At 41.7% G+C, this 144179-nt stretch overlaps 1 protein-coding gene across 3 annotated transcripts; it reads left to right on the top strand.

The window, feature by feature from the left end:
* The first annotated feature begins 462 nt into the window (after positions 1-462).
* Positions 463-43353, top strand: SOCS6 (suppressor of cytokine signaling 6). 3 transcript variants are annotated; one of them, XM_019490509.2, is made up of 2 exons: positions 463-722; positions 37551-43353. In XM_019490509.2, exon 2 carries the CDS (start codon positions 37677-37679, stop codon positions 39276-39278), a length of 1602 nt encoding a protein of 533 aa, XP_019346054.1. In that variant the 5' UTR covers positions 463-722; positions 37551-37676; the 3' UTR covers positions 39279-43353. The 3 variants fall into 3 exon arrangements, with proteins under 3 accessions (XP_019346054.1, XP_006272372.1, XP_059580255.1); XM_006272310.4 differs by having other exon boundaries at positions 463-657; XM_059724272.1 differs by lacking the exon at positions 463-722 and adding an exon at positions 789-933.
* Positions 43354-144179: the final 100826 nt, after the last annotated feature.

Here is a 144179-nt window from a genome sequence, read left to right on the forward strand (position 1 = left end):
TATATATATATATTAAAAGGATCTACATTTTTCACATTCCGGAAGCAGAGACTTTAAGAACAACACCAAGAATCACGAGAGTCGGCAGTACTGAGGGCACTGGCGGTATCAGAAGGTGGGTCCAGCCCAGGGACAGAAACCTTACTGATTAAACCTTTTCAAGAAAGGAAAGGATTCAAAAGAAGAAAAAATAATAATAAAAGAGCAGAGCATTTGGGTAACCCCTGGGTTTGATTTTAACCCTTCAGTGAGCACTAGGCAAACAAACTCGTGGGCCCCTACTGAATACTGTATATTGATATTCCTTTTTTCACTCAATAATCATAATATGTAAACCGAGCACAAATGGGCCCCCGCTTCCCTTCGGGCCCTAGGCATGTGCATAGCTTGCCTCTGCGTTAGCCCAGCCCGGAGCATTTGGGGAGGCCACGGGATGCGGCAGAGACCAAGCCTTCTTCCCCCCGAGACGCAAACACGAGAGCGGGGGGGGAGGGGGCGGACAGTGTCGGGAGTGGGGGAGGCCTCAGCGGCGCGTGGGGCTGGGTCTCATCCCAGCCATGTGCACCCAGCGCGGCGCCGAGGGCCGGCTCCCCTCCCCGGGAGGACGGAGGAGGAGGAGGAGGATGAAGGGAAGCAGAGGGCAGAGCAGCCGCGGAGGTGCCTGAAAGGAGGGGCCCTGCGCGGCAGCGGCGGCGCGGGCGCGGGCACGGAGCGGGCGGCGGGTGAGGGGCCCGGGGCCGCGGGCGCGCAGGGGCGGGAGCGGTGCGGAGGCCGGGCCGCGGGTGCCTCCCTGAGCCGGGCCCCGTCGCGAGGCCAGGGAGGGGACGGGCGGGCGAGGAGGCGGCGGCAGCGGTGGCGCCAGGAGCAGGGAGGCGGCGGCAGCGGCAACCAGGGAGCCGGGCCGGGCCCCGCAGCGGCGGCGGCGCCTCCTCGGTGAGTCCCGCCCGGGGCCCAGGCCTAGGCCCGGCCGCCGCGGCCTTTGTTGACGCCGCGGCCTGCAGCGGGCGGGCTCGGGCCGGGCCGGGCCGGGCCTGGGCAGAGCCGGGGGGCGCAAGGCTGGACGGGCCTGCAGAGGGTCGGGCCGCCCCCAGCCCCGCTCCGCGTGAGACCGCCCTGCAGCCGGGCACGGCGGGGGTGCTGGGGAGTCCCGTCCCGTCCCGTCCCGCCCCGGGGGCACCTCCCTGCCGTCCCAGGGACAGTACCGACGCGGGGGGCAGGGGTGGCGGGCTGGACGTGCAGGTGGAGGGAAACCTGCCAGAGAAAATGACCACGAGGGCAGCCTCCTTCCCCCCCCCATGGGCAGGGGGGGGGGGCTGGACGTGTGTGGCCCTGCTCCCCACCCACCGACAGGGCAAGGCCTCCAGCGTTTCTCAACCCGTGGGTCGCCACCCCCAAGTGGGTGGCAAGGGTATAGGAAAGGGGTGCAAACTTTAAAAATGGATCAACAAACTTTAAAGATAGGCTGTGCTTTAAAGGAGGGAAACTGCGGCTTTTCCCTTGCAGATTGGCAGAGCTCCATTCTGCCAGGCACTGCTTGGGGGACCCCCGTGCCCCACACACACCCATCACGCCATATACATGGGGGCAGGGGTGAGGGGCAATGGGTTGGGACTGGCCATTGTTGTTTACAAATGGGTCCTGGTACAAAAAAGGTTGAGAACCACTGCTTTAAACCCTTTCTGGCAGCAGCAGGCCTTGACCCCTCTCTCTGCTCCAGCGCTCGGATCCAGCCACACCAACTCCATCCCTAATCACTCCCTCCTTGGTTATGAAAAACAAAATGGAAATACCCACTGCCAAGTCTACCTCCTCAGAGAGTTATTCCCTATAGCAGGACTGATATAGGGCATCTTCTGGAGGACAGACTGGTAGTACTACTCTTTAGTTCAGTGGGTGTCAACTTTTTTTGTACCAGGACCCATTTGTAAACATTGATGGCTGCTGCCTCCTGACCTAATGAACAGTTTAAGTAGAAAACAGCCCCCTGACCCTGCTGCCCCTGACTCCCAACCTGTTGCCCCGTGCCCCCACCATGGGCAGGGCGTGGGTGTGGGGGGCCCCAAGCAGCGCCTTGCAAGGGAAAAGCCACAGTTTCTCACATTTTTCACCTTTAAAGGAGAGTCCATTTTTAAAGTTTGTTCATGATCCTTTCATATATTGTGATCCACTTTTGGGTCACAACCCATGGGTTGAGAAACGCTGCTTTAGTTCACACTGATAAACACATCCTGAAGTTGCATAAAGTTACATAGATGGTATGGTAGTGACACCAGAGCAGTGAAATACAGCGTTTGACTTGGCTGGGAGCCTTTGGTTTTCTGAAATATGGTTGGCAAGTCTGTGACAGGAGTCATTTTTGGTAATCTTGTATCCTAGAGCAGTTGGTCTCAAGTTGATCACAAGTTGCAGCAAGGGGAATTGAGGTTTGATAGGAGGGTAGTATGGGAACAGACTATCCAGAGAGGTGGTGGAATCTCCTTCCCTGGAGGTTTTTAAGACTCTGAGAGACAAAGCCTTGGCTGGGGTGAGCTAGATGAGGCTGGTCCTGCTTTGACCAGGGGATTGGACTGGATGACCTCCGTAGGTCCCTGCCAACCCTAATTTTCTATGATTCTATGAATTGCTCTAAAAAAAAAAAAAAAAAAAAATTCATTTTTTTTGATACAACACATCAAAGACAGGTTGTACATTAAACCCATTGCCTTTTGTTTTGTAAATCTTTCAACATATGTGCTTTTGTAAAATGATTATACTTGTTTTTCTTTCTTTTTTTTTAACTTACTGATGGGGTTTCTCATGTCCTATTACATATTTCATAAGCTAATTCTGAAAGGGAGGGTAGGTAGCTGAGCTGAAGTGAGCATTCACTTAAAACACAGTTCAACCTCAGTGATTTTCCTGAGGCTCAGACTAACAGATTGATAGGTAAAGCTAAATTTTAAATGATATACTGATACCTGGTGCTGGATACATTGATGCAATGGATACACTGATGCAACACAGTACAGAACCATGTAGACACAGCTGAGCTAGCTTGTTTTCTGAGAACGGATATATTAGCAGAGGTGGGGTGTTGCATAAATGTGGTTGTAGACAGGTCAGGTATCTATAGAGCTCTGCATCTGCTGTGAAGACATATTCTTTAGTGCTTGCTTTTTATTTTTTATTTTAAATGATCTCAGTGGAACTATAGGGAAAGTTTGAAGAGTCTATAACTCACTGACATTTTAAACACAGGCTATATATGAGTTAACTTGTAAGCAAATTAGGCTTTTTCTAATCAGTAATAACAGATTACAGATGAGCCAGTGGAATAGTTTGGGTCACTTAACCAGGTGCCATGACTCAATACTACAATACTCAAAACTCAAGCATTCACCTATTGTGTAATTGATGTGCCATGATACCGCTTGCTGCCATAAGACAGTGGTATGAGAGACTTATGCATTAGGAAGAGTTCTCATTGCCAGATGATTTTGTTTTTGTTGTTATTGCTTCTTAATAGTTCTGTGGTCTCACTCTGGTGTAGGACTTGAAAGAAGTCTCATAGCTACCATGACTGTGTTACATATTTTGACAGCACCACTGGGGAAGCCATTCCTACCCATGCCCTTCTGTCTCCTTAGCTTCCACAGTGTTGGGTTGCAGAAAGATGTATGCTGAAGAGGGAGGTTAAGCCCTAATTCACTGTTATCTGTATCATTTCTGCCATTGACACTTTCTTGGTATGCAGTGGGCCTGAGGCAGTGCTCTAGGAATTAAAGCATGTGTAATGCCATAAGGAGGGGACATTTGTGGCAGAGGTAAACTAAAAATTAGTTTTAAATGGGATTTAGGGCTGTAAACACCACAATGTATTGATCAGAATTTTATGGCAGTAGCAGGGCAGATTTCAAATTCTTTGGGTACTTTCCCTAGCAGAATGTGCCTGGGTTTCTTTTAGGTTTAATCTGAACTCTGAATATTCTGGATTTGCATTGCTTGGAGTAATTGCAGCATCCCTGTATTGTTTCTTTCCATTAAATTACTGACATTTAATCTCAGGCTTCACTCCATTTAAGTACCTGTATTTATGTCTGGGAATATATAACTTTAAGGGGTGGCATATTTGTCTTGCTCATCAAGGGCACTGTTTCTACTAAGAAAACTCAATAAATTTACTGACAAATTTACCACAGCATCAAGTAACAAAGGTTCCCAAAATGAAGTTTGGTTTGTCGTGTAAATAACTTCCAAGTGACAGGTTACATATGGTCACTTTTTAGAGAGCATCATAAAACTGCAAGTGGGATGACAAGTCTGGTTTAGTGCTTATAATGGAATATTAAATTTACCCATATTTAAATAAGGCAGCTTTAAGTTGCTCAAAAACATATGCCTCTGATCTACAGCAGATAAAGAGTGATACAGAGCATGTTCTGCTAATCACTGGTTTCATATTCTCTAGAAATACTTTGAATGTCTGAACCAAAGCACTTAACTAAGTAAATTGGAGAAGTTTGACTTTCCTCTTGTTTAAAATACCATTACTAGGTTAATTTTGATAAACCCCAGAAACTCATAGTAACTTACATTATTACGGAAACTTAAAAGGATACTGATAAATTAATCCTCTAAATTGAATATAAAGTAGTACTGTAAAGACTTCACAGTCTCTTGTAATTTTGTAATTTTTTTTAGATTATTAATGAAAAAATGTAGTAGTAGTAGTAGTCTGTCTTTTTGTTGTGGGTGAAGATCCAGGTGGAAAACTGACTACATTCAAAATTTTGCCTAATCTATGAAGCGGGGGAAGGAAGGTGGGAGGGGAGTGCTAAGTCTGGCTTGTAAGATAATAGACAAAAATATGCAGACAGATGTTTTTTACTTCTTAAATTAGTACCTATAAGTTTTAAATATCTTAAGTCTTTGGATCTATGAAAATCTATACTCTTTTAGAGAATTTGCCTAGAGTTAGTAAGTACTTTCTCCCAGTGATTGCAAGAATACACCCTTGCAAACTCTGGTGTGAGATCAAGGCCGTGCTCTTGAAACAACAGATTGGATACTGCGTGCATAGTGTTTTTAAGCTTTACGTTTCTGCGTAGATGACAGGTGAGAGAGAACAAACTCATTGTTCTCAACTGTGCTTCATAGAACTCTTGCTGATTGTTAATGAAATGAACCATGTTGAGAATGAAGCATTGGAATATTAGGAAGGACATTGATTTGATTTTGCCTTTCTGAAGTGTTTTACAAAATGAACAAGTTAAGATATAGTTTTGATGTTGAAATAACTATAAAGCTGACGTTAAAGAAATGCAGTCCTAGTATATCTTCTTAATATCCCAGAAGGTTTTTTTCTTCCTATGTGTTCTCTAACAATTTGGTCATTTTTAAGTTATTGGAATAATTTCATTATTTTCTTGGATCAATTGTTTCAAACTTATAATTAACTTTATTGCTAAGAGCTTTTTCCTGATATTCATGCTAAATACTACTTTGCCTCATTTTAGTGCATTACTCCCTAGTTTTCTTTCTTGCAAAATACAAGCATTTCCTAAGAAATTATTTCCATCTACTTAGAATTTGTGTTAGCTATCTGCTCCTGTGCTTGCAATCTTTACTCAAATATCAGGCCTTCATTTGACCTCTCTTTCAGTTGCTTGTCTTGGTTCATCCTCCCATCATTCAACATTTTTCTGGTTTTGAGGTAGCTAGAGATGGTGTCTCAAGTGCAGTCTCACCGATGCTGAGTAAAAAGGGCCATTATTCCTCTGGAATAGATGATGTCCCTCAACCTGGTGCCAGGTGCCCTTGAGAATTCTTTCAGTAAAGGCACAGTATGTGTTAACACTTTGGCAAGGCCTTTGTTGGAGAGCTCACTGAATAAGAATAACAATTATTTTTTTTCTCCCCCTCTGCCCTTCCCTCCCACTAATTTGGATTAGGGGTTGCCTCATCCTCTTCCTAGGGCTGGACCTACTGTGCTGTATCTCTAGGAGGTATAAGGTCAACAAAAACACTAATTTCATTTTAGTCATGGAATCCTCTCTTTTCTGTGGCAAACATACTGAAGATATTTGACAGAACTTTTGCTTACATTTCCATATACCCCAAATTCACTGATTGCTGCAGAATTCTAGGTGCTGTTTAACAGATGAAAGAAAATTGAACTCTGCAACATTCAGAAAAATTACAGCTGTGTACAGTTTAGACTCAGGATTTTGGCTTTTCTGTGTACCAGTTTAGAAATCTGTCCTGGTTACTGCTGTTTTTATTCGACTGTATCACATTTATTTATTAAATGTATTGTCATTCATATTCCAATTAAAACAAAAGGAATATTATAGCAGAACAAAGGGCTGGAAGGTTTGCTTTGCATTACTTTGAGCTAGTCAACTTGATTTAGAATAGCTATGCACAGGTATTTGCTGCTGATCTACTTTGTCATAGGTACTGAAGTGGATGTTATACAGTAATGTTCAGGAAGGAAAATGGCCAACAGATCTGGTTACTCCAGTCACTCATTTCTTTATGAACAATGTCCTACATTTTTGTCCTTATTTTTAATACCTTTTGCTAATTGAGTCTAGCCATTTAAGTGTATACAAGTTGTATTGGGGTATAGGTTGTAGCCACGTTAGTCTGAGGGCACTGGCAGACAAGGTTGTTTTGGTAAATCTGATAACTTATTAGATCAACTCAAATAGTTGGAAAAAATAATTTAATAATAATAATTTAATATAATAATAATAAATATAATGTCTGGCTATTTGAGTTCATCTAATAAAATATATCAGATTTACCAAAAGAACCTCATCTGCCTATATGATGCATTGCCTTCCTGATTTTGGCTCATCTCTTCTTTCAACCTTTTACTCTCATAGTTGTGAAGACCACTTTTCTATAACTGACATGTAGCAAGTGCAAAAAAATTCACAACCATAATATGGTATCTATAATATAGTATTCATATAAAGTTAACTTCTTGTACTTTTTGATTTTTTGTGATCTTTTTAAAGGCTAAAGCAGCAGCATTAACTAAACTGCACAGTATATAGAGAACAACTGTTGTATTTTCATGTTTTATTTTGTGCATTCAGTGCAATTACATACCTTGGTTTGCTAAAAAGGTGAAATAAATGATTCTTCAAGACTGATGCTGAGCAGTCTACTTGCTGTGCTGGCTTCTGTCTTTGAGAAGAAGGGAAATCCTCTGGTAGCTCTGGGTGAAGGCAACACATGTCTAGTTATATTGCTTGACTGCTCATTTTGCCCATCACACTGGCTGCTTGCATACGTGTAAAAAAAATCCCACAAACAAAAAATACATGCTTTACCAGAAGCAGCAGTGCGTTACTTCAACCCAGCTCTGTAGCATCTGTAAAGATCAGGAGCTTCAGTGGGGCTTTGGTACTTTTAGTTAAAGCTGATTCAATTGGCTGTTAGATCAAAGTGCCAAAAAAGCCCCACTAAAGTGCCCAATCTTTACAGATGTTGGGCAAGCCAGCTTGAAGTAATGTGCTGCTGCTTCTGGTCATGTGCAGGGTTTAGTGTGGGAACATGCCAAGTTTAAAGTGCTGTTCTTTGGGGGGATGGGGAAGGGGGGTTGCATTTGCAAGCACCCAGTGTCTTTAGTTATTAGTTAATAGAGTTACATTAGTATGAAACTCATTCTTAGGCACTTAGGGTAAAAGAATATGCCACTTCTATTTATCAGTTGCCGCCTTTCTCCCTTCCTTCCCCTATCAGGTGCTGAGCATTTGCAGCTCCTGAGAAGGCCAATAAAAATTGTGAGTGCTTAGTTACCTCTGTAGATCTGGCCATATTTATTCAGGAGCCAAATTATGGCTTTAGGAGTCTCTCTTTGGGTATATGCATTTGAAACATGTTTGTCTTATTTGTCTTTAGTGTAAGCTTATGCTGAAAAATATTAATATATAATATTGTAGTGCTTGTGGCTTTCTTCCCATCTGTTCTTAATCATTCACCAGCATGTTCTAGACTAGGGGCATTAGACTCACCTGGGTATATGGGCCATGGGCCAGATCCAGACATCCAGGAGCTCCTGGACCCAGCCTGGGATGTGAAGGCTGCTGAAGTGGCCACAGCAGTGAGGGGAGGGGGGTTTAGCATTGGGAAGGGGTCTGGTAGCGGCAGTGGGAAGGGGAGCAAGTCTGCGGGAGCAGCAGCGAGTGAAACTTGACACTGATATCCATACCTAGTGGGGCCAAATGGCCACAAATTCTGCAGCAAGCCACACCGCCCAATTTATGATGCCTGCCGGTAGCCCAGCAGGCCAGGTAGAGGGTTCGTGGCTGGATCTGGTCTCTGTTTGATACTTCTGCTCTAGATGCTTGATTAAAGCTAAATGATTTGTTGGGGCAAGGTGGCAAGTCACAGCTTACCTTAGAAATTCTCCGTAGTAGGGTTTCACTTTGCTTTAAAACAAAGTCAGTCAAGCAGGTAACATCATGTTCTTAATGATTTGTTTTATAAAGGTTCTGAGCTATTTTAATAGAATGATATGGTATCTAGCTCAGTCTGAAGCAATATAAAGCAGTCTTGAAATGTTCAAGTAACATCCACTTTGGAATACACAGGGAAGTAATTTATTGGCTGCAACATTCCCCTTCTAATATTTCGTATCTAATAACATAAACACAATAGATAAGGTCTGCCATCTTTGCTTTAACATTTTTGGTTTCTGTAACATGTCAAATGTAGTAATTGTGCAGTTTTAGAAAATTTCAGGTTAAAAAAAACTGTTTATGTTCTTATATTTAAATTATTTACTGTTACTTGCAGTAAAGCAGTTTAGGAAGAGATCCATTTTGCCCGTGACAATGAACATGTGAATAATAGATGTTGCAGTACGTTTTTTTAGAGAACCTTAAGTGTTCTCTAGTTCCAAAATAAAAACTTTGGAAAATGGCAGTACTAAAACTGCAATGTAAACCATAAAGATACATAATATTTCCCTGCCCCTGAAAATAGAGCACAGTAAAGAGCCCTCCCCCCCCCTGCTTAATAATAACCCACATGCTTTAAGACAGTAATCAATAAGAGAACCTGTATAGGGTTAGATCCCCTCACATGGGTAACTAGATAAACTGACTGATTTATAGTTTAGATGCCACCAAAATTATAATATGACTATACAATTCACTGTATCAAGATAATATAATACATATATTGCTGCCCACAGAACCACAGTAATAGATGATACAAACAGAATTTTTACAATTTGTACTTTGCATTTTTTTCTTTACTGATTTTAGTCTTAATCCCTTTTAACCATGTACTTTTCCTGTAAATAATGAGTCTGTAGGAGTCTTGGGATAAGCAACTTTCTTTCCTGTTCGAAATGTAAAGCACAGTGTACCCATTCCTTGAAAGTACCTGTGCCCTAAACAGGGTCAGAACCCATCATCTTTCTGGGATTTAGCAAACAAGTAGATAAGCTACTGTAAGCCTTCACCTTAGCACGGTTGTTTGGAATTTAGATCCAAGATCCCTCAGGCAGGGCAGTCCTGCTTGCTTTCTTTTCTTTTCCTTCTATCAGGGCTTTGTTCCAGGCAGGTGCTCCAGGGCAGGGTTCAGTACAGGTTAGATCTCCAAGCCCTCATGTACGCTACATAGTTTTGCCATCAGAATTTTAGTTCTGACAGCAAAATTGTACATGCATCCACACAGCTCAGCACTCCTGTGGTGGAAGACCCCCTTCTCTGTGGCAGCCGAGCAACACTATTTCCGACTGAAGGAAACCTGCTGCTGCTCCCTCACACAACTGCTGGCACAAGTGATAAAGTGGAGTCATACAGAGTTGCCTGAAACTTTGTAGATGTGCACATACTCTGGCAGTTTCTCTGTGGTAGTTGTCTGTCCAGAGATTTTGGTGGCAAAGCAGCTTAGTATAGGCAGAGGCTAAGACATACATTTACCTTATTTTTCCTTAGACTGGGATGTTTTTTTCATCATCTTAGAACTTTTTACATGCTTTTCCAAAATTACAAGTCCACTTATATGGTTTAGAGTAGAGAAAAAAAAAAAAAAAAAAAAGAAAACCTGTCAAAGCAGGACTTAAATGTAAGTCAAGGAAAAGACAGCAATATGGAAAATATGACATTAGGTCAAGTGCGTTTGAGATACAGAAGAACATTGACAAGCAGCATATTGGGGAACAAGAGGATTTTGTTTAAGTTGTACTCCAAAAATGGGACAGAGTTTGCCTATATGAGAATGTCTCCCTCCCCAGTAGAGCTGATTGGAATTTAGTTCCCTTGGAAAATGCAGCTTAATTGATACCAAAGCTTTTTGTACAATTGTACTTCTTTGGTGAAATGCCTGTTAGAAACCTTGGGTTCATGGTGGAATACTGGATAAAGCAAGTGAGGCAAAGTAGGTAGTAGTGTAGGAGTTAAGGCCTTTGCCTGAGGTATGTGATAACCAGGTTGAAGCCCCAGTTCTGCGTGATGAAGAACTGGAGTTTGGAGTTGGAGGGTGAGGCAAAAGTCTTTTATAGATGTGCGTTGTATTGGTAGGTAGGTATCTGATGAAGGTTGTAAATTGCTTGTCCCCCCTTTTGTCTGGAATTGTCTTAATTTTAAATAGTGTATTTCAGAAATTAGCAGGGCTGTTTTAGAGGTTTTAAAAAAAATGTTTATAGATAAACCAGAAATTTAATTAGGTAAAGCTGTAACTTCACTTTCAGGTTCTGTTTAGGATAAAGCACTTGAAATGCGTCTCAAAGTTGATGTAGAACTCTTCAGCTATTTTCCAACTAAAGGCCTTCATTTTGCTAAGAATTATACAGATACGTACTTCTAAGCTTGCTTAAAATTAAGAAAATAAAAGCTTTGAGTGCTAGGACTTTTATGCAAAATAGAATAGTGATTTTTAACTATGTCATTTTGACACTGCAGTAAGTCCTAAGTCCTGAAACCCACATCCATATGTTTTCTACATATAGGTAAGGGTTTGTGTTGAAATAGGGGAGCAAAAAGTCCTGATATTTTTAGTTTGATCATTTGAACAGATGCCTCTCTGGATAGCAGGATTCACTTGCATAGAGTCCCATTGTGCCAAAAGGATTCTTTGGAGGATTATGTAGCAACACAGTTGTTCTTCTATATGGATGAAATGGAAAGGTTGGTGGCAAAAGTTCTGGTTCCCATAGCAAAACAATAATGAAGCTGGGTAGCACATCGTGCACATTTTTATGATATACATTTTATGAGACAGTAGTATTGCATTTGATGTTAACAAGAAAAACAAGAATAGAAATGATGCATATGGGCTCTGGAACATTTTCTTAGCATTTCCTTATTGCTTTGTGATTTTTAATGGTACGATGTTAAACAGTTTTCTCATTTTATTTTGTACGATGGTGAGTATTATTCTTTTTCAGATAGAGGAGGAAAAAGCAGAACATATTGCGAAGTTGTGTTACTTCACGTTTTCAAGCTCTGTTGGCTTGTGCAGAGTTTGTTGACTATGCAGAATCACTTTTGCAGGCACTATATAAAATCCCTTTCAGAAATTCATTGAGTTTCCTCTTAAAAGCAGGCTTTTTACTCTCCTCTCCTGATTGGAAGACTGTCCTGGAACCTGATTATCAGGGATCCTGGTTTGCTCTGATAAACAATTTAAAATTCTTTGATTAAAACCCCCCAAATCCATGTTTTTCCATGATTAAAATGAAATGCCACTATATGCATATGTATCAGTTGAACACACTGTTTTATTGATATATTTACAAATTTAAAGCAACTTGGAAGTTTACCGATGCTTCAATTGTTATAATAAAATAAATTATAACTACCTATATATTTTGGCGTTTGATTTGCAGTATTTTTATAATGGAAAATCAGAGCTCTCCCTGCCCCCTTTGCTTACCAGCTGCAGGTGGACCTGCATTCTGTCTCCCCCACAGCTTTGTGGTGCTGAGCAGCCCTGACATGCCAGTGTCCTGCTCCTGCTGTTTCCCCTTACTTCCAAGCCAAGACCCTCCAGCCCTGGCAGCATCACCTGCATCCCTCTGCCCTCCCCCTGCCTGCCCTGCTGGCTCTCCCTGCAGGTAGGGATGTAAATATCCATTTAACCTCTTCCAGTTACAGGTTTCCCTCACTTTATGCGGTACATGTGATCCTGGAAAATGGTGCATAACTCGAATTTGCATAAAGGGAACCTACTTTACAATGCAACAAATAGGGCTACTTTCCAAGACCTCAGCTGTACTGATCCCCAGACCCATTTCAACCGCTTTTACAAGACAATTTTCGTACTCACCAACAGCAGACAGTACGCACAAGCAGAGGGCAGTGGTAAACGTGGGGATGGCAACTATAGAAACACATGTTGCAGACAACGAGCAAGGAGCACAGATCTACACAGGAGACTATATTTTGGTGCGTGTCACTCCCACAATGCATCGCACAAAGCAGCTGACTGTGGGCTTCCACCACACCAATTGCATAAAAGTGAATTTACCTTGTATATAATCAATTTTTGGTATTAAGAGAGTCATTATACAAGAGCAAATTGACACATACAGAACCCGCATGAAGCTAGTGAAACCGTTTAACTGATATACAGGTTAACTGAGAGGCCATGCGTAGTTCAGTGACCTCTGGCAGGAACGGCCCCAGCCCTTTACCTCTTCATTGTGCGCCTGGTGCTGTGCAGGTCCCAGGCTGCTGGTGGGGAGGGAGCCATAGCCAGGGGGCAACAAGTGCAGGTGAATCATTAGGTGGTGCTGCCCAGCTGTTGAGCCATGGCTTCCCCTCACCCCCACAGGCAGGAGCAGAGGCTGGGGCTGTGGACCTCTCCTGTGCCCAGATGCCAATCCCACCACCATAAGGAGGTGCCAGGCCCCCAGAGGGGTTAGGGTGGACTTCCCACCACAGCACCAATACTCGCAGCTGTGCATTAGATCTGCCCAGTTCCCCTGTAGCAGTGGGGCCTGGGTAGGTTGACAGGTTCCTTTCACATCCTGCTGTGCTTGTGCCACTTTAGCCTAGACCTGGCAGGCACCTCTGTGGTGCTGGGCCAGGTCCTGTCCAGCTCACCCCAGGGAGCTCACAGGCTGGATCTAGACCCACATCCAGTGGTGGGGTGAGTGGCATCAGGGAACAGCAGGGGTTAATTCAGTCATCACTTGTCCCTGTGCTGCTCACATGCATTCCCAGTGGTGCTACATAGGCTGGAATTTGGCAGTGTCCTGACCCTGCATTTTTAGACCTTTCAGGAGTCCTGCAGGCTGGATGAGACAGCTCTGCAGAACAGATCTGGCACACAAGCTGTATCTTTGATACCCCTGCCTTTATAGGAACCTGCTTCTAGTTTCTATTCTGAATTTATTTATGGTCAGTTCATACCTTTGCTCATGTGCTAGGATTGTTTTTTAGTTTAAATAGTTCTCCCCTTTCTGCACCTAATGTATTTACATATATCAGCCATATTTATATTTGGACCAGTTGTTTACATTAGGCCTTGTGAGCCTTCCCATTGCCTTTAATGGAACAACATGGAGCAGGGAAAGTTAAGCACTTGCAAAAGTCTTTGGAGGATTGGGGACTAAGGGCATTTAAGATGCACTCCAAAGGTGTGGGGTGGGGCGCTTTAATTAGCGCAGCTCTGATAGCTGCTCTAATTAAAAGCAGCTAGTGTCACATGTATCAGCATCCCCTGCCACACTGAAAAATGGCAGCAGGGTACTTTAAACTAAAACTCATTATACAAGCTTTAGTTTAAAAGTGCCCCACCACCATTTTTTAATGCGGGGATGCTGATACACATGACTTTGGAGTCTGTTGGAGCGTGGTAATTGCCATGCTCCAGCAGACTTGATTAATTTAGTCTGCTCTGACGCACTGTAATTATAGCAAGTCAGAGCAGCCCCGCTAAACGTGTATAGGAGCCCTGTGTGTTAATAGGATTAGAACCCTGGTTAGATCTAGGTGGAAAATAGTTTTCTCCTCACATGATATTTTGAGATTTAAAAATTTTTGCTATTCTCATTTAAGAAGAGACCAAGACGTTTAGCAGCTTTTCATAGGGAAAATGTACGTAAGAGCGACCCATGCATCCTAAACTAGTTGTGAGACCAAAAATCCAGTCCTTCTTAGTTCAAAGGAGATAGGATTAAAGGGCCCTTAACTAGCTCTTTATGTAGAACATCTCTTTTAAGTGTACATTCAAGACTTAAAAGGGTAGGGGACTTAGCACAACTTGCCTGGAATTTCACCAATTATTACATGTAACGTGGAAAATTAGGATCATTTAAAGAGATCAAAGGAGGTGAATATTATTTCTTCAGATTTGCTTTTTATATTTTGCAGTATCTTTTGTGTAGTTATTTTCATTGTTTCATAGTGTAGGCAAGTTCAGATACAACTCTCAAACTCATTAGTTAGTTTCCTCTTTTGTTTGTGGGTTTTTCACAAAGCTACATGGGAGAGTAAGATGTTGGATGATACAAGAAAACGAATGTAAAAGTAGAAAAACTTAGTAGGGAAGTTTGTCCGATAGGACTCACTCCTTTAGCTTTCTAGCTTACATTGTTCCTTTAACCTAATACTTCATTGTGTGTTCTAAATAAAGACTCTGGTTCATAATATGTAAATAACCAACATTTTCAAATTTCATACTTCAAATCTTTTCAGTACTATCTTGGTTTAAGTATAGTTTTTTCCACCCCAGTTATTTGGTGCAAGGGGGAATTAAAAAGTTGAAAGAATTTTGTCCAGACTTTGTCTAGGTTTCCCTCAGGCCGAAGCCAGCATGGAAAACATAAGTGTTGGAAATGTTCTTTGGAAAGTTATAAACGTGTTGAAATGGTGTTAGGATAAAAAAATTGGTTTTCTAGCCTTAACTTTAAGTGGTATGTAGAAGCATATAAAATGTATTTCCCTTGTGCTGTATGTAGTGCTGTGTAAGGGCCTGATTTGACCACAAAGTGGTCTTCCTACATTAAAATATATTTCTGTTTTATGAACTGAGATATGTTGGTATCATTTTACTTATTTCTCAGTGCAGCAAGGTACTTTAGCGGGTTCCTAACTCTAAGGATGTAGATCAATTGATCGCACAAGAATTATTATTCAGTTCCTTGAATTTTGGAAGAGTGAAAGAATGAACACCGTAACTTCATTTATAAAAAAAAAATGTTAATGAGTAAAATTTTAGACTTGGGACTATTTAAAGTTAGGCATATGCTTACATACCTTGTTGAATTGGGATTTTTGAGCTTGGGTTCTTTTTAGTGTCTGTGGTGTTGGTAAGCTGACAGTTCGGAAAGAAAGACTGACAGACAAATGAACAGACATTTGAGTTATGCAAACACATACTTGGAAGAAATAAATTCTACCTAGTGAAAAACCACCATTTGGTTTGCTTTCAGATAAACTTTTTCTGAAGGAAATTTTGCCAAGTGTTCTACCGCTGGCCCATCCTTTTCCCCTTCCCCAAAACTGCCCTTTGATTTGATAAAACATGAAATTTCAGCTCAACAGAGAACTTTAGGTATATTTAGCAGACTTAAAATTAAATTTCTTATCAAATCACATCTTTAGGGGTGCTTTTTGACAATAATAAACTTGTGAATACCATCAGTTAAGTTTGCTTCTAGCTTAAATACTTCATTGAGGCTGCATGCTCAGTAGACTGTACAAGAATCTTGCTCATTAAAATTAGACAAATGCTGTGCCTGTTTCTTATTTTTAAACTTACCAGCCTATACTTCTAAAAAGGGATTTATTGAAGTGGGAACAATATTGCCCAACTTGCTAGAAAGAGCAGACCTGGTGCCTAAAATTTTTTGTCACTTCATAATTAGATTATTTAGTTTAAGAGTAATGGAATTTGTGTACATTCTTGATAGTTGGTAAGACATTTCCAATACTTTATTTAAAAAAAAAAAAAGTGGCACCAATGACCATATTTTCTTGCATATAACATGCCCCTGAATATAATGCCTTATTTTTGGAATAGCCCCTGGGTCAGGGGAAAAATTACCTTGGAGTACAGGAAAGTACTAGAGATCTGGGACTTCAGAGGATTGGAGCAGACTGCTGAGATCATATGGCTGGGTCTGATCTGGCCTGCTGGCTCTGGGACCATTTACTGGATTGAAAGTGGTATGTAGGGTGGGTAACCCTGTGCCCTGTCCCAATCCAGTGGGGGTGGTGGGGTGGAAAAAGGAGGAAGCATTGGCAGCATTAATTGCCTTGGTTCCAAATGTCACAGCAGTTAATGTTGCTACTCCCACCTCTTCCCCGCAACACACGCACTCCCCCTGCTAAATTTCTGGATCTATGGGGGCCCTTTTCCTTCTATAATGCACACCCCAATTTTGCCCTGCTGATTTTTTGGGGGAAAGGTATGGGATATATGCAAGAAATATGACAGTTGTAGGTTAGAACTACCCAAAGTGGCAAGTAGAGGGTATAAAATAGTTCTCAAACCTGCATATATAATTTGACTGAAAAGCTGTTTGTAAAATATTCAGTATTTTAACAAATCCAGACGTTTTCCTAAAATAACTCTTCGTTAAATAAATAATAATGTACCATAGCAATGTACTGTGCTCAGCTCTTTCAAACACCTGAAAGAAGGTTTATATCCCCTTTTTTGATTCTATAGAGCTGAGCTATCAAACTCATTTGGATCCAGAATGTAGGCCTTCTTGTGGGCTGGATGATCCACTTCCAGATCTGATCTGGGGGCTTCTCACCACAGCTGCTGGCAATTAAGGAATCATTGGTATGTCTGTCAGAGTTGTGCCAGCACCAGCAGCAACTCAACAGCCCTGGCCTTGAACAGTGGCTGCATTAACTCTTTTGCTGCTGGCGTTGAGATAGTGGCTCTGACAAGCTCACAGAACAGCCTTGTGGGCCAGATATGAAGGTAGGTCTATGGAAGGGGTGGACATAATGGCATACCCAGCTGGTGGCCAGACTCCATTTCCCAGCTGCCCCAGGCTGCGTCACTGCGGCAGGTTTCCATTGAGACCCTAGCATCTGTGGTGCGGTGACAGCACAGGGTCAGGGTTTCCATGGAGACCAGCCCCAGCGCACCATGATAGAAGGGTGTGCAGTTGGGTGAGGAGTGACTCTGGGGCTGGGGTCTTGCAGTGTTAACAGGGTGCTCTGGAGCTGGGGCAGAGCTGCAATCTGCTGCCTATATGCCCCTGCCCTCTGATCACAGCTCTGCTGGAGCCTGCTGTCACTGCTGCAAGATCCCAGCCCCAGAGCAGCTTCTTGCCTAGCCGCACACCCTGCCAGCACTGCTGCAGCTGGTCTCCATGGAAACCCTGGCCTCGCACTGTCACAGCACCACTGGGGCAGGGGCTAATGGGAAATGGAGCCTGCTGCAGGCCCAATCCGGCCTGTGGACTTTGCTTACCACCCCTGGTCTGTGGTTTAGTGTTAACTCCTCTGGTACCAGCCACAGGGAGGAGCCCTGTGGGCCAGATGACCCACAACCACAGGCTACATCTGCCCCCTAAGCTGTAGGTGACCCTTGCTATAGACAAATAATTTGTTTCTGTGAATTGCTACCAGTAATCATATTGTAAACCTGGCACTGATACAGAACATGCATATAGTCCATATATAAGTCTCAGATCAGTAACATTTTCAGATACAAATACCACTTGGCCGGGGGGGCGGGATTTTTTTTTTAAGGATGGCATGATTATGATGCAACTCTTGGAATAGTTCAGGGTTTATGGATGTTAGATGATGACCTTCAGGGTATGACTTAATAGGCAAAATGCCTGGGGAAGCAGAGAAAGTATAAGTGTAGTACATTGGTTGGTTTTTCGTCCTTTGAGAGATGTTTGGGTATGTTGTAAATGTACTGAGAACAATAGGGTGTAACACGCAGTAGCTATTGTTAATTAAGCATGCATGTTCTCATGACTTTGTGGGATTTCTGTTACTTAGCTAAAGAAGCAGATCCAAGACTTTACATTGTATAGATTAGCACAAATACCATGAAGTAATTAAAAATACAATTTAGTTTTCTCTATTTTATTATAAGTCTAACATGAATTTTCCATATTTATCAAATGCATAAACACCAAGTATCATAAATTTGGCATAAAATGGTCAAACAATCATGCAATAGTATTCTGCAATGATAGTTTTGTTGTTTTGCATCATTAGACATGGAAAGAAAAAAGAATCATTCCAAGCCTAAAAGTTACCTGATCTGGTTAATCATTCACATTATGCTAAGAGCTGCTTCTTAGATTGTATTATGATAGTTTAATTCTTAATCATTAAAACAGTAGCCCAAAGCATGAACTCTAATGATAATGCAGGACTAGTTTCAAATACTAGATGAGGCTTACTAGTGAGAAAGGCTGTTAAATACATTCTAGGAGTATTAACACCTATAATTTCTGAAACCTGTATGAGAGAATGACTAACTATCGCAAAACAAATAAGTTATTGCTTACTCATCCAGTATAATGACTAGTATTCATGATAATAGCATGTTACTAATTCAGAGCTACTTTTTAGTATGGAACTTGTAATTAAAAACACAAATATAAGCTGTGTGTGTGCCTACAGGAAATCAGTGTTGCACCCACTTAAATACACTCTGTATTGATTTGGTCAAAATTAGTTTAGATGACTACATATGGTTGTTGAATAAGTAGAAGCATGCTAAGAACTAGATCCAAAAAAAGGACTTGGGCATTGCTGTACTTAGCATGGTGGCACCAAACTTGTAGCTTCCTGGCTCCTAGGAGTCTTTCTAGGTCTGTGTATTAGAAACCTAAGCCTTATATACAATGCTTGGGAAGATTTATCTGCCTCAGAATGGAGTCCCAAACAGCCAGGAATGTTGAGTAAAAGGGGAATCACTGAAGTCTATGTCCCTAGGAGGGAAATACTGGGTGTAAAACTTTCTCTTTCAAAAAGCTGAATAGATGAAACTTGTACAGGGTTCATCTATTTGGAGTTTGGTTTTGATCAGTAGAATTAACTAGTTGCGAAGATGAAGGTGGTCAGAAACTTAGGAGGAAGTAATCATGGTAGAAGAGAATTCATGAGTGCAAGGAATGGAAATTATAAGAACAGTAAAGAAGAACACTAGATTTTCATCCATCTTAGAGTAATAGTAGATAAAGTCCCAAATTAGAAAGAAAAAAAATTCTAAGAGGGGTCATAGTTCTTAAAGGATTTCAGATTGGATGCTCAACATCAGTAGTTTAACTAAAGGGGGAGGGGTGGCTGGGGCTGCTGCCCTGGCCACCTGACTTAGGGGGTGAGGGCAGAAAGACAAATATAACAGTTGTCACAGCTGCTAGTTACCCTTTTAAAGAACTAGGAAATGACACACAACGCCTGCATTGAAAGAACGTAAGGTAACAAGTAAACCATTCAGAATTAGGAAAAGCCAGATTTAACATTACTTGTACAACCTAATTTTCCCTAGTTATATACATACACACATAAACCTAAATGTGATGGGTTTTCAAAGTGCTTATGTCATTTAGGAATATGGGAATTGACTATCTAAGGCCATGAACAGGCGTTCATTTCCAGGAGAGGTAGCTGTACAGGCATTCAGCCTGCAGCCTCCTCTTTTCCCTTGCCTCCCCTTTTCCCTTGCTGTCTACGCTTTCACCAGACTAGGACCCCACTTCTCAGACTGGGGAGTGAGTAGCGGACTTTACCCAGCTTGTCCAGTCCCCTCCCAGTAGACAAGTGGTAGGGCAGTGCCCACTGTCTTTTCCCCAACTTGGCAGTCCCCAATTGGGGATGTGGGGTTCTTGCCCTGTTTCTTTAAGACCGGGCCAGGAGGGGAGCATAAGAGTAACACTCTTATGAGAGAAAGTGTCTCACCTGGAAGATCTTTCTCCCAGAGGGGAAATTTTTCCCCTGGGAGAAATGCAGTGAAAACTTGTATGCCTGCTGTTTCTTCCAGGAGAATCACTGATCTGGCAGAAATGGCAGACCTAAACATTCTCTGCCATACATCCCTACAGAACTGTCTTCTCCTGTATGCCTGATAGGGATCCCTACAGTCAGCCAAGAGCAACCTACTGTTAGTGCGAAACGTTCTCTTGGTGAAAACACAAGTCAGGTTGTTTGCAGAAGTTGTTCCTCAGCTTTGCTCTTTAGGCCCATCGAAGCCCAAGTCTGGACATCTTCCTGAAGTACTTTCATACCTTCTAATTTGGGCAGGATTTTAGCAAGACACCTGGCTGGATATTGTTTAGTGGGGGTTCTGTTTTATTTTGATACTTTACTTGCATTTACAAGTTGTTTTGTTACCTTGCTTTGTTCTTCTTGTTTTTCAAATTACTTCTTTCCTATTTGTAAGCTGTCCAAAGTCTTTGTTGGGAAGGTCAGCATATGTGTATAATAAATAAATAAATGAATATCAATTTATGTGCGACACCTCTACAAAAAACAGTTTAGATACAGGTTGTAAGCTATTTTACTCAGTGCATTAATGTTTTGAATGATAAATGTAAAGGATACAAGAGATTAGTAATAAGTTCTAGTTATTGCCTTTCTTGTTTTTAAGATTTCATTCTCCTTCTTCAAGTAAGGTGTTGCTGCTAGGATTTCAAAATGCATTCTAATCTCAAGAGAAATTTAATACAAATAATTAGGCATACAGTTCTCTTTAAAGTCAGCAAACCAAGGTTGTGTATGTAGTCTTTTATGTTTCTAATAGTCAAGATAACTTGCATTAAGTTTTAGATAATGCACAATAAAGGACCTTTGCAATTTAGGCAATTAAAATGACTTTTCTTCTAATGGAATTTAGACACTTACTTATTATTTTTATTGATTTTTTTTTTTTTAAATGCAACAAATCAAAAACATCTCAGTTATACATGTCAACCTGAACTATGTACAGGTCTATCACTAACAAATACACTAGTATTATTTTAAAAACTATAAAAATAAGTATACCCATTTGGTATTATCAAATAGTATGGGGAAAAAATGTTGCAGATGATAATAAAAAATAATGGAGTCTTTTTTAATGAATGTCCAGGTTTACTTTCTTATGATTTGATAAGTGGTTCTTGAACAGTAACCTGTATATTTTGTTTCTCTACTAAACATTAATTAAAATTATTGTCATATACAGCTTGCATGTGATTACTGTTGCAAGAAATGAGGGATTAATTCAGGGTAATTTTACTTTATATTACTGATGTTTATTTATTCTGGACCAACTGGTTATTTTTTACGAGAACAACAGAAATACAGTCAATTCTGTATGAAGCCATGCAAGTAAAACATAGATGTGAAACACTTTGAATGTGGGTTGATTGTAACCTTGCCTTCATAAAAATAGAACAGAATATTAATGTTCAGGGTTACAGTTAGTGATATTTTTTAGTTTTAAATTGGTTTCATAAGAAGACAGCTGACCAAGACTACACAGTCTTTAAATAGGTGTGACTTTCCATCCTGAGTTAAGAATTCATCTGAATCTTTGCCTTGTTTTAAGTAGACTGGTTGTTTTAAGACAAGTATCAGGTATGACATCCTAGTGAAAAGAAGTCCTCAGAAAGTTATGATAAGTAACTGGTTTTCTTTTGATCCATATGGTCGTATTTTGAAATTCTTTTCACAAAATCAGAGCTCTGTCCCTTCCTCTACAAATCTGAGGAAAGTTCCCTTTTAGCTGTTGCCTTCTCTTCTGTACTGAGAATTTCTTTGTGTTGAAATGTAGTACAGATGGTATATGAAAGATCTCATACTTCTTTTCTTTTTAATCAAGGCAGCATGCTCACACTATCCCATAGGGCAGAAGCAAATCCACTTAATTTTCATGTACTTATTTAAGGGTTAACTGAATAATGAAGGGTTGCACCTTCAGTTAAGTTGCAAGCAAAGCCTAGTGTCTTTTAATGAAAAAAAAACCTTTAGTTTACTTATTTTCCTTTTGTTCTTGCAGGAGGAAGAATAAAGAAGAGGGAGAGTAGTAGTTCTTTCATTTCAACTTGAGCCTCTAAGTGCTTTCCTGGCAGTTGCCTTAGACTGCAGCTAGTTTATATGTGGTTAATTTGAGGATTTACAGATGCAGTCATAATTTGTCAGCAAGAATAGAGGCAGTATGATAGATATGTAAAAAAAAGTTCTACATGACTAATAGATTAGGAATTAATTCAGGTGGACACTTCCAGAGAGGTGTAATAGGAAAAGTAGGCTCTAACTAGAAAAATTAGACCTCTTCAACCTCAGAATTTGTAATTTAGTGATACAGCAGCTGACTATGCTTTACACTTTGGGAAAAGTTGTATCTTTTAGAAACATATATATTTTTTTCTTCTTTGTAGACTTTGTTATCAGTTGCCCTTGGTATCATTTCGCGAGAGGGCTAAGCTGTAGGCATACCACAAATTTGCCCAGACCCCTCCTTAAGTGCTACACCAATCCCCTTTTCCTGCCTGATCTGCTGCTTTGCTTTCTTCTCCCTGTGCCCTGTGCTCCCTGCCTAATCTCTTGCTCTCCTTTCTGCTCCCTGCCATGTCTGTCTTTTTGCTGCCTGTCCCCTTCCCAATCTGCAGGCCACACACAAAGGCTGCTTATGCCTTTTATGCTGTACCTGGCACAGGTTGGCCACTCGTGTCTTGGTGAGCATACACATCTGCAACTTCAATACATGTAACACACTAATACTCACTACCCAAGGCTGCTGACAGAAGTAAAAAAACAAACAAATCCCAGAACAGTGCTCTACCAGGAGAGGAAGCTCATTAGTTTGACCTGGCTGACCCAGCAACGGTATAGATCACGTGCTACAGTGGGGCTTTTTGGCCTTTTTTTATCCAAATTTGATTCAATCACCTATTAAATAAAAGCACCAAGTAGCCCTGCTGAAGTGTGCAGTCTATACAGATGTTGGGTCAGACTAACATAATACTTCTTTTGGGCATGCACTGCACTGGATGCCAGGTTGTGCCGAGCTTAAAGTAAAGAAGTGGTTTTGGGCTTCTTTTTTACTTTTTTCACATCTGTAAACAGCCTAAATGGAATAAATAATTCCTTTTGGCTTCCTACCTTGTTTGACTCTTACTTTGTTAATTGAGTAGATTATATCTATCCTAGCTTTTGATTATTGATGGAAGACAAAGGCTAATTTCTCCTTTCTGTTGTCCTTGTTTATAGTTGTGCCTAGATTGGCCCCAAAAGTGGTTATAACTCCCTCTGCTCTGTCAGGTAACTTCTTTATTGTCCTTTCTTCCACACATTGATGGAAACTATTTTACGTTGGAAGACTGTTCCAAAAGTCCCCGAGTGTGTGCCCTGATACACATGTGACCTAGCCATATGGATCATATCCATGCCCCCAGGCACCAACTTGCCTTAGGGACATTAGTCATGGTCTCCAGCTGCCCTCATGTGTGATGGGGCAAGCCAGGGGCCGGGTCCCATGCTGGCCCACCCACTTGTCTGTGTGGGGCAGTCTGCCCTCTCTCTCCTGCCACATCTTTGTTGTTGCCATAAACAGATGGTAAATACAGGAGACTGCCCATTACATGCCCCGATGCCAGGGGGCGCTATCTGCGGCTCCAACCTCCCCTACACCGCAGCCCATGCCTCGCAGATGGTATCCATGTGAAGTTCTTAACCCACACTGTGATTGGTGTTCCAGGATCTCACAGGGACTCTCACTCCCCTCCCCTCCCCCCCCCCCCGACTACCATAGTGCCTGCAGGTATAGCTCCTGTAGCTTCTCTCTGCAGAGTGCAAAACCAGGCTGCCTGCTCCTATTCAGGAGCTGAGCATATGTCCCTCTGGGCACCGCTTAAGGTCACATGGCTCCTTTCCCATGCACAGGTAGGTAATCCCTTAGCCTAAAGAAGCCTCTTGCTCCTGCTCTTACCTTGACTGCTCAGTCTTTCTCTCTTAAAATGACAAGGGCAGAGGCTGTGTTACAATGGGTTCTCAAGATATTGCTCCAAAGCCTTTTCTTTGACATTTTGAAACTATTGATTTTTCTGTAAAGAATCTATGAACCAGGTCCCTATTCCTGTAGATCCTGATTCTCAAGTGGTGCATTTGAAGGAAAAGAGAGCCCTGTTTATATATATATTTCAGGTTGTGGTGAGGGTTGGCTGTTTTTCCTGCCAGGTGCTTAAAAACTGTATCCTAGAAAATTATATTGAATAGGCTTCTGCGAATAGGGAAGTATTCGATTCAGATTCAGCCAATTCAGAGGACAGTGACTCGATTTGGAGTTTTGGAATTGCTTCAAAAGATTTGATGCTGTTTCGGTGATTCGGCCATAGACTATAATGGCGAATCACTGAAATACCTATAACTTTGTCATTTTTTGACAGATTTGGATGAAAACAGCAAGGATGGTAGCCCCTTCTGAGGCCATGAATCCTGACAAGTTTCAAGGAGACAGGTGCAGGGGTTTCTGGGAAACTGCACCTCAAACTGCTGAAAGCAAAATTCATGTTGTGTGTGTTAAGGCAGATCTAGATGAAAACAGCAGGGATGGTAGCCTGTAACAGGGGGCCTTCCTGGTGCTCAGGCAAAAACAGCTCACAAAAGGGACAGAAAGCCTGCAGATAGAGGTTTATGTTCTGTTTCTATGTCCCTCCCCCAGAGCACTGTGATGGGAAGGGAAAGATCACAGTCACTGGCCAGATACGGATGTCAGTCTTTCTCCCCGATCCCCCTCCCTCTTCTCAGTTTCTGTTCCCCTGAAAGACTGCCTTTTGAACCTCTGAATTGATTCAGAGGGTTTTTTTGGTCTCCCAGTTGGATTTGGATTTGGTGATTCGGCCTACGAATCGGGCTGAATCTTCTCCGAATTGGACTGGCAACCAAAGCTTCACACACCCCTAATATTAAACACTTTAAACTGCTAACTGGTCAAACTGCTGACCTGTACTTAAAAATCTTCTGTTAGTTTGTGGAGTAGTATCCAAGGAGAAGCTGAAGATGAAAGCTTTCCTCCCCCCCTGCTTCTGATTCAGACCAGCACACATGTGTACATTAACAGAATGAGAGTGTTTTCTTTACTGCCCTGACTTCTAGTCCATAGCCAAATAATTGGGAGAGAAGCAGGAGGGGAGGAGGAAGCAGTTCAGTTTAATAAACTAACTGCAGTTAAGTTTCTGTGCAACTGTCAGATTGCAGATTATTCCTTGAATACTGTTTATAATACAAAAATAGCTTACACTTTTGAGGTCCTTGGTACTTGTTTTCTTCTGGCTTTGTTCACATTTTGATTCAACAATCACATATAGTGTTACCACATTTATTCATTTCAGAAAAAGTATCCAGAGCAACACAATATAAAACATATATAATATATAAAATATAAATTAGGAATACACTTTCAACACAAAACTGGAGTTGGCTGGAGTTGTGTTAGTTACTATCATGTACTGGCATTCAATTACTGCTGTTCTTCTGTTGTCGTCTACCCCCTCCCCCCTTGGGAATCTTGAAAACTGCTGCAGGAGGGCCTATTATTGGAATTATAATAGTAAAGGAATGATTAGACAAGTTCTGATCAGAAAATTGCTTTAAGAAAGTGCTTTATTATATTGTTTCTATGCTTTCAGAGTTGAAATTTAAATAGTTGAACTGTGTTTCTAAAATTCCTTCTTGAAATGGATCTGGGTTTCAAAGGCAAGCTCTGTTTAAAATTCTTTGGCAATGGTTTCATGTCTGTGACTGGTGGGTTATGCCCTTTTTAGCAAGTGTTCCAAGCCTCTAGGACTTCAAGCATTTGTTGATACTTCTCTGCAAAAAGAAAACATAGAGAAACACAGGTCCTTTTATGGTTTGACTAATATCTTTTCCTGTTCTCCCTTTTCTTTTCATTTGTAGCATGCTTTTGTTAATTCCTGAATAAATACATTTAGAAACTGTCTTTTGCTGAAGGCGGTTTTATTTCGTTGTAATAACATATATTAAAAAACTATATTAAGGGTGGGGCCAATGATTACAGGCAGCAGTGTAAGTAAATTCTTGCTGAGAGGCAGTAACTATTCTTCAAAAAGCAACAATCCATGAAGTCGACATTGTCCAAGGAGTTGTGGAAAACATAATTAGGAAGGATTAGAATTGTCACAAGCCTTTCAGTTTTTTCTCCTCACGTTCTGAACGTGCTAACAGTTCAAGGGTTTGACAGGACTGTATAACAGGGCTGTGCAAAGCTTTGGTCACTGATTCGATTTGTCCCTATTCGGTGGACAAAATCTTAATCCGAATTGAATCAGGAGACCCTTTAATCTCTCTGAATCTAATCAGAACCTTCCGAATTGATTCAGAGAGATTCAGAAAGATTGCTGAGCCAGGGGAGTACGGGGGTTCCCGGCATGCTCGGCAGTGGACCCAGAAGTGGACTGGAAGTAAATTGAATCACTGTCTCCGATTCAGGCTGAATCTGAATCCAAATCGAAGACAGCCTTTCTTGCAGACCCCTACTGCAAATAATAACATCGGTTAAGCGTGATGTCTTCGTGAGTAATTGCATTAAAAGAGAAGTCAAATTCTCAAAAATTCCTGTGTATCAACCTTTGCCAGGATGGGTAGAAATGATGACTAACGTGATGACCATCTCTAGCACCATCTCCCAGTAAATCACATTCTTATTTAGCAGGCTACATTTAATTCATGCTGCCATGGCATACTGCCAATTTGCAGTCCCGTGAAACAGGAAATGCAAACTAAATCATTCCTGTTCCTAGTCGCCACCTCCACATAACTTGACTTGTGTGGTTGTCTGAAAAAAAATTCAGATCCCTATGTACATTGAACAGGAATGTGATTACCTGAATGAAACAAGCACACATTTCACATATAAGCTTAATGAGAGCGAGAACAAACTTTGGTTCTAAAAATGTGAAGCAGTAACAGAAATGGCCTCCCTACTTTAGCATCTTTTGTCTTTCAGGGAATCCACTTTAGAAAAGCTGGGAGTTTAGAAATAAAAATGGTTTTCCTCATTTTTAGTTCTGCAACTATGTGGGAGCAAAGTCATCCTGGAATCTTAGTGTCAGACTGTGTTTAGGGTTTTTCCCCTTATTTTTTTTTAGTCTTGCTCAGTAGAAATAGAGGTTCTTCAGTTGTATTATAGTGTCAGAGACCTATCTACAAACTCCATTTATTTAATGAGATTGTCACTCTTAATAAACATTATGCTAGTGACATATAAAAGAAAGCAAAATCTACTTTGCTCCCTCATAGTTGCCTTAGCTCTGAAGGGATAAAGTCAGTAGATAAGACTTGAATGCACATGGATTTACTAAATAAAAAGATGCTGTTTACATAGTCACTTTGAGAGCACTTCAAAATAGAAAGGAAAAAAAATATTGCAACCATTTAAAAGTAGAAAGGAATGTGGAAGTTACTGTAAGCATTGGGAGTGAAATAGGAAAGTCCCATTTCAGTTCCTTGCTTTGCATTCTTTGCTGTCTGGCCAGTTCAGGTGCCCTAGTAGAAGCATTGGTAATCCTAGCAAGCAATATGATGCTGCCCAAGGGTAGGGCCATGTATTCCAGCATCAGTTTAAACAGTTTTGCATTCTGGTACTGTTTTTGTTCAGCTGGTTCCACAACTTGTATAGTTCCCCTTCACAAACCCATTTTCACTATTTTTCTCCCACCTTTCTCGCTATTAGTGAAAATGAATTTTACTTTTATTGTTCTAAAAATTGATAGGAGTTTAGTAGGTTACCACGTCTTGATGGAGCATTACTGCTGATAGTTTTTTCCACTTCAGCTTTGTATTTTTCAAGGGAAAAAAGAATTGTAGAACAGATGTAGATGGTTATTTTACGTTTATATATTTGAATTTGTATTGGAATATATTGTACCTGAATATCGAGTGTTGGCAACTTGGAAAAAGCAGCATTGTTAGACCCACCCAGCAGACAGAACTCTATTCATCTGTAGTCCTTTTAAACAGTGGATGACGAACAGCCAAGGTACAGGTCTTTTCTTTTTTTCTTTTTTTGGTTAGATTAGAAGGGGCCCAAATGTTCCAAAATTGTGAAAATGTTACATTTAAGTCACCAAAAAAGTCTATAACCAGCTTTTGTGGCTTTCTGCTTTTCATATGAAAGCTTGCCTGCTTAGCTCTTACACCAGGTTCATGTTGAGCAGGAGAGTTACAAAGAAAAATGAGAAGGAGCTTTGGTTCAAATTCCTACCTATAGTTTAAAATAGTGCTGACTATGTTTCTTTGTTTGCAGAATAATGCAGAACATTGACATAAGTTGTTCAGGTTAAAATGATTTAATGCAAAACTTTCTTTTCTTTCTTTAGCAGCATCTCCACTGTGCTAGTAACACACACAGGAAGGAAAATTGCAGGCACTGCCTGTTCCACCTGGATTTTTTTATTTTACAGTACTTGGTTCAGGCATTACTCATCTTTTAGCATGTTAAATATAGTTCTCCCTTCTTGCAAATTGAAATGTTGGGGTGAGTGGTAGGGAAATATCCCTTGAGTTAGCATCTTCAATTAGCATATTGCTGAATCTATAACTTAAAGTGATACAGTATGAAGTGTTAAAAAGTGAATAAACCGTCCCTCCCCATGAAAAACATGGCCATAAGTTTTAAAGACATATCTTAGCAGTTGATTATAGAAATACCTAGTTTCTGTTTACTTCAACTTTTTTGAAAAGTAGTTCTGTAATTCATTATGGGATGGTAATGAGTTACATTGTTTTTTGACACAGTCTTTGAAATTCATTTAGAGGTGAGAGCTAAATTTAAAATGGAATCAGAATTATACAAATAAATAAACTTTTATAACTCCTGTAGTTCAACAGAGTTCAGGCTTTTAATTAGGGGTGTACCAATGAAGTTTTTATAGGTGATACCGATGGCTGATTATTAACCAGTCATATCAGCTGATACCAATTTGATAGCCAACATGCAGCCTGGCAGTGTGGAGAGCAGCATCCAGCCAGTAAGTGTGTGGAGGAGGGGGGAAGAGGCATGGGCAAGTGAAGAGGTGTGGGGGGGCACATTGAGCCCCTTACGGTGAGGAAGGGAGTGGGGCTGGGGCAGGATCCAGGGTGGGGCAGGGATGGAGCCGTGGGCAGCTTCTGCAGGGGGGCGGGAAAGGGGGAACGGCTCCCCACCACTGCATGCACCTCCGAGGGAGGCATGGGGGGCACGTGCCCCTGGATTTGTGTGTGTGGTGAGGGCGGGTTGCCTGCTGTGGGCTCGGGGATGCACTGGCCTCTTCCTGGTATGGAGCTGGGCTGGGTCTGTGCTTGGGCAGGCAGTGGTGGTGCTGGGTGGGGAATTGATGAAGGGGGACTACGGACTACTCGGGTAGTCTGCCCTGTCTTTCCTGCCATAACTTGTTGTAAATAAACTTGATGTACAGTACAGGAGACTGCCCATTTAATGCCCCAATGTCCAGGGTATTACACATAGCTCTGATCTTCCCTATACCGTGTCCCATGCCTCGCAGATGGCATGCAAACTACTGTTGACTCCCTTGGCCTCCTCGTTGGGTCTCACTCGGCCTCTGGCCCAAACTTGGCCTCAGGCATCTGGAGACTTACCTAGGCTACGTGTCCCCCTCACCAGGGCCTCAACTTATGCCCTCTCGCTGGGGCTCACTCCCTGAATTACTTTCATAGCTTCATAGATGTTAGGGTCAGAAGGGACCTCAATAGATCATGGAGTCTGACCCCCTACATAGGCAGGAAAGAGTGCTGGGTTTAGATGACCCCAGCTAGATGCCTATCTAACCTCCTCTTGAAGACCCCCAGAGTAGGGGAGAGCACCACCTCCCTTGGGAGCCCAATCCAGACTGATTGGCTACTCTAACTGTGAAGAAGTTCTTCCTAATGTCTAGTCTAAATCTGCTCTCTGCTAGCTTGTGGCCATTATTTCTTGTAACCCCCAGGGGCGCCTTGGTGAGTAAAGCCTCACCAATTCCCTTCTGTGCCCCCATGATGAACTTATAGGCAGCCACAAGGTAGCCTCTCAACCTTCTCTTGCGGAGGCTGAAGAGGTCCAGGTGCCCCTGTCTCTCCTCATAGGGCTTGGCCTGCAAGCCCTTAACCATAGGAGTGGCCCTTCTCTGGACCCTCTCCAGGTTATCCACATCCCTCTTGAAGTGCGGCGCCCTAAATTGCACGCAGTATTCCAACTGCGGTCTGACCAGTGCCCGATAGAGGGGAAGTATTACCTCCTTGGTTCTGTTCGTCATGCATCTGCTGATACACGATAAAGTGCCATTAGCTTTTCTGATGACTTCGTCACACTGCCGACTCATGTTCATTTTGGAATCCACTAGGACTCCAAGGTCCCTTTCTGCTTCCGTGCCTCCAAGCGGGTCATTTCCTAGGCAGTAGGTGTGCTGGACATTTTTCCTCCCTAGGTGCAGCACTTTGCATTTCTCCTTGTTGAATTGCATTCTGTTGTTTTCCGCCCATATATCCAACCTATCCAGGTCTGCTTGTAGTTGTTCCCTGCCCTCCGGTGTGTCCACTTCTCCCCACAGTTTTGTGTCATCTGCAAACTTGGACAGAGCACACTTCACTCCCTCATCCAAGTCACTGATGAAGACATTGAAGAGTATCAGTCCAAGGACTGAGCCCTGCGGGACCCTACTGCCCACACCCTTCCAGGTTGATACCGACCCATCCACTACGACTCTCTGGGTACGACCCTCTAGCCAATTTGCCACCCACCGGATTGTAGGCTGCACTTTAGTGCAGCCCTTTAGGTTGCCGTTTGCAACCCTACTCTGCGCCAAATACTGCGTAAGCCTTCAGGTGTCCTATGTGGTCCTACTCTATGTGGCCTGTTCTGCTGTGCCCCTAACACCTCTGCCCCTATGTTGGGCCCCAGGGTCCTACACCCCCACAGGCTCAGGTGCCTCTTCCTAGATGTGCCTGGCCTCACTACCTGTCATCTCCCATGGGCTTAGGTGTCTGGAGACGTGCCTGGCCCCATTGCATGCTCTATGACCCACTAAGTTGTGGGGGCTGGGGTTATAAGGCGCCCCTACCTGCCTTTCACTGGGGAGGCCACTGGCCTGGCATTTCTGGGTAACTACCCCACCACGGGTAGTCCCACCAGGCCATTGTTCCCCAGCAGGGTGTAGTTTCCAGTCATACCCAGGACCAGGAGCCTCCTGCCATCCCCATAGCTCCTGCCCTTCCAAGGATGTTCTGAGCAGCAGCTCCGCTGGCTAGTGTTCTTCCAGCTGCCAGCAGCGGACTGCTGCTTCAGTCCTGAGGGCCTGGAACTAAAATGGAGGCTGCTCAGCCCCCCGCCTCCAATCCCAGGGCTCTTTGTGCAGTCATGAGATTGCCTCATTATTCTGGCTCGTACCTGTCAGCTGCTCTGATGCCTGCTCTGGCCCTTAAAGTGGCAGGCACCAAAGGTGCTCTGCCACAGAAATGAAATGGCTGTTTTTGTTAATATGTATGGCAAAGTTTAAATATATCTATTTCTTACTAAATTAAGGCTTTATCATGTCAGTTTCTCTTATGAGCAGATACCCCACTCAAACGGATAGCACATTTAGCAATAAAAATCAGGAATGCAACACTACTATGTGTAATTAAGTGTGTAACCTTTATTTAACTATGTCATTTAATTGAGATGTTTTCAGATCCTAGGCTAATTCTGTGTACTTACCTGATTTATAACTGTATCCAAGCATTTCAGAATGTCTGTACTTTTAAAAGTAAATATAAAATTCCTTTTTAAAATCGCCCAGAGTCATGCTTTGAGAGGTGGTTGTGGTACTGTCCATATTGTTCTTTTAAGTTTATCTCTGTGCACAGTTGTGCTGTACACTCTGAAACAGGATGTGTTTTGGCATAAATTATAAATGTTATAGATAAGACTTATTATGCTTTATCCTGAACTAGAATAAATCTGTAGTTATAGTAGGGATTGTTACAACAGGGATTTTGTGTTTCCACATCGATACCTATTGCATGCAGAAGTTGCACTGTATAACTTTTAAAAATAAAGTTGAATAAACCTGTGCTTACATGTTAATTTGTCCATTTACTTTTACAAAATTGTTATATGAAAGTGTAGATTATCTAAACAAATGTTAATGGTGGCTTCATGCCAGTTCCTTATTCTATTTTTGTTTCTATTCAGTACTACATAGCTATTTACATTTTAATTGTTAAGGTTTATCTAACTATGGGTGTGGAAGATTTTTGGATTTATATTCCATAAGATGTTTTCTACCCCAGATAAATCCTAAAGCTGTCCTGTTATACAGTAGTATGCATTTCGGGAGGTTACTTTAGTTAACCCAGACGTGTGAACTAGGTAAAAATAAGGTGGCACAAATATAAATATACAAACTTCGTTGGCCTTCTCCCATGTACACACCAGTATGATTGACATAACCAGTTTAAACACTTCTTATGAATAACCTTTTAAATGAAAATACTCTGAAATATTTTGAATGATTATGGGTGCATCTGCATGTGTGCTTTACTGTGGAATTGACTAATTAGCTCCGGAGTAAAGTGTTACAGTCTAAAATGTGTGCCTGTATTAGGGCATAGTATAGTATATTAATTAACTCCACCATAGGATGGTACTGTCAGGGACAGTACTAGCTTATGGCAAAGTAATTTACTCTGCTGAAATGCATGTGTGGGCTGGCTGGGGTGCAGGAGTGCTATAGTGCAGGCGCTGCCTGCCACCTGGCCCCTGCACTGTAGCACCCTCGTGCCCCACCCAGCCCCAAAGCTGTCACCCAGAGCCTAGGGTTGACCCCCTGGGCTCCCTGCCAGCTCAGGGCTGTTCTGCCATGGTTCAAAGTGCTGCAGTCCTGGGTGCACGTGCAGACGCTGCATCTGGGAGCAGCTGACTCCTGTGTGAACTGTGCCAAAGTTTATCACGTCGTGCTAATTTAATGTGTAGGTGCACCCTATGTCATATATTTACAGATGCATGTCATTCTTCAGCTTTTACGGTATATCTTTCTTAACATAGCATCAGTGTTACAGCAAACTATTTTACTTCTGATTTATATTCTACACAAAATGTGTCAGGGCAAAAAAATACTCTTTTTAAAACGTCCCGCTTATGTCATGTTTCCATATAACTTTATGTAGCAAAATATTTGCCTTTCCCCATTACTTTTGGTATAGGGCATATAGATCTAATTTCTATTTTGTGTAAAGGAACAAAGGTGAATACACTATTTTGATGGACCCAGTATTTACTAGAAGGGCTTGCCAACTTTTGGTAGCCTGCCTAGATTTCCTTGGTCTATAACAGTGGCTCACATTGTTTTTAGACTCAAGACATCCCACCACCACATTTTTTTTAATGCAGTGGCACCCCTTCCTCAGCTTATCTGAGTGCTTCTCAGCTGGGTTCTGCTGCCAGGAAGGGATGTTCAACTGCAATAAAACTGTCCCCTACTGCAAAGCCAGGTCAGGATGGGCTTTGCCACATCCACATGCTTTTCCTGCATTAGGGCTCTGATCAGCTTCAGGAGTTACCTCATGCTGTGAGCTCTTTCTGGTCTGACACCTTAACTACTTCTCCTGGAAACAGAAGTGGGTAGGACAGTTCCAACTGTGCCTGTTTCCCAGAGGAGTGTGGTGGGGGAGTAGAGGGGTGGACTAGAAGGAACTGCTTAGCTCACTAGCTTCACTGCCTGCTTTAGGTTAATGAGAGAGCCCTAATGCAGGGAAAGCATGTGGGGCAGTTTTGCCTGCCCACTACCCCTAATGGCACACCTGAGTAGGACCCTGTGGTTCCCTGGTTGAGAACCAGTGGTCTATACAGGCCATGTCTACACAAGACGCTTACTGCACAGTAGCTCGTTACTACTGTGCAATAGTGTCACAGGGCACGAACTGTGGGTAACGAGCTACTGTGCATTAGTAACAAGCTAGTGAGCACTCGCCGTCACCATGAAGCTATACAGAGATGCTACTGTGCAGTAACACTGGTTACTGCACATTTACTACTTAATGACTGCGCAGTAATAACTACTGTGTAGATGCAGCCACAGTCTCCCAAATTATTCTGGGAAGCAAATTGATGTTTTTTTAAAGTTTGACTATTTCTGTTTCTTCTTTCATAATTCTCTCCATTCTTTCCCCAGAGCTGGTCTCTGCCCTATTTCATTTTGTCTGCTTAGCTTTCTACATCCTTTAATTTAGAGGGTTCCTAAATAGCCTGACATAGCCTGTCAAACTTCTCAGAACAGTATGGCATAACTTACTATAGACTTGCAGCAGCAACAGACCTGTCCAAAAACGTTTCTAGCTTTTTGCACAGCAGATTTTAATCAGGAGGTACTACTGGTAAAGCACTTCTGTATAGGATCTTAGTGATACCATAATTCTTACACAGTTCCAAGTCAAGCTATGCTAGTTGTCCAAAAAATAGTATTTCAATAGCCAAGTTGATGTATTCCATGAATGAATGTGAACATAGTGATTCATGTCATCCAAAAGTTGAAAGAAATCAGTATATACTAAAATATTCCACACGTTTCAGTGTCTTCCTGAATGTATTGTTTTTTGTACAGCTATATGAGACTTTGATAGTATATTGTTACACATCAGGGCACAGGGTGGGCAATTATTTTGGGCAGAGGGCCGCTTACTGAGTTTTGGCAAGCCATCGACGGCTACATGATAGGCAGCCCAGGGCAGATAAATATTAATTTTCTAATTTTTTTAGGGGCCCTGTGGGCCAGATAGAATGGCCTGGCGGGCTGCATCCGGCACCCAGGCTCCATTTTGCTCACCCCTGTTACATATTGATGTCCATCTTTAAAGCAATGTACAACAGCTCTTATCTGCCTGCCTTCTAGGAGTAAACGTTATTATCTGATTTAAAAAAAAAAAAATTTTATATGGAATAACAGAGAGAAACGAGTGGTTTGCTAGCGCAGACTAATGCCACGCATAAAATTTGATGAAAAGTCCATTGAAATTTGTATGTCTTTCAACTGATTTCATCATGCTTTGGACCAGGGCCATAATTCAGTAAATTACATTGCTTTGTCATGGACAAACACTTTACCCTGGGACATATCAAAATTGTCTTAGAGATACTGTCATGCATGCATGCATATTATATATATATATAATATAAAATATGCTGTCACGCATTTCTAATATTCAAAGGTTTGACCACTTATATATAAATAAGATATAGACGATATAAAAGATAAATGTGATCATATCTAAAATTATTGATCTAATAAATATTACTGTTATTATTTAGATTTATATTCCTCCAACAATAACAGAATCCCTAGTTGACAGCCTAAAATTTAAAAAACCACCGCATCCACTACTGCCTGCCTGTATCGAGTACCAGAATATCTACCAGGGAATTTCTGTAGTCACATGCTTAGAATATTCATATGAAATAGAAAATATCTTTTCTTCTCAGCACTCACAATTTTAAATGGATAAAAATGCAAAAGTTTCCAGGTAAGGCTAGACATTTGGGATGTTAAAAATGTATTCATGTTTTCTCTATATACAGAATGTTTGTGTGTTCAGCTTTAACATTAGCAGAAGAAGGTCAAGAGGACCATGGGGAGAAAATAGTGGAAGTCCCAGCATGTTTAAAACAACAACACTATTTTTCCAGATCCTTTGTCTTGAGTTCTTTACAAATATATGTGCATTTGCTTTTACTTTTTAAGTCACCTATTTATTTGACAGTGAATGTACAGATTTTTTTTTCACTAAAATGTCCCTAAATAAAAAATATATATTTCAAAGAAAGTAGAAAAGCCACCTCCTTAATCACCATATCAGTATTTTAGCATGCATATATAGCTTTTCCTCTTCTGTGATAGTTTTGTGTTTGTGTAGTTTTTCCTTAAATATTCTCTACTTTGCCAGTTATTAAGAGGTGCCAAAGTCATATTATTAAACATTTATAACATGCATTGTTCTTTATAGTGTGTGTGTGTGTACACAACAATAAAAGCTTTATCTATCTCCATAATTCCTATATACATTCCCACAAAGCAAGTGAAAGTTCCTACTTACTATGGACTTTTAGAGGAATACATTTTGATATTACTGCATTTTTAAAGAAAGCGTGAGCCAGAAAGTTGGAGAAAATTTTTGTGTCACGGCTTGGGGTCCCCAAGGGTGGCTGTGATGACCCCAGGGATCCATGACCGTGCCTGCTCCTCCTTGCGGGTGCCTTCTAATCTCACTTGCCATGTCTTGTTGGTTGAAATAATAAGTTGGGAGGCTGCCCATGAGTTTGTGGTCCCGGGTTTGCTGAACCCCACTAGATTCTGCTGATCTTGGATCCCTTGCCGGGTCTCACTTAAGGTCAGTGCCTCTCAAGGCCCACTAAGCCTTATGGGCTAGATGCGTAGCTCCAAAACTGCCCCTTTACCATACCCCATGGCTCACAGATTGTATTTAACCCTTGTCTCTTTTGATGAGGCTGCAGTCTATCTCAGTCTTCCGTTGTCACTGGGCCCTTGGTCCCTGTAGTGGTGCCCTCTGGTGCTAGGGTCTCTTCGCTCCCTGTAGTGGCACCCTCACTGGCACTGGGGTCACGTCAGCCCTAAGGAGGCCTCGTCCCCCCCCCCAGATAGCCTCATCCCAGTCCACCGGATTCAAACAACAGCATAAATACAAGCCCTTGGGCTATAACATAACAACAATAACATTGGAGGCCACACTCTGCCCCTTTAAGGAGGCATGCTTCTTTCTCAACAATGTGTGCCTCCTAGTCCCAGACACTTTAGGAGCTCCTAGAGCCCATTAGTCTTACCAGCAGCAGAATAGGCAACAAAGCGTCTTTGAGTAGCATTTATGCAACAGCTCCTTACCCCTGGCTGCTGACAGAGAACTAACCCCTGCCAGCCCCAGCCCTGGGGCTTATATGTGCCCAGATCCCTGTTTCCTTCTGGTCAGCTGACCGGGTGCAGGTGCCAGCTAATACCCTGATAAACTTTAAAAATAAAGTTGATTGTTATTCACTGGTGAGTAAATGTAGTTGTAGTACTTTAAAGCTATTTTACAAGAACATACAGCCCTTAGGTAAGGAGTGGCATGAAATTATGTTTAGTTTAGTCACAATTCCTTATCAGGTCCTCACTTTTAGATGGAAAGCAGAGGGATATAACTTGTAGCCTTGTGCCTTGTGGCTTGCATTTGCCAGTTCCATCATCTTATCTCTGTTGGCTGGGGTGGAAGCCATGCTTCTGCTTACAACTTTCTACAAAAGAGGAAGAAGAAGAAAGGGGGTAGTACTAAGCAGTCAGGCAGTGTGGTCTGTCTTCCTCACCCAACATGTCTGGACTAATGAGAGGGGTAACTAAACAATGGGGTAGTGGTGGATGGGTCAGTTTCAGGGCTTGTGTATATAGGCCAATTGATCAACAGAATTGTTTTTTCTGATCTGTTTCCCTGAGGGAAGGAAGTATAGATATTCTGATTGTAAAATAAGAAAAACTGGCAGGGAAGCTGGAAGACAGACTTTTAAATTTATTTCTTGAACTTTTTCTTTTATTTACAAAGTTCATGGAAAACTTTTAACAGAGTTGTTTTGTTGGGGTTTTTTTGTGAAACTGTCTTTTTATTTGTTTCCAGGAAATGGCTCTTGAAGTTAAATGAGGCTGGATAAAACGCATAAATGAAACAAAGACTGCTCTACATGTGTTAGGGCTAAAAACACCAGAAGCATTGCTAATCAGCCATTCCTGGTAACTTGTCATAATGAAGAAAATTAGTCTCAAAACAATTCGCAAGTCCTTTAACTTAAATAAAAGCAAAGATGAAAGTGACTTTGTAGTGGTTCAGCAGCCGTCATTAAGTGAATTTGGAAAAGATGACTCCTTGTTTGGCAGCTGTTATGGTAAAGATTTGGCTAGCTGTGAAGTCAACAGTGAAGATGAAAAAGGCAAAAATAGATCAAAAAGTGAAAGCTTAATGGGTACGTTAAAAAGGAGGCTTTCAGCGAAACAAAAGCAGAAAGGCAAAGGTAGCACGCCATCTGTAAGCTCTGCTGATGACGACACCTTTTCTTCCTCATCTGCTCCAATAACCTTCAAAGATGTGAGAGCTCAAAGACCTTTAAGATCCACATCCCTCCGTAACCACCATTATAGTCCAACTCCCTGGCCCCTACGGCCAACCAACTCGGAAGAAACTTGTATCAAAATGGAAGTGAAAGTTAAGGCCTTGGTCCACTCCTCTAATCCAAGCCCAGCACTGAATGGCGTTCGAAAGGACTTCCATGACTTACAGTCAGATAATGTGTTCCAAGAACAAAATAATGGATTAAAAAGTACAGAATCTCAGAATGGGGATTTACATCTTCACATTGATGAACATGTGCCTGTAGTTATTGGGCTAATGCCTCAGGACTACATTCAGTATACTGTGCCTTTAGATGAGGGAATGTATCCTTTGGAAGGATCACGTAGTTACTGTCTGGATAGTTCCTCACCCATGGAAGTTTCTACTGTTTCTTCCCAAATGGGCGGAAACGCTTTTCATGAAGAGGAGAGTCAAGTGGATCAAGATGTGGTTGTTGCTCCAGATATTTTTGTGGACCAGGCAGTGAATGGCTTGTTGATTGGTACCACGGGAGTCATGTTGCAAAGTCCAAGAGTTAACCACAATGATGTCCCTCCACTCTCACCTTTGCTACCTCCGATGCAGAATAATCAAATCCAAAGGAACTTCAGTGGCCTGACTGGCACAGATGTCCACGTAGCTGAAAGTATGCGCTGCCATTTGAATTTTGATCCTAACTCTGCCCCTGGAGTTGGAAGAGTGTATGACTCTGTACAAAATAGTGGTCCTATGGTTGTGACAAGTCTCACAGAAGAATTGAAAAAACTTGCAAAACAAGGATGGTACTGGGGCCCTATCACACGTTGGGAGGCAGAGGGAAAATTGGCAAATGTGCCCGATGGTTCATTTCTGGTTCGAGATAGTTCTGATGACCGTTATCTTTTAAGCCTGAGTTTCCGATCCCATGGTAAAACTCTTCATACTAGAATTGAACATTCAAATGGTAGGTTTAGCTTTTATGAACAACCAGATGTGGAGGGACATACTTCTATAGTTGATCTAATTGAACATTCGATCAGGGACTCTGAAAATGGCGCATTTTGCTATTCAAGGTCTCGATTGCCTGGATCTGCAACTTACCCAGTGAGACTGACAAATCCAGTATCTCGATTTATGCAGGTTCGTTCCTTACAGTATCTGTGTCGTTTTGTTATACGTCAGTACACTCGAATAGACCTGATTCAGAAACTGCCTTTGCCAAACAAAATGAAGGATTATTTACAGGAGAAGCACTACTGAAAGCTTATGGGATATTTGCATCTTGCACTTTGGGAACAACAACAAAAAAATAAATAAAAAAGAGAGATTGAAATACAGTTTACAAACTTTCATAACTATCAAAATTTTTTGCTGCCATAACAATATTTCATTTTTGTGTGTAAAGAATAGTAATGCATTTGTTTTGTTTTTTTTCTTGTTTTGTTTTCAGGTTTTTGGGGGGGACAGTTTTTGTTTTTTGTTTTTTTTTAAGAATGGTCTCAAGGTTTTTAGAAGTGTGAAATAACTATCTTTCATAAATGTGCAGATTAATCACAATGTGAATGATCAAATTCTCCTTATTTTTCCTCAAGTCCTTTGCTGCTATCCACTGTGATTTTTATGCATTGAAAGCACATTTCATGTGTATTCAACCATAAGTAAAAAATCAAATGAAACTTGTAGAATGGAATTTTTTTTTTTTTTTCCCCCTTGAAATGGCCTATTGTATAAAGATAATTGTGGAAAAAACATACTACTATGCTAAATTACAGAATTTAGATATACATTTAAAATGATTTCCTGGCATCCTAACTAAAAATTTCTGTAGAAGTACCCTAATTTAGAATTTATTAATTGATAGAGCTGTTTGATGGAACACAGATACACAGCCTGTCTTTGGAAAATCCCTTTTGCCTAAATAACATTATAATGTGTACACATTTCTGGTTATGAGGAGTTTTGTTTCATTTTCTTATAATTTTTTCTTATGCTTTTAAAAATGGCCTTTTAAAATAGTCTTTGACAATAGCTACATAATACAAATGTGGAAATTGTAATACTTGGATAAACATTGAACATGAATCACTGATGGCATAATTAAAATAATTTATAGAAATGTTCCTAATTATAAGAGCTATGAAGTCATCTATGACATAGACATATGGTAAGACACCTAAAATCCTCACCTTCTCGAAGATAATTTCTTCCTTACACCATACTTCAAAATGATAGGTTTTTTTTAAACATTTTTTCTTTTTTTGGATTTCCACATTTCAGATTCACTTGTACAGTTAATATTATTTTGGTTGTGTTTTTATGGGAGAGGGGACTTAAAATTTATACCTATCATTCACCATTTTTAAAATCTTTCAAACTGAAGAAAATGGGCTGTGTTTTAATATGCCATCATTAAGTGCTTCACTTACTAAAGTTTCAGAAGCTGTCATGAAAAGTATGTTTTGATGTATGGAATTTTAAATTTGTTGAGGAAATATTTCTAACTTCTGACGGGATACTGGGATTCAGAGCCTATAGTTAATCTGACCTTCTTATAAAGACTTCTGTATTCGAAGCATGGAGTCTAGATTGCAAATTTCTCTTTGTGCAATATTTATCCTTGGCATTTTCTTGGTTTTTCTCTCTGGCTGTACTGCATTTGTGATTTCATTGTTAAAGGTAGCAATGGCTATTTTTCTTAAATGAATCAATACTATATTTTTAGCTTGTCACCTTCCCCATCAGCAGTTGGTATGAGTTGCTGTTTAATAAAAATCAACTTGGAAAAAGGTTGTTGCAGTTTTGATGATTTTTTTTGATGATTTCTTATTGTAGCTAGCTTTTTTGTCCCCTATAGTGAGTCCTTAGTATTGAATACAGTATTGCTGCACAGTGCTGCAATGGCACTAACTCTTGGGTTGCCTGAATTGATACACTAAATTTATATATTTTTTTCATTTATTTTTTAGACAGCAAAAAAGAAAAATGAAAGGCAGGGGAAGCTTGTCTGTTGCTTGGAGGGAGGGAGGATAAGGATTTCTTCTTTTGTCCAATATTTTTTTTAACTTAACAAAATATTGCCATAAAAAATCCTGAACAAAGTATATATGTTTAATTTGTTTGCTCTGCCACCCGACTTTATGCAAGCTTGAATCCTGATTATTCCCTACTGATTTTTTTTCCCCCCTGAATCAGGACTACAAACCTTATTAAAAAGGCACAATAATCTATAGCATGGTACAGTGTTCTGATTTTACCCATGGGGAGGAAAAAGGAAATAATTTTTTTTACGGAATATGAAAAACCTATGTGTTAGGATGACATCTCCAACACTTTCGTCGCTTTAAAAATTCTTTCCCCATGCAAACTAGACAGACTACATAATATAAAATCACTGGAATGCTTAGTACATTAGGACAAGGGTTAAATTTGCCCCAGCTTTTAACAAATTAAAGATGTATTTACAGAATGCTGTGTGCAGAAGTATTTAATGGACCTTGTGCAAGAATTTTTAAATAGTGAAATTGATATTCAGAATTCATTACTATTTTAAAAAAATGTACATGAACTTGTGTGCTAAATTTCTTTCCCATTTCTTCATGTATTTTGGTATGTTTACATATAAAAGTTGATTATTTCAGAAATATTTATTTGGCTTATTTCACCCAATGGTTTTTAAATTATCTTCCTTGCCTTGTTGTGTTCTTTAATTCTGAACTTAATAGAAGGTCCAGTTCTTTTTGCCACTCTGCTTTCCATATAGTATTGACTAAAAGGATCTTGTCAAGTAGTTTCCACCTAAAAGGTGACCTACGTAGCATTTTTTTTTTGTAAATCTGAAAATGATATTTTTTGAATCTGCTATACAATAAAGTCAATTTTTTTTTTTAAATATCTGCTCTACTGAGAATCACAGAATACTTTTGTGTTGCTGAAGCAGCAGGAGAAGCACAAAAGAAAAAACCCTGTTTTGAAAATGCAGGTGGAGATGCTTATAGTTGCCTATTATAGATATTACTGTGACAATCACGGTAACATTATTTAGTTATAAAACAATTTTAAAAGTGCGTAGGAGCAACTGGAAATAGGAAATGTTGTGTTGGTTGTGTTTCATAAAAATGAAGGAACAAAATCTGTTTGCCAAATAGAAGAAAATAAAAATAATGGATAACTTTTCTTCCCTCTTAATAGAAGATCAATAATAAAGAATAAAAACTACTTGACCATGTCCTTTTAAAGTAAATTGGTGCTTATTTTACTCAGCACAACAGTCTGAGCATTTAAGAGGTGTGCACTTTTCACATATAAAGTGTTGTAAAATGTACTTGAAAACAGAAGTTTGAAATAAGACTGATTATTGATTTTGTGGTATTAATGGTAGATGTTATTGGTAACACTGGCTGCTTTGCCATTTGGGAAAATAAAAATCTACCTTGTATTTGAATGTTGTACATTAAATTACCAAGGTTTTCTTTGATTTGTAAAAGTGTTTCAGCCAAACAAATTGATTTATATTCTCTGATCCATTTGCACTTAACCTGCTATTGACATTAATGAAAATAATCTTTTTTTTATCAAGGTGAATTTCCATCATCAGTAGGTTCTGTAATACAATTATTAATTTTAAAAGTTTTCAAATAAGTGCATTTCACATTTTGTTAAATACATTTCTAAATGAACTTTGACTGCTGAGCTAGGCAAAATATGTGCAGTTTTCTTACCATGCGTTTCATATGATATGAATACAGGAACTATAAATTAAACCATAATACCAGCAATATATAGGTTATAATTCCAGTAAGGAATAGTCCTCATTTATCTAACTTTTAAATTCTAAGCTAAACTCTGGGTACAATAGTGATTGCCAGTTTTTTAAAATACTTTTTAAAGTTCTGCAAACAGTAAAACTTAAAGCATTCTTTGTTAAAACATGAAATAGTTGATAGCTCGTAACATGGCAAATATTATGGAATTTCCTGTATCTTGAAAGTTTCCAAATGCTACATGCAGTTGATGAAAAAATATTACTGAATTTTGTACTGAGTATATGTTGGGTTAAAGAATTTTTATAGTGGTGATGGAGTGCCATGAAATTAATATTTGCAATCCAGATTGCTGTAGTTTACACTTTTCTGTATGTTTCAAACCAGGTGTGCACTATTTGTGCAAAAGCACACCACAGAATGAATTATCCAAAGTCCATTGATTTTAATATGTGTTTTGGTTTGTAAACAAAATTATAGTAATTTCTTGCACATTTTTGAAAAATAATTGTATAAGGATTTATGTATCTGCTTCTAGATACAGTGTGTAAATAAAAATTTCATTCACAAAAGAATCCATGCAGTACTTGTTGACTTAATGAAACCCTGAAATATTTATTGACTTTTTTAGGGGTTTTTTTTCTATCAATAGCTGACTATTTTTATATCTCATTGATTGATGTGATCAGACCATAGCGGCAATTTTTCCTGCTACTAATATTTTCTAATAAGATATATCTATAGGTATCACTTTTGCTTTCTGAGGCAACTGGGAAAGCTGCCAATACATAATTAAAATAGGGTGTTTAAAATATGTTGGTATTCTGCTTCTAATATTTTCTTCTGAAAAAGGTAAACAAGAACAAAGAAGTCTTAATTTCAAAAGTATTTGAAACTCATGGGTTTTATGTGTTTTCTTTTTATTAAAAGTGAGAGCTTATCATTTTCAGGCAAGTCATCAATTAACTGTAATGTGGCTGGAAAATCGAAGTAAAACTATACCGTATTTCACAGTGTATAAGTCGAGGTTTGAAGCCCGATTTTGAACTCTTATAATTCAACCGTGATTACTACACCGTATCATTGTCCCCTAAGAGTGGAGCTGGGCTAGGCACTTGGCTGGCACAGTCCAGGCAGTGCTGCTTACAGGGGATGTGGCTGCACCAGCCAAGCACCAAATCTGGTGCTGTTTGCAGGGGACAGGGCTGAGCTCAGAGCTCGGCTGCTGTGGCCCAGGTAGAGCCGCTCTCAGGGGCTGGGGCTGGGGCTGGGATCGGTGCTTAGCTGCATGGCCTCATTCCCTGTGAGCAGCACTGCCTGGGCTGTGCTAGCCGAGCACCGCATCACTTGCAGGAGATGGGACTGCGCCAGCTGTGCGCCAAGCTTGGCCTTATCTGCTGCAAGTTCAGCTGCTACATCCTCATCCCCTGTGAGCAGCACTGCCTGGACCACACCAGCTGAGTGTCGACCTCAGTATCACTTGCAGGGGACAGGGCTGGGCTCAGCACTCAGCAGTACCACATGCAGAAGACAGGGCCAGGTTTGGCACTTAGTTGACATACCCCCATCTCCTGTGAGTGGTACTGGGCTTGGTGCTTAGCTGTCACAGCCCAAGCAATGCTGCTCGTAGGGGATGGGGCTGTGCCAGCAGAGCCCAGCCCCATCTGGAAGCTGTGCTGTGGCATGTGTCCACCCTACCAGGTGCCTGGCCCACACTTACGGCGTATAGGGGCTGGTATAAGTTGACCCCATATTTCTGATCCAAAAAGTTAGGTTAACATACACTGGATCTACAAAATTCCTCTCTTTGGATCCGAAAAATGGGGTTGACTTATATACTGTGTCAACCTATACACTATGAAATATGGTATATCTTTTATTTATTTGCTATTTTAAGTTTAAACATAAAATGAAAGAACACTTTAAATCAGAAGAATAATTAAACTGTTGAGAATAAGCAAATTATATTTTATAGATCTCTCTATAGCAGGGGCGGGCAAAATATGGCCCATGGGCCAGATGTGGCCCACAAAGCACTTTCATGTGGTCTGTGGTGCCCACCAACAAATTATGCCCCGCCCATGAGGGTGGGAGTGAGTTGCCCACGTTTACATCCCCCCTCCCCCAAACATACCTATCGTGCCTTGCTCCCACCCTCGTGGGTGGAAGGGCCGGGCCCATTCAGCACAGGTTCTGGGCAGGGCGGCTGCTGCTGCTGCCCCTGGGGACCTGCATGGCTTCCCTGGTCACCTGCTGGCTCCGGGAGGCAGCAGCTAGGGAAGTGGTGGGGGCAGGGCTGCAGCTGGGTGAAAGCATGGAGTGGGGGGCTGGGGCTGGCAGCATTGCAAAGCTTATGCCCAGGGGGGCAGCAGCAGCAAGGAGCTCAGCTGGACAGGGTGTAGGTGGGAGGGAAGTTGGGGGACTCCCCCCCCACGGTTCATAGAGCTGGCAGGCAGTAGCAGTGGCAGCAACACTGGCTGAAGCCCTGCCCCACTGGGCACCAGCACAAGCGCCCTGAGCACCCTGCCTGCTGTTACACCATGGGGGGAGTACAAGGGTCCCCACATCCCCCCCCCCCGCATCTTCCCTCACACCGCACAAACCCAACACACCCATACCCTGCCCCCACAACCCTCCACATATACACAACCTCCCAACAAACCCTATGCCCCCCCCACAGCCACACCGCCTACACACACACGTACCACACAAGACTGAATTTATTTTAGCGTTATTATGCAATTGCCTCTATAAACAGTATGCAAACACAAATCATGACGAAAATATTTTTTGTAATAAAATATGTTATAGCAGGTGTTTGACTTTTAGCATATGACTTGATTTTTTTCTGGTTCTAAGATGCTAATCCCCCCTCTCTCCCAAAAGGAGTATTTCCAGGGGCAAAGGTCAGGGGTGGGACTTTGGATCCCAAGATAGCGACCAGGGTGTGGAGCAACTGTCAAGGGGCAGGGTTACCTATGCGGCCCTCGACAGTTCACCAAAACTCTCTGGCCCTCCACCTGAAATAATTGCCTGCCCCTGGTCTGTATCTTCCATGCTCAAATTTTAAAACTCAGTTTTAATAGACATTTTAACTGCTGCTTCTGAGGTTTTGAAAATTCATAACAGCAGCTATTGGCCAGTGTCAGGTTTTGAACATAGAGTAGTTTTTTTAAAACTATCTTTCCCCTTTTTAAGGGGACAATAAGATTACACTGTTAAATTTGTGCTTGAAAAATTGTTAAGGATTTGATATGTATTGAGAAATATAGGCTTTTATTTCCATCTGTTTAATGAAGAACCAGCTGCTGTGTTTGTTCACATGTGTCAAAGCTGCTAATAAAGATACCATGTGATGGTGGCTCTGGATCTAAGTACATAAAGTCCTGAAACTGCTTTCTTTTAAAAAAAGGTCCATAGTTACCTCTATTGAAGCACTTATACTGAGGCCAATGAATTTGCTTCCACCTGCACCAGTCTGGAGAGTTTATTCTCAGTTGTTTCGGCTGATAAATGTGGGAGTTCAGGTGCAGTTTGAGAATGTAAGGAGACATTTAAAAAATGAGTGAACAGGACTGGAAAGTTTCTAATGTAGATCCCAATCTCTTTATATAGCATCTGCCTCGCACATGGAAGAGTAAAAGAAGGAATGAAGGCTTATATTTATGTATGTCTTGCCATATATTTGCAACATAATGTTTGTACCAAAAGAATAAAGCTTTGGCACTGAATATTCCTCCTATAAATATGAAAGATTTCTTCACAGATTTCCCACTTGTGCAGCCCACTCTAAATTGCAAAATGTCTTACTTATTCTGATTCCTTTTTCTACCTTTTCTTGTTATATTTTCCAGCTAGCGCAGGTATTCTATTCTTCAATGTTTGAGTAGTCTTAGACCTTGATTCAGAAACTATTTAAACTGTATTTAGGATGAAGTTTATATGCTTAAATCCTATGGACAAAAATGGAGCAGCAGAAATAGAGCTCTGAAAGGAGAAAGTCGTTTGCAGTCTTTTTTGTTTGTTTGTTTGTTTGAGATGGGCCGACTCAAAACAGTAAGCGTTCTGAATCCCCACAATGGAGCCCGGAATTGCAACAAACCAGTAGCCTTGACTGAACCACGTGATGTTCTAATGCAGCCGGTGGGATGTTTGCTGCCATGAGTGTGGGAAAGCAATAAATACAACAGAAGAGGCAGTTCTGTTTGACTGAAGTCAGGAAGAAAATGCAAATGAGGCTTTTTCCGTTTGGCTCAGAGTTGTACAATTGCAATGTGGAGGGTATGCAGGAAATCAGCTTGTTTTTTTTTGTAATTGTAGGGTGTAGATCAGTGTCACATTGCACCAAAAGCCAAAGGTATGGAGCAAAGAGAAGCAGGGGCTATGACTAAGATAGTGTAAGTTTGAGAGACTGTCCTGGATTCATGGGGCTCCACAATCCACTTATTCTACCAATTTTCTTTGTTTTAAAAGCACAAAAGGAGGTGCTTTATGGAGGGAAGGAAAGTGACAAAGGTTTCCTTTTGTTCAAATCTCACAAATGCAGGCTAACACTAAAAATCCTCACTTTTTTAACTGATTTAAGAATTATTGAGACAGGATCCTAGAGATTAGCCCTTGCAGAGTTCATGAATATGGTATCTCTGAGGGATGAGAATTGAGTTAATCTGTGGTAAGTGCTATAATTTTAAGTACTTTTTAGGTAACTTTTGTGCTGAGAGGTATCAGTGGGAAAGAGGTGGGACTTTCTAATAAACCAAGGGCTCTCTTTTGATCATCACCTGCTGTGGTATTTAACTAAGACGAAGCTTCATTCCTGACCACAAATTTGATATTCTACTAACTTTTGATTTGCTTTTCTGATTGTATCTGTAGGCTGTGGTGCATGCTCTGTACATCATGCCTATTACTTTTAGAAAAGGCAGGGATAGGCACCTGACCCTAACCTCCTTCAAATACAGCTATTCTTTCAGCTGCCATTCACTGCTGGAAACCTAATGCTATGGTGAGTTCCTGCAACTTGTCTATAATGTCTGTTTTGTCCATGTCTGCCTTTCCTCAGTTTCAATGTACTAGGTTCTGGGAGATGATGTAAAGAATTCAAGGAATGCAATTTTAGTTTGCCTCTAGCTCAATGGAGACCTTATTATAGAATACTGCAATCTAAATACCAACATAATATGATACTGATTAAATTATTCCTTGTGGGACACTTTCCTCATGTTATACTTTAGCTAGGGTCTACTTTAAAAGTAGTAGCATACTTCAATCAGTAGATGCTGGGAATTTAACTGAGCCCTAGTATCTTCCAGCAACATCTTTTTTAATTTAATTTTTTTTCACTTAAGCATAGAAACTAAACTCCAAGATTGGAGTAAGACTGTGATTACATGAGGTTGGAGTTGTTATATATTTACAAAATAAATTATATACAGCAATTCTTATGCAACAACTGTACAATAAATATAATGCTTATATATGTACATATAGCTAATGAATATTCAAACAGTCTGGTCAAGACACTGGCTTATTGGCTGGTGAATAAATATTCATGTATAATACAGACACACTGATTGGAACTGCCTTCACCTCTTTACAATACTAGTAAATAATACATAAAGCATATCTAGATTGTGCCTGGTCTAAGTAATATGCTTTGGTGCATCTACACAAGACACTTATTGTGGAGTAGACTTAATTAGCTCCACAGTAAATGTCTCGTGTCTACACACGCGGCCTTATTAGGTTGAAGTAAGTTAATTAACTCTGCAGTTAATGCAAGTATTATTCTGTCATGCATTTTTGACTCTACAGCAGCACACATGTAGACACTGATGTATGTGGCTGGCCAGGGCACGAGGGTGCTTCAGTATGGGGGCTGTCTGCGGGTAACTCCACACTGAAGCACTCTCATGGCACAGCCTGCCCTCTGCAGCATATTGAGCCAGGTTGGTTCAGCCCTAGGCTGGCAGGCTGACCCCCACCCCCCACTCTTGTCCTCTGTCAGCTGGGGCTGCTCTGACCTGGCTCAGTGTGCTGCAGTCCTGGGAGCATATGTATATGTAGCACCTGGGAGCAATAAACTCCAGTGCAAGTAGTGCCAGACTGCATTGCTTTGCCTTAATAGCACATGTAGAGAAACCCCCTCAGTACTGTTTTGGTCCCTGTGCATTTTTATATATATTTTGATCTAAAATTATCTATATTTACTAAAGCCCCTGTTCCCCACCCCCACATAATTTATGCAGTTCAGTTTCCCTCCCCTTTGGGTTCCCAAACAATCCTAATGTTTATACCCTTTACCGTTTAGTGCTCCCCCATTCTCTTCCACTGTCATTGCTTACCCAAACCAATTTCCCTCCCTTTTGAATCCCCAAATGAGCCTTATTTTGGTACACTTCACCCTTTTCCTAAAATATGGAATTTAACCCCTCCACACCTGAATAATGAACTCCTTCCTGGTAGGTTCCTGACTTGCTCCGTAGGGGACTAACGGCACTCATAGTTCATCAAATACTGTTTTCTGGGGGAAATTTTGTAAAGCCATATTCAGGCCTCCTCCCAGTCTCTTTTCATATTACACTATATTTATAAGCCTCCCCCCACCCCTTGTACCTGCTTATAACCTTGGGGGCTAAGTACAGACAGTCAAAACACCTGAGGCTGAATCGATTCAAGCTAGGCAGCTTCCTGTAAGCTGCGTAGGTTGAACCAATAATCGACTGAACTGACATTCAGTTTTCAATCAAGAAAGGCAGGGGAACACCTACACCGACTCAGGCCAGTAGGCAAGGGGCGCTAGAGCACATCTCCCAGCCTGCTGGCCATTGCCAGCCCAGCCAAGTGTCCCCAATCCCCTACTGTCCCCCCCACAGGGGGTTAAGGAGACCCCTGTTTGGGTGCTGGCCCATCCTGGGTGAGCCTTCCACTCAGGGTTTCCCCCAGTTCAGGCAGCCCTGGGGAACTGAGGGGAATTCCCCACCCCACTTCCCTTTCCCAGCTGCTGATTGTTTCAGCGGCTGCCACAAGAGGGTGGGGGGGGGAGCATTCTTCTAGGCCAGGTGTCTCCCATGCATCTCAGCATGGAGGTCCTGGGGAGGCTCTTCCTTGGAGAGCTTCCTCCTGCCCCAACCCAAGGTCCCTCAGCCCCAGGGAGCTGAGGGGTATTCTTCCCCTCCCTAACTCCAACTCCTTGCCTTAGCTGCTGCATCTCAGGGATAGCCCAGGGAGCAAAGGGAAATTCATCTGCTCCCCTGCATTAGTTTTGCCTCAGACTTGGAGCAGCTGAGGCAAAACCAGCTGCAAAGAAGCAGGATAATTTCCCTCCACTTGCTGAAGCTGCCTGAGACTCGCAGGGGCTGAGGCAAATAGCTCTGCCATTCAGGAAGGGAAGATTCCCCTGAGCTCCCTAGGGCTGCCCCAGGCTGGGGGACCCTGGGCTGGGGTGGGAGGAAGCCCCCCAAGGCAGGGGCTCCCTGATGCCCCCATGCTGGGATGCATGGGCAGGCACCCAGCCTGGAGGACTGCTTTTGCTTCTGTCCTGTCTGTGGCAGCCGCTGAAGCAATCAGCAGCTGGGAAAGGGGAGGGGAGAGGGCTGCCAGGGTCTGAAAAGTCCCCTGGACCGGGACATTCCCTCCCCCCATGTGACGTGTAGACCCTGTCTAGCGGGGGATGGGGATCTGTTCCCCTGCTCCCCCCATCTCTATGGGCTGACAGACACAGGCAGGAAGTAGGCTAAGGAGCAGAGGGGCAAGGCAGCAGGCAGCATAGCCCAGGGCTGCAAAGCATCCTGGGATGCTGGAGGACTGTGAGTGAACTTGAACCAGGAAGGGATCTAGGGCAGAAGTTCCATAAATGGGTTTGACCTAAATCAGTTAAACCTGATTGGATGCAGTATCAGACTTTTTGTAAACTGGTTTTGGTCATTTTGGCTAGAGACTGACATTACACAGAAATCAGTTTAGGTGATCAGAAACTGGTTTAAACCTGTAACAGAACAGATGTTCAGAGCACATAAACCAGTTTGAAAATAGCTGAAACTGGTTTGGGATAAACCTGGTTGAATGTAGTATCAGACTTAACTGATTTGGATCAAACCAGTTTATGCAATGTCTGTCCCAGACACCTTGCTGGTTTAAGATAACCTGCCCCCCCCCCCACACCCCAGCATGCTCTCTGGGCTGGGCGGGGCTCTTTGTTCCACAGCAGGGCTGGCCCCTCCCCTCCCCTCTGCTCCCTGGCTGCAGCTCTGGCAGAGACTGCAGGCTGTTCTGCCCCCCCACTCCCTGCTAAGCAGGAATCCCCGCCTCCCCTCTGTTCCTTCACCAGAGCTCCAGCACAGACTGCAGGCATCTGCCTGGTTTCTCCCTGCTAAGCAGGGATTATTCCTTCTGCCCCTTTGCCCTACACCTCTCAGCATTAGCTAGCAGATCTCATGCTGGCTACAGTCCGTGCTGTGGGAGATGACAAAGGCTTTTTGGAGCTAATTAACAGGTAGCTGGTAATGTCCTTCCTTGGAAAACCTGTTTAAGAAGAGCTTGAACTAATGGACAGAGGCTTTGTTTTCTTAATAGGTTGATAAACACCGAGTTAGTGGTGATAAACCTATCTGGGCTGCTCAGGGGGAGGGAGGGGGCACATCAGAGTGTCCTGCCTGGGCCCTTCCCTGCAGCTCAGCCCTGGAAAGGAAGGGAGGGCTGCTCTAGCGCCCCCCAGTTTCTACCCTGAGCCACTGCAGGCATGTGTCTGAATTTTTTTCAGTCCAGAGGGAATGTCTGAACGGTTACAAACTGGTTCAGCCTAGTCAGGTTAGACTAACCTGTAAAGATTAAATCAATTCAAGCTTAGACTTTTTCAATATATGTCCCTAGACTTTGAAAGCAGCTTCTGTTTGCTAAACTTCTGTTCTGTTACAGGTTTAAACTAGTTTCTGATCACTGAAAGTGGCTTGTGTGTAACTTCTGTCCCTTAGCTAGAATGTTTTTACTTCCCTGATTTCCTGATTATATTGGATCCAAATACTACTTTTTAAAATCTTTTCTCCCCCATGTGATATTCCCTCTTCCATTTTCCTTTTCATCTCCCTCATACCCAATCAAATCCTCTTGAATACCCCTAGTTTTGTAATTTCTCCCAATCTCCCTATCCTTGTACTTTGGCATCATCTTTTTCTTGGATTTAATAGTTTTCCATTCAGTTTTATGATGCCTCTCTGTGTCATTATTGAGCTGAGATTCCATGGTGCTTTCCATTAAAGTTGGTTTCTCAAATATTTTAAGATCTCCTTTTTTAAAATTTTTTTTATAATGCACTGCTGTTTTTGTTGTGTAAAGATACATTTAAAAGGAAAACACCATCCATATCTTATACTTGTTTCTCTGGGAGATGCTGTAATTTCACTAACTTCCTTGCTTCTCCTAAACGATGTCTGTGATGAATCTTGAAACACTTGTATTTTATATTCTTCTAGAATAGCATCAGAAGTCTCTTAACCTTCTTCAGAATCTGCTACTTCTGTTTGAAACAGAAAATTGTAGTATCATGTGTCTTAGTTGGTTTTGGGGGGAAGGGGAGAGAGAGAGGAGTGTAGATAGCTTTATCCATGAGGACCGTTGCCTTTCCTTTGTTTTAAGTTGTGTGAAGGAGTGGAATAGATACCTTCTTTAAATATTCTGCTGGCTCTCCCTTCTCTATATCTTCTAGGAATTGTCTTATTCTTGCACTATTTCTTATCTCTTGATTTTCTACAGTCTTAGTTTTCTCTTAAACCTCCTTTTTCTTTTTTTCAGTCAGGTTCATTTTATTTTGCAGATGTATTGCTGCTTGAAGGTTTCCATCCACCTTTATCTCCAGGTCGGTGACCCTACCCCAATTTCTTTTTCTCTTCTCTGATTTTATAAAACTGTGCCTCCATAAAGGATTTTAAAGCTCTGATTTCTGAGATTAATTCACTTAAGATCTCTCTGGTCAAAGGGGCTGTTTTGTACTCTTTCAGGCCACACTGGATAGAGCACCGTGCATTTCCTCTTCCACTGTTTCAAGAACCTCTTCTTGAATTTCTGGTTCTACAGCTGTCTTGGAGAGGTGTAGGGGAATATTAGAAAGATTTTTGTAACAGAAATTTATGATGTTCCTGTTGGTAGCCTCTTAACTGCTCCACCACCATATCCAGTCATACAATATATTTGTTTGATAAAAGAAAATCTACTGTACAATAACTGATACTGCCCCAGCATGTCGAGGTATGCTGACACTGCATTCTGAGATGGATGCAAATTACTGAATGATCTTTTAAAATTAATAATTGGCACTCATGATGGATAATGCCTCTTATAGCTTAGGTTTCCCTAAATGTTTGGCACATTTGAACTACTTTTAATAAGGTTTAATAAAGTGATGAGTAATAATTATTGAGAAATATTTGGATGTTTCAACACTACCCTTCACTTGCCTAATTTATACAAAAATATAATTATCCCATTCTTTACATTTTATAAGTGGGTAGTCCAGATTTAATATTTAGTCTGCTGTAGAATTATGGCCAAGTAGGAAATGTACTCTAGCCTATATACACCCATTGAAACACGTTTAGCAAGTAATAGTGTTCATATATGACATTTACAATGATATTTTATGTCTCCAAGGTACATTTAATGTATTATCAAAGATATAGTAACACCACCATTTGGTAGGGGGGGAATATAAGAAGGAGCTAAACTAAGGCATCTTAATTTCACATGCTTAAGGAGAAAATGAAGAATAAACACAACAAAATTATTAGAAATGGCATTTCTGAGCTAATAAGAGGATAACTTGAGCTGGTGGCTTTTTAAGGTTATTATACATATATTTCAGTATAATTGCTACAGTACAGTGCCTTAGTCTACAAAGCCCATGAAGTGTGGTTAACACATGCTATCTTCTATGGCTAGTGGCACCACAAAGGCATGGTTTGGTTAGCATTCATGTCTATCTCTGACTCCAGATAACTAGGTGCCCAACGACGTGAGATGGCATTTGGCTTAAGTCCAAAACAAGACTTGAACTCACAGTTCTGGAGCCATATGGCAATCTCTTAACTATTCCACCACCATATGCAGTCATACAATATATTTGTTTAATAAGAGAAAATCTACTGAGAAATAACTGATACTGCTCTAGCACGCTGGGTTATGCTGACACTACAGTTTGAGATGGATGCAAATTACTGAATTATCTCTTTTAATTTAAAAAAAATGTAGAGCTAAACAGCAGATTTACGCCACGTGTCTTCAGAATTGTGACTCTTGGCTGTCATGTCTGCAGAGCCCTGATCATGTGCAAAATCTGGCTCTTCCGGTGCTTTGATAATCTCTTGTGTCATTTCCCCAAGTTGGCCTTCTGCATGCACTATATGGAACGTTCCTATTTAGAACTGTACTGGGATGCACTGCTGAACTGCATTCTTTGATCTTTTATTCTTTGATATTTGGTTAAAGGGAAAAGGTTCACAAATATATTTCAGTAGGTTGATATCCTGTCTCCCATAAATTGCATGGAGATTTTATAACCTGCAAAATGAAAATGACTTTGGGTAAAGCTTGATGGGTTAAATCTTGTCCTCTTTCAGCATCAGGTTATTATTAGTGATTGAGAGCTGGGAAGAAGCTGTCCTGGACTCAGTGCTTTAGAGGTTACATATTTGTTCCTGGAAATCCCTGTAGGAATATTCCACACATGTTAGGGCCTCAGGCTTTGTATATTCTAACACAGGATTCTTCTTAAGAATCATACCTCCACAGGGAAATTCTCATGAACCACTTTCTTTCATATTTATACACGTGCAAATCATTTCCCATCCAGTTAATGATCAAATAATGTCTTGGTGGCAACTAGAGTAGTAAGACTATTATAGGAAAATATGTATTTTAATTGCTTACCATGAGATGCAGTTTATTATTAAGAAATGTTTAGACTCAGCTTAATTTAACTTCTCTCACTTGTCTCAAGACACAGAAGAAACTGGGCACCAGGATTTTTTATTCATGCATGATTCTCAATCTGGTTTTAAACTCCTATGTTCTCAGCTAAAAACAATGAGAGGAAATGTGGAACTTGGGGTAAGGCGTGTGTGTGTATGCACAAGAGCACCAGCCAAAGATTTGCTGCTACAAGGGGATATCACCTCTTTTTCATTTTCTACTGACATGTAAGTAGAGTGACCATTTAAACCCTGATTTTCAGTGGGAAATGAATGTGGTGGACTGGTGGTACATGCATGCACCTTGCACTGCCATTGCTACTCTACCCTCCCCGTGCCAGAGCTGGAACTAGAGCTACTGCAGGTAAGATGCAGGGTGTGGGAGGGAGGGAAGGAGGCAGGGAAAGGAACAGGAGGATAAGGTTCCATTCTGGTTCCATTCTGGAATCCTCCCCTACTTATTAAAGGCTTGTGCCATGTTTGTCTACCTATTGTTAAGCTGCTGGTGTGTTTTTATGACTTTCTTAGTTCCCATTCAAAAAAGATTTATTATTTGTTTAGATTTTGAACAACAGGGGGTAACAAATTGTTAAATCTTTAATTTTCTTCAGCTTCCACTCTGGAGCTGGAGCAAGACCCACTAAATTTCAGAGGGAAATGGTAGTCATTATAAGAAGCATGTACATAACTATATCTTGTTTGTCATTTACAAACAAAAGTACCTAATCCACCTGGATTTTCTAACTGATTTCTTTCACATAACTTTTGCCTTTGTGATTTTTAGTGTACCAATGAAATGTCATCTTTTACTCGCACAATTATTCTTCTAATTTTTAATTTTTATTTTAGACCTCCTAGATACTCCCATATCATCCTGGCATTGCAGGCTTCAAAGACAAGAAGTAAATCCCAAAACATATGTGTAGCCATGTCTAATTGTGCAATAAATTAAATGATGCATTATGACAGGAAATGCAACAGTGATTCCACATTTTTTTTCAGTAGTATCTGCTAGACTTCCTAAAATAGATTTTCCTACACAGAAGTCTATGTCAGACTTTTTATATGTCAGCTTGTAGCAGAAAAAAATTCACCTCCTCTTCTTTAAATTAGAGGAGTGAAGTCATGTTTTATATTAAATGTTTTATATTACAGAGATTTGGTCTAAATTCAACAAAGGGGGAAATAATTAGTCTTAGTCAAAACAGTAGAAATACCATTCCTTGGGAATGGATTGACAGTTTGGAGTAAAGATGAATTCGAAGACGCTGCTTAGAAGTAATAGGGTTGGAGTGTTGCTATAGCCATGATGGTCCAGGAAATGTACATGAGGCAAAAAGTTTTTATGATATGTTTTATTGGACCAACTATACAGGTGGGAGAGATGTTGGATACAACATGCTCTTTTTCAGGTCTGGGAAAGGCTCTGAAGATGGGCATTTTTATGCCCTAAACTGGGTTGTCTAACATTGGACTCTATAGTTGGTCCAAAAAAATGTCATAAAAACACCCCTTGCCTCTATTGTTGTTTAGAAGGATGTGGTTCGTCCTTTGGCTGCAGGTGAATTTGCTTTTTTAATTGTTATGATACTATCATGCTGTAAGAAGTTCTTACAGTAATGTCTGTACATCTCCTGCTCCTGTTATTTTCAGGCAGACCTCTTCAAGTTGACTTAGCTTCTCCAAGATGCTATTGTGACCTCGTAGATAAAAATAAGAATCACTAGGTGCTTCTACACAAGACACTATGGTGCTGTAGCGACACGCTATGGTACCGTTGAGTCTGTTGGCAAAAACCATGATGTCGCCGTAGAAACACACTTCCTTGTTACAGTTGCTACAGCGACGTAGTGGCCAAAAATAACCATGTGCAGTTGGCATGGCTCAGTATGGGCTGTTACTGCGCCATCTTTTAGTACTTGCAAAAGGAAGTACTAAATGATGACAGTAACAAAGGCACTGTACGGCCACATATAGACCCACTATTATATACATTCTATTTCTCTTTAAACACAAATTAGATTCCTATAGAGAGGAAAAAGTGGTTAAACCTAAAATTTGTGTCTTTGATATTCTTTGAGCAGATCAAATAATTAATAGGCTAGTGCTTATTGCTTTATGAGTTCCATTTATTTCCCAGTGGAAATACACGAATAGATTTCAATGATGAACAAGGACAAGATTTATTTTAGTCCAAATGAATGAATGCTAAGGGGCACTTCTAGTACTTCTAAGTTTCTGAATAGGAAGGAAAGAGAGTACTGTCCAGGGATTTGACTACATAATTTAAAAATAGAGAGAGGGAGGTAATTAAAAGCAGCAAATGTGTGACTTGTGGTTTCCTAAAGTCTAAGAGAACATCACAGGAATTTAAGTTTCCCAAAGTTAATGCTGTAGCTATAGGGTCTTGAGGACATTTGTGCTTTCAAGTTTCTGATTCCTTCTGTTTCTCCCCCACTTTGTCAAAGTAAGTTGCCTGTACTGGACATTAGAACTGAGGCCTAATAACAGTAGTATAATGCAAAAACAGTACTGTGTTGTGGGAGATGGAATCTTTACCCCTATAGGGATCTGTAGGAAAAACATTATCAGAATGGGGATCAGCTTCCGTTCTGTGACATTAAAATAAAAATCTAAACAGAAGCACTGACATGAAGTGGTATCTTTGAAGAGAAGAAACAAATGACTCCAATATGTTTTTTTTATATTACGTTTGCTGCTGTTTGTAAACCTTAACTTTTAATGAATTCAGTTTCTTGACATAAGACCAACAAGTTTTTAAATCACCTTGTGTTTAGTTTGGTCCTGGATAGGACGTAACAGCAAGAATAGAGAATCTTGAGGCTCCTTAATAGGCATGGGTTCAGTGTGGAGATTTATTTTAACCTCATCATGTAGGGCAATACCTTAACTCTTCCCTTGGCCCTGAGAAACTTTCCATGTTGTTTCCAGGATTTCCCCAGTCCTGCAACAATACTAAGGCTACTGCTTCCACAGTACTCTGGAGGATCTTCTGTCCTGTCTGTTGGGCTGTTCCAGTGATTTCTCATATGTGCAATTATTTTCAGACACAAAATTGGATAAAGATGAGGAGCCTTCACAAATAGATGCTATATGCTTTTCTCTGTCTTCTGAAGAAATCAACCAGCTGTAGGCTTTTCCACCTCCCCCTAAAACAGAGCAACAAGCAGCCTTGCTCAATCCTACCATTTAATAGAAATATAGTCTTGCAGCTGGTGGCCATACTCAGCTTTTTCCTACCTTCTATTTTCAGAGGAAAAAACAACTCATAATTTACTGTTGTGGACCATACTTTTGCTGTCAGAATAGCAAGGAGGTTGGCTGGTAAGGGACCTTCAAAGCCTACTGGATGGAGAGAGAGAGAATAAAAGGTTCTGGTCTTGATCGGGAAAGAAGTGTATAAAGGTAATTTTTATCTTGACGCAGTCCAAGCCTTACTTTTACAATATGCCAAATCTATCTTATTTTGAAATATTCACTCCTAATCTGTCAGTGTTAATACTGGGTAAGTCCTACACTTCCTGTGTGACTTCAGACAAGTCACTTAATTTCCTTGTGCCTCAATCACCTGAACAGGAAAAGTTGACAAAACCTAGTGAAGCCAATAAAAAAGAGGTGGGGCAGCAGAGCTTCATTTTCCTGGGTTGAAAAGCAAAATAAAACAAAATCAAAACCTTATTTAATTGAACATTTTACAAGAAACAATGGATTCTGCACACAGAATTCAAAATAGTCATTTAACACTTTCACTTTTTAGTGAAAAGATTTTTTAAAAGGTGGTACTATACAACCAAAAAACATTGCTTTTGTATTGCTGTTTGCTTGATGAAGGTGTCAGGCTCATCTGTTATTGTGTTCTACTATACCACACGGTTATATTTACAATGGAACTGTAAGGCTGCAATCTTGCAAACATGAGTAAGTTTATGCAAAGGTTTTATCTGACTAAGTTTTTTATTTGAACATGGAATAAACCAATGTACATATTTGTGTTTCAGGATAATCAAGTTGCTTATCAGAAAGTCCAGGTGACTCAAAATGAATCTACTAAAAGTTCACGCTTTATGCACTGTTATTAAGACACGGTAGGTGTAAATGACATTTTAAAGAACATTTCCTACAAAAATGGCAAAAACCTACAAAGAGTGGAAGCTTGTTTATATTACTAGGAAAGCGTAAAAGAGTATCACACAGGCATGCAAAGAGAAAATTAGGAAGGCCAAGGTATGATCTGAGATGCAGCTGGCAAGGGCCATAAAATGCAATAAGAAGGGGTTCTGCAAGTATGTCAAGAGGAAGAGGAAGACCCAGGCATCAGTAGGTCCCTTGTGGAATGCAGAAGACAATCTAGTTACAGATGATGTTAATTAATGTCTATTTTTCTTCAGACTTCACAAATAGGGGCAGCTACCAGATGATGAGCGCAGTTGGCAGCTCAGAAAGGAAAGGAGTCAAACAGCCTTAAAATAGTGACAGAACAGCTTAGGGAGTACTTAGAGAAGCTAGATTCTTTCAAGTCAGCAGTACTAGAAGGGATGCACCATAAGGTACTGAAGGCACTGGCTGAGGTAATTTCAGAGCCTTTACCATATCTGCTTTGAGAACTCATGGAGATTGGGTGAAGTCCCAGATGATTGGAAAAGGACAAATATAGTGCCCATCTTTAAGAAAGGGAAGAAGGAGGAACCATGGAATAACAGACCAGTTAGTTAGACCTGAATACCTGGAAAGAACATGGAGCAAGTCCTCAAGGAATCTATTGTGAAGCACCTAGAGGCGAACAAGGTGATCAGGAACAGGCAGCATTGATTTTTCCAAGAGCAAATCATGCCTGACCAACCTCATATCCTTCTGTGATAAACTGACAGGCTCTGTGAATGGTGAAAACAGTAGATGTGATTATACTTTGACTTTAGCAAGGCTTTTGTCACCATCTCCCACAACAATCTCATGAACAAACTGAGGGAAAACAGACTAGATGAAAGTACTGTAAGGTGGGTACATAACTAGTTGGATCATTGTACTCAACTAGTAGTCATAAATGGCTCAGCGTCTAGTTGGGAGGAGGTATCAAGTATAGTTTCTCAAGTGTCTGTCCTGGGTCAGTATTGTTCAACATCTTCATTAAAGATTTGGTCTGTGTGATTGAGCGCACGCTTAGAAAATGTATAGATAACACCAAATTGGGTGGAGTTGCAGATACTCTGGATGGTAGGCCTAGGATCCAGATTGAAGTGGATAGACAGGAAAATCATCTGTAAACAACCAGATAAAATTCAACAAGAACAAGTGCTAAGTCAGAATAATTGTACACACAAACACAGACTGGAGAACGAGCGGATAGGCTGCAGAACTTCAGTGAAGGATCTGAGGGTTATAGTGGACCATAAGTGGAATTTGAGCCAATAATGTGCTCTTGTTGCAAAAAAAAGCCAACAGTATACTGTCTTGTATTAACAGGAATGTGACTTACAAAACAAGGAAAGTGATTCTTTCTAGCTTTGGGCCTCACACTTCAAGAAGGATATGCATAGTTCAGAAAGAGTCCAGCAGAAAGCAACACAAATGATTATAGAGGCCTGGAAAGGCTGAAAGAATGAGGGTTATTTAGTGTGTAGAAGATGATGGAGGAGGGATTTCATAACAGTCTTCAAATAACTGAACGGTGATTATAGAGAAGATGGAGATTGGGTTTTCTCCATGACCATAGGGGCCTGGACTAGGAGCAGCTGCCTCAAGCTGGATCAGAGAAAATCAACATTGGAATTATCTGACTGTGTAGGTGGTCAAGCACTGGAACAGGCTACCTAGAGAAGTTGTAGAGTTTACAACCCTGTAAGTTTTCAAAAGCAGGTTTGACAGAGACTTGGTTGGCATGGTTTACAGAGGAATTATCCTGCCTTGAGGAGGGGGCTGGACTAGATGACTGTGTTCCTTCCAGCCCTTCTTCCGTAAGATCCTATATAGAAATCCAAAGCAAGTACTTAAAAAATCCCATAGCCTAATTTAGGTAAATATAAAACACTAAGATGAATTCCTGGCCCCACTGAAATTCATGGAGTTTGATTTACCCAAATGTGAAAAGATGCATAAGCATAATAAATTGAAGTAATGAAAGGGGAAGAAAATATTAATATTTCCCATAAAAAATGGTTTAGAAATAAAAACATGTTTTTTGTTATGTAACATACTTTATGTTCAGTCTTGACTAAAGGGTGCACCTTTTCCTTGCCATTGTAGCAAGGAAGTAATCCTTTATATTAGCATAGATGAGATTCCTTCAAGTTTAGCTTTTTGAAGTGTTTCCTATGTTTTCAGCTTAGTGGCCCAAATCCACTATATGACATCACTTTATTGAGACAAGATTTTCAGATATATGTTTTATATTTTTTCTGCATTTCTTTTCACATAACTCATAGTATTTCAAAAGCTCCTTACAGTCCCAATAAATTCATAGACAATCTGTTCCACTGACCTTATTGGTGAGAATAGGCGCGACTAAAATATGGCCCGTAGACCTATGTTGTGTGGCCTGAAGGTTTTCCTATGGGCCCAAATATTTGGCAGTGGGGGAGCAGTGGCAGCATTAATTACCAGTTCCCAAGGTGTGGTAATTAACACTGCTGCTGCTTGTTCCACTACTAAATTTCTGGCCAGATGACATGGCCTGTGTTTTGAATCAGGCCCATAGGACTGGATGTATTCAGCACACTGGCTTAGAAAATCAGAGAGAAGTCCTGGTGGATAAAAGTGTTCACATCAGGACTTCAAAAACAAGTAATGATATGACTTCAGAAACTAATAGTGTTATTCAAAACTACTTAATTGCTGTATGAAGCTAACATAGGCTGCCAGATATTGATGATATATTTCACTGCTCAGAGACTGTTGATAGGCAAAAGACTTTGGGGCAATTACATTTCTGCAGGTGTTGAAAATTGCTCATTTATGGATTCAAATGAGTAAAAATACATTAAGGAATTGCTTTCCAACTTCGATGGAAATAGTTCCAAGAATAGAACCAATTGGAATTATTGAGCCAATGGACTGGAAGTATTAATTTGCCAAAAATGAAGTAAAATATAATAAAATAAAATAAATACAATAAAATATACCATAAAAACTGATTTGTTGTCTTGTTTGAAGTCTGTAAAATCAGACCCAGACAGATGAATTGATTTCATTCAAAGAATTTAGTACTTTTGAGAACATTCTCTTTCAAATAATCTCTCCTTTAGATCACTGGGTTTGAACTTTGAATATGTCTGATTCCAACACCTCTTCCACAAAATAGATTTGATAATTATACTTGTCTTGAAAGAAGACATTATGGAACATGCAACAAATGGATTTATACTTTTTGAGGTCTAAATAATACCCCCAACTTTTGGTTTCTTCTAGTTATCAGGAAGTAAATTTAAGAGAAATTGAGCAGGATAAAAATGGTTCAAGACAATAAGGCATTCAAAAAGCCTGAGATGGATTTAAACCAATTTACGTGGGTTTTCCTAAGCAGTCCAGGTTAGTTTGGTAGTGAACAGAACACAAGTTTGCCCTTTGGTGGTGGGGGCGAGGGAAGAAGTGGCTAGTGCAGAAAGCCTGCATGCCTCCAAGGCCAGCAAGTTGGGGGAGCTCCTCCACTGCTGAGTGCAGTCCAGCAGCCAGGCCAGCCAGTTGGTTGCTGGGCACAAGCCCTGCGCTGCCCCCAGTCCTCTGTCAGTTGCAGACGAGCAGTAAAGGCAGCAGTGTGGTCTGCTTTCTGGGTCTGTGCTCACGGGGAGTATGAGGGTCCGTGGGTGGGTTCCCACACACCCACACAGGGACCCCAATGCCCCTCATAGGTGGGTGTAGATCCAAGGAGCATGAGTGAGCTACAAGGGATGGACAAGCACCCATCATCAGGCACTGTGGTGACCCTGCTCTATGAGAGCCCCAGGCCACGGCCAGCTGGGCACTCAGCCAGAGCAGCTGAGCACAGGCTGAATTTCAGCACACCTCCCTGTGGGGCCGGGGGGGTTAGTTTGGGGCTCACAAAGGAGCCTGGGGTGCTGGATGACAGTGAACTAACTTGATTCAATAGGGGATCTGGTACAGAATTTCAGTGCTCTGAACTAATCTAATTCAAATAATTTGAGTGTGCATTGATCCACGACTCTCTTAGACCAAGTTCCATCATTTTTAGTCCTGACTATGTGTCCTAAACTTCTATATGATTATGGGTTTGATTTAAATTCTGATCACTTACTGCAGATTATGTGTAACATCTGTATTGAATTTTTTTTAATACACCTTCCTAATTAATGGATTCACAAACATTATCAGTTTTGGCTCACAACTGAAATTGTGGTCTACAGATTGTCATTAGTATGGGCCATCATACTCTTTATTTGTAGCCACACTGGCCATTTCAGCATCTCATAATATCCTTTTGACAGTGAAATTGGGAAAGCAATATTAGAAAAGTTTTTTTAGCTGAGATGAATTGAGTTTTGCCCAATATTTTCAGTGTGAATAGAGGTAAGCCAAGACTGATTAGTTTTGGAAATCTCACAATGCATTTTAGTTTTCTATTAATGTGATTAAGCAGCTGCAACTAAAATGCACGAGTCAGCGTTGTGTAACCAGATGTCTTTTGTAGACCAACAAACCGGAGTTTGGCAAGTTCTGTCCTAATTTAGAAAACAATTTGTGATAGGAACCTTCCCTCCCTCACCAAAACTTACTTTTACATATCCTGAACTGTAAGACTTCAGTTTCATGAAAAATCATTATTTTGGAAGCATTGTGCCCTCTGCCTTTTTGCTGAACTCTGTGCCTATGCCTTCATGTTCGTGTTCTGCTGATGCTTAAGACTGAAAAATCAGATTGTCTTTGTAACCAGCTGGACTACACAGAATTTCTTGGCTTTATTTTTGTACAGGCAGGCATTAATTTTGGTTTTTAGGAAGGAAAATATATTAATGTGGATAATGGATAGGAGATATGAGTGTTTTGCTTTAGGTCTGTCAGATATCCCATATGACTGTTGGGTAAGAGACTCTGGGATTTATCCTGGCATTAAGATTTACTCATAATTTAATAGGAAGTTTCATATATGGATTGATGAAAGGTGTAACCCTTAACTATTTGTGTCTCCATGTCACACTGCATAACATGGTTACTAGCCTCTTTATAGCTGGATTATGATCATACAGTAGTAAAAGTGAGTAGTAAAAGTGTTTTAAAAGTAGTAAAAAGTCTTTAACATTTACATTTCTACAAGACCTTCCAAGGTGCACTGTAAAAACATTCTCATGTCAGAGTCTGGGTGAAAACTGGATTTTAGCTTTGTCCTCCATAGCATGCCAAGACCATAATCCTCTTTATGCTACCTACCTTTTTATTAAAGAAGATAGACATATATACTCTATTTTTATTCTTCAAGCATTGATATACATGCCAGTGGGAGTCCTCTCTGAGACTGATTGGCAGTCAGCCAACTGCTGAGTCTACATTTAGAGCCATTAAGGAAAATCTCACTTAAAAGAGACCTTTCTCTCAACCTTGGGAGAAAGATATGGCCACATTTAAAGTCAGATAAAAGGGTGTTAACCATTAATGGTTGCTGAATTAAAAGTCTGGTCTTTTTGACTGAAGTGATTAATTTTGGGATTTTGGTGTTGCCAATAGGCTGCTTAAATCAGCCTAAAATACCAAAGAGAAAGACATAGGTAGACAAGATTCTTTGGGTAAATCTGGTATCTTTTATTAGACCAACCAAGAAAACAAACAGATGTAGTCTTCAACAAGTCAAAGGTATGGTACTCTTCTCTTTCTCTAAATCTCCTCCCGCTACATTAACCTAAAAAATTGGTTCAGGCTATTGTTATTGCTATATACTACAATATTATATTGCCATGTGAATGGAAATGAGGGCTAAGGTAAGAAATTTACATTTGAAAGACTTAAAAGAGACACAGCACATACCTTTATTGACCAACAGTTTTGCATGCAGTAGCTTGGTGTAGTAGGTGTAATGAGCCAGTAACAAGAAGGAATTACAACATGAGAGCTTTATTTATTGAAAATGAAACTCCCTTTTGTTTAATCCATCATTACTAGCTTTTGCTGATATGCAGGGAGAATTACCCTATATTATGTATCATTATGTGTGTGACACCAATAGTTTCCGCATTTAACTTACTCTCTTTGTTATTTTAAAATGAGCCACATCAGGCATACTTGCTTCTCTACATTAGCTGAGTCTTGCGTTTTGAGATGCATTAATGTATGTTCTTTTGGCTGTGGTGCCTCCACATTATCCTGAGAGTCATAAAGCAAGAGGGATTGATAGATTCAGCATTTTGCTCATGTAACATGCAGAAGTCATTTAGTAAAATGATTGATAGTATTGCAGTGAAACAGTTCATAAAGGATAATGTCTTTCTACTTAAAATTCACATGCTATTACATAGGAAAAGCTTTGGCATTTGAAGGAAAAGTCAATTGAAACATCATCAGTGCCCAACAAGCTCTAACGTAACAGCACTTTGAATACGTGATGGAGAGGAGTATCCCATCAGACGTTTTATTTCTGGGAACATAAGCTTCCTCACTAGTTAAATACAATTACTCACAAAGGATACCATTTGACAATTAGCCATAAACTTGTGATTAGATGAAGAGAGAGCGAGACTAGGCTATTTTATTTCTTTCAGTCAGAAGGAGTGAGTCCAAGCAATTCTTTCAATAATTTCTTTAGGAGCGAGTCCAAGCCTTTAATATATTATGGAGAAGGGAGGGTATGCCAGGGATAATGGGTAATCTATTTTGTAAATCCTCAATCCAGTATGCATCAGCTGTAAATAAATAGAATACATTTTTTTTCTGTTTGCATCTTACTGAGCTGACTTGGTACTGCCACAATGCCAGTGACTCATCTTTGCCCATGTTATGAGATGTTGTAATTCTATCATTCCTCCTCAGTTTAAGATGACAATAGGAAAAGAGATGCTTGTTATTTTATTTTATCATAATGGTACGGTCCCCTGATATGTGCATAACTGCCTATAGGGAATGCTGGCCTTTTCCTGAAGGCTGAAGTTTATCTACCTTAAAGAGTAAAGCCTGAACTATTTCAGCATGAAAGTCATTGAGCTGCACCAACAGCATGAAACAGAAGCAGATGTGTATTCAGGAAGATGGCAAACTCCTTTTACCATATATTGGAATGGAGGATGTTTTAGTGGATTCATATATCTGGGCTGCTGATCTGGCCTGGATTAATCACTACAAAATTCATAAAATTTCTTTAATTTTAGTAAGAGAAGCAGAAAAGACATGATAGCTCTTTGTTCTTGATTCAGGGAGACGAGCATATGCTGCCTCCATTCCTCTACAGGTGCTTTGTGGGGTGCAATAATGTAGTAGGTGACATAATATACAAAGCAAAAGCTAGACTTTTGAGAGAGAGAATTTCCCCTCCTTTCCTTTTGAAAGGTGCACAAATATACTTTGGAAGATATAATTTGTTAGATAAAATGAAAAAGTATGAGAAAATTTTGTAAACTGAGAATGAGTTCAGTCTGAGGAATGACATAAAGTCACCACAGAAACATCAGTCCATAGGGGGCTATTTGGTTTATGATGTTTACAAGTGTACCTCCAAATGCTTCATAAGTCCTGTTGTCAGTGCTGGATGGAAGGTTCACCCAGGGATTAGATTGAACAAGCCCTGGTTCAAGTCCCCATTCCACATAACACCTCTTTTATTGAAAATCACTCCGACTCTGGACAAAGGGGATCTGAACCAGAGACGAGACCTTTTACATTTCATGTTTTAGTGAGAGAGCTACCTTCTTTTTCCTATCACACAAAATTATTCAGTCTTCCTTGATATTGAAACCCCTTTGCATAAAAAATGTTGGCTTTGATGAAATGACATATTCTGCTGAAATTTTATTTCGGTGAAAATGTTCTGATCAGTTCCACTCAGTTTGATAAATGCTGGCAGTGGGCTTGTGTCTAAAGAAACATGGAAAAGGATGTGCTCCCCACTGAGCCTCAAATCTAGTTCAGACACAGAGAAAAGTGGTTGAGACTGACACATTATGCACAAAATAAGGGCACAAGTTGGAGGAGGTGCAGAAATTGTACAGACATGATCACTGAATATCTTCTCAGGTACATGTTTGAAGGAAAGATGTGAAAAAAGTGATAAAGGTTGCATGGGACAGGAGAAGATGGGTGATGTCAAGCACAAAAAGGTAAAGTAGAAAAAAAGCATAAAAACAGAATAAGAAAGGATGCAGAGGCTCATAACTATCTTATAACTTGCTAATCAGGTTCACCACCTCTCAACATATTTGCTTTTCAAGAATCTACCTTGGTGAAGTTTGATTTGGGGTGTTTTTTCCTTACCTTTTTTCCTGCTGTTCTTTTTGCAATTATTTCTAATACAGCTGAGTCTTTTCCTTGCCTTCACTAGTCTTGGTTTTGATTTTTCCTTTATCATCACTCTCAATTTAATTCTGCTGTTTATTCCAATGTCAAATCATTAATAAAGATGCTAAGTAAAACAGGACCTACTAATGTCCCATGACACCTTACTGCAACTGGGCATAAAGTCTCCAAATTAGTGCTGAGAGGAATTTTTATTCCCTGAATGTAACATAACTTCAGTTATTAAGGATCTGTGTCAAATCTCTGTCAGGTTTTTATATAGCTTCTATCCCCAGGAAATGCAGCATACGTGGAAAAGTGCAGAGGATAGCTTCTTATTGCATACCGGTGATTTTTTTTCTTTTACTGACTGAGGGAAAATAATTGATTACAGATAAGAAAGGAAAGGGACATTTTGGAAAAGGGCTGCTTCCATATCTACAGCTGTTGGGACACCCAGTCATAGAAGTTTCATTAATACTAATAGTACTAATAGCATGTATGTAGCTTGTATTGTAGACTTCATGGGGAGAACCAGTTGCTTCATGCAGCAAGAGCTTTGCCATGAAAACAATGCAAATGTCTCCTGTGTACGCTGAGAACACTTACGACACTATGGTAGCAACGGCAAAAGGTTAGGCAGAATGGTACCCTAGAGACTAATTGGTTCAGAGGGCACCTATGAACTTTCATAGGAAACAGCCTACTTCAGGAGGAATGTAAATAATAAAGCCTCTGCATTTTCTGGAGTACTAGGCCGTGCCTAGATCACTGGCCCTGGTGCCCTACATGTCAGCTATCAGAATTAACTGAGTGTAGAAGGGAAACATACGATGGACCCTTTGTGAACTGTTTCTCACATTATCCAAAGCTCAAGGCGGCACCAACCATTCGTCAGGCACTCACGAATCCCAGCAGAGAACTACAATTGTTCCAAAGCAGAGCTAAGCACACAGAAGCAAATCCAGAGAGATCAGCGTTGTATGGCTCAGTTCTGTTTTATGCTTATTCATGGGTGTAAAATTAAGTGTGTAAGAATTTGCAGCATTGCAGCCCTAGTATAAAAAAGCATTTGGGGATGAAACTTCTGTGTAGATTAAGATGGAATAGGTACTTAGCACAGGGAATTGGAAACAAAGGATTCTATTTCTAGCTCTGATACTGATATACACTGTGACCTTGAAAACTTCAGTAACTAGAATAACCAAAGTTTGGGAGTGGTTACATTTTTGTGTCTTCTCAACCGAAACATAAAATACATGGAATTACTATGAATCTGTTCCCATGCAGCAGAGATCAAGATCTTGCCCACTGGCTGTTAAATATTTAGACAGGAAATAGATTTTTAAAATTCCATTTTCTTTTTTTTTTTTTTAACATTTGTGAAAATTTGAGAGCTAAAAGTTGTGGACAAAGTATTTACATATTGGAAATAGAAAACACCTCCATATTAAAATGTGTTCCTAATCTATTCCTTTACTATAGAGACAGTAAATTCAGTCACTCTCTGAGCAAATAGTGCATTTTCCAAATGTATTAGGTGAGACGTTACTGTGCTGTAGATTGTTGAACTGAGCTGAAGCTTTGAAATTCCCATAATTTAGAGCTACAGTTAGGATTTAATTATGGGCTTGATTTAGCACATGCTTCAGTAAAATGTATTTTTCCACAACACAGTGCCAGCTGAACTCATTAGCTTTGACATGAAAGGGATACCTTTCCCAACTTGGAGGATATAAATGCTAGCAAAAAAAAAGTTTGGGGTCAAAAGTTGGCCTCTTGAAGATATGCTGGACTGCTAGAAAAAAATCCTATGGTTAAGCTGAAAATTCTGTTACCTTCCAGTTTCAGTTACTCAACAACTATTTTGTTTAGAAATGTCCTTTAAAATATACACCATATTGTTATTTTCCTGAAATTGAGGCTTTGGAATCTGTCATGAAAGGAAATTAACCATTTGGAATGCAAAACAGCCAAAATCAGTGCATCAGTGGAACTTGACAACACAAGGAACTGGTATTGTGATAGAGGACTGCTTCCTGACCAGTTCAAATCCAGCCCAGATCTTGTTAGTTAAATTCCACACTGCTAACCAAAAAGCATTGTAATCTATGCACATCAGGTGTTGGCCTCATTCCATTTCTCAGTAAACGAGCACTTATGTCCTTAGAATGCTATCATAGGAGTTTGACTAGATAGTTTCAAAAAAAGTTCTTTACTTGCAAGCTTTTAGGCACACTCACTCTTTCTCAAGAGTAGGAGAATGCAAAGATTGTAAAATTTCTCCTAGGTGGAAATGAAAATTCATATTATGAATATGAATTTTTATGAATATTCATAATATGAATTTTCATTTCCACTTAGGAGAAATTTTACAATCTTTGTATTCTCCTGTGCTTGAGGAAGGGTGAGCGTGCCTAAGTTTGCAAATTAAGGGGTTTTTTTTTGTGCAAATATCTAGTTGGTCTAATAAAAGATATCACCTCTACCACGAGTTCTGATTCCTTTTGCCTGTAGACCAATACAGCTACAGCCTGTATCCCTGAATCCTAGTAGATTGTAATTTGCACCTTTGTTTGCAATCTCAGCAGAGGCTTCAAGGCCTAAATGAGCCTGGAGCTCTTAGTTGTGCTTTGTGTAGGTCAAGGTGCCCTCAAGTAGTTTGCATTTCCTTTGGCCATGTTTTCCTCCTTGGGTTGGAATTTTTAAAATAAGAAAATTGGCAGTTCGAAAGGAGCTAGGCTCCTCTGAAAACTCCAGCTTCAGTGTCCAGCCTGTCTACTTAGCACTGTTGGAGAGCACTTAAAATGGTTTCACAGCTTTTAAAAAAAAAATCTTGGAGATTTGAAAACGTAACACAGCAGCAATGCACCTTAAATATTGTTAGAATATTCCTAGCATTATTCATTCTTGCTGATCCTTGTGGGGACAGCGCAGAACCCTCAGATCACCATCTCAGGTGGTGAATGGAACTTTTTCAATTGACCTAAAATAATTAGTTTGTTTCTTTTGGGAAGAAAAAAAAATATTATTTTGAGTTGATCTGGAATGATATTTTTTCTGGGGGAAGAAGGGAGGTTGGTGACAAAGCCAAGAACTCAGTTATGCACATGGCCCCTTTATCTTAGAGGACTATTTACAACATCAGGGAAGGATCTTAGTTGTAATATCAGGGAAATTGCAAACAGTTTGACAGTAAAGGCTACTGCTTTATTTAGCTAGTCTTATTTAAGTTTCCTTGCAGGTATCCTGTGGATTTAAGTTCATGCACATTTGGTTTTGAATATAGTTAATGCAGTTGAACTTCTTCTTAATACCTTGATATTTATTACATTTTATCCCAGGGCTTTTGCAATGAGTTGAGTGGTATCTGGCATTTAAGAGAATGCTTCAGGTTTAGAATGACTTCTTACAGCACCACGAACTTCTTCCTTGTTTTAACTTTTGGGACTCTACGTTAATAATTATAACAAGCCAGTTAGATCTTCTCCTTGCTAGTGCAGGGCTGTTCCTTACATTTTGTTTTCTAGCATCTTTTCCCACCTAGTTTTTGGATATGATAAATGAGTATAATTTCATAGTCAGGGTGGAGATTGTTTAATTTTAGACAGTTGTTGACTTCCTGTACAAATGAAAACTTCAGAACTGTCCATCACAGAGCCAAACCCTGTGATTCACAGGCTGACTAAAGGTAACTGCCACTCCCCGTCTCAGCCCTGTTCTTGTTCAGTGATTGTAGCTCAGTTTATAGCCTACTGCACTATAAAAGTTCCAGAGTAGTAGTGGGTCCTTAACTCTCCAAGGATTTTCTTGGCACAAAGTCATATCTGCTGCTAATCCATGACAGGGGACTAGTGTGGAGTAGATTCTGGCACTGCTGCTGAAAAATGTATTTTCTTTTTAAAAATAAAATAATTGGGCTACTTCACATATAATGTTAGGTGGCATAAGGAATCACCTAGTTGTGAGCAATTAAGAATGTACACAGAGGGCTTGGAGCTGTGAGTGTGGAGGATCCTGAAATGGAGATAAATCCTTGCCCTGGTTCTAAACACATTCCACAAGGAGTCAAATTTAACAACTGACTAATCATAGTAACAATACTTCACTTTCTGTTACACTTTTCCTCTGGGCTAAGAACAGACATTCAAAAAGTTCGAGCCTGAATCAATCCAATCTTTGCAATTTAGTCTAATCTGTGTAGATTGAACTGGGAAACAAGTGAATAGACATTCACTTTTGATTCTGGAAATGCAGCCACATGCCTGCAGTGGCTCAGGCTAGAAACCGGGGGGGGGGGGGGGGGCGCTAGAGCAAGCCCTCCCTTCCCTTCCCTTTGGCAGTGGCTGGAAGGCTGGAGGGAAGCTGAACTGGGGCAGGGGCATGGCCAGGCCCTGGCAGGGTGATTGGGGAGGAGTTTAAACTTCCACTCTGGCCGGCATGGTCCCCAGTCAGGATGTACCTGGAGGGGAAAGGAGGAAACAGCCACTGCCAGGCATTTGCCCCCATCCTCGCTGCTTGAGTGGTGGGGGACGTGGCCAGATGCTGGCCCTAGCAGCAGCCTGAGGTGAAGGCGGGAGGGAGAGGGGTTTAATCCCTCCTCCCTCTCCTCTCTCACTGGGCATGGCAAGTGGGGGGAATGCCTGACAGGGGCTGCTGCAACCCTGCCTGGCAGATCCTGGCTGGGGTCCTGTGCCAGTGGTAGGGGGGAGGAAGGGGGAATTAAATTACCTCCCCTCCCCCCTTTCACCTCAGGCTGCTGCCAGGGCTGGCCACGCGCCCCACCTCTTGAGCAGCTAATAGGATGGGGGGGGGGGATTCCTGACTGGGGCTGCTCTGCCCCCACCAGGCAGATGGGGCTGTGTCCCCAGCCAGGTTTCCCACCCTCACCCCCTTATCAGCCAGCTCTCACTGCTCTGGTTAGAGAGCAGCAGGGCAGGGCCAACCCTGCTCTGTTGGAGCAATCACCCCATCTGCAAAACTGCAAAGCATCCTAGGATGCTGGGGGACTGTGATTTAACTTGAACCAGGAAGCAGTCTGGGACAGAAGTTTCATAAACTGGTTTGACCTAAATCAGTTAAGTCTGATAGTCAATCAGGTCTCTCTTAAACCAGTTTTGGCCATTTTGAAACTGGTCTATATGCACTGAACTTCTGCTCTGTTACACTTTTAAACCAGTTTCTCATCACTTAAATTAGTTTATGTGTAACTTCTGTCCCTAGCCCTGAAGATCTCAAAGCACTTCAGAAAGATTAATTGAGACTACAAGCATCCAATTAAGGTCAAAATTATTCGCAGTTTCCAGATGAGAGAGCCTGTAGCATGAAGAAATCAAATATTATTTGCTGCCATCAGTCAACTTGTAAAATTAGTGGAGAGTTCACTTTAAAAAAAACAACAACTTAAGGATGTATATGGCCCACAGTGACTTGCCTAACGTCACATGTAGAAAGTCTGCTTTAGAACGAAGAAGAACCTGTGTCTTTTTTTTAACCTCAAAACAATCCTTCTTCCCCCATAAGATATGATTTGACTCGATACTCTGTGCAGTGTTGCACTATGAAAGCTGAGTATGAGGGTGTTAAAGTGAAAAAAATCTATGGAAGTACAGTGAAAAGTTGTACACCTAATAAGAAACGGTGGAAACTTGGTTCATATATCTCTCGAGGTCTTCACACCCAGGCTATGACTAAGTCTTGTAGATTCTTTTTGCATAAAAATCTCTAAAATACAGACTTCTGTCCACCCACACAGCCAAAACACTCATACAGCTTCTTGCTATCTCAGGTCCTGATTATTGCTGCATCCTTTTTTCTGGCCATATGCAATATTGCCTCACTGATATCCATCCATAGCAATGCTGCAAAGACAGCTTTTTTAGCTCATTGCTTTGACATGCTGCTTCCCTATTTATATCAGATGTAATCTGTTTGACTTCATTCTCAAAGGCTTTCACAGTCTCTCATTGCCTTTCTGTCATCTCTCATACAGTGTTAGGAGATCAAACCTCACTACAGTAGTCCCATAATCCCAGCCTCAATCACTTCCCTATGAGAATTTCATAAAAAACACCCTTCATACTTTTAACCCTGCTGGCCTTCACACCTAAAAGGAGCAACCTGTGAAATACCTCTAAATTTACAACATTAATTTCCTTCAGAGGTCTCCATTAATGTCTCCTTTGCCATGATGACTACAGAAAAACTTGACCACAGTTGGCCGACTAACGTACCTGTTTTTGTTATGTTTGCACAGTGCCTAATACAATGGGATTGTACTCCATAACTAGGACTCCTACATACTACAGTGCTACTGCTTTTAGTAACAATTTACACATTCAGCTTACTGCATGCTTGGTGATGTCACACCTCTGGCTTTTTGTTTGGTTCTGTTAATTTTGCCCTTAAGCAAATATACAACACATCTGCCCAAACCTGTTTGCCTTCTTTATTCTTTGACAATACCGTACACTTATAAGCAACTCACTGAAATAATGAAAGCCTGGTTCATGGAGGAGTTGGTTTCGGTCTTTGAAAAGGAGAGCAACTGACACAAAGCAATAAGGTAGCTTTTGAGAAAAAGAGTGGGTTTTTTCAAGCATCTGGCCTAAGCAGGCTGATGCTTCTCACCTGTGACATTTTCTAGTGCTGTACAACAGTCCCAAACTAGAAAATAGTAATGGACAAATTACTGATATAATTGTTGGCTCTATTGCAGCTCTGACTGACTGCAGAGACTTCTAATCATGGAAAGAGCACCAATCTGCTTCAAAATTACCTTTCCTTCCTGTTGAAATATGGACAGTGCCAGCCTCCTTGTTGGAGCTCCTAGCTACGTTTGCAGCATGCAATATTCCCTTTGGGGATTCTTGCAGCGGCTGTGTTCCCTCCCTGCTGATTTGGTGGAATGGCACCAATATGTTCTTGAGCATGGTATTCTCAATTCATTCCAATATGTTTGCTTCCGCTCTCCACCCTTTCAGGCTTTCCTACATCTTTGTTCTCTTCTTCAAACTTGTGACCCCGCTAAGCAGTAATTACTCAAGCCTGGAAGTTCCAAAATTTTCTCACTACATTATTAGCTAGGGTGAGGTTTCCAGCACATACTCTGTGAGTCATGTTACTTATATCATGCAGTTTAAATGGAAGCAGAATATACACCTCAGACCTAGTATAACACACATATCTGTGACTTCCTAGCATTCTGTTTATAATTCAGTTACACTGAAAGAAATCATTACACATATGGATGTCTTCATTAATTTGAAAGTTTAGTTATGTTATCATAGCAAGCACAGCTCTGGCTTTATGAGCCAGGAAGTGGGAAACATTAAACACATGTGAAGGATAAAAGAAAGAAAACCACTGCTATGTTTTGTTATTTGTATGTAGGTGGTATTAGGCTTTAAAGCAAAAATTCAAACAAAATGGGCTAATAAGCTAGGGACAGAGAATTGAATAGCTGACTGGTTAGCTTTACAAGGCCTGCCATTTTAAAAACCTCTCTGTCTCCAGAGGGTGATGAAGGTATGTCTCCAATTGATGATAGGGTTATAACCCTGGGTATCTGAACCAGGGTGGAAAACCCACATGCTGAAAAGAGGCAACTGCTAGCTTGCCTCATGCAAAGAGGTAGAAGGGGACTGGGTCACAGACAGTGAACTCTCATTCACTCACTGGGAGTTGAGAAAATAATATTATGAAATAGTACAGAACCCAGTTTCTCCATTTTTGGTACTAGAGAATCCCTTTCACAAGCTGTGAAGGGAAAAGAATTGTCCTGTATGTGAAGACTTTGAGTGTCCTCCCTGGACTGTCACTATGGTTTTGTCTAGACTGGGGAAATCACTGTGCTTTAAAATGTATTTGCTAAGACATAACACCACTACATTTTAAACAACACAATGGCTATTCTAGGAAAAGGCAGTGACATTTAAAATATGTTAACCTCAGTTTGGGGACTCTAGGGACATTTTAAATCTGACTTCTCTATCTAGGTGCTACCATGTTTTAAACAGTCTATTTTTCTAGTCTAAGCATGTCTAATGAGGAATAAAAGGAAGGGTGTGAGGGGATAAGGATTTGCTGAATGCGGAAATACAAAGCTGCCTTACTTCCAAACATAGAATCGGAGCAAGGGTGTGTCAAGTCTTTGCTCTATTAAGCAAGACCAACAATAGATGTGGTAATTCAGTCTAATCAGACTTTTACAATCAGCAGAGAAACTGGCATAAAACTACAGCAATTTGAACTATCTCCTCAGTCACGGTAATTACTTGTGTACAGAGGGAGGCATGATATGATAACCCCTTCTTTACTAATTAGAGGAATAAAGCAGCAGTCAAATAATTGGAGACCTTGATCTAATTGGCCATCTTCTCTCTCTGCTTAATTATCTGAAGTTCTGCCTCTCTGAAGATATCTTGATGGATTGTCCTGCTCGAATCTTAGCCCATCAGTAGGATAATGGCAGAACTTCCCTACATCTTTATTTATTAGTAGCAATGAGCATGAGCCAGGCCATTGTTCACCATGTGGGTTGTAAAGTGTGCTTTATGAACCAGCTAGCGAAGGAACTTGTCATGGAATCAAGAGGAAAGCATGGCATAAAAATGACATATGTTTGTTTCCTCTGTTCTAAGGTATGATGAGTGTAGCCCAGCCACAGCTTAGAATCCGTGCCTAGTTCTATTTCGGTATTGTTTTTCCTTAAGACACTTAAAACTGAAATATGTCACCTGTGCATTCTTTTCATTTCTTTCTCTAGTGACATGAAGCCTGTTGTCTGTGACTCTCAACATGCCGTCAACTGCATAATTAGAGAATTGGTAACTGACAGGTTAGTGGATAGAAAACTCTGCTGCTCTGCTTTAGTCTTTATTACAAAGACTAACCTCTTGTACCTACATACATTTTAAGTCATGTAGGAATGCACTTTACTTTAGACCTCAAGAAAATAAGCCATGCTCTGAAATTGCTTGGGATCACGCTTCAGTGGAAAGTAAATGTTTAAATTAACTGGGGACTTATGAGCTATTATGATTATTTAGTGCATGCACAAGTGTCCCAATGAAGATAATAAAATATTTGAAATATTAAACTAGCATTGATTGTTCCTCAGTGCAGCATCGCTGGCTAAGATGCAGTGACTGTGCAAGCTGTGCTTCCCTTATGACACTTAAATGGTGGCAAATATTAAAAATGTCAAAAGGGACTTAAGGACATGTTTCATCTATCTGATAGCCTAAGCATTGGCAGAATGCAATCTAGGAAGTCCTCTTGATAAACCAGCATGAGATAAACAACTATTGTACTACACCTGTACAGAAAGCAGAATTTGCTGCACATTTCTCTGACCCACAAGTGAAATGGCTGGGTTTGCATCTCATTCAGCATGAAAGTTTGGAGCCTGATATGACAAGGAAGAATTCTTACAGAGGGATCAATCTGTTTCCATTCCATTTGCCACAATGTGATAGAGTCTTCCATGGATATAGGTGGTAACACCGTCCATATTCATCTTGTGCTAATTCTTTACTGTCTGAGTCTCCAGAATCTGGAATAGACTCCCCCCAGAAGTGGTAAAAGCACCTACTCTGGATGCCTTTAAGAAACACTTGTATGCTTATCTTGCTGGGATGATCTGACCCCAGCTGACTTCCTGTCCCTTGAGCAGGGGGCTAGACCCAATGATCTTGCGAGGTCCCTTCCAGTCCTAATGTCTATGAAATCTATGTGGATAGGTGTGTGTGTGTGTGGGAGGGGGGGGGTGTAGAGTGAGGGAGCATGTGGAGGTGTGTGGGTGGGTATGGAGTTTGTGGGGGAGGTGTGTGGCGGGAGAGTGGCTACAGTGTGTGAGGGGGTGTGGGTGTGGGATCTGTATGTATGGCAGTGGCAGGGAGAGGTGCATGTGTATAGTGGGGGGGGGGGACTTGCACTGCACACACACTCACACTCTGTCCCTCCCTTATTGCATTCTCTTTCTCCCCCTCCTTCCCTCATTGCATGGACACACAGACACACACCCTCTCGCACTCATGGCCCTGGGGTACTGGTGTAGGCTCCATGCTCCTGCGGTTCTGCCATGCAGCCAGGAGCCACGTGGTACAGGAGTGGCTGGTGGGTGGGTAGGGAAGCACTGAAAGTGGTGGCAGGCAGGGGGGGAGCAGGAGCAAGTGGGTACATGGGAGCACAGTGACAGCTAGGCGGGAGCATCGGGTTGCACTAGTGTCCCAGGGCCAGTCATGGTGGGGCCCAGAGCAGGGCAGCAGGCATATGGGGTCCAGTCTGGCAGGGAGCCAGGCTGGCTCCCCTCTTTCCCTGCTGGCTCCATAGACCCCTGCCAGTCTGCACCCCATGTTCCTGCCACCCTGCTTTGGGCCTTGCTGGTGCTGCAATCCCATGCGCCTGTTTGCTCCCACTTCTCTATTCCCCCACTGCCACTTTCCCCACTTTTCTGCCTGCCACTGTGGTGCTCTGGCACCACGTGGTTCCTGGCTGCATGGCTGTGACTGCAGGACTCAGCAGGAGCCAGCTCATCCCCAAGGACTCCAGTGATCACCTGTGGTCCTTCCCTGCCTCCCCCCCACCCCCTCATTCTTATCTGAATTTCCCCTGCTGACATAGGGAGGTGGGAACAGTCCCACGGTTCCAGGCCAGAAGCCTCTGCTAGGCAGGGGCTTCTGGTTTGGGGGGCTGGGGTAGGGGAGCTGGGGGGTTGTGATGGCCAGGCCTTGCTGCTGGGTCCTGCCACCAGCTTCCCCTGGGTCATCTTTGACAAGCAGCCAGAAGCAGATAAATATTAATTTTCTAAATTATTTAGGGGCCCTGCAGGCTGGATAAAATGGCCTGATGGGCCAGATTTGGCCCACAGACTGTGTTTTGCCAGCCCCTGTTCTAAGTTTTGTGTAAGAATGTGTTCTCTAGGGTCATCTATGTGTTTTAGCAAAAGATAAACAGTCTTATAATATTCCTTAATCCAGTTTTCCTCTTCGCTGTGTGAAAGATTCAAAATCCCAGTTATTTTTTTTTTAGTTCTTCTTCTGAGGACTGCAGCTGAAGGTATCATGTTGGAGAACTAAAACAATACAAGTGACCAATTGCAACAAAAGCAGTTCTCATTTCAAATACTGAAAATAACATTCTTATAGAAAACTGATGTCGCTAAAGATTAAAATAAAACTCAGTAGCCAATGGTGAGTAAATTAGAATAACAAATACATTGTATTAAATGCATACTTTGAGGGACATTACTTGTAGAAATTCATTTTGTTAAACTGAAATGAATTTGTTAAACTCATGATGAAATTCCTTTGTCTTTACTCACCTTTAACCAAGGTTGTTAACAAAGAGATAAAAAAAAAAGAAATTAAAGAAAGGGTACAGACTTTTTATTTTGCATTTTCCCCATTCAGTAGATATTGGAATATACTCCATTAACTTTGATTTGATTTTGTTTTTTAGAAATTATTTCCTCCTTTCTTTTCTGTTATTTGCAAAAAGAACCACATAATTTTTTTCATGTGTGCCTAATTTATTTACAATGTCCTTTGGGGAATGAAGTTATCATGCCTGGAGAAGGATGAAGCTCACATTGCTGCAGCTGTAATGTGTCACAAAACTGAGAGGCAGGCAAGATAAAGAGTTCTTTTTGATGGCTACATGTAGCCTCATTGTAAATACTGTAGTTTGGGTGAAAGAGTGACCTGCATTCTGTATGAATTATAATGATTTTGTGGCTAAATTCCATGTGTGTATAAATCAGGCCAAACTATGAGGCCTATATTCAGGCAAGAAGTCCCACTGACTACTACTGGACTACTAGTGCAAGTACATTCTTAACAGTGATAGTGAAGGGTGCTCATTCTAGTCCTGTATGAATCATCCGGGTTGCATCTACACATACGTTTTATTGTGGAGCTGACTAATTAGCTCTGCAATAAAGTGTCACCATCTATATATGTGCCTGTATTAGGGCACAGTTGAATTAATTAACTTTGCTGTAGGAAAGTACTGTGTGGCACAACCAGTATCCTACAGTGGAGTCGTTATGTGCACAAAATGCATGTGTAGATGGTGACTGGGGCTGGCTGAAGCATGAGTGTGCTACACTGTGGGTGGCTGCCTGCTGACAAGCCCTACACTATAGCACCCTCATACCACAGCCAGCCCCTCCACAGTACTGGGGCAGAGCAGCTCCATGCTGGCAGGCTGATCCCCCAAGCCCCTTGCCAGCTGTGGCTACTCTGACCCAGCTGAATGTGCTGCAGTTCCAGGTGCACATGTAAATGCTGTGCTCAGGAACAATAAACTCTGGTGCAAACTGTGCTGGAGTTTATTGCTACATGTTAATTGCATGTATAGATACATCCCCTGTCTCTAAAAAGGATCTATTGGAAGATAACTTGTGTTGATCCTGTTTTTGGATATTTTTCCCATGTCCTTTAAGTCATTCTTGATTCTACTGAATTTCTCTCCCCATATGTCACTGACCCTCATATTAGCTGCAGTAAGCAAAAAACTTACAGGATAGCCTTTGTCCTTCTTTTTCAGGCAGCTCTGTGCCATTGATTCCTTTTTCTACTTGTTAATGGATCATAGATAATTCTTATTTGCATTGTTCACTACTGAGACCTCAGCCAAGATTACTGCTTTCCTTTTAGGTGGCTCCCCTTAATCACTTATCTTTAGTCATGGATCCTCTTTCAAACCCATGACATACTTCTTCAACACAGCCAATATAATATTCACTTCATATGGACAGTTTATATAACCTGGCTCAGGATAAGACTTGGGTACATCCAAATGCAAAGCCTATGTAAGGCCTTGTACTAAACTGTCACCTTTATGACAATAATTATGGACCAGCTTATAACGGTAGAAATTAGAAGGAAAGAGGTAAATCACCCAGAAGTTCACACTGGAGGCAAATGTAGTTATAAAAATATTGCACACTTATAATTTAATTTAAAATAATTGTATGTAATGATTTAATATGTATGTATGTAGAGAAAGCATGGGCTGTGATGTTCTACTCAAATCTAGTCTATTCCTTATATCATCTTAAGTTAAAATAGTCAATAATTTTGCCCTGTGTTTGAATGAGTCTTGAGGCATGAATGAGACTCAGATGTCCAAGGACTAATTGAGACAAATCCGAGGTGATTTTGGTTGTCTGGGAGAAATAACTAGAAGAGGTAGTGAGAATACTATATGGCCTGTAATTGAAGGTATAAATCTGCTATTTGATGGTCACCTGCTTGTCAGCTATTTGATCAAGCAGAGGAAACTATGGCCATAGATCAGTTTGCTTTTCATCCTTCACATATCAGGTTCTGTAGAGATTGAATCCTTCACATATCAGGTTCTGTAGTATTCTGATACAGACCTTGCAAACCATTATTAATTTCTTTGAGAAATGTTGCACCTGTGTGAAAAGTGTGTTATGCATATGTAGAACTGTTGAAGCAGTAGGATAAATGGATAGTTTGAACGTGGAATTTGTCTGGGTAGTAGCGATTGGGTTATTTTGAATAATACTGTTGTGCCTTAGTTATAGCTGGATGTTAAGCTGCACATAAATTCTGTCAAAGGTGCCTTGACAATAGGGATAGATATTTTGTGCAGGGACAGATGTTCAGTGTGTGTGTGTGTGTGTGTGTGTGTGTGTGTGTGTGTGAGATCTTTCTAGCCTGTATGTTTTTCCTTTTCAACACCTTACAGTCCTAGAACAGTTAATTACTTGATCTGACTTATTTATGAGTACAAATATTGAACACAAAGTAATTCTGTATTGTAAGGTGAAATAATAATCATAATAATTGTTGTTTGACTTAAAAACAGCAAACTGTTTTAGATGTCAAAAGACAAACCATTAATATTAAAATATTAGTATCCTTTTGTTTCATTGCAGGTAAAAATCTTGCAGGATGCTTTTTTTCGTACAACAAAGCTCAAAAAGGTCAAGATAAAAAAGAATTGATATTGGTGAAAAACATACTATGAAGAAATTGAACTGGGATTTGATTTTATATTGCTTGTTACAAGTTAAATTATAGGAACAGAAACGAAGTATAATCTTGTTGTAGGGATACCTCTGGCTTTTACTAATACAAAACAAATCCTTAATCTTCAGTTCAAAGATTTCAATAGAAGAGCATATTCATATGATTCTATGCATATTTCCAAATAAAATTTTATTTCTTTAATATTGGCAACAAAAAAAAAAAAATGCTGCCATTGTTCTTTTGGATCCCTGGTGATTATCTAACAACCAACTAAGCTCTTCTATTTTTCTCTTTCCCATGGGGATTTTCCTAGCTGTTTCTGCATTATCTGGATTTGACACTGAGGTCAAAGAAATTACTCCAAGGATAAAACTCTAATCATCAGAGTCTGAAAAATACAATTATAAAGGAAAGGTAGAACTAAATTACTTTAATTATTCAATGTGATGGTATGGGGTATAGTCTTTCCACTATACACTTAAGTAAGACTAAATGATAACCATTAACGTTAATTTCTATCTGATCATCTGGTTGCAAAATAAAAACTGGTTGATCTTTTCAGGAGGCAATAAAATAATGTTTTTATTGTGACTATTTTAACCATTATTTCTAATGTCTAAATTTACTGGGACTAAGTGGTATATTTCTGGATCTCTCTGTTCTTTTGAATAGTGCTTTTTTAAAGGCAGTTATGTTTTTTTAACCTATAATCTATTGCAACTTTTTTGTCACTCCAATAAAGAAGTTATCACCAAATAGGAAAAACATGAGAATTACCAGTAGGATGTTCAAAATAGAAATAAAAGGTTGAAATTATATATAATGTTCTACTAAAAGACCCAAAGCTTAAATATACACTGGTTTCCCAAACTAAAATTAAGTTGAAATATAAATAACTTACTTTGCTTTTTCACTTTCAGTCATTGATAGAAGAAGCAGCTACCCCTCAGTAAGGCTGACTCATCAGGCAAATGAGCAACCTGACTTGCTACTTGACAACTGAGTCTGTAAAGCTGAGAACTCAGATCTTCACTCCACAGATTACGCTTTCATTCAGACAATTTTACCTATTTTTTCTTCTCAGGAAGGCTTCTAGCACCTGCATCACATTTCTTCTACTTTCAATGGCAGCAGGAATGCAGCCAATATAATATTCTGTGAAAAGGTTGTCAAATACCACCCAGCCCTCAGGATGTGACACACAGGTTATATTCAGATTCTATAGAATTCAAGTCTTATTTGACAAAAAAAAATTATAATAGTTTCATAACAGTTATGAAAAAAATGTGATGTCCACGTAATGAAGATAGTTTGTCCTCTTGAGTTTTAAGATGGCCTGAGATAATGGCTCTTAGAGGTAGTAACTCCCTAACTCTTTATTCATCAAAATAGCTCATTAAAGTATCATGACAGCACTTAAATTAAACCATTAACTATTTCGTTGCTGATGATTTTAGTGGACTGAATCAGTCTGCCACCCCTCTTCAATGGCATTTGTTTCCAAACTTCAAGTCTGTAGAACAGTCTTTGTGCAGAAAGCTAAAGGGCTTTCTTTGCTGTTCACCATTTGTGAGCACACATCAACTGGTCCAGTGTTCTGTTTGTCCATTGCTAACTTGCAGTAAGTAAAGCAAAACTGCATTCATTTATCTCAAAGAGGAGAAATCATTACAGTTGAGGAGCTGACAGACTAAACAGTTACTTCAGAATTAGCAGTACTGCAGTAAGCTCTCTCACCTTTTAATGCAGCTAGCTTTCATCTGTACATGCCTTCAGTGTGAAATCTTGGTACTATTGAATTCAGTTGAAATTTTGCCATTGACTTCATGACAGCCAAGATGTTCTCTGTGCCTTAGTTCCCCATTTATATTGGGGTTAATCCTTCCTGCATTTCATAGAGATAAAGTCAAGGCATCCAAATAATAGTAATAGGGGCCATGAGTAGCATCTGTAGTGCTAGTCCATCCAGAAGGGGAATCCACATTCTAGGTCTGATGCATTCTGTCTACAGGAAGATGTATGTGTGTACAGAAACTGTTGCCAAATGGATTATAATTGGCATTCTTATCTTACTCAGAATTTACAGTGAACTCCTGTAGGGGATTTTGGATGCTTGAGAATTGCTAAGTTAGGCACTGTGGAAAATATTTATTAAATATTTAACCATAAATTATAAATGCCTAAGTTCCACATAATTAAATGTTGTGTATTAAGAGTACATCTGAGAGTTGCAAAGCTGTCCTCTACATATTCTGAAAATTCTTTTTCACTTTCCCTCCAGAGGCATTCAAGCATAGTAGAGGTGGCTGTCATAACCCTGGACAGTAGGCTGTTCCCATCCAATCACATCAGCCAGCTTGCCTATGCAGCTATAAGACCCTCATCCACTATAGCATCTTACTGCCTCCCAGTATTTAACAGGTGTTAGTCCCGCAATACCTGTGGGAAGCATTGTGGGCAATTCAGCTGGAGAATTGGGGCACAGAATAGCTCACACAGGAAATATATAGCATAACCAGAAACTGAACACAGATGTTGTAAAGCCCTAGGCTGGTGAATTAATCACCAAATTTTCATTTCTGTAACCCTTACATCTTTTAGAACCTACAGCCTCTTACCTCCTAGGCGAGAGGCTTTCCTCTGGTACAGTTTCAGCATGGTTTCAACTTTGCATGAACTTGCTCTTCCCCCAGGACAGCTAAGGGCTGAGACCACAAGTTCACCCAGTTTAATTACATTGAGCTAAAATGAATCAATTCCAATGGGTCACTTACAACTTTTGTTAAAGGAAAACATTTATTCTCAGCTTGCTTCTGAGTTCAAAGTGGTGTTTTTTTAAGTGCAAAGGGAATCATCTCACCATGTCACTTACAATTCCCACTGAGTTCAGCTCAGCTTGTCTCAAGTTTTGGTCCTATAGATTATACGCCCACGTTCAAATTGGAGCAAGAATGATAAGGAACTCTAATATTTTAAGATAAATGTAGTATCATTAATAGTTTTGTGAGCTCCAAGAAAAATATTTTTATAGCAAAGAAACACAGCTTCTTTGAATCAGAAATAACCCTTTAAAAGATTTTTTTCATCTAAACCTAAAGCAAAAATATACTATAAAATGATGCTGGTTATAAACAGGCTTTATTTGGCTCTTGGAATATGTTCATTTTCATATCCTCACTCTCCTTGGTGGCTTTTCATGCTAACAATAAAACTGTCTAACCGTATGTCCTTCAGTTATATTGATTACTTGTTACTGACCTAACTTCAGTATTGATGTGTTTTCTAAACCAGAAATCAAGAGAAGCAATAAAGTTAAATTAATAATTTCCCCCCAAACCTTTTGTCTGCATTTTAAAACACTTGCCTTTTTCTTTTCCCTGAAATTTGAGATCTAATGGAAGGTGCTTTCAAATAAACTGCTGTGGAAAAATGATTGTGAATTCATGATAAACAGTCAGTGATGATGAATGCATTTAATACGTCCCAAAGATCTGCAGAAGCTTCTCTTGAGCTGTTATTTACAATTTTTATTTTTACTCTGAAGAAATATTATGTTAAATGTTTGAAGACTAATTCTCTGAGATTACAATACAGTTTTATAGATTCACCTCAGTGTCCCTTAACTTGTTATCTATTAGGAAGAAATAGTAACAGGAGATGCAAGGTGCTAAGATAGGCAAATGACATTAGCTAAAATGCTACAGTTGCAGGAACTGGTAAGATCAGATAAGATTGTTTGTTGGTTTACTAGCAGCACCCCCTAGTGGTGACATTTTTTATTTCTCCTTAGGCTCATGTTTCCAGAGGGATTAATTTAAACAGGTTTGCCTATATGAATAACGGATTAGAAGATTAGGATACTGGTGAACCTTAATTTAACCCTGTTAAAAAGACATTTTTAACAGGGACACTACCAATGAAAAATTATGGATTAACAAAAGGCCTTATCTGTTATAAAAAAACATGAGAAATATATATACACATACATTTAAATTCAGCTTTCTCTCCACTATACGTCTGGTTTACTTTTTGAATGTTAATTGGTTTGGTTTGGAAAATGAAAATGTGAAAATAGGTTCATTTCTAACAGTTTCAGTTTTTGATTCTCATTCAGTAGCACCATGATTATGCTGTTTGAGTTATAATATTGCTAGAGGATGTTTTAATACAAAAATGGGTCTAATAGAAAAACACATAGAAATCATAAAAATATTTCAATGTCTTTAGTTCATGTTCCCGTTTATTCCTCTTTTAAACACAATTTATAGTGTATAATGTCTAAAACTAGTACCTGGTGTTCCTTCAGGACTCCGCATTAGAGAGGGATAGCAATAATAAACCATCTGTATGTATTAGATAACATTTTCAAATGCTTGCATGATTTAGAAGCCTAAATCCCATGGGCTTTCAATGAGTTTCAGGCTTCTCCCTTTTGAAAATTGCAGTTAGAAAATGTGTACCTTATGGAATATTAAAAAGCCTGTAAATAGACAACTACATCCTTTTAAAAAATCTGGCCCTTAGGCACTTTTGAAAATTCTATCCTTAGACTTTATTGTTTTTGTGTGAGAAATAATGGATGACATAAAAAAAAATAAATGTTTTAAAACAGGCAACTGGTACCTCCAGTATCAAAAAGATTAATAATCATACATGAATCCCATCACCTGACTTTGACAGCAAAGGAGAAAATGAGTCTAATTACCTGGAAAAATTCAAAATAAATTTATACTAGAGGATCTTCTGTAGGCCAGCACATTTCACAATCAGTAGTTCCTTCTATCCTTCCACCCCTACTCCTATACCCTTTTGTGCCACCTTCCTTCCTACAGGGACTCCCTGCAACTTCCTTACATTTTTCTTTTTACCTAAGCACTGTGTTTATACCACTGATCCCATCTCTCAGCCTGGGGGATCAGGGTCCCCCAGTCTCCAACTTTGTTGCTTCCTCTGCTATCTGTCTTGACTGTTCCCAATATTACCTGCTAATGGAATGATGGAAACAGCTGAGACAAAGAGAGGGAATAATGCTATTCTGGATCTGGAAGGCAACACTCTGGGGAGCCTGTGGTTCTGTGGCAGCACCGCACCATGGCTATAGCAGCAGCAACAGCTTAGTGCAGGGACTCTGCATGGTTGCTGTAGCAGCAGCAGCCAAGGCTGTGGAAACTGGTTAGTGCCCTTTGAGTCCCCTGGGCCAGTGGGACTAATCATAACTCCAGTGCTTAGCACCTCTGGCAGGCACAAAACCTGGTCATTATGCCTCTAACAGGGACAGGTGGAAGCTTCAATACAGCCTGATTAGCATTTGTGTGTGACCTTGTGAGAACTTTTGAGTTGAAGTTCTGGCTGAAAGAGGTTTGGAGCTACGAGCAAGGAAATAGTCTCTTGTTGTTTGATTCCCCTGGAATTCAAGAAACATGATTTTGTAAATAAAGAGTATTGCATCAAAGATGTCTAACTCCAATACCAATTTCTCTTAAATGGAATAGCTTACCAGCTTAATTTTGGCTAGTTGCCTAGATCAAAAGGGGTAACAGTGTCTAAGGAATTACTGGAGAAAATAACTGTGCATGCATTAATATTGTTTTACTGACAATGAACATGGCATTAGGGAACATGGTATTAGAGAATAAAGATATACTAGAGAAATTCAGGATAAAAACCACATTTTAAAGGCTCCATTGAATATTTCTTTTCTGTTAGATTCTTTTTAAAATCAGCTTAAATTGAGCAGTAACAAGTGATATATTTTAAGTACATACCAATCTGATGTCTTAGGATGTAACTTACAGGAAGCCAGCAGTATGACGTATTGAGTGGGAGAAGGAGGGAATTAAACCTTAGCTGGCGTGTCTGCACGTGCACTTACGCCAGCTTAAATTTACTGTGCAGTAAGTGGGAATAGGCTGGCATCCGTGTGTGTAGGCGTTAAAGCACATTAACACTGTATGTGGACTGACTTGGAACTAAAGTTAGTCCTATGTCAGTCCACACACACACAGTGTTACTGCGCAGTAAGGTATCTACATGTGCCTTACTGCACAGTAACTAATTGGACATAAAATTGATACCTGCATGATACAGATATTAAATTTATGCTCAAGTTGACATAAGTCACCATATTTACTGTGCAATATGGGCATGCACATGTAGATATATGCCCATACTGCTCAGTAATTTTGGTTACTGTGCAGTAAATGCACATGTGTAGATGAGCCCGGTCTCCCAGATCATGGGTGAATACTCTGATCCTGAACTGTTGGATAAAGGTTTGGGGAATTTAGTTCATTTTTTTTCCCACTTGAAACTTATTTGGCAAATTTGCCTAATAGTCTCAGGATGACTAAAATGGTATTCTTCAAAAATATTCTCCTCAGCAGTAGCTTGAGACATATTAAAGGCATTACCACATACACATTCAATGCTATGGTACCACTACAATCTAGCTATGTCACTGAACAGGATAGGACATATGCATCAATAACTGAAATGAGAAGGCTGCTCGGGAAAGAACATCTTAGTTGTATATTGTGATATGAAAACATGTGGACCTACTACACTTAAATAGGAATAATTAAAAAAGAAGAATTGATGATCTTGTATGATATGTTGAGATGTTTTTTGAAATTAGAATAATTTTTAAAATAGCAGAAAGATGAGCTTGTGCTCACAACACTTGTAACAGAATATTCCAGGTGGTATGAGTTAAACTGGCCACCTTATTGAAGCAAGGATTCAACCTATATGTGCCCACATTCTCAGCTCATAACTTCCAGAAAACATTTTGAACATGAAATAAAAGAAGTGATCAAGACCTCAGTGCCTGCATCAATAATCTCCTTCAGCAGAACTGAGTGAAAAAAATAAATGTCACTCTTGTTAGATGACAGTACACTTAAAAAGGCTATTGCAGAGAAATGATGGACAGGGCCAAATGAATAGCTCTTTTTACCTGATAACTGAAGTAGTCTATTAATATCCTTGTAGAGGACTCTTATATAATCTTCTAATAATGAAGGAATACAAGTTAGACCCTCTGAATGTCTTAAGCTGAAACCACAAAAAAGCAAGGAGCTAGAACACTAGGCCTTGGTTTTATCATGAAAAGGTCCAGTCACAAATTTTGAATTTAAATCAACTGTAACCTTGATAACCTACAGAAACAGAAGAATGTAAAGAACACAAATTGTGTCAAATTTAAAAGTAGGACAAGAACTAAATGTAGAGTTCAGCATGATCTGATATTTCTTAAAGAAAACTGTATTCATGCTGAGATATAAGATTCACAATGAAACGTCTTTTTGGACTGCTTGAAAATATTTTTAATTGGAGGGTACAGCAGACCTTGGAAAGTAGCTTTTTATGTCAAGAGATTATGACCAACATTTTCAATGATGGATAGCTAAGTTAAGCACCTAAATTCATACTGAGATACTTAAGTATACACAGCTTAATTTTCAAAGGTGCTGAATGCCCACAGTGCATTCTAATTTCACTGGTAGCTTCTGTGTGCTTTTAAGAAAACCAAGCCACATATTAAGGTGACCGAATATTGATTTTGTTGTCTAACTTTAAGTACTCAAGGTAGTATTTTCAAAAGTTCCTAAGCCACTTGAAAATAAATCCCATTGAAAATCCCAAGTCAAGCTTCAAAAATTGCATTCTGATCATTTTATAAATAGTTAAGAATTGGCATTGCTGGTGCTGCCCAGGGGGTGGGTATGAGGAATCATGCCCCAGCACTGCCAGCATGGCAGGGGGCCATGTGCTGCCAGTGCAGCCTGTGTAGTGGGGAGGAAGCCTGGGCAGGCTTCCCTTGCAGTGTGTGGCCCATGTGGTGTGAAATTCTTCGCCAGCCCTTCATTAGACAACCAATCTGAGGGCCAAGTACAGAGGTTCAGAAAGCCCAAGGCAAAATTAATTTAATCTTTACAGACTTCTCTAAGCTGCGTAGATTGAACTGATAATAAACTGAACTGATGTTCAGTGTTTTGGTGGTCAAGACAGGAAGAAGCCTGCACTGGCCCAGACCAGAAGCCTGGGGGTGCTCATGTGCACCACCCCTCATGGCCAGGCTGCCTAATGCTGTTGAACCCAGCTCAAGAGCAGTCCAGGCCTGATGGGCTGCTGGACACCTTTACCTGCTGTGAGCAGACAACCTCTCCCTAGCCCTGCCTCCTCCCCAGGCCCCTGGAAGGGGGAGGAACACCCCTCCAGTCCAGCACCAGCCACCCCAGCTGAAGTCTGTCTGGTGCAGGGGGGAAGCTCCAACAGTGTTTTTCATACCCCTGTAGCTCAGAGCCAGGCTGGGACTGCACCAGCCCTGCCCCTTCCTCAGCCATCCACCTCTGATGGGGTAGGCTGGGAATGCACCTCTCAGCATGGCACCAGCCCCCCCATGAGGGTCTGCACAAAATGTGGGGGAAGCACCTACTGAGGGCTTTTCATCCTCCTGTAGCTCGGAGCCAAGATGGGATTGCCCCAGCCTTGTCCCTTCTCCAGCCGTATGCCTCTGAAAGGTGGGGGGGCAGTAGGTAGGTAGGTAGGAACCCCCTCCCCCACACACACAGCTTGGCACCTGTTGCCACGGCCAGGGTCTGACTGGCACGGGGAGGAAAAGCTCCCACAGGGTGGTTTTCTGCCTCCCTTCAGCCTGGAGCTGGGCTGGGTTCACCTCAGCCCCACTCCTTTCCCTCTGCCTCTCAGAGGCAGCAGCTGAAGAGGAGGCAGGGCTGAGCTGATCCCAGCTGAGCTCCAAGCTGTGGGGGGCCAAAAAGCCCCAGGTGGGGGCTTTCCCCCCAGCCATGCAGACCCTGGCTAGGGGAGCCAATGATGCTTGACACAGGGTGGCAGCAGGGGAGGGGGTCATTCCCCTTAGCTCTCTGAGGCACATGGAAAATTTTGTGCACTTTGCTCATACCTAGAAAAAAATGGCTTAATGATCTACATCTAAAGGGCTGAAGTTTCTGGGGTCAGAAACTCAAATGCTTGCACACTGGATTCATAACTTCATCCTTTCTAAAACAAGAAACTTGCAGGTTACTACATGCAAATATTTCAAATAGGACAGTGTCCTTCTAGACAGTAAAGCACCTTAAGGAAGAAACTGGGTTTGACTTAGTCTCCTGGATCAAAATTTTCCCTCCTTCCTACTTGTGCTTGCTACTATGCACAAGTTGCCTGATTGATTGGCAACCTCTAATCCCACAGCGACTGCTTATCGATAAAAAAATAATTCTTGAATACTTATGTTTGGCAACATGGTTTAGGAGCTGTTTGGATGGAAATATAAGATATTATCATCTTATTGAAAGCTTTGGCAAGGGGGTAGAAAGAAACAACAGCTGAGCTTAAAAAATATAAAAATCTAATATACCAAGCAGAATGTCAGGAAAGATTAAATTAAAAAAAACCTTGATTCTTCTGTGCTTATTTGTCTCAGAATCCTGAAGTCCTAGTTTATTTTTCCTGTCAAATCTACAACTAATGAAGGTCTTTGTGAAGACTTTTGCTATGATCCTTGAGGTTATAAGGAACGAATGAAAAATGAATATTCCACTTGCTCTGATACTTAGCCTCTGACATTCCTAAAACACTCTGGAAGCCTTTGTACAAATTTGACCTGACAAGACTATTAATGATTTGACCTTCATTTCAAGTTTATTTTGCATCAGTGACAATGATGGGTGATAATGAGGTATGTTACTAGTCTCTAGTGAGAATAAGGCTGTCTTGTAAACAGAGTATCACTCCTAAGTAGGAGGATCTTACCCAAGAGACAGTAAATTTTATACATGGCATTCATTTTTTTCTTGACTCCAGATTAAACTTCCTTTTGGACCCTTTCCTTTTTCATTCACAGAAGACATTTCAGCTGCAGAAAAAGATGAAAAGAAGTGTACAAAATAATAAACACAACAGACAAAGATCAATCATTTTCTCTGCTCCCATTTACTTTTTCTGCCAATGTAGAAAACAGCAGAGAGTCAATACAATTATATAACTGATGCAATGAAATACTTTTTTGTTTAATTAATTTGTGGAGCTCACTGCCCCAAAGTATCCTTGAAGCAAAGAACTCAAAAACACTTGAACTTTTATATAGATAAATCAACAGTTACATAACCTAGGATAAGAGAAGTATAAAAGAGAAAGCCCCTTGTAATTCAGGACATTAGCCAATGACTAATTGCCAGAGGGTTGGAAGAAACTTTTAATAAAATGCTTGTCCATTATGGAAGTTTACACCTTTTCTGAATCACACTGGGCGCTTCTACATGTGCTACTAGCACACAGCAATAAGTTCTGGCATGTATTGTGCTGGAGTTTATTACTCCTGGGTGCCCTGTCTGAATGAGTGCCTGGGACTGCAACACCTTGAGCTAGGTCACAGCAGCGCTGGCTGGCAGAGGGCCTGGGGGGTCAGCCTGCCAACCTGGGCCTGCTTTTACCCAACTCAGTGTACTACGGAAGGGTTGGCTGGGGCATGAGGGTGCTACTGCGCAGGGCTAGCCAGCAGGCAGCCCCACACTCAAGCACCCTTGTGCCAAGCCAGCTGTGTCAGGGTCTGCTTGTGTGGTGCTGTGGAGTAAAAAGCTCCGTAGCAGGGTACTACTTGTATTTACAAGTAGTACTCTGCTGTGCAGTTTATTAGTTTTCTGTGAATTAACAGAGCTGCACGTGTAGACACAGGATGTTTACTGCAGATGTAATTAGTCTGCTTCACGGTAAACTTCTCATGTAAACATGCCCACTGGGTACTAGACACTGTCAAAGGCAAGATACCAGATTAAGCAGAACATTATTCTGAACTGTATTAGCAGTTTCTGTGTTTAGACATATAAGAGAAATTGTATCAGTAATAAGAAATTCTTATCCCCTCTTTTCAGGAAACTTTCTTGAAAACATTTCATAACAAATGGCAAGTACTAAATCACTAGAAAGTAATTCTGGAGAGCCCATTTCCTCATGTGTTGTAAAATCACAAATTCAGAAATACTGCAAATGGCTGGTCTGTCTAGTTTATCAGCTTGCTTTAATAATGTCGTGATTCCTAATTAGTCCATGTAAGGAACTCTATCCAGAAAATTCTTAAATAAGATATTTATCTCTTGTCCACTGCTGTGTCTGCAGAACTGTGTAATGGTTTATAGGAGTGCTTTACTCACCTCAATATGCTTCTACTTTAGCATGTACTTCTAGACTGACTGTGTGAAGCCTGGGGTGCTCAAAGAGTTGGTCTCAAATGTTTTAGGAATGTTTATTAGGGCAAATGGAAACTAGTGTCTCTAACTGGTCTCACAGGCATTTTTTAATATTACTGAAAGGCACTTATGCCCCACAAAAACAAATTTTAATTTTTTCTAGCTATTGTAATTTAAAGGGTAAAAACAAGCCAGCTTAAAAATATGGCAGCTCTTAAGCAGTAGTGTATGGATGGCCCAGGAGGGGATAAGACCCAGTGCTGCCTAAAAGGGAAGGTATAAAAAATTCTGCCTCCAGAAGTAGTCTTGACACCCCTAGTTGCCCTAATACACCTGATTTCCTACTTCTGATTCCCCCTGTGTGGCCTTGCTTTCTTGCCTGCCACTCCATGATGTAAGAGTTGATCTACTTAGGAGGCTGCCAGTCAGAGGACCAGAGTTTGGCTTTTGGTGCCTTGCTCCACCTTCTGGCTGCCAGCCTGCCCAATCTTTATATCCTGTCCTGAGCAGGACACTCTCTTTCTCTGCGGTTGTCCCTGCCCATTCCAAATAGGCCACCTTTCGGGGCATCTACCCTGCAAGGTACTTCTCCAGGCATTAGCCTATGTCTCAATGCTCTGGGCCCCACAGCTGTGCCTGAATGTGCCAGTCTCAAGTCCGCAGTTCAAGATGCTTGAGTGTGTCTCTGGCATCTGCCACTCTGTCACCAATCTGGGATTTTGGACTGCAGCTCCAAAATGCAGGGTGCTTCCCTAGCACCCACTGTGACAGCACCCTCCCTAGGGCAATTCTTCATAGCCTCTAATTTTTCCCATAGCCATGCCCATGCCTCAAAAGTCTGCCCTTAATTCCATTTACCTGGCCCTATACAAGATTCAGCTCATAGGGTCCCTGACCTTTGCTTGATTCAAATCCTGATTTCGACCCACTAGTTCCCTAAGCCTTTCAGAGCCATTCTTCTTTTGTTTTAGCATACCAGGTCCCTGATCCTAGCAAGGCTCAATGCACAGAGGGCCTTTCAAGCACCCCCTATAGCTCTCAAATACCCCTATAGCCACTCTCAAAACTGCCAGTTAAAAATGCCACTGTATGCTGCTCCCTGCACAGCTCCTTCAGTTATGGGGATCTGGGCTCCTATGCTGGGGCTTATATGGCTTAATTCACCTCCCACTTCCAGTCATCTGACTTGGCTGTCTGGAAACAGGGTCCAGGTACTGTTAAGTACTTTAATCAGTACCCTGTATTTTGCAGGCTAGGCCTAGTAGCCCTGTAACTGTTGTGCATATCTCTGCTAAGCTGCTTCTGCTCTGCTGGGTATTTTGCTAGCAAGCAACATCTTTAGTGGCTCCAGTTCTGGGGAAGGCAGAGCAGTAGTGGTAGGGCAGAGTGCAGCTCATAGCAGGGGCAGCACTTGACTGGAGGTTCACTGCTGTGGAGGGAGATGTGACCTCATTTCTCAGCTGCCCAAAATCAGTGTTTAAGTGGCCAATGAAAACATGCATTGGTAGCAAACAAAAGGAGGGGACCTCTCTCCCACGCAGTAGTGAACCTATGGCTGCATGCTGCCATTGCTCAGAGCCAGCCAATTACACCTCTGTTCTTAAAAATGCCATTCCATGTTGTCAATCTCACAACTGTATATCACATAAGGGAAGTTTTCAGTATTGGTTATGCCCAGAAAAAATAAGTAGAGATAAACTGTCTGAGGATACATTCTAGATCAGTTGTCTCTTAAAAAGTCTATAAAAAGGCAGGGAATAGAGTGCTTGGACACCACAGTGTGAGGTGCTTCAGAAGTGTACATGCAATAAATATAAATAATAAGGAAATGGCTTACCAGGACAAGCCATCACAATTAAGTAATGATGAAAACTAGTTTGGGTCAACATTTTAAGAGAAATTTCATAAATGTTCAGTGCAATTGAAAAAAAAAATTCAGTCATAGCTCACTTCCCTTGTGTGTTCACTTTCTGTGAATATTATAGTTGTGGCAGGGGACTATTGGTGTCTGTCACTTTAAGGTCCGAGTCAAGCAGCCAGCAGGTGCTTGTTTGCGGTGGCCATTTTAGAACCATGGCTGCTTATATAAACAGAGGAGTTTGCCACTGGTAGCCAGGTAGGAAACATTGTCTGGTTGAGTTGCTGTATGAGAACATCTGTAGGTAGGAGCAAGAGGCTCCTGGTCCTGGGCATGACCTAAAACTGCACCCTGCCAGGAGGGGGTAGCCTGGTGGGGCTCCTAGTGGTGTGGGAGCCTCCAGGAAAATACCAGACAAGTTACCAGTCTGGTGGAAGGTGGGTTGGGGTGCCTTAATAACCCCTAGCTCCCACACCACTGTGGGTAGCAGTTGGGGCAGGCATGGCTGCGGCCACCTGAGCCCCCACTGAGGAGGGAAGATGTGGAGCTCCAATGAGGGGTGGAAGATGTGGAGGCCCAGTGAAGGGGAAACTAGAGGGCTGGGACCCTGTTGTGTGAGTTTGTATGAGTTGCCTGGGGAGTGGCCAGGGCAAGCTTGGCCCTGGTCAGGTAATTAGCTGGCCACTATCCTGGTGAGGGTCATGGGAGAGGCCCAAAAGAGGGTATGTCTGCCACCCAAGGTGTGTGCTAAATAAAGCCTAGGGCTGAAGGGGCCCACTTAGAGAGGGAGCAAAGCAGTATAAGCTGTTGATGTGTGAAAGAAACTCTGTGAGAGGGGGTGGAGCATGAGAGGCCCTAGTGAGAGGAGGGTGGTATGAATGCATGTGTGCCTGAGGCCCAGCAATGAGGGCTAAGCTTGGTCTGTCTGTAGGCTGGGAGCATTGTATCGGTGGGATGCCATCTGTGAGCCTTAGGCTGTGGTTTGGGGGATGAATGGAGCTTCAGATAGTGCCCCCTGGTATCAGGGCAAGAATGGGCAGCCTCCTGCCTAATGAGAACCAATGATGAAACAACAATGTGTGGTAGATGAGTGAGGCAGGCGGTTAGCCCAGAAACATGTGGGTGGGCCAATGGTGGACTGGCCCTGAGAGCCCCCTGTTACAATAGTGTTAAAATATTTGTAGAAATTCATATACAAATAAAGTAAATGGTAGTGTTAAGAATTTTGAATACATAAACATATACATTTACAAGGGAAACTCGATTCTAAGGGTTCTCCATCAAGTCAGGGGATAGAAACAGTGCCATGTGACATTTGTCCAATAAAAATGGAACAAATTATTTTGCTTTTCAAACGCAGGTTATTATTAACCAACTGCTCATGAATAATCAGCATACTAAAATGTAGTTACAGAAAGTATTCAGTAAATTAATTCAAGAAAGCTGTATGATTTGTGAATACAACTGAAAAAAATTATGAGCAGAAAAGAGGCTAAATTCATCAGATAAATACAAGTTACAAAAACTGGTGTGTCTGCTTCCTCAGTTCCTTCTTAATAGAAAGCCTGTTTTTACTGTGGTAGTTTTAAATAACATTTCAATGAACTGGACGTTTACATAAGCTTGATCTTAACTGACTACCCTTTTAAAAGGAATTAAGGGCTTCCAATGAATTGGAACTGAAAACTTATCCTAATGAATTTGGATATTTTTGTGGAGTGGCACTGAAAAGCTGCTTTAATGAATTGGGAGATCTCAGCAGGCTGCTCTGACAACCCCCCCTGCTTTTAATGAATAGTGAGTTACCCATGTATCTGCAGTGAACACACAGTGTAAATGTCCTTTTGCCCTAACATAGTGGTTTCTAGTCATTAAAATATTTATTTTTTTAAATGGAGAGACCAAGAAAAGATGACTTTTTAATGTGAATTACTAGATCTTTTAAAATGTAATTGGATTATACAGATCACTTGATCCGTAAGATACCTTGTCACTGTAATATTTTCTCTAAAAACATGCACCAGACAGCAACGGAGCTAATTTTAATGAGTTTTTATTTGTAACAATCAGTACAAAAAATCTCCAACTGTCTCAGAGACCAGTAATTGGCAGAAAGATGTTCTGGTAAAGAGGAAAAAACCCCCCTGCTGATTCTAGACAGGTGGACATCTACTTGAATCCAATTTACATCTAAAATGCATTATAGAAAAGATCTACCTTACATTGCCTAAATGAAAGTGAGCTCTTTATTTAGAGCTGTCTTTCCCTTCTTACTCCTCTCCCCCCTCCTTTTTTCTTTTTTGCTGAAGCACAGAAACTTGTTGTAGCTAAGTTTTAATGAAGGTACCTTGTTCAGCGTGTGGCTTTTTTAGGCAGCTATTTGCTTGACTGGGACTTGAAACTGAACTCATGCTGAGCTAAAAAAGAAAACCCACCATGGCTTTTGAACAGATTTTAAATTGGAAAGACTGAGTTTGCCCACAGTTTGAAATCAAGTGAGTGTATCTACAATGTCATGTTCTTTAATTTGGTCACCTCTCAGGTCCCATCCAGCGCAGCCCCATCCTGCGAGGTTCTGAGTACCTCCAACTACTATTGGGGTTTAGTAATCAGATTCAATATTGAGCATTTCTGTATTGTAAGGTGCACTTAAGTCTTCCTGACAAGCATGCACTTGCCTACTTAAAGAGATTTTTCCTACTTCACAGAATCCTAGTGACATGTTTAAATGGTTTAAAATACAAATTCAACTACAAATCTGAACAAGACACTGTATCTATATGATATCTAATGCAATTTAAAGTTTGGGTTCCCAAATTACAGCATTTTTCCTTTTGGAGGAAGGCTCACATTCATGAAACCTGAAAATGGATGAGTGCAACTGGTTCTTATTTCTAAATTAGTGTTGGAGCTGTGATGGTCCAGGAGTTATGTGAGAGGCAAGGATATACTTTGAGGTGATATCTTTTATTAGACCAGTTGCATGGTTGGGAGAGATTTGTTCCAGCCATGAAGTTGGTCCAGTAAAAATTATCACCCCACAAAACATACTTGCTTGCCCCTTCTATTTTTTTAAAACATTCACTATGTTGTGGTTTAAGTAATTGATTAGTGAGGCTAAGTACAGACTAAGTTAAAAAGCCCAAGGTGGAATTGATTGAGTCTACCTAGGTTTCTCTAAGCTGTGTAGATTGGACCATTAACAATTGAACATGAGTTCTGTTTTTCTGTTGGCCAAGACAGATGCCTGGACTGGCCAAGGCCAGAAGGTGGGGGATATTCCTACATGCCTCCCAGCTCTGCCAGGCAGTGAATGTCCCTGCCCCTTGCCAGGTCTCTGCCTCTAAGCAACTTTCTGGAAACAGGGCCGAGGCACTACTATCTTAATTAGTACCCTGAAATAGCTGAGAGGTGGGGGTTGGCAAGTGGGCAGGACTGGGGCATTCACTGTTCAGTAGAGCTGGACTGCAGGGGGGATAGCTTGTGGATTTCCCCCTTGTGCTGTGCAGACTCCAGCTGGGGTGGGGCCGGGGCCAAGGTGGGGGTCCATTGCCCTTCTTCCCACCACCCCCACCCCCATGCTGCTGCTGGCTAGGCTGGGGAGCAAAGGCTTTGCTGCCTCAGCCCAGTGACAACCTGGGGGCACGGTCATCCAGCTGGCTGAAGCACAGGAGCTGAGGAAGAGGCTTGCCCACCCTTACTGTGATGGGGGGGCATTAAGTGGGGATCTGCAGTGCATCCTGGGATGCTGGGGGATTGTGAGGTAACTTGTGTTGGGAAGGGATCTGGAACAGAAGTTTTGATATACTGTTCTAACCTAAAGTGATTCAGTCTGATACTACATCCATCCAGATCTATCTTAAGCCAGATCCACCATTATGAAACCAGTCTATGTGCACTGAATATCTGTTCTGTTACAAGTTTAGTCTGGTTTCCAATCACTTATTCTGATTTATGTATAACTTCTGTCCTTAGCCTGAGATTCTAGTTCCTAGGTTTTTCAGAACGTTGCTTCAAAATCTTGAACAAGGTTTTGTGCCTTAGTTTCCCATCTCTAAAAGAGGGTGTGGCAGGACACTTGGTGTGTTTGCCCCTTTAAGAGGAAAAGCTGCTTCAGAGGCAACTTTCAGATGGCACGGAGGGGGACTAATGACTGATGAACCTGACCAGAAGAGGGCTCAGGCTTGAGCTATATAAGCCCAGAACCTGAACAGATCAGGCAGTGCAACTCTGAGAGTCTCCAAGGAGAGGAGCTTCAGGCAGCAGGGCAGTGAGGCTCCTGAAAGAACAAGGTATTGGGGTAAGCCACCCTGTAGGCCTGGGGAACAGGAATATTATCCAGGTACAGAGAGAGAGATTTATGCAGGCAAGTGGCCATTAATTTATGTTGATGCTTTTGTTTGAGTCACAAGCTTTGAGCCCTGTTGGTGTCAGGCTTGAGGCATATTCTGTGAGTTGGTAGCTCAGAGGGAAGCTGAGAGTGGGGTACAGAAAGTGTTGTCCTTCCCTCTCACTCCAGAGGAGGGGCAGAGAAAAAAGGGAACATCAGAAGTAATAACATCTGTGAGACTTGGGGTGTGGCGTAGGGGTGGATGGAGCCACACAATTGGCCCTTAAATACACAGCTGCCTTGAAGGGCCCAGCTAGCAACCTGAAGGACTAAGACTTACTGTAAGGCCCACGGACAGCCTTCCTTCCCTAATCTTTATTAAGAACAAGGTGTGGCAGGGAAGGAATCAAGGGAGGACTATTTTAGAGCTTGAGCCAGGCAGAAGCCATATGGCCACCAGGGGGCATCACGGGCACCACTGGGGCCATGGCTCTGGCACAGAGGGCATGAACTGTTTCTCTCCTCAGGAATTCATCACTCATAGCATAATGAGTGTTGGGTGACCAGGGCATCAGTTCCAGATGCCCATGTAAGGGGGTGCCTGAACAGGAGTCTCTGCTGCAAGCCCAGCTGCTACAGCCAGGTTAGCCTCTGCTGCTGCTGTTGCTGCCCATGGCACACATCCTGGCTGTTATGACTCTGCTCATCATGTGCTAGATGTGTAACAACTGCTACCAAGGCTGACACCAGAAACCAAAGCATGGCCTTGTGAATCTCCAGAGCTTGAGGTACAGGGTCAGACTTTTTTTTTTTTTTTTCCAGCTGAATGCTATAACAGACCCATGGATCAGGCACAGAAGATGGAAACATAACTAACTGGTCAGTCATATCAGCACAATGGCGTGTTGATCTCAGACTGGGCTTTTACATGCTATAAAGTACAAATAATATTTTTTCCATCAACAACACTAAAAGGCAGAGAAAAATGTAGAACATTTCAGTGAGAAATTAGGACAATTTAAAAAATTATAGGAAAAGATGGTCACAACCTCAAATATGCAATCACTGACAGTCAGTCTGGGGACTTTGTCTAGATATATGCATTACCAATCCACATCATTACAGGTGGATTTGTTAGTCCTTATTAGCAAGGATGGGGGGGGACAATATTGAAACTGCAGCAGGGACAATATTGAAACTGCAGCTTCAACACATGGAAAATAGGCTTTCTATCATTCCTCACCAAAGCAAACATTGCATACCTCTTCATCCCTCCCATTACATTGTTAGATATAAATTATTTATCTTCCTGACCATTCACTTTGCTTTCCTTTTGTTAGATCATTGGTGATGTGACTTGAACGCCTGTTTACAGGAACTACACTATTATCATGCTCCTTCACATTCTTAAAACCAGATTCCAATCTGGCTGACACTGATATAATGCTGATGAACGTGGGATGCAAACTCACCTGTATCTGAAATCAAAATGTGCATTTGCAAGGCCACTATAGGGTAAATATTTGATTCCTCTAGATAGGACTCAAAGCAATCAAACAATATAAACAGAATGAATTATTTGTTAAAACACAGTTCCCCTTCTTGCATTATGCATGGGTTTTTCTTTTTTACAGCTATCTCTGAGGTGTGACTACCTATGAACTCCTTAAGGGAATTGAGAGAAATCTGTATTATAACACCATGCATCTTCCCATAGCCTAAGGAGCCAACACTGGATTTCAGTGTGCAAATGTGGAGATGGTAGGCTAAACTCAGTGGGAGCTGATGAATGCTCACTTTGAAAAATCAGCCACCTGTTTAAGTTTCTGAATATTAATTTTGAGGCTTATTTTTTCTTAAATCTTAACCTTGGGGTTTTATGGTTAAATTTCCAAAGAGTTAATATTCAAATAATTACCCAATAAAACTTGCATGCATATGTTGAGTCCACAATTTTGTATATTTGCACATTGACATGGACATTTAAGTCTCCTTGGGCATGTCTCCATGTGCAATTAGTGTGCCATTTGCCTGTGCACCTAGGATCACAACACATTGAGCTGGGGTGGAGCAGTCCCAGCTGGCAGGGGGCCCCAGGGATCAGCACTGCCAGTCCAGGGCTACTCCAACCCAGTTCAATGTGCTGTGGAGAGGTTGGCTGGGGCACAAGGGTGCTTCACTGTGGGGCTAGCTGGCAGGCAGCCCCTGGACTGAAGTACCCTCATGCCCCAGTCAGCCTGTCAGCATCTATACATGTGATGTGGTAGAGTAAATAATTCCATAGAATAGTATTTATGTTTGGCCGTACTAGCCTATGGTAGAGTTAATTAGTTTATTCTGTCCTAATAGCACTGCCCATGTAGATGCTGCCATTTTATTGTGGAGCTAATTGAGCAACTTCACAGTAAACAGCTCATGTGGTCGTGCCCCTTGTCAGATTACTAAGGGAGTAAAATTAAATTTGGGATCTTAGTTACCTCGCATGTTCATCTGCCCTGTTTGCATAATTTTTAAGGTGAATATGTGCACTTAAAAGACTTAAAGACAGGATCAGTACCAATATTATTTTGAATGGTTAATATTTCCTTTTCACTTCTCCCTGTGAGAATTTTGTTTGTGCACATCAGAACAGCATTCATCTGACAGGGCAATGTGGCAGACACTTGGAAAATAAACAAAATGGTGGTATTTTCTGAGACAATCATTGTGTCACTACAGAGTAATATGTCAATGTGTTACAGAACTGACTGCTCTAGAATATAATTTTTGGTTTCTTTTTTGATCCTAGAGTTCAAAAAGAGAGTTTACTGCTCTCATTCCTGATGTTACAAGGTTATAGGCTGCAACCTTGGGAGAGTTTACACTAAATTTGATTTTTATTGTTTCACAAAATGGGACTTGTTTTCTGACAGTCAATAAAACTGCAGGCTATACTCCTTTTATAATAGATGTGAATGGACTATTACTGTTTGTTATAGTGGTTTAACTGCAAGGCAAGCTTATAAGGGCTGTCATTGGAACACTACACAATTTTTGGTTGCCTCAGGACTCATGCTTATTTTGATCTGGTTCACTGCTAATATTGATATGTATGGATGGTCACAGTCTTTTAGAATGAGCAGGAAGCTCTCTTCCCCAAAACTTTATAACAAACTGAAAACTGAAAAACTGTTGGTGAAATAAGAATGTAAATGAGCACACACCTGGTGCAAATAGCTGCTACCATGCTTGCAAATGTTATTGCTATACTGTGATAGTATTATAGGTATGCCTCATTTTTGGTGCAGTTTTTTCTTTATAGTTAGATTATGATTTTTCAGTGGCAATGGTGGTGCGGCATTTCTCTCTCCAATAAAACTTTTGAACTATACTTCCTTTGTTAGTTCTTAATCCAAATCAGGATGAATATTTGTTTTGTGGGTTTGTGTTTGTATTTTTGTGAGAAATTCATTCTAGAAACTTTATTTTTTTGGCATTCCAAAAACTAAAGCATCTGTCCATCACAGACACAGCATACTACACCGGGGGATGGTGCATTTTGGGCATGCATGCTAAACTTTGGGTGCCTGTACATAAGCACAGAGCCTGCTCCAACACACTGTAATTACCACTGCTTACCAGAGCACATGTAAAAGTGCCCTTTATTTTCACAAAGATGTCACCCCAGACTTTCCCCTTTTTGCTTTTTTTCACATCTGCAACTCCCACCATTGCCTACCTCAAAACTTCTTGTCTGCTTCCCCCACAACAATCTTTTCACTTTCTAGTATGTGGCCTTTTATATAAGAAGTGTCTATTCAAAATGGATCCTACCCTTCCTCCAAACCGTTCTGTAGAACTGCTCACAGTAAATAAACAAGTTGGCAATAGTTGCAATTTTAGGAAAAAGAACGAACCCATTAAACATGCATCATATGATGCTGCCACATCCTTAATGTATTGTGGTTTATCTATAGATGTGAGCCCTTCAGAGAAGAGAAAAAATATATTTGTACACAGTGCTTCTCATAAATTTTTGAGAATTATGTTTTTATAATGCCTCGTACATTGCAGGTGTGGTTATGATAGTGGGATCTTTTAGCAATATAGAGATATTCCTAAATTGAAAATTTCAGCTATGAATTTTTATATAAAAATGGTAAGTGGTATGAGGGCTAGTTCATCTGAGCCATATCTACATCGTAGACTTGGCTGTTGTGCCTTCAAAGATGCTGCACTGCTCTGGGCAGGCTGCCTCCTAATGCATAAACAGTGTGGACACTTCTGCATAGTGCCTGTATCTATCAGTCCTAGAAAACAGCACATTTGACTAATCTACCATGCAGTAATTGCTGTGCATGTGTAGATGGTGGTGCTTTACTGCACATTAGATTAGTCAAATGCACAGTAAAGTTTCATGTAGACGTGCTTGTTACATCAAATGACAATGTTTACATTAACAATTATTTTAAAACTAAGTTCCATCTCCTTTTCATACCTCTTCCAGTGAGTCTCTAATTTTAACATATTACTAACAACCAGGGGCATAAATATTCACCTCTATTTATTATCAGAATTTGGCCCTGCATTTGAGATAAATAATCATTTGCACTGAGGCTTGTACTTGGTGTGGCTGAGGAGAATTTGAGGGAAAAGCTCTTTCTTTTGCTGCAGACTTGGTCTGCCTGGAGGCCTGAAGCAATTCTTGTGTAATTTAGGACAGCATTAAAGCTGCTGTACACTCTATACTACAGGGAGCAATAGAGCTGTGTGCTCAACTATTCCCATATCCTTCTTCCCCTTTGGCTGACTACATATGTAGTTAAATTTATGCTACCCAAGAATTCCCCTATACCACCCTGATTAGAAGAAGTCCTTGCTGACTCCTTATAAAAGCATTACAACTGCAATACAAAATAGGCTGGGCCAAGAACCTAGCTGTTGCCGGGGTGGGGATGCGGGTAGGGGAGAGGCGAGACATTCACGATATAACATTATATTTAATTTAATTTTTTGGAGGGAATTAGACTAAATGACCCTTGGCCCTTCCAACTCTATGGTTTTATTTCTAGAACAGAGTTACCTCAAATAATTTCCCTTGGAGGATGCCTTGGTAGGAAAAGTACTTGCATGGGGGCAATCATCAGAAAGCTGTGGGGACTCTGTGCAATAAACATTTCTAAAAGTGATGGAGGTGAAGGAGCTTCCTTCATTGGTGAACTTAGTTCCCTCCATCCTATTTGGGGTCACAGTTATATTCCAAGTCTTTCCAATCTCTGTATTTGCATTCTCTTACTGATATCAGGAAGAGACAGGGTCCCAACTAAAGGTGAACATAACTGTTACCAGGTTGTTGCAAAAGAATTAATGGTGTATGGACAGTTGAGCAAACAAAAAAACAAACAAACAGAAAACCCAAACTCTTCAGGACTAAGGCTGGACCAGAGGCTTGCAGCATCATAATTTGTATTTTGAAATAAGATTTCAAAATGGAAAGAGTATGTTCACAGAAAGCCACTTAAGAGATACAACAATGATAGATCTAGGGCTGACCTTGAGTATTATTTGAAAAAGAGGTGACAGAGATGAGAGCTTAATTAATCATTTACAGAGACCTTGACTGGCAGAGACTGCTTTAAACACCTGAATTGACTTTGATCTTTGATTAATTAAAAAACATCATCATTAACCACTAAAAAAAGGAAAAAACAAAACAAAACAAAAAACCACCTTGTGCAAGTCTGGAACAAAAAGAAAAATAGAATGACTATTGATTCTTTATTCATTTCCAAGACTGCATCTTCTCTCCTTGGTTATACCATTCTTAATGGGGTTGGTCTACTCTTATACATGGACCTTTCATAATAATCTGAAACTGGCCTCTTTTTGTACCCCTGTACACAACCACAAAAGTGAGGGCATTAATCAACCTCTATTGAAGGGACAGCTATTATGTATTTATCCATCTAATTTTTTCACTGTTGTCCCTTACAATTTTCTTTTAATTCTTTGTTTTCAGTTCTGTCTGAAAATGAATTACATTATTATTTTCTGAATGTATACCATAATGTTGCTACCATGTATGAATTCAGCAAACATTTATGCTACATACAAATGGTCCTAAATGAACTGTGCTTGTGCGCAGTGATTGCTAGTTTCCATAATGCTTTTTAAAAAAGAAGAGCTAAGGGAAACAATAAGAATACAGAAGCTCAGCATAAAACATTTTAAAAGGCCATAATTTGCTATTAATATAAACTTAAAAGTATCAAAGGACTTAGAAACAAAGGTTTGATCCTTAAAAAAAACAAACAACCCCTCCTCCTTATATATAGTATGTGTTGTATACATTGTACATAGTGGTACCTAAAATATAAAACAGATTCAAGCCTGAGGAAGACAGTGCAAATATCTCTTTGTGTCTGTAGCTTTGAAGAGGAAGTATTAACTAACTAAATGACAATGTAGGTGTAGAGAGAGCTTGTTTCCTATGTTAGTCTGTGGCAACACTGGTCAGGCCACAGCTGGAGTACTGTGTCCAGTTCTGGGCACCCCACTTCAAGAGGGATGTGGACAACATTGAGAGGGTCCAGAGGAGGGCCACCCGCATGATCCGGGGACAGCAGGGCAGACCCTACAATGAGAGGCTACAGGACCTGAACCTGTTCAGCCTTCACAAGAGAAGGCTGAGGGGGGACCTGGTGACTGTCTATAAACTCACTACGGGGGACCAGAAGGGTTTGGGGGAGACCTTGTTTCCCCTAGTGCCCTGCCGGATAACAAGGAATAGTGGCCACAAGTTATTGGAGAGTAGGTTTAGATTAGACATCCATAAGAACTACTTCACAGTTAGGGCAGCTAGGATCTGGAACCAACTTCCAAGGGAAGTGGTGCTGGCTCCTACCCTAGAGGTCTTTAAGAAGCGGCTTGAGCCCAGTTTTCCTCCTGCCCAGGCAGGGGGTCGGACTTGAAGATCTACAAGGTCCCTTCCGCCCCTACTTCTATGATAGTGTAACAGGGGGCCTTCTCAGGGCAGATTTGTTTTTGGCCCACCCACCTGTTTCTGGGACAACTGCCCACCTTCTCACCTGCCACACCTTGTTGTTATCTAATGATAGATCTTAATTAGGCAGGAGGGTGCCCATTTTCTTGCCCTGATGCCAGCGGGCGCTATCTGTGGCTCCATTCCTCCCCTACACCACAGCCCATGCCTTGCAGATGGCATCCACTGATGTTAATCTCACTGGCCTAACTCTGGGCCCCAGAATCCTCCAATCAGGACCCCTCTAAGATCCCTCCATTCAGGTGGCCTACTCTGCTTTCATTCAGGCTGCCTAGCTTCCTGGAAGTATCTTGGGCATAGTCCCCCAGGACCTTTGGCCACACAGGCCCTGGCCTCGCTTCCAAGGCCAGTCAGAACCCCAGGCCCTCAGCTCTGGGCATCCCTTGCAGTGGGTCTCTGGCCCTCTTTGACTGTTCTGGTCCTAGCTCTAGCATAGATAAGTCAAGGGAACTCTACATCAGGCCTCTGAGGCTCTAGCCCCACTCTCTCTCTGAGGTATGCCTTCTGGCCCCTACTAGAGGGTGACCTACCTGGTTGTGGAAGCTGGGGTTAAGGCACCCCAACCCACCTTTCACCGGGGTGATAACTGGCCTAGCATTTCCTGGGGGCTCCACCAGGGCACCCATTCCTAGCAGGGTGTAGTTTTAGGTCATGCACATGACCAAAAGCTTCCTAGCCATCCCCTATAGCTCCTCCCTTACCTCCAGGTTGTTACAAGCAGCAAGGCAATATTGCTGCCTGGCCTGCCAACAGGCAACTGATCTGTTTATATAGGCAGCCAGGGATCTAAAATGGCTGCTGCAATCAAGCACCTGCTGGCTGTTTGGCTCGGGTCTTAAAATGGCAGGCAAAAACAGTGCCCTGCCACAGGTAAATTCATACCTTTTTACATTAAATAAAGTTGGTATAAGCAGTTTTGATACTGTACTTGGGTGAAATGGCATAACATCTCTATGAAGTAAGGTTGGAAAGAAATGGATCGGGATCCCAACGTGTAAACTGCAATGCAGTTCAAAGATTTGTTCCAGTTGTGATGGAGCAGCTCCAGTGTTCTGTCACTTAAAGGGCTGGAGCAAGCAGCTGGCAGGTGGTTGATTAGGGTGGCCATTTTAGAGCCCAGCTCTCAGGGCTGAAGGGGCAGTTTGTTAGTAGTTATCCTGGGAGTAACATCACCCGGTGGAGCTACTGCTCCTGGAACATCTTGGAGATGAGGGTGGGACTGTGGGAAGGAGGAGACCCCATGGTCCTGGGCATGACTTGAAACTGCACCCTACTGGGGAAGGGTGGCTTGATGGGACTCCTTGTGGTGAGGGAGTCCCCAATAAATTCCAGGCTACTTACCTCCCTGGTGAAAGGTAGGTAGGGTGCCTTAACTCCAGTCTCCACCATCTGGTGGGTTATGGGAGTGGTGGGCCAGGCACATAGAGTAGGGGCACCTGAGCCTATGGGGGTGTTTAACCCCATGCTCTGGGTAGGTGGCATAGTTGAGAGGCATTGGGGAGGGGGTGTTGAAGAAGTTAGCTCAAGAGAAGGGTGGAGTGGCCTGGTGAGGAGCCGATTTCACCCCTAGCCCAGAGTTTGGCTAATCGCCCAGCCACCGCTCGGATGAGGGTCCTGGGAGAGACCCAAAAGGCTGTGCCAGGGCTGGATGAGGAGTGCAGAGTCAAGCCTGATGGCACTCCAGGGTTGCTTAAGGGAGCAGGGCAGGGTGAATGGGGCTTGGGACGGGCAGTATGAAAGAGGCCCTGGTGAGAGAGGGGTGGTGTGAGTGTGGCCCACAATAGGGTGGTGTGTCCAGAGGCTTAACTGTGTACTGAATTTGGCCTGGCCTCAAGCCAGAGATCTACCAAACTAAGTGTGTTATCTGCAAGGCATGGGACACATTAAGGGGAGGTCAGAGTGTGTACATATCGCCAATGGACATCAGGGTGCTCGAAGGGTAGCCTCCTGCCTAATTAACATCTGGACTGATTTACAACAAGGTGTGGTAGGCGAATGAGGCAGGAGATTTGCCCATAGACAAAAGGGGTGGGCCAGTACTGAGACTGGGCCTTGGGAGTTTACTCCTTTTTGTCACACCAGTCATCTTCTCGGGTAGGTGCCATTGAACACATCCAAACCTTGCAGATTTTTGAATAGCTTGCAGAATTGGGGGGGCTAGCAGCAATATAAAAAGTGAAACTTGCTGAATAAGGAGATGTAGCAAATCAGGCAGTTCTACCAGCAAGTGGTACAGTAGTAGGTAATATTGTCTCACTCTTAAAATACTACAAATGCCTACTGACACCACTACTGTGGTCATGGCAGATACAGGTAGCTGCAACATAAGTCTGTTGCTGAATCCCAAGGAATGGGTTGGCCATGGTCCTCTATTTTCTTGGCCCAGACATCTGAACTCAAAATGAAGCAAAAATAGAACAGTACAACAGCACTAGACATGACCTACAGATGCAAATGCATATCAACATTTACTATTAGATTGTTGTGGGCAGCATATTCTTGAAACAGGGCCTTGGCATAGGTAAACTGTAAAACATCAGAAAGCTGTGGAATGGTTTGATGTTATAAAATGATGGCATTTTAAGACGAGTCTCTGGTGAAGACCTCATGTCATATCAAACCTGCATGACTGTGACTTGCCATTAGGGTGCTGATGAACAGGGTAGTAGACAGGAGCCAGGAACCTATTCTCCCCCTGAGGTGGGAGAGGAGAGGGGAGGGTGGCATGTAGCTGAGAGGCAGAGAAACCAGCATAGGGTCTTCCCTCCTACCACATCAAGCAGGAGCCCAGCCAGAGTGGAGGGTAGGAAGGGAGGAATCTTGAAAAAATGTTTGGGGGGAGTGGGAAGGAGAAGAGGAAAAAGGGATCATAGAGAGAAAGAAGTGGAAAAAAAGGTTTAAAAAAAATGAAAGGGCTAAAATCTTGCATGTGTCCTGGGGAATTGGGATCAGGTCATAGAGGACAGTAGGGATAGGGACAGCAGAGGTTGTGTTGGCTGGGAGGGAGGAGGAGCTGTTTTGGCTCAGGTGGCAAGACTCAGGGGCTGGGGAAATGCATGCTTTCTCCAGATCCAGGGTCACACAGCTGTTCAGCTCCTTTCAGCGTGGAGGTGGATCAATTTTAACCCAAGTGCAGAGCCCCGGGGAGGCTGCTTCTCATGGGCTCTGTGCTCTGGCTGAGCCCTAGTGGCTCCATGCTGAGAGCCACCTCAATTTCAGCTCTCTCAGAAAACTCCAGGAAGGCTCCTTCTCTGGGGCTCTGTGCTGTGGCTGCAATCAATGTGGCCATTTTACTCGGCGTGGTGTGGCTGGGGCTTGGCCAGAGCACAGAGCCCCGGAGAAGCAGCCTCCCCAGGGCTCTGTGCTCAGGCTGAAGTTGAGCTTTCCACATCCAGACCACGTGGCTGGGGGAAGCAGTCTTCAGCTCCCTGGTCTCTCTGCAATTAAGCTTAGAGCAATCGCTATGAGTGGGAAGGGGTGCGAGGGGAACCACTAAAATTTGGGAGGGTAAGAAGGGGTAGAGCACCTGGGTACTGTGCAGCCTGGGATGCTGGAGGAATGCAAGTAAAGTGTTTTTCCTCCCCTGACCATTCAAGTAATATCTTGGAATAGCTTGGGTAAAATTTCCAAGATAAACCTCCTTTTGAGTGGCTTATCTTTAAAACATTTAGAGGTACTTATGGTTGTTTAACACCCATTAATTATTGCCTGTTCTCATTTTAAGTGTTTTTATACTGATTTTAAGGTAACCTGTGCCAAGGCCCTTAGAAAGACACAGCACTACTCTGAGGAAAGATTTTTATATTCCAAGCTGCAATATAGGGGCTTGTGTGCAGGCAACCTACAGATAATTATTGAGGTAATAGAGCAAAACAAGATAAAGATACAAATGCTAGATATTACTGAAATGTCCTTGTCCACTAACAGTGATTATATCTTTTAGTGTTCTCTGACATTCTTATGCCAGTATTATCTGTTTTGCGCATATTACTGAATAGCTGAATGAGGAAATACCTTTTAGGATAAGGCTACAGCTATCCTTTGTTTCTTATTATTTGACATTTATAATGTCATGTACCTTAAATAATAGTGCCAGCCCCTGCCCTAAACACAACATACAACTTGTTGATGTAAAACATTGTTTTCATGTTCTCCTGTTTGGGAGACAGAAGATTTTATATTGCTCTGTTCCATATGCTCTTTTTCTACACAGTTCCAAAATGTTGTACAATGAAAATGACTTGCTTATTCTACTGTAGATCTTCTAGGTCATTGGATACTATGGGAGATGACCTCTTTCACACCACTTTAGCCTTAGCATTTTCATTCTACCTCATGGTTGTTAGAAATGCTTATAAGTGAGCACAGAGAATTACCTAAAACATCTATCAGGGATTTAAAGAATCACAGCAGCTAACTGTGAATTTTTTCTTATTTACTTAAAATTTTTCTTATGGAGTTAGGTTCAATAGATACATTTCTGAAGGGGTGAGTAGTCAGGAATTATTTGGATGTACATTCATACCACAAAAATCATATGGTATGTGATGCAAAATAAAAAATAGCAGAAAATAACACAGTAGAGTCATAAAAATAACTTATGACTCAAAAAGGATAATGAATTTGGAAAAAATTCTACACTTTTAAATAGCAGAATATTAAGAAACATCAATACCACATAAACAACAAGCAGATCAGCATGTCTGTGATTTGTGTCATTAGTCTACTTTGAGTATTAATAAAAAATGATAGTGGGATGAGGGTGAACAAACACTGCTAGCCTGATTAAATTGTGTTAAAAGCTGGGGCAACATCATTAGCTGGTAAATGTGTACTGGCTGGCCAGCAGACTCATGCCAATTATATCAGCTGAGAAAATGGTCCTGGGACTCATGCTTGGCCTTCCATGGTTGGAATGCAATCGGTGCAGAAACAGCTCCCTGCATCCTGCTCTGAAATTTCTGATGTGATTTATTATGACAAATTGCATCAGCTCCAGCACATGAAGTGACATTAAATACCATTACCTTGATGCCATTATGTGCTGCTACCATTGTGAGAAGCAATGACCCACCTTTCCATTCTTAATCATGATTGATGTATCAGTAATTCTGTTTTTTCTTCCTTAATTATGTATTTATACTTATGACTTGCTGGCTGCTGAAGGATTTGCAAATTCAGATGATACATTTCTCTCACCCCCAGGGATCAGCAAATGAGATGTAATTTTACATTAATGAGATGTGATTTCTCCCAATGAACTGAAGGATGATTAAGAAATAGCAGTCACAAGGGGCACATTAGCCTTACACCCATAATAACTAGTTGGGTATGAATGGAGAGGAGTGTCAGATTACTTAATCCATTTCCTTACATATAGACAAGGAGTTACTGTTTCAATGAGGTAGACATATTTTTTTATCATGAAAAAGGTAGTGTTGGAGTATCATGGACTTCAGGAGGGCCTTTGACTGGACTTCAGGAAGGCCTTTGACACTGTCTCCCACCCCATTTTCATTAAAAAGCTAGGCAACTGTGGCATTGATACCTACAGAGTTAGATGGGTAGCAAATTGGCTGAGGGGCTGCACCCAGAGTGGTGGTGGATGGGTCATATTCGACCTGGAGGGATGTGGGCAGTGGAGTCCCCCAGGGCTCGGTCCTCAGGCCTGCACTGTTCAATTTCTTTATTAGTGACTTGGACGAGGGGGTGAAAAGCACCCTGTTCAAATTCGCTGATGACACCAATATTCGGGGTGAGGTGAGCACACTAGAAGGGAGGGACAGGACACAGCTGGACCTGGACAGGTTACAGGGGTGGGCGGATGAGAATAGGATGGGATTCAATACTGACAAGTGCAGTAAGAACCAGAAGCATACCTATAGGCTAGGGAAATCCCTTCTCAAAAGCACAGTGGCAGAAAGAGATCTTGGAGTCATTATCGATTCCAAAATGAACATGGGTTGCCAATGTGAGGACGTGGTCAGTAAGGCTAATCGCACCTTGTCATGCATCCACAGATGCATCACAAGCAGGGCCAAGGAGGTGATCTTCCCCCTGTATGCGACACTGGTCAAGCTGCATTTGGAGTACTGTGTCCAGTTCTGGGCACAGCACTTCAGGAGGGATGTGGCCAACATCAAGAGGGTTCAGAGGAGGGCCACTTGCATGATCCAGAGATGACAGGGCAGACCCTATGAGGAGAGGCTACAGGACCTGAACCTGTTCAGCCTTCACAAGAGAAGGCTGAGGGGGGACCTGGTGGCCACCGGGGGGACCAGCTGGGAATGGGAGAAACCCTGTTCCCCTGAGCACCTCCTGGAGTAACAAGGAATAATGGCCATAAGCAGTTTGAGAGTAGGTTCAGGCTGGACATTAGAAAGCACTACTTCACAGTCAGGGCAGCTAGGATCTGGAACCAACTTCCGAGGGAAGTAGTGCTAGCTCTTACCTTGGGGGTCTTTAAGAGGAGGCTTGACAATTACCTAGCTGGGGTCATACGAGCCCAGTATTCTCTCCTGCCCAGGGCAGGGGGTCGGACTTGAAGATCTACTTAGGTCCCTTCCAATCCTACGTCTATGAATCTATGATGTTGCAACCATGATAGTCCAGGAATTATGACAGAAGCAAGGATTTTTGTGAATGGTATCTTTATTGGATCAAATGCATGTTTGGGATAGACTTAGACCAGCTTTTGAATGAGAAAGCAAGACAATAGGTATGAGACAGGTAGGTAGGTTGGCAGTAGGCGGGGGCGGGGGGGTGGAGGGAAATGTTGAACTAGTGATGGAATGTAGCTGGTAAAATGCAGACAGGTTACCTGGGGTTATCAGATATCACATCTATCCAAAGAACCTTGTCTGCCTATGTCCTTGGACCAATGCAGCAACAACCCTTTCAGAAATCCAGTTAGTCTATAAAGAATTCCTCAGAGTGAGGAAACACCAAAATCAACTTGGAGTGCACAGCTGGAAGCAGTATATTTGCAGTGTTGCCAAACCAGCCAAGATCTTAGGGCTTTGTCCCAAGTTGCACTTTAAACTACTCGAAGGTTGATCAGTGTTAGTTCTAGGTCAGGTTTGGAGCAGTCGAACCTTAAGACTAAAAATCTTCTCTACTGTTCTTCACTTGCACAGCTGTGACTTGCAGCTGGAGGCCTAGTGAGCAGGGCCTGAACTAGAAGCTACAGCTGTGAGCTGCCATCACAGAGCTGGTGAGCCAGTATAGGCTTCTATCCCTGCTTTAGGTGTGAGTTTGTAAGAGAAGGATTGTTGGGGCAGGAACATGAAGCTGGGAGGTGGAGAGTCAATGGGATGGGGTGGGTAAGGAAATGGGAGTGGAAGAAGGGGGTGAAATGAACTAAGTCAGCCACTGAAGGATAAAAAAAAAGTAAAAGAAAAAAGAGCTTAAAAAGAAATATAGAAGAAGTAAATTAAAGATGGTCTCATGTTTTAATCGAGTGGGATTTGGGACTGGGGAGAGGAGTTCTAGTAATGCTTCCTGGGGTGGCTGGAAAGTGGGAGCAGTGAGGGAAGGTGCTTTTGGGGGAGTTACTGCCCCTGCCCTTGGAAAGAAGCCCCAGCTTATGGGGACCTGATCTGGCTCTCTACCTTGTTCTCTTCACACCCTTCCCCAGATCCCAGTCCTGGACCTCTTTGTCCTCTGTGGCCTGGCTAGCTGGCACGTGCTCTGCAGGCTGTTTGCATGGGGTTGCACCCCTGGAGATGGGAGGGGAGCTGGCTTGGTGCCAGAACTGCCTCCTGGGCAGTAGAGTTCAGGGGATGGAAAGTTTTTCCACCCAGAACAGGAGGGTGAAGGAGGGGACATTACATCCTGGGATGCTGGGTGATTGCAACTTTGGTGGCTCATCTGTGGGGAGTGGCTACACATTAATGAAACGTGAGCTAGGTAACATGGATCACAGATAAAACTGCCCTGGTGTAGCTTAAATTTAAGCCACCTAAAGTGTGCTTATAGCTAGTTTCAGGTGTTAAGATGTGGACAATCCAGGGGGTAACAGCTCCAGGTGCCATGTGAAATTAGTATGTAACAAAGTGCTTAGATTTGGAATCATCCCAGAGATTCAGTTTAGTTATAAGAGGGTGCATCTACACATGTATATTAATGTGACACAATAAACTCTGGCACAATAAGTGCTGGAGTTTATTGTTCCTGGGTGCCTTCTTTACACATGCGCCAAGAACTGCTACATGTTGAGCCAGGTCAAAGCAGCCACAGCTGGTAGGGGACCCAAGGGGTTAGCCTGGTGCTGCTCTAACCTGGCTCAATGTGCTGTAGAGAAGCTGGCTGGGGCATAAGGGTGCTCCAGTGTGGGTCTAGCTGGCAGGCAGCCCCTGCCCTGAAGCACTCTTGTGCCCCAGCCAGTCCCATCTGTGTCTACATGTGCAGTGCTGTGAAGTAAAAAACTCTGCAGCAGGATAGCACTTGTATTTATTACTTTAATCCAGTCTAATTGCCCTGCATGTGTAGGTGCTGAGATATTTACTGTGGAGCAATTAGTCTACTCCATGGTAAACATCTCAAGTAGACACACCCAGAGACAGCTACACTGTCTCCTCTGTATACATAGTCTAAGGGGTGAAGGCTCTGAAATCTTGAGTCACGGATGGAAAAGTGATCATGGACTTGGCTGGATGGGCATTACTTTTCCATGGCATGGGTACATATGTATTCTTTCTCTCCCTTTTTCTGTCTCTGAACCCCTACCCACACACTGTGCTGCCTCAGGCTGCCATCACTTTTTTGCTTTCTCATTACACTTTTCTTTTAAGCCTAGACAATCTAACATTTCTGCTATGTCTCTGTTAGCTTTTGGAAACAAGGAGAAGAAATGGAAGTATCAAATAAGAGACCTGACTTCTGCTTGTATATTGGAGTTTAGCTGTAATATAGACAGCTGTGTATACCAGGCTCTAATTACATAAAACACATCTTGAACTCCATTAAAACCCCAACCATTCTTCTTTCCACACTGCTCTTGGGCCTAACGTTAGAAGTTTTATTCTTATTCTATGTTTGGCATGAAAATACTAGCAGCAGAAACCTGTGTGTTAATAATAACATAACTCATGTTATGCAGCTGAATACTTCAGATTATTAGCAGAGAATAATGACCCTGTGCCACTCACTTTAGTTCACACTTTGTCCTACAATAACTTCAAAACATACCAAGATTTGGAAACCCTTACTCTCTCCCCTTGTTTCTGTAGCTCATTTTCTTATTCACTTGTATGAGATGATGCAAAATGTTACTATTTTCCTATATTTTGGTAAAGTGGTAGGGTATTTAGAACATTTTCATGATTTTCATTCACTTATACATTTTAGAGAAACAAAAGTGATTAGAAACATGATTGGGAAACAGGACTTAGGAGGACAGGCTGAAAGAGAGGATTATTTTGTCTGGAGAAGAAAAGACTGAGTAGGGATTTGATAATTTGATAAGGTGGATATAAAAAAAAGAGGTGACAAACTGGCTGCAGGGAACAGGGCAAACAGCCACAATTTCAAATTACAGCAAAGGAAATTTAGGTTGGATATTAGGAAGAACTCTCTCATTGAGAGAGTGGTTGAGAATTGGAAATGGCTACCTGGAGAAGGGGTGGAATCTCTATCTTTGGAAGTATTTAAGAGCAGGTTAGGGAAACACTTGGGTGGAGTGGTTTAATCAGGGATGTTCCTGCCTTGAGCAGGAGTTTAGTCAGGATGATTCTAATGTTTCTTTCAGCTCTACATTCCTATGATTTTAAGTCTATGATCTCAGTCTTTGATGTAGGCAGTTTAGGGACTTGATCCTGAGTCAGGTGAGTTTTTTAGGTTTGTGGATATTTTGCAGTGGGTTACTTTCCTGTGCTTTGTTTTGTTTTATTTCATGAAAAATTCTGAAAAATCTTAGTATTGTTTTGTATTTGAATTAAAACAATTTTTTAAAACCTCAAAGTTTTTCATGAAGCATTCCTCCCCCCGGCCCTGTCTATCGTGAACCAATCAGAGGGAAATTCATACTAGAGTACCCACAAACATCCAGGAGGATCTTGGAGACCTAAGGGAATGCAAGTTGGATTATTCTAGTCTTATACCTTAAGAGAAAGCACCTCTAATTTAGCTTGCGACAAGCAGTTTGTGTGTTGTATGTTGTTTTACAAGCCTTTTTTTCTTTAGGCTTTTTTCCAACTTCTATATAAAAATATTTTGTCATAAGAAGACTATTACTTAAGTATGTCACCCTAGAGGCCTGACTAGATTCAGACGCTTGCTTGATCTTACTTTTGAGAGTTTGTGACCAAGCCATTGAACAAGAATATCTAGATTTTGACCTGAAAGTGGAAGAATTGTGAACGTCTGTCCCAGGGATTGAGTACAATTGGTATATTATTTAAGGTGGCTGCTATCAAGAAGATCAGAAAAGGGAGACACCTGAAACCACGTCTATAAGAAGGAGAAAAGTTGGCAGGAGAAATGGTCTCAAACTAGTCTCAAATGGTCTTAAACTGCAAATGTAGGTTGGAGATTAGCAATAATTTTCTTACTAGGATGGTGGTTAAGCGTTGGTATAGACTACCTAGAGAGGTTGTGGACTTTTCCTCCCTGGAAATTTTCAAGACCCTGTTAGTCAGACACTTGATTGGGATGATCCTGCTTTGAGAAGGGAGCTGGAATAGAGGACCTCATGTGGTCCCTTCATTTCCTGCTTTCCTATGATCCTATAAATACTTTAAACACATCTACCTCTTTTACCTTGGCTAATATTGGGTATCATATATATTTAGAATTCCCTATGAATTATATCCCATTTTCTGTCCATGGGAATTATCCTGCACGTATTAAAGTCAATGGCAACACTTTGATTACTTCAGTGATGTGGGGCCAGATATGACGAGGACGAATTATTTTCTTAATGTGATCCTTTCTTCTTCAACACAGTGATGACTGAAATCTGAGATGCCATTCTGAGGCAATATCTTTATTGCCCAGTTAATAAATAGTATCACTATACTGTTTACCACAGTACCCCGGTCGCCGCTCCAAGGTACATTTTCATACAAATACAACATGCATATTTCTAATGGGAGAGAAAAAACAAGGGTTTATTTAGTAAAAGGTTTTTCCCACTACTGCTGACTTGATGTGACCAGCAGGTGGCATTTAAATGTTGAGAATAATGTTGTGTTAGCTTGTTGGTTATCTTCATCCCCCTTTTTGGGAAATTGTTTAATCACTGTGCAAATTGTTGAAGTTTTTTTTAGCATGTTTTTATATAGCAAGTACATACTTTCCATGTTGCCATTTTCAGAATCACATAAGGGCTTTAGATTCTAACTCCCATTCCTGGCAATTGCAAGCTTAGTTTTATAATTCTTAATAGATGCTTAATAGATTTTAAACAATCATATTGGTATCTTTGCCACATTGTCAAATATTCCACTTATTAGTAAGATTATTTAAATGTCAACGTAATCTAGATGTCCTGACGTTAAAAGCTCTATGGCTGGCAATAAATGAACTCAGATGCGACTATGAGGAAAATCTCCCTAGTAGGTGCTTTCCTGGAAAAGAGGATAATGTGAGCCATAATTACACAAATCTAGAAAAAAATTGTTGTTTTATGAATATCAGGAGCCTGATTCTCACTGGCAGTTGACATCTTTACACCTTAGGGGCGTGTCCACACGAGCGCGCACATGTCTCTTGCCCACCTCAAACCCCTTTGAGGTGGGGCAACAGGCATGTGTGGGAACAAAAAAATGTTCCCCATGTTGCAAACTTGCAGCATGGGGAGAAAAGTAGACCCCTGGATATCCAGGGGTATAAAAGAAATCAAAGCTTAAAAAAGTGGCTCAGGGCACGGTCCAGGACCATGCCTTGAGGCAACTGGAGGCTGGGTCCTCCATGGAGATGCTCTGGCTGCCAGAGCATCTCTATGGTTGACCCTTGCCCTGGTGCTGTGAGTAAGGGGTTGGGGGGGGCTGGAGGAGGGGGGAGGGGACCATGGGGGAGACCCCCAATGGCTCTGCCCACTCCCCCAGGCCCCCAACCTCTGCTGCAGCCAGCCCCTCCCCCTGCCAGCCCCCCCTCCAAGACCCCTGATCCCTGCCACGGTTGGCCCCTCCCCCACCAGCCCCCCCCCCCGCAGCCCCTGACCCCTGCCCTGGCCAGTCCCATCCCCCCCCATCCCTGCCCCCCCACCCCTTACTTAAGAAAACAAAACAAAACAAACAACCCAGCACTTATCAGAAGTTGGAGCTGCCATTGCTGACTGGGGCCCCGCCCATAAGGTGACAGCTCCAGCCAATCCAGCCTGGGCCCTCTTTCCCCTCTGCTGTCCTGTGCTGCCTGGAGGGCTCTGCCAGGAGGCCCTGGAGCACCCCCCCCCCACCCCCCTGCTTCTAAGGTAAGCAGAGGCTTTATTTTTCCTTTTTTTCTTGCTCTTTTTATGTTTTTTTTTTTTTTTAAAGTGATGGTGCCTGGGGTTGTGGGGGTAGCCTTGGGGGCCTTGGGGTGCAAGTTGGGGTGTGCGGCTGGGTGGGTCAGCCATTGAGGGGGCTGCAGAAGCTGGTGGGGGATGGGGCCAGGTGGGGCAGCAATCGGGCTGGGGTGGGGCATGTGGGTCTTGTAGGGGGGGTGGTATCCCCTGCGGGGGCCATACCCCTTGTGTGGGGGATGAACCTGCTGTTGGGGGGCTGAACCCTTTGAGTGGGGGATGAACCCCCTGTTGGGGGGCTGAATCCCCTGTCGGGGGGGCATAGCCCTTGTGTGGGGGCTGAACCTCTTGTTAGGGGGCTGTAGCCTTTGTGTGGGGGAACCCCTTTTGTGGGGGCCATCGCCCTGTGGTTGGCCAGCAAAATATGTATTCATGAATTCATGAAACCTGTATTTAGAGTTCACTTCATTATTATGATAAGAAACTTGCTTTAACACTGTAGATATATCAATAAAACATTGTCCAACTGATCGCTGTCTCTGTCTCACTCTCTCTCTCTCTTTATAGTGGTCTTTTGTTTTACTTGTGGAGGAACATGTATTTGGGGATATTTTACAGAATGACTTTGGGATTTTTTTGTATCAGGGATTTTTCAGTTTTCCAATAGGGAACACTGGAATTCCTGCTAGGGAGGCCAGTGGCAGGACCCTGCTTGCTCAGAGCTGGCGTCTTGGACCTAGCTGGCCATGGCTGACCTCCTGGCCAAATGGGGCCAGGAGGACATGCTTTGACAGTTCAAAGCAGGCCACCACACCCGGAACATCTTCCAGGTGATAGCTGCCCAGATGGCTGGGCAGGAGGCACACATGACAGTAGTGCTGCACAAAGACCAATCCTGCAACCACAGTCCACTGGCAGCTGGCCCAGAGGAGCAGATGGTTCTACTGGCTCTGCAGTCCCCATCCTAGTCTGGCAGGTGTGCAGCAGCCCCCAGTGAGGCAGCAGCCCCCACTGCCAGACTGCTGCAGTGGGTAGAAGGTGCAGGGAACTCTCAGGGCTGCTTCAGCAGTCCAGAGGGCACAAGGGGTAGTATCTCCAGGTACCAATTGGCTGGGCCTCAGAAGCTCCTGGAGCTAGTAGCCCTGAGCTATTTGCCAGGGTGGCTTTTTATACTGCTGTGGCCAGCACAGGTGCTGGCCCCAGGCTCTAGCTCCCCCTGGCTGCAGATCTGGGAGGAGCCAGGCAGGGTTATCTTGCCCCAAGTGGCACAATTTGCTCCACAACAAAGTGCATGTCCTAGCACATGCGCTGTAGCAAAAAGCCCTGGCTCAAATTTGCACCGCTTCTATTTGAGCTGCTGCAAACGTACATGCTTGCATGTGTGGACGCGTCCTAGTTGAGCATAAATGTATACAAAAAGAGTTGTTTCAGGAGGTCTTCCTATAAAATGAGAATCGCGCTTAAAATACTGATCAAAACATTTTAATTTTAAATTTTAAAACATGTTTATGGGAAAACAGTGCATATTAAGTAGCTCCAAGATGCTCTTTTACATCTTGTCCAATGCTGGAAGTTGAGATGTTCAACTTTATTTGCAATATATATATATTTCATTGCTGCATGTCAATAAAAACAAGTAAATGCTCATGTATAATGTAAAGTTTTGCTAGCATTTAGTTTAAACACACCATGAACTGATTCCTTTGATGCATTTTCTGATACAATCATCATTAGAAACACTTTTCTCCGTCTCATAGTATTGGCTGAAGAATACATTGTTATATATCGGTTTTGACTGCTGTATCTTACATTTATTCTTACTCTAAAGTATTTAATATTGAGTTTCTACCATGGTGCTGTGTACAGTATGCACATTTGTGCATATATAACATTGGCTTATACAGACATGTAATAGGGTCTATATGTGTTAATGTTGTGCTAGTGACATGGAAAAATAAGAGAGATGCTTGTAATGGCTTCAGCAGCTTTCTGTGCCATAAAACTTTACCACTACAAATGCTGTGGACTGTGTCCTGATTTTTGCTGCCATTGGGATCTGACTTGATGCAACCCCTAGAAAAGTTATGGTAAAGCTGACTAAAATGCTGCATGAAATTACTGTCTAATCACAGCAAAGGATGTTGATCTCTTAAATAACTACAGCAACTGGCAGAACTCATAATTTAAGCTAGTTTTAAAATTGAGTATCTCAATGCACACAAATAAGCACCTGAAATCTTCCAAACTCAATCATTACTTCATCTTACAGGCACACTAGTACTTCATTTGTCCTAAAGCTAGGAATAGGACAGATTCCCTATGAGAGCTGAGAGAAGGCTTTTCAAAAGAGAAACTACATCTATCTTCTGGAATTATTCCATAGACCTTTGTTTCCTTTCTTTCTCCTAAAAGACTGACTATTTATGTCTTTGCATTACTCTCTACTTGGGTATGAAGACTGAGGGTCAGAGTTGGACAGTATCTGAACAGAGAAACATGTGGACTTGCAAAACACCCATAGAATGAAACCTTTGGTACTGCTTTATACATATTCATCTTCAGGGGTGGTACCCAGGAGAGGATGAATGAAGAATTTACTCCCTTGCACTAATGTTCTCTGAACTCCATTTTGAAGCCTGAGCATATTTTCCATTTGTTTTCTTTTTTGCTTACCTTCCACTTAAAAGGCTTACAGACCATGTCATCAACCTGGAAATGGATCCTTCCTGAGCTTATCACTATTACTCTAAGACCAAATAGAAGGGACTACTAACAGACTTCAGAGTAATCCAAATATGAACTGAGCTTACAAAAACTTTAGTCATCCATGAGACTACCAGTTGTGTCAAGAGCTACATTCATCACAGAGATGGATGAGGCAAGTTGGGGACCAAAGGTAGCCTGATCTTTGGGGCTGTTGAGGAACAGTTTCTCATGTATTTTAGTTTAGAGCACCTAGGTTATCTTACAGCTCACTGCAGCTTCAAGGAGGCTTTCCATTCCTTAGGATGGCCAGAGTGCAATGTATTTTGAACTTCCCCACTCCTTCCTCTTAAAAATCCTATGTCTGGAAAGTCTGTGTTTACTCTGTTAGGGAAGATTAAGAAATGACTTAAAGAAGAAGTCCCTCAAAGTAATCCATTTTTTTCCTTAGTTTTTATATAAACTGTTGGGCTATCTCACTGGCCTAGGAAAGAATCAATGCTGGGCCTGCGATTTTCCCTGAGCCAAGGGCCAGCAACATAGGTTATTGTTCAAAACACAGATCTCATGGGAAACACAAACAAGAAAGCTATTCTCTTTAGTTTTCTCTGTCATATAGGCCTCCCACACATTTTTTCCTTAGTAAAACGCATCCTTTTGTTTTAACAAAGACACTTAAAAAGAGAATGTATTTTGTTTGTATTGTTTTCTTAATAAAACCTACCTGAAAGGACATGATTATAAACTAGATGATAGCCAACATTTTGGCAGGGTTTAAATTGTCACTCAAGGTTAAATTGCATTGTACTAGCACAACATATGTAAACCTACAGGCTCTTGGAAGCGGGTAGATGCAAGTCTGAGAAACTCACATATTTCTCTGTCTTTTATCTGGCCAACATAATAGAGAAGCTAAGAGGTCATTTTCAGTCATTCTGTATGAGGGAGTGGCTAAGAATGTTTTTCATAATCTATAATTGACTTGCAACCATCATCTGCTTCTTCTAGAGTGTCAAGAAATTTGAATAGAAGTCAGAACAAATCCATTGTGTGTTATTGTTGCAGATTGATCACAAGACCAGAAGAGGGAGCTGTATACTGACAGTAGTTCCTCAATTTTCTATTTTCAAAGTAGCATGAATTCACAGATCATTTAAAAACCTGTTCAGTTTTAGAACTGGAGAATATGAGCTCTGTCACCCAAGCTACAGTCAAGATGTATAGGAAAAGAAAAAGAAACAAGAGGGGGGGAAAAAGGGGAAACCAAATTCAGAGAGAGAAATAAATTCTAGATCACTAATAATTGTTTAGGTAAAGCTAAAGAGTATTGTTTCTTTTAACCATAATTAGAAGCAAAATGCTTCTGTCATAATCAGCAGAGCTTTTGGAAATCAAGTTTTGAACTGCAGGGGTAGCTGCATATATTAAAGGGACTTTAATACAATTATGGGAAACCTCTTATAGTAAGCTTGGTGATTTACTGGATTTTTCCTAAGCAGAAGAGATGGAAGTGGAAGTGGTACTGGTGAAACCTTAAAAAAAAAAATTGTATATGCATTTAAATATATTTTACATTTTATACTCTTAGTTGATATAGGATTCTATCTTGCTTCTCCCTTTCTTCTACCTTCAAGTCCAGATATCTTGCGCTGGAAGGAAAACCGAGTGCAAGGACTCTAATATTACTGGACAGTTTACTTCAATAAGATGGTCATACCTGAAGCCCCCAGATTTCTGGGGGAGGGTCATCAACATGGTTCAAACAAAACTGGAGTTCTGGAGTTCAAAGCGATTGCTCTCTGAGATACTAACATTCACTAAGCAATAATTATTGGGAATTTAAACTTGAAGCTTAGAATCCCTCAGGAAACAAACAGTACACTGATTGTTTCGAGCATTCTTCAGGGGACATATAACAAGTTCATATTCTTAACCAGTAATGGTTTGATTGTCTTAATTCAGGCAGTATCAGAAATAAAATATGGCCTGTCTACTTTTAGCATGAGAGATAAGTTTGTATGAAATTATTTGAAACCCACTCAAAAACCCTCACACGTTAACTTTAGTAAAATGCATATTTTACACTACTAAATATATTTGTTTATTTCAGTAACCTAAATGTTGTGTGGATGCGTGTTTTTTTTTGTCAGTGAGTTGAGGAAATTAAAAAAAAAAATCTCCAAATTAAGTGCACACATGTCAAATTATACCTTATTTCTAAGGATAAGTAGTTCTTTATTCCCTAAGTTTGTAGAATCACAGTTAGTTTATTTAGAGGTGACTTTGTTTTTCTGGTACCCCACATGGATACAGAACAGATCACAGATGTGCAGAAAAGAAAGAGATGTTTTACAGTATGTCTACATTATGTGCCATCTTGTGCTTAAGTCTTCCAAGAAACTGGATTCTTACATCACTAATTTTCCTGTGCTTTATTTCTGAGAATAATAAAGGCCCTACTTGCCTTGGTTCATTGTGTTAATAATGACCTTTGGTGCATTGCCTTTCATGGAAATTAATATCTAAGTGGTCAGATTGATAGGTGAAAGCACATTAAATTACTGTTAAACTTAGCTAGTCATTTGTCCCTAGATAGTGTCCTATGTCAAATTCATTATTATACGTGTATGGATATTTTAAAATACTGTTTTGATTAGTTGGTCCAGGACGTTTCTAGAGAACGAATGACTCTGACACTATGCTACCTAAGAACTTGAATCACTTCCCAGTTATTCATTCATCATATAATGTAGCTTATTGTGTTCCTCAAAATCATGGAAATAGCTTGGTTCCACCTGTTCTAATAATCTTAATGTAGTTGTTAAGGACAGCTGTGAAGAATGGAGCCCAAATGAAAAAAAAGAGCAAAATTATTACATTTTTTGACAAAAATATTGCTTCTGCAGGGCCTGTGATCAATTGCTACTCTGTCCTATTACTCTCTAACTCAGCTGAATGAGGTAAGATTTTTAGACAGTGAAGGTCTTCTGGAATGCATGGCTAGGGAAAGAAGCTACACATAAAGAGGTTTAAGTCATCAGAACCTGGTTTAAACTTGTAACAGAACAGAAGCTCAGTGCACATAAATCACTTTCAAAATGGGTGAAACTGGTTTCAGATAAACCTCGTTGAATGTAGTATCAGATTTAACTGATTTGGGTTAAACCAGTTTATAAAAAACTTCTGTCCCAGACCCCTTCCTGGTTCAAGTTAAATCACAGGCCCTCAGCATCCCAGCATGCTTTGCAGCTCTGTGCTGTGTAGTGCTGTCTGCTCCAGAGAGCAGGGCTGGCCCCATCCCTCTTCTCCCTAGCTGGAGCAGTGAGAATTGACCAACAAGGGGCTGATGTGGGGAGGAAGCCCAGCTGGAGATGCAGCCCAGTCTGTGTGGGGGGGGACTGCTCATCCCAGTCAAACCCCAGGTGGAGCCTGGGGCCAGGGAAGGGGGTTAAACACCCCTCCCCAGATCAAACTTACTACTGACTACAACAGTGGACTACAAATCCCAGAGGCACCTGGAAGCAAGAAAAGGAAGCGATTAGTAACCTTGCAGAGTCCTGCAGCTAGAAGTTTGGACTACAAATCCCAGAGACCTTGGGGGTACCAGGAAGAGGAAGTGAACACACAGCCACAGAGCCCTACTCTAGTACCTCCAGGCATCTGGCCTGAGCCACTGTAGGCATATAGCTTCATTTCCTGAATCAAAGGTAAATGTCTGTTCACTTCTGTTTCAATTTAATCTGTGCAGTTTAGACTAACCTGCAAAGACTGAATCAATTCAGCCTTGGGCTTTTTGACTGTCTGTACCTAGCCTGTGTGTCCTCTCTTAGGCCACTGATAATTCAATTAAAGGCACAATGAGATTTTATCTGTGATCCCAATGATTCCACCTCCTGCCAAGACACATGTACATGGTAGGGGGTATAACTGTGGGATTGGGGATCAGATCCCAATTACACCCTGTTGTCAATGAAGGGGGATCCTGGGATCTCTTGCACCGGCAAGTAGCAAGCTGTGAAAACTGAGGTAAAAAGGCATTGAGTAATTCATTTTTTCCCCACTTACTAGGTTGCCACCCCCAATCATTAAGGGACCCACACTTTTCCTGGTTTTCCTCTTGTTGCTGACATACTTGTAGAAATCCTTGGGTGTATTCAGATGATCATGCATGTGTGTTTCCCTGGGGACAAACAGCAGCAACACACATTTGTGCCACTGCTAGTTGTCCCTAAGGAACTCCTCTGCATGCATGCTCTGGCACAGGGCAAATTGCTCTGGGTGGCGTAGGTGAGGTTGGGGTCAGCACCTGAGCTAGCCCCAGCAGCCTTACTTTGGGTCTTGCGGGCCTCCCAGGGCTGCAGCAGCAGTGATCTGGGCATGTGGAGCCTGGCTGACAGCTGGAGTTTGGCTCTGGCTGGCCAGGCTCTGGTTTTGGGTAGCACATGCTGTTGCCTTGTGCCCTGTGCCACTGTTTTCAGTGTGCTTTTTTTGGTACCAGGATTCCCAGTAGCTAAATTTTGGCTCTGTGCTGCAAATATTCATTGCAGAGAACCAAATCACATATGTGGGTGCATTTTGTAGCACCTCAAAAGCCTTTAAAGTGTTGCAAAATGCATGTGCACACATGTGGATGTGCCCCTTTTTTTACCCTTCATATCCCTTGCTAGCTGCAATGCCAATTGCACTTTGGCCTTCCTGATTTCATCCCTGCATGCTTGAGCAATACTTGAGCAGTGGTGCTCTTATACTCTTGAGCACCACTGCTCTTATACTCCTATACTCTTCCCTAGTCATTTGTCCAAGTTTCTAATTCTTTTAAGCTTCCTTTTTTTTTAAGCTCACTAAAGAGTTCCCTGCTAAACCAAGCTGATTTCTGTCATGCTTGCTAGTCTTCTTGCACAGTGGGATGGTTCATTCCTCTGTCCTCAGTAAGGTTTCTTTAAAATACAGCCAGCTCTCCTGGACTCCTCCCCAACTTAGACTGGCCTCCCAGGGGATCCTGCCCATCAGTTTCCTGAGTGAGTCCAACTCTCCTTTTTTGAAGTCCAGGGTCATTACTCTGTTGCTCCCCATTCTTCCTTTCCTCAGGATCCTGAACTTAATCATCTTGTGGTTGATGCCTCTGCCCAGGGCACACAGGCAGTGGATTGGAGCTCTGCTGTGGCTCTGCACCACATTGTCACCAGTGCAAGATCCCAGCCCTGGCCCCAGAGCAGCTTCCCACCCAGCCACATGTCCTGCCAGTGCTTCTGGGGCTAGTCTCCATGAAAACTCTGGCCCTGTGCTGTCCAGCACCCACTGCTACTGGGGTCTCCATGGAAACTGACTCCAGTGACCTAGGCAGGGGCTGCTGGGAAATGGAGTCCACTGCAGGCTTGATCTGGCCTGTGGGCCAGACTTTGCCTACACTTGGATTATACCCATGCATGACGGTACCCCAGTCATGTGAGCTGTCCTACCAATCTCTCTGCTGGTATCACTTCTGAGTTCCAGATGCAACCGAAATGTAGAAGTACAAAAGCAGGCATTAGATTTAGAAGGTCCTTAGCAGAATTTTTTAAAAACATGAAAAGCTTGAAATTTGGCTGTGGATGAAGGGAGGCAGTTAGGCAGGCCAAAGCTACCATGGAGCTGAGGATGGCAACCCAAGTAAAGGATAACAAGAAATTGTTTTTTTAGATATATTGGGAGTAAAAGGAAGGCCCAGGGAGGAATAGGACCGCTGCTAAATGGGCAGAAACAATTGGTGACAGATAGGGGGGACAAGGCTGAACTCCTCAACGAGTTCTTTGCCTCAGTGTTCCTAAGCGAGGGGCACGACAAGTCTCTCACTGGGGTTGTAGAGAGGCAGCAGCAAGGTGCCAGACTTCCATGCGTAGATCCTGAGGTGGTGCAGAATCACTTGGAAGAACTGGATGCCTTTAAGTCGGCAGGCCCGGATGGGCTCCATCCAAGGGTGCTGAAGGCACTGGCCGACATCATTGCAGAGCCACTGGCGGGAATATTCGAATGCTCGTGGCACACGGGCCAAGTCCCGGAGGACTGGAAAAGGGCTAACGTGGTCCCCATTTTCAAAAAGGGGAGGAAGGAGGACCCGGGCAACTATAGGCCGGTCAGTCTCACCTCCATCCTTGGTAAAGTCTTTGAAAAAATTATCAAGGCTCACATTTGTGAGAGCCCGGCAGAACAAATTATGCTGAGGGGAAACCAGCACGGGTTTGTGGTGGGCAGATGGTGCCTGACCAACCTAGTCTTTTTCTATGACCAGGTTACGAAACGGCTGGACACAGGAGGAGGGGTGGATGTCATATACTTAGACTTGAGGAAGGCCTTCGATACGGTATCCCACCCCATACTGGTGAACAAGTTAAGAGGCTGTGATGTGGATGACTGCACAGTCCGGTGGGTGGCGAATTGGCTAGAGGGTCGTACCCAAAGAGTCGTGGTAGATGGGTCGGTCTCGACCTGGAAGGGTGTGGGCAGTGGGGTCCCGCAGGGTTCGGTCCTTGGACCGATACTCTTTAATGTCTTCATCAGCGACTTGGACGTGGGAGTGAAATGTACTCTGTCCAAGTTTGCAGATGACACAAAGCTATGGGGAGAAGTGGACATGCCGGAGGGCAGGGAACAGCTGCAGGCAGACCTAGATAGGTTGGACAAGTGGGCAGAAAACAACAGGATGCAGTTCAACAAGGAGAAATGCAAAGTGCTGCACCTAGGGAGGAAAAATGTCCAGCACACCTACAGCCTAGGGAATGACCTGCTGGGTGGCACAGAGGTGGAAAGGGATCTTGGAGTCCTAGTGGACTCCAAGATGAACATGAGCCGGCAGTGTGACGAAGCCATCAGAAAAGCCAATGGCACTTTATCGTGCATCAGCAGATGCATGACAAATAGGTCCAGGGAGGTGATACTTCCCCTCTATAGGGCGTTGGTCAGACCGCAGTTGGAGTACTGCGTGCAATTCTGGGCGCCACACTTCAAGAAGGATGCGGATAACCTGGAGAGGGTACAGTGAAGGGCAACTCGTATGGTCAAGGGCCTGCAGACCAAGCCCTACGAGGAGAGACTAGAGAAACTGGACCTTTTCAGCCTCCGCAAGAGAAGGTTGAGAGGCGACCTTGTAGCTGCCTATAAGTTCATCACGGGGGCACAGAAGGGAATTGGTGAGGTTTTATTCACCAAGGCGCCCCCGGGGGTTACAAGAAACAATGGCCACAAGCTAGTAGAGAGCAGATTTAGACTGGACATAAGGAAGAACTTCTTCACAGTTCGAGTGGCCAAGGTCTGGAACGGGCTCCCAAGGGAGGTGGTGCTCTCCCCTACCCTGGGGGTCTTCAAGAGGAGGTTAGACGAGTATCTAGCTGGGGTCATCTAGACCCAGCACTCTTTCCTGCTTATGCAGGGGGTCGGACTTGGTGATCTATTGAGGTCCCTTCCGACCCTAACATCTATGAATCTATGAAGGGGAAAGATTATATATATAAATCCTGGATCTTCAGTATTTCCTGAAGTCCAATGTAAAAGTCATACAATAGGTTGACATCTCAATTTACATTGGATTATAACTTGGTTCAGGAGGAACAAAAGTCAGAGACTGAACTCTGTCAGAATGCAGTCTCCAGTGGAATACTTTGCATATGTATTTTTAAATTGGCTGCTCTGCTAGGAATTTTTAGTACATAGTGATTAATTACAAGTAGCAGCCCATACCTAGCTACAAACTAAACAAGTTGCAACTGACTTTGAGACTTCTCAGAATTCATATGCAAAGCTGGCAGGCAGATGGCAAAATGGTTTTTGCTAACAAATTAAATCTGTCACAGATAAATCAGCAAATAATGTCAGATGACAATTCTGGGTTGTAGCTTACTGCCAATAATAATATAAGGAAAAGCAAAAGTATTAGCACAATGCATTTGTCTGAAACCTAGTCTATATCTAGAGTTACTTTGCAAAAGGAATGGATGGAAGTTTTGTGCATCATTGTTATCTTGCTGATATGGTGATACCTGGAAGCCCTGGACAGAATTATCTGTAGCAAATGGAATTGATGCTGGAATAATTTTACAAAAATGGCTTGAGGTTACATATTATTAAATATAACATTTCCAGAACCCAGTTCTATATAAATGGGTTATCATGGATGCAAAATATAACCTTTCTTTTCTATTCTTTGGTTCAGAAGAGCATCTGTATGCAAAACCATGGTGATGACACATTATTTTTGATATGTAAATAGACTGTTATTGTTACACACAACCTTGTTATAACTTAGTGTGCAAACATCCTGCTATGTTAGTAATAATTAAATAAACAGCATTCTCATAAAGAAACTAGTACAACATACATGGCTAGTAGGGGTGTGCAAAATGGGCCATATTCAATTCGGATTGGGCCCGAATCGAGGACAGTGATTTGATTTGTTGATTCAGATTACTGTCCCCGATTCAATTTGGCCGAATCCAAATCTGAAGATTTGATGCTGATTCAGAGAATCAGTGATTCGACCATAGACACAGCTTTAAATGTTTTTTCTACATACCTCCAAGTACCAGGCATGGCTCGTGAATGATGCAATAGTGGGGTGGATGGAGCATCCCACAGGTGTGCAGGCCCCCCCTCCCGCCCCCGCCCCCCAGCTTGGCAGTGAACCCAGAAGTGGACCGGAAGTGCTTCCTGGTCCACTTCTGGGCCTGCTGCTGAGCACTCTGGGGACCCCCTGAGCTCCTGTGGGACACTCCATCTGCCTTGCCATCGCAGCATTCACAAGCCATCTGGTACCCTGAGGTATGTACAAAAAACATTTAAGGCTGTGTTTATGTCTGAATTGTCGAATTGGTCCAAATCTCTCCAAATCGATTTGGAGGGTTCCGATTTGATTCAGAGAGATTAAAGGGTATCCTGGTTTGGTTCAAATTTGGAGATTCAGCCACCAAATCGGGCCAAATCTCCACCAAGTTGAATCAGCAAACGAAGCTTTGCACAGTCCTAATGGCTAGTTGATACACAAAATTACCTTCATTTCAGTAAGGTATTGTAAAATGTGAATAGTTGGCCTATTATAAAATATGTTCCAATAATTTTTTACGTGGGGATGGACATAAACAAAATGCCTGAATACTTTAGTGAATTGGGACCTTAGTGAATTTGACTTTGACCTTTGTAAACCTGAACTCAGGTCCTATTTTGTACCACATGTAAAACTGAGGTTGCTGACAGACATGAGCTCCCTGTTGTAACTCATGGTGCTTCCCAGAAATAGGCTTTCGCTATTTGGTTGGGGGAGGGGATTGAGATCCACCTTGGAGCCAATCCAGTGGAGGGAGGCTGTATGTCTTAGTTCTGGTTTGGGGTTTGCCCAGCCTGTGCTTGAGCGGGAAGAGGGTGGATGAATGGATTGAAACCCCCACCTCAGTTTCCATGGTACCCAGGCTGCTGTTGCCCATCACTAAATCCCTCTGCTGATCACCCAGCAAAGAAACAGGACAGTTCCCAGCCCCTACCCCCCAATCATGGGGCAGGGGCTAGAGAGCCTGTTCCCTGCTTGGCTCTATGACCATGGAGCTGGGTGGAGAACAGGCTGGAGAGCTCCCACCAGTCTGCACCAGTAGGAAACTCCCAGTTTTGGCTTCACAGTCTCAGGGCCAGTGCTAGGACATGAAGACCTCCCAGCCCCCTGCTCCCTGATCGCAGTGGCAAAATTGGGACTGGGAGATCCTGAGAAAAAAGGATCTCCCAGCCCTCACTCCCTGATCACAATCTTGGAGTGCGGGGGCTTGGAGCTCCCTGCTGCTGGGGCAGGGGGACATAATCTCGTTCTGGGCTCCAGTGGTGGAGCCCACCCCAACAGCAAGCAGCTCTTAGGGGCAGGGAGCAATTTCCTGCCTGCTGGTGGCTTGCTGATTGGGAGCAGGTTTGCTCATAATCAGGCATCTACAGAAGCACTACTGCTCAGTAACTAATCACAAGTAAAATTTGCTACTTGCATTTTCAGGTAGCAAATTTACCTGTCATTAGTGAGGTTTATTGCACAGTAAGCATGTAAACATGTAGACGCACATGCACACTGTGCAGTACACTATGCTATTGCGCAGTAAAGCATCTTGTGTATACTCAGCCTCTGAGGCCAACCTGAAAATGCTGAGGACAGCTTTGCACATCACAGACCAACAGAATTTATCAACCTGGGCCATCTCACCTCAAAAAATACTTGTAGAACATGGAGGGCAGAAAAGAACAGTAGCATAACTAAGGGAAGGGGGCAACCAGACAAAGAACTGCCCAGTTGTGCTTCTGGAAAAGGACAAAGACAAAACCAATTACTTCTTCCTTTTCAGCTCCTCAATGTAATGATCAGTACCTTTACAGAGGAATGATCTTAATAGAAAAAGTATGAAGAAATTGGTGTCAATATGCATCAATTGGGGTGCGCAAAATCCCTTTTAAATGTCTATAATGGGTATGTAAATCAATCAATCATGTTGATAGAGTGTGAATCACTGTATTCCCCCCACTTCTTACTCTTCTGACTCATAATTCTTGGCTTCTTTTATTTCTTTTAATTGGCCCTCATTTCTGGGTATTTGTTTAAAAAAAAATATTTTTAGCACTGTTATTTTGCGTTTACAGCTATCATTCTTTCTTCTTTATTTAATCTCATCACTTCTCATTCTAATGCTTTCTTTACAAAAGAAAATGCTTTTTGCACATCTCTTACTTTAACTCAAAGAACTACTTGGGACCCTGAAGGAATGTTTAGGATACAGAACAATTACTACAAAAGTCTGTTTAGTTACTTAGGTCTGTACTTGACAAACTCTCTTATGTGGGCTTTCATAGCTAAATTCTAACATACAATATATAGGTATTTACTGGGGCTGGGTGAACAGGTTAGAATAGTATAAGATTCATCTTAAATCTTTATGAGATTCAAACAGAATCTTAAATGAACCTTTTAGTATCAGAATTCAAACCAGTTTGGGCACAGCTTACAGCATTCAGCTAGTTATGTATTGAAATCAGACATCAATGTTTCATTCTATCTTGGAATCAGTTCAGCAGTAAGTAATTTAATTGCAAGTCACTCTGAAATGACATTGCAGGTAAGAAAGATCTCTGTGAAGATTGTTCAGCTTTCCCTGATTAGCCTGAAAAAATATGGTGTATTTAATATTAGATTGCTTTTAATGGAGTCTAAATTTGCCAGGTGAACTTTCCAGTAAAGAGATTATGGTGATAGTCACCAAGGCCATTGCCCGAATCACATGAAGTTCATTCAGGTGTGGTAAATATGAAAACATTAAGATGACACCACGTTTGATAGCTCAAGATGGATAGGTTTATTGGCAAGCTTTTAAATAGTTGTAAAATATGCCAATCAAACAGAATTGTTCTAGCTCTGGGACCATTTTACCTGCAAAAATGGACAAGTAAATCACACAAGACAGATTCCATTGACTTTGCAGGAAAAGGAAAGACAAGCTTATTTTATTGCTATTGATGTTTGCTCTTATTGACTAAGTGTTTGCCACAGCCTCAAGTACCATTAGACACATAAATACTTCGAGAACCTTGTCTGTGTCCTTTGGTTGACTGGGAGGAACAATCCGTAATTTACATCCAAGAGATCTGCAGTGTTCCTCCAATATGCTGAATGGTTTAATAAGAGTTTGCTGAAAATTGGTTCAAATAATCCCCCTGCCCTGCAAGGTCTTTGCTGAGTTCAAAGAAATAGTTTTCCTTTATAGTGCTAAAGAAAAAACATTTAGCATTCTGTCACTGACTGCACTGCCTGAATTATCCCTGAATTTTGTTGTCACAGCCCAGTTTAGCTTCCTACCACTAGACAGAGAGAGAGATATGAGGTCACCTTCAAAAGAGATTAGTTCAGGAATTCCCTTCAACATTTCTTTCTTTTGGATAAAGCACTGTGATTGGATAAAAAGAGGAATCTCAAACAATCAAGGTGCGCAAGTCAAAATTCACTGAAGTAACATAACACTTGGACATCACCTTCTAGTCTAGCAAGCACAGAGGAGACCAGATACATAGAGGATAACTACTGCTACCTGCTAATCCACTCTTTAGCTCCAGTAGTAGAAGTCTGTGATTGATTGAAAGCATGACCTCTACAATTGCCATTAGTCTGAGTCTCCAATAGGACTCAGTTTAGCTACCCCAGTAGAGATAGTTGAACTTTACACTTTCAGAAACCAGTCTGGGAGTAAAAAGTATCTTCTTGGAATTAGTACTAAATTTAATTAACCATTTTTAAAAAAGGATATGGCTTATTTTAGAACAGTTTTAAAAGTATGTGCTTTTGCCTCACTTACAAATTTTGCATTGGATATTTTGTTTTACATATGTTCCTCCACCTTAAGATAAAGCCATATTATTATTTTAAAAAATATGTTAATTAGGTTTAATATTAGAATGTTTAGATTATCACTAAAGTTTTACAAAGAGCAGGTTAAAAATCTCTTTTATACTTTACTGTTTTAAGTCCATTTCCATCTTCTGACATGTGAGATGTGGTGAATTATTATGATGTGTGACATATGTACAGAGAAAGCCAAAACAGTTGATATTCACCACTTGCTACCTGCAGCCAATACACACATTCTATTCTAATTATAGATAAACCCAGTGGTAGCTCAGGTACAACTCTGTGTGTGTGTGTGGGGGGGGGGGGGGGCGCCTATGCTATTTTTTTATTATTGGTGCTAGTTAGTGTGCAGGCCGGGAACGGTCCGAGGCCCTTTTGTGCACCGCAGGCTGTGGCCAGTAGCCCGGACACGCCAGGTCGGGGAAGGCAGGCGGCGTGCTAGAATTAGGCACGGACGCTTAATGGTTGTTTAAGATTATTTACTTACACCGAAGATGGTCGCAGTGTAGGCTGGAACATTTCCAGGAATATTTCATATAAAACCTAGTTTAAGGACTCTGAAAGAACTCTGATTCACTCACACGAAGTTTTTGAGGCTCTGTGGAACTTTTGCGCGCGGGGAAGGGTACATCAAGGGATCATTCAGCAACGGAGAGAAGAATCAATAGGTGATCAGCTAGCCACAAGCCAAATCTTCTTAAAGACACTTTGCAGCTTGCTCAAAGTTCTCTAACTTGGGCAGAAACCACTCAAGCCTCTTATACGGCCAGCAAGCCAATCGCTAGCCGCCACATAGGAATAATTTAGAACTGACCAATAGTGGGGCACGAATTTGCATGCGGGTGGCGGGAACTCCTTTGCACCGTGCATTTCCTCTCTGCAGCTCAGAAATGCACCCTGCAAAGAAAGCTACGAGTGGCGGGAAATAATTTAGCAGTGCCGAAGCGCACACAAACAAAAATCACACCCTTGGGTTGTGACAGTTAGTACTAGCTGTGCTAATCATCAAGACAACATTGAAGCTTATCAATTTTAACAATGGGGTGTAAGTAACTCACTACATTTATTAGGGTCCAAAGTGTGATGTTAGAGCTCAGTGGAACTTCCCTGTGAGCAGACAACGTTCAGCTTTAGACCTTGGCGAATTGTTTGGGAACACGTGATGTTGCATTTGTGGATAAAGCCTAAAAAAGAGGGCAGACAAATTCCAAAGGGGCAGTTCATCTCTTGTTGTAAGGACTGCACAGAGGAAGGCTAAACACAGGGGCACATTGACAGCTGACATTGCTCCTTTGACTTCAGATTGAATTACACTGATTTACACCAGCTGAAGATTTTAATGAAGAGTATGTAAAAGGGAAAAACTCATCTGCAGAGCTGGGGATAGTATTTTGTCAGGTGAAAGCTGGTAGGTTAGTTAAAATTCTTTTAGTTGCCTCAGTAAAGCTTTTAGAAATAGAAATGTTTAAATGATTCCATTCTTTGAAGTGCTTGCACAATTCAGTACAGAGTAATAAGTGACCATTCTTAAGTCACTTTAATATGCTAGTCCTGTTTGATTGCTAGCATAAGACAGGGAAGACAGCCTTCTAATCACACCATTCATATCTAAGAAAAATCAATAAGTAACATGAATAAGAAACAGCTCAAATTGCCATGTAGCTAGTGTTTGTCCCAAATAGAACAGCCCCTGAGGCATTTGTCATCATAAGCAGACAAAGTTTATGGATATGAGAGCAGAGGTCAGAGACTGTATGTGCTTCTGCATTGCAATTATGGTTATTTACAATCTCACTAAAGCACTGGTCTTTTTTTCCCATTTAATAATGTGTATGTAGGAAAATTGGAATTGCAATGTAACTTTCAGATTTCTAAATATGATGACTGACTGTTGCCTTCTATGAAAACTGAATGATCAACAAACCCATTGTATTGTTATGACTGCTAATTTATGAACTCTGAAACAAAAGGAATTCATTAGGTTGGCAGAGTGACTTTTCACGATACCAGATTTCACATTTAATATGCAATTCTGAAATAGTTAACAATTAAATAAAGAGCTGGCAAAAGTATAGGCAAAAAGATATCAATTGAGTGGATAAAGGAAATCTGGTTTGGGCCTTGTGATTTTCGTTCCAGCAGGCTCATAAAACAAAGGGGGGAGTCCAAGCACACACACATGCAAGGTTTTGCCTAAAATTTGTTTTATATAAAATAATAAAGAGTAATTATTGTCAATGTTGAGTTAATGCAGTAATCCCACAAACACTTACGGCGGTATAGGACATTTCACACAGTTTATTGCACCATAAACAGTCCTAAGTTGCCCAGTCAGATTTTACTTGTATAGACTCCAGTCCTATAATGATGGTGATTTTGACTCATTGCCTTTTTCATATCTGATAAAGATGATAGCTGTGCCCATTTAGGTCTCACATTGACTAATAGTGAACACTGTAATAGGAAACCCCTGCCCCTCTTATTAGGAGGGTTTGATTAGGGAAAGAACTGGGGGTCAGGCAATTAATGAAGCAATTGGGTACACATGGCCCTAGGGGGAGAGGAGCAGAATGACCAGTCAGGTGACCAGAAGGAGGCTGGGTTGGGGAGAGGACCAGGCAGGTGGGAGTAGTCTGGCCCTGACAACAGCAGGGAGAAGAGCTCCAGAGCAGAGTCACTGAGCAGCACCCAGGCAGTCCTTGAGAGTCAAGGAGGAGGCTGGGGAATATGGACCCAGAGTGGGGATAGTTTCAGTTAATAGCCAGTGGGCTTGCAAGTTAAATTAGAGGACTGGGTTGTGGTTGTAGGAAGCTAGGGGCATGGGTGCCTGAGTGCAATTCTCTGCAATAGTACTGCAGATCATTCCCAAGGCAGAGACTGTTGAGGTGAAAGTGGACCCTAAGAAAGGGGGGCTGCTACAGGGCAAGGCTGATTCCTGGAAGCTGACTTCTTGAACAGTAGGCCTAGGTGTAGGTATGCTCAAAGAGGAAAAAGGGGCTAAGGCTGTTATAGCTGAAGCCCTGAAAAGTACTCTGAAGCCTGTGTGTGCACCCCCTTAAAGGAGACGTTAGAAAGAGAGCAAAGGCCTGAAAATGGGACTAGCCTGACCAGGCAAACCAGGACCTGTGAGGCTACACCTGGCCCTAGGGACTACCCCCCCTGCCTCCCAACCAACAGAACAACACCAAAGTTGTGGCAGGAGAGAGACTGGTGGTGAGGGTCGACTGTGTGAAGACTGGTAAGTGAGGTGGACCATAAAGGGGGTCAGGCCACAATGGCTATCTTCCTCCCTCCCCTCCCCACCCCCTCTTTGAGTCCTACAACATGTAAAGAATATATATAAAAGGAAGCTTGTGGGGAATTGCCCTTTAATCACTTAACCACTTTGTGCAGCCATGCAAATGTACCTTTCAGTTTTAAAGCAGCAGAATCCTTTGGATTATTGAAAAAATTGGCAGGAATATTTGCATTTTAGAACCTGGCCAATATTTAAATGTTATGGCCCTGCTTGTTATACCAGCGGAGTTACAGACCTGAAATTAGCATGTCCTTGAATGCTCCAGCTGGGCTTGTAACCGAGGTTTACAAACATCCTTTTAGCTAGGCAGCTGGCTGCATCCCACCAAGGTATTTCTAAAAAAACCTCAGAAGATGCATGAGGAAAAGGTCTAACAATTCTCTTTAGAAGCTGGTTGAAGGCAAAACTTTGCATTCTGATCAGGATGAATGAAACCCAAACAAATATGCTAGTGGAGAAAACACGCTAATTAGGAATTCTGCGGCTTAAGAGCTACAGTACATGGCAGACCCCCATTATTGAACTGCATGATACTCGGCTACATAGATCTTCCCCCTAATTGTGGTGATTTATTTTTATTCAAGAGCAGTTAAACTCATTGTTATGCTGCCTACTCAGCATTGCCTTTGCCTGGAGGCTGCTATAGCTCAAACTGCAACTATGTTAAATAAGAAATTGTAAACACCAAGAGTCCTTGGAAGAACTGGAAGAGGAGTGGGAGAGGAATATTATGGCTCTGAATTGGAGACTGTAAATAATGGGTATAGGTAGTTTCTGGGGTAGAAGAGGCATAGGATGGCTCTTAAACTAGAGGCTATGCTCTTAAAATGATTGTTGAACATGGGGTACTATGAGGCCTTCCCAGTTGCAGAAGGAGACCATTTTCTCAGGCAGGCATGATCTCAGCTTGTTTCCTTCACATTCATGGTTACAAGAGATGGGGAAAATTAGAATGGACCAGATTCCTCTTTGCACTGCGCTGATTGCATTCAGTGAGTTGATTCAGAAATGATTGTGCCCTTCTTTTCCTCCCTCACTCCTATGTCATCTCCTATGTCATCTCAGTTTGCTACTTGGTTTTGAGCAGAAGCGAATGCTCTAACTGACTTGTTTTGTGAGATGCTTTTTTTGGACTGTGTGATGGGGAAGGCAGATTTTTTTAGTCATTTCTCATGCAGTGGGCATTTCATAATGTAGCCTATTGCATACCTAGAAAAGTTAGCAGATTTTGCTGTCCTAAAACTACCCAATTATGTAACAGGCTTCTACTGGAGCCATGGGATACAGCTACCAGGTATCTAAGCATAAAATGGGATACATTTACTCGGAGGTTTTAATCGAGCAATAGTTTTGTAAACGTGGTTAAAAGGACAAATTTTTTTTTAGCAAAAGTATATTACAAACTTAAGAAATAAGCAGCAATTGACTCCGGTCTTTAGTAGCATAGAGGACAGGGCTGGTTATGTTGAGATGGGGGATAATCTGATGGGCTAGTGAGGGACCTTAATCTACTTAGATCTGACATTAAAACTAAAGCAAGACACAGGAAGAAAAATAAGGATAGTAAATCTCAGCAGAGCAAATGTTGACAAAGGCAGTAAGGGCTCAGTAGGCATGACACGGGGGGGGGGGGGGGGGGGAAGCAATGCAGTTCAGACATACTACAAAATAAATACATGCCCCAGAGGTTGTGTGTGCTACTCAACAATAGAACAGATAGGAATTAAAAAGACCAGTGTCAACAAACCAGGGAAAAGGAAGTAATAATCAATGGTAGAACTGATTCACAGAAGAAGTCCAAAACAACAGGTCAGAAGAAGACTGCTGAAACTAGGCAATGGAATATGAGGGCGTGAATAAGAGAAGTGATGAATCGGATTTCACACGAGATGCATCTTAAATACCATGATAGAACGTAAGCCACAGCAGGTCCATGAAAAAATAACAAAATAATTTATTGGTAAAAGATGTAGACAATAAGAAAAATGCTAAAAAATACACTTATTTCAGGGTGCCCAAAGGGGACTGGAGGGCCAGATGTGAAAAAAATACAATATATATTTTTGGACTTATCCTTGGATAATGAGGCCAATCGCAAAATAAGATTGAGCAAAATGGCTGGAAGACTTACTGAGCTTCATGCTCTAGGCCATAGCCGAATGTCTATTTGATAAGGTTCAGAAGAAACTTTTGCACAGGAAGTTTATTATGAATATCTAATATTTCTGTTTTGGTAGTGAATTAGAAGCCAACAATTCCACTGTGTTAGATGATGTCCAAACGTATAGAAAATAACAGCTCCTGCTTCTTTCTTGCACTTCCCACTAAAATATATGGTGATAGCTGCCACTGGAGACAGGATACATTCCTTTTTATTTATACTAATGCTTGTGAAAAAAGCCCAGCTAAAAGCAGCACCAACTGATATCTATTTTCAGGAGATCACTGGATTTAATGGGAATGATAAACAGATCTAATGTTTATTTTCAGGGCAGGTGTTATGCACCTTTCATCCACGTTTGAGGATGTAGATGTTCGAGTGAGATGAGGTTCAGAATATTAATTGCAGCTTAACCAAAGGGTGCATCCATCACTCTTGAAAAGTGCTAAATAAAGCAAACTTCTCTCAGTAAGGTGCCATATTCCATATTCTACCTCTTGTTTATTTTCTATTCACTTGATGCCATGGCATGAGGTATCTTTTACAAGGAAAATTAGAGGGTGAAAGTAGCCAAGCCCATTGGAGCTTTGAAGTATCTAGTTATATTTCTTGTTTTATTTTGGGCGAGGAGTGAGTACTTTGCAAAGAAGTTTGATACTGTATAAATTCTGTTCCCAACTCACAGGAAAACTGCTTTTGGAACTATCAGTTGGTCAGTATTCAGTTAATATGAAACTACAATGAAACGCACACAATATACGAGCTCACTCTTATTGGCACCAGTACAATCTAGCATGAAAACATAGCTTAGTAATAATGCATAGATGGAATGTTATTTAATTTGCTGCCTCTGTCATGGTGTTTACCAATTGATACTTAACTAAAGAGATGGAAGAATGGCTTTAATACCAACTAACATGTTTTCAGTTTTTTGAGAGGATATGTAGCATTTGTGATGCATAGCATTTGCCTCAAGTAGGTTGGTACACTGTCACCCTCTTGTTAAGGCTAAGAGTCCAAAACATGAGCACGTCATCAATGATGACCTGCATAACTTCCTGGGAAAGACCAGCCAAGACATGGCAATCAGCAAAAAAAGTCGGTGGATATGTTCTTCAAGCACCCTTGTTTTCACTTGCAGCTGTCTGGAATTAAACGGCTGTCCATCAGATTTTAATCTAATTTGAATACCTCTATGAAGATCATGCAAAGCAACTGGTAGCATGGCAGCAAGATGCTAAATAGTTCAAATGCAAGGCCACAGTGCTATTTTATACCATTTTTTTACTGGACAGAATATTTGTCAGGGGAGTCAATCATGTAGATTTCTACAAGCTATCTCTGTTGATAATATTAAATGCCCTTGAAAAACCATAAGGACAGCAGTAGGCCATATTCTACTCTTCATTTTCCAGGCAGTAGAGGTCATGGGTCTTTGTCCCTTTTTGTATTGAAATCTCATTGGGTGTTAAGGAAAACATGCTTGGAATAGGGGTGCATCCTGCAAGTTTTATTCTTATTTGGGAGCCAAAAGATGGTGTTTATAATTATAGAATAGTAGCCTACTTTTGGTATACTTTTCAATGCTATGTTTCCAATGCTGTCAGGCTTGATGATTTACTCCGACACATGCACTGAAATCATCCAGCTTGTCTTTCCTCCGTGCTTTGTAGAAGTCTTTGTAGAAGTTCTTTGATGTTTCCAAAGGTGATGTTTGAAATGATTTGCCCACAGGCATGGATGATGATAACATGACCTCCCACTTCCAGTAGTAACCTTTATATACACAGTTATTTATATAACCCTGGTGGTGGTGCTACCTGCAGCTACATCCACATTTTGGGATTCTTGGGTGCCAGTAGGTCTTGGTCTACTCCCACTTCGTCTGCAGGCTGGGAACCACCACTCACTGGAGTGCTCTCCTGTGGTCCTCCCCACACCAGATCACACACTAGATAACTATTTACAATAATTTATTATTTATAATAATTGAGAGAGTGAAAATATTTTGTTTATTTATGGGATGTTGAATTTGTCAATGAACTCAATAAAATATATACCAGCAGATAAAGCAAATACTTATCATATAGCAAAAGCAATTATGTTATCAACTTCAACACTTGGGCAACTTATAACAAGTATATACACTTAATCAGTCAGGTCTCCACAAAATTACTCTGCCTGCAGCAAAGTAGTCCACTGTGCAATGGCTGTAGTGGAGCCCTGGGGAGCGGTGCTTGCTCTGCTTCAGAAGAGGTGAGGCGATGCTGTCATCTGGACAGAAGATGGGGGTGCCTGTCAAGACCTCAGGTGTGGCTGCTCTGGATACCAGGGTTTCTTTCCTTTTCCAGTCTTTCCTGGATGCCTGCAATCAATTGCACCATTCCCCAGACACTTCCCTAAGGCAGGTCCCCTGTGTTTGGCACCTGGAGTGCCCCTTCTCAGCTGTACTTTATTGAGCTCTGCTGCAGCTCCCACAAAGCCATGATTCCCTGCTGCTTTCTTTAGTTCTCTCAGAGAACCTCCTCTAGCAACCCCTGTCCCTGATTCCCTCATACTGACAGCTTGCACCCAGGGATCTTAAGAGTGGGGAGGGGAACCCATTTGCACAACCCCTGCTCCTTTACTAGAGGATACCAGGCAATCCTGGGTACTAGGGCTGTGCAAAACAGGCTGTATTTGATTTGGATTTGGCCCAAATTGGGGACAGTGATTTGATTCATTGATTCAAATTACTGTCCCTGATTCAATTTGGCCAAATTCAAATCTGAAGATTCAATGCTGATTCAGAGAATGGTGGGGTGGATGGAGCATCCTACAGGAGCATGGGATGGCCCCCCGCATTCTCGGCAGCAACCTGGAAGTGGACTGGAAGTACTTCTGGTCCACTTCTGGGTCTGCCACTGAGTGTGTGGGCACTCCCCTCCAGCTCAGCAATCTGCCACGGGGGGACCTTGGGTGTCCCCCGCCCAGACCCAGGAGGTACCAGTCGCTGAGCTGGGGGGGCAAGGGAGGCCCCCCCCCCCCAGCGTGCTCTCCGGTGGACCTGGAAACGTGCTTTTGGTGCACTTCCAAGTTTGCTGAACGTTCTGGGGACTCTTTCCTCCTCCCCCCCCCCCCCCCGTTTCTGTGGGATGCTCCATCCACCCCAGCATTGTAGCATTCACGAGCTGCCTGCTACCTTGAGGCATGTAGAAAAAACATTTAAAGCTGTGTTTATATCCAAATAACCTAATCTGAATTGATTTGGAGGGTTCTGATTTGATTCAGAGAGATTAAAGGGCCTCCTGATTCAATTCAGATTCGGAGATCTGGCCATTGAATTGGGCTGAATCTCTGCCAAATCCAGTCGGGGACTGAAGCTTTGCACAGCTCTACTGGGTACTCATTAGGTGGTGGCTTCTCTGCCCTCAGCAGTCGCTCACTCAGCAACAATCCTTCTGTCAGTAGTCCTCTCAGAAGCAATTATCCTGGTAGCAGCCTCCTCAGAAGCAGCTCTTCTCAGCATAGTTTCAACTACTGTCTCCCCAGCTAGTCTCTCCCTGTGTTTTCCCCTACGCTTCCTGCCCTGGAGTTATAGCTGCCCAATCATGTGCATGCATTCTGTGTGCACAGCCTACTGCAGATCCTTGTCCCAAGAGTGCAAACACCCCTATTGAGCTTGCAAGCTCTTAGGAAACCTTTCAGCACCTTTACACTTATACCTTCAGATGAGCAATCTAATTGCCGAAGTGAGACAGTAGAGGGTTGAACACCAGACATTAACTTTCAAATTACTGGCAGCCCAAAGAAGCAGGATGTGTTGAACCAACATGGAACTGGAAGTGAAGGGTGAGAGGGTCAGTTCACTCTGTTAGGAACTTAATGTCCAACGCAGAGCAAGGGAGATGAAATTCTAAAAACAATGCTCCCATCATAAGATGTGTGTGTAAAGTATGCTTTTCCATTGTAAACTGTGGACCCTAAAATAGTGTTTATGGCTGCATAATAAATGCTTTTTTTGTTCTGACAATGCTGTTCTATGTTGCTTTAAATACCTGTGGATTGCATGACTCCCAAAGAGGAGTAGGAATTGAAATTATTTCGGATTCACTGGAATATCCACTGTGGGACTTCAGTTATGATGCAGCCAGATAGCCCTATCTTGGAGCTAGAGCTATGAGACTCACCATTGTAAAAAGCGAGGCTCAGGCCTAATATTAAAAATAGGGCTAACAAACTATTAAAAAAATGTATTGTGGCTCCTCTGCCCTGCTGGGTGGCCTGGAGGCGGCAGTGACAGTGGTGGAGAGGAGCCACAGGAGCCCAGGCATGAGACTGGAGAGGGTGCAGGGTAGGTCGTATTTTGCCCATCCCTGGTCAAAACGGATGTGTGAGATTAACTCTTGTTACAAAAATGAATGCGTTAATTTGTTTTCCATTAATCACATATGTTAACTGCAATTAACTGACAGCCCTAATTAAAAATGGTACATTCCAAGAAGGCTATAGGAAAAGTTGAAATCTAATTCTGTGAACTTGTAATGCATCGCATAATTTCTCTAACTGGATAATATATTTAGATCAATAAATATTTGTTCCTAATATAAGGCAGGAATTTCTTTTGCGTAGAAAGGCAGCAATTTTAGGTCTCAGCAGTTCCATGGTCCTATTTGAGGCAGGCGTTTTCTATTGGTACCAGTGGCAGATCAAACTAATGACAACAGGATTTTTGGGGAATGTGAAACTTGATAATACATGGCTCCATTTTGTGGGGACTTGAGAAGGGCTATCTTGAGGTTGGGTAAGTATTCTAGATGACCAAGAGTTATCCTGTATAGATAGAAAGTAGGGCTGTGTGAAAGAGCATCATTCCGCTTCGACTTCTGTTTTGAAGAACACTGTTTCGCTTCGAGTTGTTTCATTTTGAAAGCACTTGTTCCATTTTGTTTCGTCAAAACTATTTTGCTGTTTCAACTTTTGCCTGCCCAGTGCCGGGAAGATCGGTGCTGCTGCTGGCCCCAGCTGGCAGCATCAACCTCCTGTCATCTGGCAGGCAGATCGGGGGGCCCGCACCCCCCAGAGGAGTTCAGCACAGCCCTGCAGCCTTCCAAGGGGTGCGAGCAGGCCCTGATCTGCCTGCCATATGACAGGAGGCTGCTGCTGCCAGCTGGGGCCAGGAAGCCTGGCTTTGATACTCAAAATGTTTTGATACTTCATAAGCATTTTGAGTACACTTGTTTCGTTTCAAAGCTGTTTTGAAGGCTTTTGTTTCCTTTTGATTTTGCTGTTTTGAGCTCAAAACATATCGAAACAGCTTCAAAACCAAACACAAGGTGAAATTTTGCACAACCCTGATAGAAACATGGTTACTCATGATCAGTATACCGTGATATAGTGAATTCTAAAGCACATTCTTGCTCTTAGGGTCAAATTGCCTTCAGCAAAAACTGAAGATCATATGAAGCCTTTTTCACTATGGTTCAAATAACATAGTGACTCAATAGCCTCAGTTAGATAGAGCAAGAAATATTGTTGAATGCGACTTTCCTTTTTGCAGATGTAGACACTTGACAAAGGATCTCT

The sequence above is a fragment of the Alligator mississippiensis genome, chromosome 3 (assembly GCF_030867095.1).
Source record: "Alligator mississippiensis isolate rAllMis1 chromosome 3, rAllMis1, whole genome shotgun sequence".
In the NCBI taxonomy this organism is placed as follows: Eukaryota; Metazoa; Chordata; order Crocodylia; family Alligatoridae; genus Alligator; species Alligator mississippiensis.

What these genes read in the sequence shown, in the direction of transcription:
- SOCS6 (XM_019490509.2), top strand. Translation starts at nt 37,677, where the DNA reads ATGAAGAAAATTAGTCTCAAAACAATTCGCAAGTCCTTTAACTTAAAT.